Consider the following 121,896-nt stretch of genomic DNA (forward strand, 5'->3'; position numbering starts at 1 on the left):
CTTAATTCCCTTTCTTAGTCCACTTCGCCTGCAACGGCGGAATGCTCTGTTCATTCTTCAAGAAATTAGTTGGATCAACAACTGTCTTCACCCGAACAAGACGATCGAAGTTATTCTTGTAATACGGCTTCCCCCAAATGCTGGCTCGTGCGTAGCTCGTCTTCCCATTAGGGTTATTCACTCCGATGTCGAGATCTCTGTAGTTGAAATACGCTTCCCTGGGCGAGCTCGAGACGTAAGGAGTCATGTATTCGTAATACTTGCGGCTCCAGCTTATGTATCTGTCTGCATCTGCTGCCTCGGAGTCTTGCCAGTAAGTTAAGCCGGCGAGTTTGTAGAGCGCACCAGCTCTGTGAGGAAACGGTGTGAATGATTCTGATATTTCATCCATTCTTCCACCGTATGGAACCATGTAGTAAATAGTCTCGTCAGCTTCTGGCTCACGTAGCATACTCACCATGCCTTCGATCGTGTTCAAAGGAATGGGTGTCCGGACATAATCCGACTTGGCTTTGAGCTGTCTGAGGCCGGGCTGAGTCCGATTAAGCAGAGCATCAAGTGGATCGATCGGCATTTGGTTGCTAAACAAGGTGGATTGGATCCAGCTCATCTCAGTGCAGTCTTCTCTCACTAACCCTAACTCAGGGAAGATTTCTTGCATATATGAAACTAATCTGTCCGCGCCGCCTTGGAAAACTGAGAAGAAATTAACTTGGACCGTCGTGTTCACCCTGAACACGATAACTCCGACGAACAAATCTTTGTCGGCTTTAGGCGCCACGTATTGCCAGCGGTGCCACAGTTCAGCGCCCTTCTGTTCTTCCACATTCCTCACGATTGAGAAAACAGTGACTGTTTTTGGAACATCGACCAGTTGTACCTTCCATGCAGTGATCACGCCGAAGCTGGCACCTCCGGCGCCTCTGATCGCCCAGAACAAATCCTCCCCCATTGATTTTCTGTCGAGAATCCTGCCATGAACGTCGATTATTCTTGCATCAACGACGTTATCTCCAGCGAGGCCATATTTTCTAAGCATTGCGCCGTAGCCTCCTCCGCTGAAGTGGCCGCCGACGCCTACAGTAGTGCAAATAGCACCGGGAAACCCTAGAGTGGGGCTCTTTTCTGCGATCTTGTAGTATACAATGCCGGTGGTTGCACCTGCTTCGATCCACGCCGTTTTCTCCTCCACGTCGACTGTAACTTCGCTTAGATTGATCAAATCTATGACCACAAACGGGACTTTTGACACATAAGACAGTCCCTCCATGTCATGGCCGCCGCTTCGAGTTCTGATTTCCAGACCAGTTAGTCTGGCACAGCGAACGACGGGTGGGATTTCGGATTCGTGTTCAGGGGTTATGATCACTTGCGGTTTAGGAGTAGATGCCGATGCGAACCTAAGGTTTCGGATTTGGAATTGGAGGATGGAAGTGTAGGATGAGTTTGCAGGAGTGTAAATATCATCTGAAATGGAAGAGTAGTTGTTGGCTTTTCGGGAGAGACATTGAAGAAAGTTGTATTGTCTATCAGCATAAGCTGCGGATGAGCATGACAAGATGAGGAGAAGAAAGAATGAGAGATGAGTTGAGATTGAAGGAGTTTTCATGGTTTGTGATTATGAGTTAATGTTTGTGTTGTGGTGTTTGAGAGGCATGCATGTTTACCCTATTTATAAGGCAAGTTCCAACAAGGACATTTCATTAGGTTTGAATTAATCATATATAAATATTGAAGTTGTCTATATCGCATATATTCAAAGTCCACCCTCACCACAATGGCTGCTTTTATTTGAAATTGACCTGCACAAGTTTTTTAATACGCGCCGTTCTTTAAGTTCCAATAATTCTATACTGAACATCGTTTTCATTATAAATATTTTTTATTCTTGGAATTTTAAGGTTAATTCTGAATTCTGATGAGACGTGGCATCAATGATTAATTATGATGATAAACTAGTCATTTTCCACATTAATGGAATAAGTCAATCCCATTTTAATGTTGGGATAATGCTGAGTTCACGCACTATATTCTTGCGTAGACATTGAAGAAAATTGTCTTGCCCATCAGCATGACATGATCAAAACATGAATGAAACTTAATTTATTTTGAAGAATCAGTTCCTCATGTTTTTTCGTAGTTCTCGTAAAAAAACAAGTGGTAGCGATTCATCAGATCAATATTTCTCTTTTCTCTCCGAGTAATACTACTATATTCATTATTTTACTAATTTTTATTATAAAATATAAAATCTATTACTCCCTCCGTCCACCAATTCAAGGCCTACTTGCCTTTTTGGGACGTCCACAAAAACAAGGCCTACCTATTTTTGGTAAGTTTTTATTCATTATTTAATCAAAAAAGTCAAAGATTCTTTACAAAAAAGTGGGACCCTTTCTCCACTCAACTAATAAAAATACACTTTTTCTTAAAAAGTGGGACCCTTTCTCCACTCAACTAATAAAAATACACTTTTTCTTAAAACCCGTATTTTTTCCCCTAGGCCTTTAATTGGTGGACGGAGGGAGTATATAATAGTACCTCTAAGCAATATTTATTATTGAAAATTAAAGCTTATATTCATGATCCCAAGTGTGAAAAATGATTTGAGAGTTTAAGATCCGTGACATTCATATTCAATCCAAATTTTAATTCATGAAGTGACATGTTTGTAATTTTATTGTTGTTTAATTAATTACTAAATCTTAGTTGATATATTAATTTAATGACTAAATCAAAGTTGCTGATTTTTTTATATGAACCAATAAGTCATAACTATCTAGGTTCTCTGACATTTTAAGGTTGGTCAAGTTGACAATTTCTATTTCTTCAATTGGTAGAAAGACTTATAGCTTCAATTCAGTGTGGAATATGTCAACACTGTAGAGGGAGATCACACGTACGCCGTACGCGCTACAATTTTATTTTAGGAGATTTGTCACGTATATCAATTATTATGATGATTTCTTTTTTTAAATAAATATTATGTTTCCGTCAAAAACCAACTTTATGATTTATTAAGTTTTACATGATATTATGTATTAATTAATTACTCAAAGGTTAAGGTGCAGATAGGCCCATGTAGTATAGTCCTCTATAGCGTATTGCTCTCCATAGTCACTGCATGTGTGTGCAAATAGGCTCCTAAAGTCCGAAAAATCATACTACATTTAAGCTCATTTGACTAATAACCGTTTGACCCCGTTAGTCAATTTTTTTTTAACCTCCAATTTATTTCTTCTTCTAATTTCTACCCTCAATTCCAATTCAGCCACTGCCGACATCTCCCTCAACCTCTCATCTCTTTCAGCGGCGACGAGGCCACCAATCACCTATCTCCCTCTTGACTGATTTCGCCGTCCCCAAGGAAGGCGGCGATTTCGCCGTCCTCAAGAAAGAAAAAACGTAGAACTCTATCTCTCTCGGCTCACACAGAAACAGCCTGCCCCTCTCAAAACCGCCGCCGCCCTTAGGTCCGCGTCGCTCCGCGTGACCCATCCCACTCTCCCCCTTCAACATCTCTCTCTCGCTGAAATCGAAGCACACATAAACTGAAATTCAGTGCTTAGTTCCTCTCCACCTGGAGAACAAACCGCCCCCTCAACACAGTGGGTCGGCCGCCCACTGAAAGAACGTTGCCGCCATTGACCACCTTTAATTTGTCGACAGAGAGAGCTTCAGCAACAACCCCTTCTCTCCTCTGTCCGGAAACTGCTACTGCTACTGCTGCTCCGAAGACTTCGATCTTCCGCGCGCGAAACACCACCACTGAAATCCTGGAATCTGTCCGCAAGGCTACCGCTCTTCATAGGCTCGAATCCGCCTTCTTAAAATCCTACGTTCCAAGTCTATGTTTAGTCATCTCTCGATTGAAAGCTTCGGTGCTGAGCAAGTATGGGGGCAGATTGACCTCCAAGCTCTCTCTACAACTCCTACCCCACACTGGTCTCAGCTATCGAAGCTGTTGCAGGTGGCTCTTTTAGCCTTTGGAATGCTTGTTTCCTTACTCTGAACGCTGCTCGTGTTTTGCCACGACTGGGGACGGTGAAATCGATGCCTTCCTTAGGGACGGCGAAATCAGCCCAGAGAGAGAGAGAGTTGGATTGAGGGAGAGGTGACCGGCGGCCTCGTCACCGCCGGAAGAGATGAGAGGCTGAGGGAGATATCGGCAGTGGCTGAATTGAAATTGGGGGTAGAAATTGGAAGAATAAAAAAATTGGGGGTTAAAAAAATTTGACTAACGGGGTGAAACGGCCGTTAGTCAAATGGGCTTAAATGTATGATTTTTCGGACTTTGGTGGCCTATTTGCACACACAGTCACTATGGAGAGTAATACGCTATAGGGGTCTATCTGCACCTTGACCCATTATTCAATTATCTAGATAAACCAAAGAATGAAGTTTTCAATATTATTATTATTATTAAAAATTGTTAGTATATTATATTACAGCCATTTTTTGTTTAATTGTACCAATTTATCCATAACAAATGATTTTTCTGTGATCATAAAGTTGCGTTTACTTTGATTGTAAATTTTTCATGGAAAATGATGGATAAAAAAATATGAGAAAATATTATTTTTTTTTTCTTACTTTTAATCATGTGTTTACTAGAGATGAAAATTTTGAAAAATGTTGAAAAATATTTTCACATAACTACCTAATGATAATATTATACAACATTGAAGAGAAAATGAGTTGCTCCAGAAAATATTTCACCTTGCCAAGAAAAAAATTTCAATCATAATAAACATGTGAAAATGGTGAAAAATAGAAAGATTAAAAAATTGCATATTGTTAAAACCAAACAATATTTATATAGCAACTCAATCGATCAATTTATTAATACACCCTATTAAAATCAATTAAAAGAAAAAAAAAATTTATTGGTACATCAACTTTCATGAATAACAAATACAATTATTGTTGCTGGAAAATAACATCAAATTAAAGAATAATCAGATAACAAGTTGGCGGTTAGTGCATCAAATTAAAGAATAATCAGATAACAAGTTGGCGGTTAGTGCATGCACATTTCTGCTTAATATGTATCTTAATTAATTCCCTTTCTTAGTCCACTTCGCCTGCAACGGCGGAATGCTCTGTTCATTCTTGAAGAAATTGGTTGGATCAACAACTGTCTTCACCCGAACAAGACGATCGAAATTATTCTTGTAATACGGTTTCCCCCAAATGCTGGCTCGTCCATAGCTCGTCTTCCCATTAGGGTTATTCACTCCGATGTCGAGATCTCTGTAGTTGAAATATGCTTCCCTGGGAGAGCTTGAGACATAAGGAGTCATGTATTCGTAATACTTGCGGCTCCAGCTTATGTATCTGTCTGCATCTGCTGCCTCGGAGTCTTGCCAGTAGGTTAAGCCGGCGAGTTTGTAGAGCGCGCCAGCTCTGTGAGGAAATGGAGTCTCCGATTCTGATATCTCATCCATTCTTCCACCGTATGGAACCATGTAGTAAATAGTCTCGTCCGCTTCAGGTTCACGTAGCATACTCACCATGCCTTCGATCGCGTTCAAGGGAATAGGTGTTCGGACATAATCCGACTTGGCTTTGAGCTGTCTGAGACCGGGTTGAGTCCGGTTGAGCAGAGCATCAAGTGGATCGATCGGCATTTGGTTGCTAAACAAGGTGGATTGGATCCAGCTCATCTCAGTGCAGTCTTCTCTCACTAACCCTAACTCAGGGAAGATTTCTTGCATATATGAAACTAGTCTGTCTGCGCCGCCTTGGAAAACTGAGAAGAAATTAACTTGGACCGTCGTGTTCACCCTGAACACAATAACTCCGACGAACAAATCTTTGTCAGCTTTAGGCGCCACGTATTGCCAGCGGTGCCACAGTTCAGCTCCTTTCTGTTCTTCCACATTCCTCAGGATTGAGAAAACAGTGACTGTTTTTGGAACATCGACCAGTTGCACCTTCCAAGCAGTGATCACGCCGAAGCTGGCACCTCCGGCGCCTCTGATCGCCCAGAACAAATCCTCACCCATTGATTTTCTGTCAAGAATTCTGCCATGAACGTCGATTATTCTTGCATCAACGACGTTATCTCCAGCGAGGCCGTATTTTCTAAGCATTGCGCCGTAGCCTCCTCCGCTGAAGTGGCCGCCGACGCCTACTGTAGTGCAAATAGCACCGGGAAACCCTAGTGTGAGGCTCTTTTCCGCAATCTTGTAGTATACAATGCCGGTGGTTGCACCTGCTTCGATCCACGCCGTTTTCTCCTCCACGTCGACTGTGACTTCGCTTAGATTGATCAAATCTATGACAACAAACGGGACTTTTGAGACATAAGACAGTCCCTCCATGTCATGGCCACCGCTTCGAGTTCTGATCTCCAGACCAGTTAGTCTGGCACAACGAACGACAGGTGGGATTTCGGATTCGTGCTCTGGGGTTATGATTACTTGCGGTTTAGGAGTAGATGCCGATGCGAACCTAAGGTTTCGGATTTGGGATAGGAGGATGGAAGTGTAGGATGAGTTTGCAGGAGTGTAAATATCATCAGAAATGGAAGAGTAGTTGTTGGCTTTTTGGGAGAGACAATGAAGAAAGTTGTATTGCCTATCAGCATAAGCTGCGGATGAGCATGACAAGATGAGGAGAAGAAAGAATGAGAGATGAGTGGAGATTGAAGGAGTTTTCATGGTTTGTGATTATGAGAAGAGATGAGTTAATGTTTGTGTTGTGGTGTTTGAGAAGCATGCATGTTTACCCTATTTATAAGGCAAGTTCCAACAAGGACAGTACATTAGGTTTGAATTAATCATATATAAATATTGAAGTTGTCTATTTAATTAGCATATTCAAAGTCCACCCTCATCACAATGGCTGCTTTATTTGAAATTGACCTGCACAAGTTTTTTGTTCTTTAATAAACGCGCCGTTCTTTAACTTCCAATTCTATACGAACTTAACATCGTTTTCATGATAAACAGTTTTTATACTTGGAATTTTGAGGTTAATTAATTCTGAATTCTGATGGAAGTGACATCAATGATTAGTTATGATGATAAACTAGTCATTTTCCACATTAATGGAATAAGTCAATCCCATTTTAATGTTAGGATAATGCTGAGTTCTCGCATTATATTCTTGCGTTGACATTGACGAAAATTGTCTTGCCCATCAGCTAGCATGACATGATTAAAACATGAATGAAACTTAATTTATTTTGAAGAATCAGTCCCTCATGTTTTTTCGTAGTTTTCATAGAAAAACAAGTGGTAACGATTCAGATCAATATTTCTCTTTTCTCTCCGAGTAGTACTATATTATATTCATTATTTTACTAATGTTTATTATAAAATATATATAAATATTATTATATAATAACCTCTAAGCAATATTTATTATTGAAAATTAAAGCAATATTTAGCTTTTACTCTTTTAATTTCGTTCTTGATATCTGCTTAATTAAAAATATATGTTAATTTAATGACTAAATCAAAGTTGCAAATTTATATATATATATGAACCAATTAATAAGTCATAACTATCTAGGTTCTCTGACATTTTAAGGTTGGTCAAGTTGACAATTTCTATTTCTTCAATTGGTAGAAAGTCTTAGCTTCAATTCAGTGTGGAATATGTCAACGCTGTAGAGGGAGATCACACGTACGCGCTACAATTTTATTTTAGGACATTTATTCACGTATATCAATTATAATGATTTCTTTTTTATATAAATATTATGATTCCGTCTAAAAAATAATATTACTTCCTTCGTCCGCGATATCGTTTCCACATTTGTCATTTCGGTCCGTTCGCGTATCTCCACATAACACTTTATTCTCATGTATATTTTCATCAAAAAGTAACTTTATTGTGGGACCCAAACTCCACTCACTACAATATTCATTATTATCTACTAATATCCATCACTTTTCTTAAAACTCGCGCCGTCCACAATGTGGAAATGATATCGCGGACGGAGGGAGTATTATTTATTAAGTTATACATGATATTATGTATTAATTAATTATTCAATTATCCAGATAAACCAGAGAATGAAGTTTTCATTATTATTATTATTATTATTATTATTATTATTATTATTATTATTATTATTATTATTATTATTATTATTATTATTATTATTACAATTATATTTTTTTTGTCTAATTGTACCAATTTATCCATAACAAATACTAGTATAATTTTTTTGTAACCCAAAAGGTGCGTTTACTTTGGTTGTAAAATTTTCATGGGAAAATGATAAATAAGAAAAGATGAGAAAATATTATATATCTTTTCCTCACTTTTTATCATGTGTTTACTAAAGATTAAAATATTGAAAAATATTGGAAAATATTTTCACACCACTAACTAAAGATAATATTATCCAATATTGAAGAGAAAAGAAGTTGTCCGAGAAAATATTTCACTCTGCCCGGAAAAAAAAATGGATCTTGAATTGGTTAACGGGTTTAATGACAAAATTGGTCAAGAATTAATGGACAGATGAAGTAATTGCTTCCCTCCAAGAATGATTTTTCTTGTTGGAAATAAAAGAACTACTACAAAAAGAACTCAGGGTGCCTCAAAACGATAGAAAAAAAAAAAATAGTTTCTAAGTTTGGGAACTACCATTGGAGAGAGGAAAAACTGATTTTCAAAAAGTTAGGCAGAAATTGTTTCCAAACTGGAAGCCGGTTTCATCTGACAGTCGTGGGCCCCACCTCCAATTTGGCTCTCGCTCGCTTTTTGGTTGGCTTGATTTAGCTCTTTCTCTTTTGTTTTGTTTTGTTTTTTTTTTTTCCCCAAAAACATTGGAAACTAGTTTATTGTTGAACATTAGAAGCTGGATTTGTGGTTTATTAATTGTTAGAGGCACCCTAGGAGAGTATTGTAGCAATATTCATTAAACGCATCAAGACTCGGATTCAAAAATTAATAGAGGCGCACTTGGTGCTGCAAGCAACAAACACGCATATTGGATTCGCATTCTAGAATCGATAATGGTATACCTGACTCATCGTTACGTAAATAAGAACTTTCTTAGAATCGAAACATTTTTCAATAATATAATACGGTGGTTAGAAAAAATAATAATCAATCTGATGGAAAATACAAGATTTAACAAAAAAAAATTAAAATGTACCCATCATCCCAAATGATATTTAGGGTTCATAATTATGACCCAAAGATCAGTTTGAATCTTTGATTACATAAGATGATCGTTAATGATGTCATTGATCGATCTTAAATATATACGATGATGATGGTTAATAGTTAGAGTAAAATTAGTACTCTATTAATTAATACTAGTATACGACCATCCGTGCACGGCGAAATCAAAATTAAATCACATGTTTAAATAAATATATATAAATATTAAACAGAAACAAAATATAATAAATGCAAAATATGGTTTAAAAATAAAATACTAATTACTCAATAAAATTCCAAAATTAAAAACGTAATTTTCAATTATGTATAAAGTGTAATAATAATAATAATAGTTATTAAATTATTTTAAATTATTTGATAATGAAAATTAATTACACGTTATTATTATAGAGTATTTCACATAATAATAATAAATAAATAAATATTTTCATACACAAACATAAATAAAAAGTTGTAAAATTTTAACAAAGAAAAAGAAAATAAAATATATATTTTAAAATTTTAGTAACCTATTCATTTTAAATTCATTTTTGATAATTTTTATACCATTAAAGATCTTCTGACGAACTTAAGCTTACGATGCACATTGAATATTTTGTTATAAATTAAATTTGACAATGTTTAGAAAAGAATTAAAATTATAAAGAAAAAATATAATTAAAAAATGATGGGAGAAGAGAGAGAAAACTCCTCTTTTATATATGACTTAATATATTAAAATACCCACTTCCATAATATGTCTATGAAAAATACACACCCCTTATATAGACTAGTAATTGAATTGAGCAAGATTTTAGTGTTTTAGCTTCAGATTTATATTGTGCATGATTAGTAGATAATCAAGTATATAAATTAAATGGTTTTAGGGTTTTGGCCTCATAGTCTATTTATATTTGCCTCTTTAGTGTTAATACTCCTAATATTTACCTCTTTAGTGTTAATACACAAAAAATGGTTTGGATTAATATATTTTTATTTCAATGGTTATAGTTAACTTTTCCTTAAGTAAATGGGTTACTTAGGATTATTAACACTAAAAATTAAAGCTTGAAAGCCTAAATATCGAATAACAAAGCTGGAGATCAAGTCCAGCATCTGTTTATGTTTTGATTCGATTTGAATATTCGAGTCAATAATAATTTGAGAACTTCAATTATATATCTAACTAATTAAATAACGAAATCAAAGAACAGAAAGATTCAAAAATTGCATAATTTTAAAATAATATTTTAAAATTAATAAAAAAATATTTCCAATGAAAATCAATAAATTTATCAGTACACCCTCTTCAAATTAATAAAAGGAATAAAAAAATTATTAGTACATGAACTTTCGTGAATAACAAATACAATTATTATTGCTATAAAATGAAATTAAAGAATTATCAGGAAATTAATTGGCCCAGTTACTGCATGCATATATGTTTCTGCATAATACTCCATATCTTAATTCCCTTTCTTAGTCCACTTCGCCTGCAACGGCGGAATGCTCTGTTCATTCTTGAAGAAATTGGTTGGATCAACAACTGTCTTCACCCGAACAAGACGATCGAAATTATTCTTGTAATACGGCTTCCCCCAAATACTGGCTCGTGCATAGCTCGTCTTCCCATTAGGGTTATTCACTCCGATGTCGAGATCTCTGTAGTTGAAATACGCTTCTCTGGGAGAGCTCGAGACGTAAGGAGTCATGTATTCGTAATACTTGCGGCTCCAGTTTATGTATCTGTCCGCATCTGCAGCCTCAGAGTCTTGCCAGTAAGTTAAGCCAGCAAGTTTGTAGAGCGCACCAGCTCTGTGAGGAAACGGTGTGAATGATTCTGATATTTCATCCATTCTTCCACCGTATGGAACCATGTAGTAAATAGTCTCGTCCGCTTCTGGTTCACGTAGCATACTCACCATGCCTTCGATCGCGTTCAAGGGAATGGGAGTCCGGACATAATCCGACTTGGCTTTGAGCTGTCTGAGGCCGGGCTGAGTCCGGTTGAGCAGAGCATCAAGTGGATCGATCGGCATTTGGTTGCTAAACAAGGTGGATTGGATCCAGCTCATCTCAGTGCAGTCTTCTCTCACTAACCCTAACTCAGGGAAGATTTCTTGCATATATGAAACTAATCTGTCCGCGCCGCCTTGGAAAACTGAGAAGAAATTAACTTGAACCGTCGTGTTCACCCTGAACACAATAACTCCGACGAACAAATCTTTGTCGGCTTTAGGCGCCACGTATTGCCAGCGGTGCCACAGTTCAGCGCCGTTCTGTTCTTCCACGTTCCTCACGATTGAGAAAACAGTGACTGTTTTTGGAACATCGACCAGTTGCACCTTCCAAGCAGTGATCACACCGAAGCTGGCACCTCCGGCGCCTCTGATCGCCCAGAACAAATCCTCGCCCATTGATTTTCTGTCGAGAATCCTGCCATGAACGTCGATTATTCTTGCATCGACGACGTTATCTCCGGCGAGGCCGTATTTTCTAAGCATTGCGCCGTAGCCTCCTCCGCTGAAGTGGCCGCCGACGCCTACTGTAGTGCAAATAGCACCGGGAAACCCTAGAGTGGGGCTCTTTTCTGCAATCTTGTAGTATACAATGCCGGTGGTTGCACCTGCTTCGATCCACGCCGTTTTCTCCTCCACGTCGACTGTAACTTCGCTTAGATTGATCAAATCTATGACCACAAACGGGACTTTTGAGACATAAGACAGTCCCTCCATGTCATGGCCACCGCTTCGAGTTCTGATCTCCAGACCAGTTCGTCTGGCACAACGAACGACAGGTGGGATTTCGGATTCGTGCTCTGGGGTTATGATTACTTGCGGTTTAGGAGTAGATGCCGATGCGAACCTAAGGTTTCGGATTTGGGATAGGAGGATGGAAGTGTAGGATGAGTTTGCAGGAGTGTAAATATCATCAGAAATGGAAGAGTAGTTGTTGGCTTTTTGGGAGAGACAATGAAGAAAGTTGTATTGCCTATCAGCATAAGCTGCGGATGAGCATGACAAGATGAGGAGAAGAAAGAATGAGAGATGAGTGGAGATTGAAGGAGTTTTCATGGTTTGTGATTATGAGAAGAGATGAGTTAATGTTTGTGTTGTGGTGTTTGAGAAGCATGCATGTTTACCCTATTTATAAGGCAAGTTCCAACAAGGACAGTACATTAGGTTTGAATTAATCATATATAAATATTGAAGTTGTCTATTTAATTAGCATATTCAAAGTCCACCCTCATCACAATGGCTGCTTTATTTGAAATTGACCTGCACAAGTTTTTTGTTCTTTAATAAACGCGCCGTTCTTTAACTTCCAATTCTATACGAACTTAACATCGTTTTCATGATAAACAGTTTTTATACTTGGAATTTTGAGGTTAATTAATTCTGAATTCTGATGGAAGTGACATCAATGATTAGTTATGATGATAAACTAGTCATTTTCCACATTAATGGAATAAGTCAATCCCATTTTAATGTTAGGATAATGCTGAGTTCTCGCATTATATTCTTGCGTTGACATTGACGAAAATTGTCTTGCCCATCAGCTAGCATGACATGATTAAAACATGAATGAAACTTAATTTATTTTGAAGAATCAGTCCCTCATGTTTTTTCGTAGTTTTCATAGAAAAACAAGTGGTAACGATTCAGATCAATATTTCTCTTTTCTCTCCGAGTAGTACTATATTATATTCATTATTTTACTAATGTTTATTATAAAATATATATAAATATTATTATATAATAACCTCTAAGCAATATTTATTATTGAAAATTAAAGCAATATTTAGCTTTTACTCTTTTAATTTCGTTCTTGATATCTGCTTAATTAAAAATATATGTTAATTTAATGACTAAATCAAAGTTGCAAATTTATATATATATATGAACCAATTAATAAGTCATAACTATCTAGGTTCTCTGACATTTTAAGGTTGGTCAAGTTGACAATTTCTATTTCTTCAATTGGTAGAAAGTCTTAGCTTCAATTCAGTGTGGAATATGTCAACGCTGTAGAGGGAGATCACACGTACGCGCTACAATTTTATTTTAGGACATTTATTCACGTATATCAATTATAATGATTTCTTTTTTATATAAATATTATGATTCCGTCTAAAAAATAATATTACTTCCTTCGTCCGCGATATCGTTTCCACATTTGTCATTTCGGTCCGTTCGCGTATCTCCACATAACACTTTATTCTCATGTATATTTTCATCAAAAAGTAACTTTATTGTGGGACCCAAACTCCACTCACTACAATATTCATTATTATCTACTAATATCCATCACTTTTCTTAAAACTCGCGCCGTCCACAATGTGGAAATGATATCGCGGACGGAGGGAGTATTATTTATTAAGTTATACATGATATTATGTATTAATTAATTATTCAATTATCCAGATAAACCAGAGAATGAAGTTTTCATTATTATTATTATTATTATTATTATTATTATTATTATTATTATTATTATTATTATTATTATTATTATTATTATTATTATTACAATTATATTTTTTTTGTCTAATTGTACCAATTTATCCATAACAAATACTAGTATAATTTTTTTGTAACCCAAAAGGTGCGTTTACTTTGGTTGTAAAATTTTCATGGGAAAATGATAAATAAGAAAAGATGAGAAAATATTATATATCTTTTCCTCACTTTTTATCATGTGTTTACTAAAGATTAAAATATTGAAAAATATTGGAAAATATTTTCACACCACTAACTAAAGATAATATTATCCAATATTGAAGAGAAAAGAAGTTGTCCGAGAAAATATTTCACTCTGCCCGGAAAAAAAAATGGATCTTGAATTGGTTAACGGGTTTAATGACAAAATTGGTCAAGAATTAATGGACAGATGAAGTAATTGCTTCCCTCCAAGAATGATTTTTCTTGTTGGAAATAAAAGAACTACTACAAAAAGAACTCAGGGTGCCTCAAAACGATAGAAAAAAAAAAAATAGTTTCTAAGTTTGGGAACTACCATTGGAGAGAGGAAAAACTGATTTTCAAAAAGTTAGGCAGAAATTGTTTCCAAACTGGAAGCCGGTTTCATCTGACAGTCGTGGGCCCCACCTCCAATTTGGCTCTCGCTCGCTTTTTGGTTGGCTTGATTTAGCTCTTTCTCTTTTGTTTTGTTTTGTTTTTTTTTTTTCCCCCAAAAACATTGGAAACTAGTTTATTGTTGAACATTAGAAGCTGGATTTGTGGTTTATTAATTGTTAGAGGCACCCTAGGAGAGTATTGTAGCAATATTCATTAAACGCATCAAGACTCGGATTCAAAAATTAATAGAGGCGCACTTGGTGCTGCAAGCAACAAACACGCATATTGGATTCGCATTCTAGAATCGATAATGGTATACCTGACTCATCGTTACGTAAATAAGAACTTTCTTAGAATCGAAACATTTTTCAATAATATAATACGGTGGTTAGAAAAAATAATAATCAATCTGATGGAAAATACAAGATTTAACAAAAAAAAATTAAAATGTACCCATCATCCCAAATGATATTTAGGGTTCATAATTATGACCCAAAGATCAGTTTGAATCTTTGATTACATAAGATGATCGTTAATGATGTCATTGATCGATCTTAAATATATACGATGATGATGGTTAATAGTTAGAGTAAAATTAGTACTCTATTAATTAATACTAGTATACGACCATCCGTGCACGGCGAAATCAAAATTAAATCACATGTTTAAATAAATATATATAAATATTAAACAGAAACAAAATATAATAAATGCAAAATATGGTTTAAAAATAAAATACTAATTACTCAATAAAATTCCAAAATTAAAAACGTAATTTTCAATTATGTATAAAGTGTAATAATAATAATAATAGTTATTAAATTATTTTAAATTATTTGATAATGAAAATTAATTACACGTTATTATTATAGAGTATTTCACATAATAATAATAAATAAATAAATATTTTCATACACAAACATAAATAAAAAGTTGTAAAATTTTAACAAAGAAAAAGAAAATAAAATATATATTTTAAAATTTTAGTAACCTATTCATTTTAAATTCATTTTTGATAATTTTTATACCATTAAAGATCTTCTGACGAACTTAAGCTTACGATGCACATTGAATATTTTGTTATAAATTAAATTTGACAATGTTTAGAAAAGAATTAAAATTATAAAGAAAAAATATAATTAAAAAATGATGGGAGAAGAGAGAGAAAACTCCTCTTTTATATATGACTTAATATATTAAAATACCCACTTCCATAATATGTCTATGAAAAATACACACCCCTTATATAGACTAGTAATTGAATTGAGCAAGATTTTAGTGTTTTAGCTTCAGATTTATATTGTGCATGATTAGTAGATAATCAAGTATATAAATTAAATGGTTTTAGGGTTTTGGCCTCATAGTCTATTTATATTTGCCTCTTTAGTGTTAATACTCCTAATATTTACCTCTTTAGTGTTAATACACAAAAAATGGTTTGGATTAATATATTTTTATTTCAATGGTTATAGTTAACTTTTCCTTAAGTAAATGGGTTACTTAGGATTATTAACACTAAAAATTAAAGCTTGAAAGCCTAAATATCGAATAACAAAGCTGGAGATCAAGTCCAGCATCTGTTTATGTTTTGATTCGATTTGAATATTCGAGTCAATAATAATTTGAGAACTTCAATTATATATCTAACTAATTAAATAACGAAATCAAAGAACAGAAAGATTCAAAAATTGCATAATTTTAAAATAATATTTTAAAATTAATAAAAAAATATTTCCAATGAAAATCAATAAATTTATCAGTACACCCTCTTCAAATTAATAAAAGGAATAAAAAAATTATTAGTACATGAACTTTCGTGAATAACAAATACAATTATTATTGCTATAAAATGAAATTAAAGAATTATCAGGAAATTAATTGGCCCAGTTACTGCATGCATATATGTTTCTGCATAATACTCCATATCTTAATTCCCTTTCTTAGTCCACTTCGCCTGCAACGGCGGAATGCTCTGTTCATTCTTGAAGAAATTGGTTGGATCAACAACTGTCTTCACCCGAACAAGACGATCGAAATTATTCTTGTAATACGGCTTCCCCCAAATACTGGCTCGTGCATAGCTCGTCTTCCCATTAGGGTTATTCACTCCGATGTCGAGATCTCTGTAGTTGAAATACGCTTCTCTGGGAGAGCTCGAGACGTAAGGAGTCATGTATTCGTAATACTTGCGGCTCCAGTTTATGTATCTGTCCGCATCTGCAGCCTCAGAGTCTTGCCAGTAAGTTAAGCCAGCAAGTTTGTAGAGCGCACCAGCTCTGTGAGGAAACGGTGTGAATGATTCTGATATTTCATCCATTCTTCCACCGTATGGAACCATGTAGTAAATAGTCTCGTCCGCTTCTGGTTCACGTAGCATACTCACCATGCCTTCGATCGCGTTCAAGGGAATGGGAGTCCGGACATAATCCGACTTGGCTTTGAGCTGTCTGAGGCCGGGCTGAGTCCGGTTGAGCAGAGCATCAAGTGGATCGATCGGCATTTGGTTGCTAAACAAGGTGGATTGGATCCAGCTCATCTCAGTGCAGTCTTCTCTCACTAACCCTAACTCAGGGAAGATTTCTTGCATATATGAAACTAATCTGTCCGCGCCGCCTTGGAAAACTGAGAAGAAATTAACTTGAACCGTCGTGTTCACCCTGAACACAATAACTCCGACGAACAAATCTTTGTCGGCTTTAGGCGCCACGTATTGCCAGCGGTGCCACAGTTCAGCGCCGTTCTGTTCTTCCACGTTCCTCACGATTGAGAAAACAGTGACTGTTTTTGGAACATCGACCAGTTGCACCTTCCAAGCAGTGATCACACCGAAGCTGGCACCTCCGGCGCCTCTGATCGCCCAGAACAAATCCTCGCCCATTGATTTTCTGTCGAGAATCCTGCCATGAACGTCGATTATTCTTGCATCGACGACGTTATCTCCGGCGAGGCCGTATTTTCTAAGCATTGCGCCGTAGCCTCCTCCGCTGAAGTGGCCGCCGACGCCTACTGTAGTGCAAATAGCACCGGGAAACCCTAGAGTGGGGCTCTTTTCTGCAATCTTGTAGTATACAATGCCGGTGGTTGCACCTGCTTCGATCCACGCCGTTTTCTCCTCCACGTCGACTGTAACTTCGCTTAGATTGATCAAATCTATGACCACAAACGGGACTTTTGAGACATAAGACAGTCCCTCCATGTCATGGCCACCGCTTCGAGTTCTGATCTCCAGACCAGTTCGTCTGGCACAACGAACGACAGGTGGGATTTCGGATTCGTGCTCTGGGGTTATGATCACTTGCGGTTTAGGAGTAGATGCGGATGCGAACCTAAGGTTTCGGATTTGGAATTGGAGGATGGAAGTGTAGGATGAGTTTGCAGGAGTGTAAATATCATCAGAAATGGAAGAGTAGTTGTTGGCTTTTCGGGAGAGACATTGAAGAAAGTTGTATTGCCTATCAGCATAAGCTGCGGATGAGCATGACAAGATGAGGAGAAGAAAGAATGAGAGATGAGCTGAGATTGAAGGAGTTTTCATGGTTTGTGATTATGAGAAGAGATGAGTTAATGTTTGTGTTGTGGTGTTTGAGAAGCATGCATGTTTACCCTATTTATAAGGCAAGTTCCAACAAGGACATATTACATTAGGTTTGAATTAATCATATATAAATATTGAAGTTGTCTATTTAGCATATTCAAAGTCCACCCTCATCACAATGGCTAGCTGCTTTATTTGAAATTGACCTGCACTAGTTTTTTTATTTTTTAATAAACGCGCCGTTCTTTAACTTCCAATTCTATACGAACCGAACATCGTTTTCATTATAAACATTTTTTATTCTTGGAATTTTAAGGTTAATTCTGAATTCAGACGTGGCATCAATGATTAGTTATGATGATAAACAAGTCATTTTCCACATTAATGGAATTAGTCAATCCCATTTTAATGTTGGGATAATGCTGAGTTCACGCACTATATTCTTGCATAGACATTGAAAAAAATTGTCTTGCCCATCAGCATGACATGATCAAAACATGAATGAAACTTAATTTTATTGTTGTTTAATTAATTTCTAAATCCTAGTCTTGATGTATCCAATGAATTTTACCTCAAGACTCTACCAAGTATTTTTGGATTTTTTATTTTCCAATTTTTTTAAAAAAAAAAGAAAAGAAAAAGAAAAGCAAGAAAGAAACATTATTATAATTTAATTTTGAGTAAATCAAAGTTGCTGATTTTTTTATATGAACCAATTTGTCATAACTATCTAGGTTCTCTGACATTTTAAGGTTGGTCAAGTTGACAATTTCTGTTTCTTCAATTGGTAGAAAGTCTTAGCTTCAATTCAGTGTGGAATATGTCAACACTGTAGATGGAGATCACACGTACGCCGTACGCGCTACAATTTTATTTTAGGAGATATTTTTTTGGCGGAATTTATTTTAGGAAATTTGTTCATGTATATCAATTATTATGATTTCTTTTTTTAAATAAATATTATGATTCCTTCAAAAAAACAATATTATGATTTATTAAATTTTTTATAAGTCGCATCTGCAGATATCACATGATATATTTTTTTTTTAGGGAAAAAGGAAGCTTGTATTAAATCGTGCGCGCTGAACAATATCTGTCAGTCCAAACGGAAAGCTGGACTTCCAGATTATTACATTAACAAAAGAAATATCAATATTTGCTAAAAAAAATGGGACGTCATTCTATTAACTTCCCTACAAACATGGTGAACATCCAAAACAATCATCTCCTTCGTGCGAACAAACGTCTCATATAAGGCATCACAAAGAGAGTCCATCCCACTCGTCTGCTCACTAAGAACGAGTAATAGTTAAGCAATTCTCTAGATAAACCAAAGAATGAAGTTTTCATCATCATCATATCATTATTAGTATTATTAAAAAATTGTCATTATTATATTACAGCCATTTTTTGTTTAATTGCACCAATTTATCCATAATTTGTGACCATAAGGGTGCGTTTACTTTTATTGTAAAAATTTTATGGATAATGATGGATAAGAAAATATGACAAAATATTATATTTTCTCCATTTTTTATCACGTGTTTACTAGAGATGAAAATATTTTCATACTACTACCTAAAGATAATACTCCCTCCGTATTATTACAAAATGTCCCACTTTTCATAATGGGATGTCCCATTACAAATGTTTCATTCCTTTTTTGGCAATAGATTCTTTCTCTATACCTAATATTTAAATAATTTTCATCAACCCACTTTATCTACTTTTTACACATTTCTTAATCTCCGTATCCAAAACTAATGGGACATTTGTAAAGGGACGGAGGGAGTATTATCCAACATTGAAGATAAAATAAGTTGTCCGAGAAAATATTTCACCCTGCCTGTAAAAAAATTTCTATCATAATAAACATGTGAAAATGGTGAAAATATATTTTTTCTCTCATTTTCCATCAAAGTAAACACACAAAAAAAAATATTATGATTATTTTGTTCAAAAAAGGTCAAAAAGTAAAAGAAAAAAAAAATCAAAATCTCATTAATTCTACTTCGGCCACAGCCCCCTCCTTCTTCCTCACATCTCTCACCATCTGCAACTGCAAATCTTCATTTCTTCTGTCAATGACCATTTTCTGCAAATCAACCTCGTTGTGTCAATGTTTCGGGGCGTAAATCCAACTTCTTAATTTCTTTCTTATATCAAATAGATTATTTTTAAAATTTTACTTCAAAAAATCAACACGTGCATGCCAAGGGATTTAATGCAGAAAAATGTTTAAACAAATATTTGGGAGTGGAATAAGGGTATCATCTTTATTTTAGTTTAAAATTGATTAATTTGGGGGTGAAATAAAAGTCTCACTTTTAATCATTGACGTTTTAAATTAATTAATTTGATTGAGCAGTGGGTCCATCAATGGTAAGTTTTGTAAATAAAAAGATAATATTGAGGGTTGAAATTAGAGATAAATTAACCAAAAATGAAATGGAACTTGAATTGGTTAACGAATTAAAATGACAAAATAAGTAAAGAATTAATGGACAGATGAAGTACTTGCTTTCCTCCAAGAATGATTTTTCTTGTTGGAAATAAAAGAACTATTATAAAAAAAAAAAAAAAACTCAAGGCGCCTCCAACGATAGAAAAGGTTAGTTTCTAAATTTGGGAACTACTATTGGAGAAATGAAAAATTGGTTTTTTAAAAAAATTAGAAACTAGTTCATTGTTGAACTTTGGAAGCTGAACTAGTGGTTTATTGTTGGAGGCACCTAGTACTGTGGCAATATTCATTAAACGCATCAAGACTCGATCAGATTCAAAAATTAATAGAGGCGCACTTGGTGCTGCAAGCAGCAAACATGCATTGGGATCCGTATCCTAAAATCGATATGGTCCGCTTGACTCGTCGTTACGTAAATAAGAATTTTCTTAAAAGTAAATGAGATTTTAAGAAACAAATAATTTTAAGAACACAAAATAGAAAGATTCACAAATTGCATAATTTTAAAAACAAAAGAATATTTCTATAGAAAATCAATCGATCAATTTAATAGCACATCCTCATAAAATTAATTAAAAGAAAAAAATATTTATTAGTACATGAACAATTTCATAATAACAAATACAATTATTATTGCTGGAAAATAACATCAAAGAGTAATCGGAGAGAGATATTCAGAACCATATATATGTAACAAGTTGGCGGTTAGTGCATGCACATGTCTTCACAATATATCTTAATTCCCTTTCTTAGTCCACTTCGCTTGCAACGGCGGAATGCTCTGTTCATTCTTGAAGAAATTGGTTGGATCAACAACTGTCTTCACCCGAACAAGACGATCGAAGTTATTCTTGTAATACGGCTTCCCCCAAATGCTGGCTCGTGCATAGCTGGTCTTCCCATTAGGGTTATTCACTCCGATGTCGAGATCTCTGTAGTTGAAATACGCTTCCCTGGGAGAGCTTGAGACATAAGGAGTCATGTATTCGTAATACTTGCGGCTCCAGCTTATGTATCTGTCGGCATCTGCAGCCTCGGAGTTTTGCCAGTAAGTTAAGCCGGCGAGTTTGTAGAGCGCACCAGCTCTGTGAGGAAACGGTGTGAATGATTCTGATATTTCATCCATTCTTCCACCGTATGGAACCATGTAGTAAATAGTCTCGTCCGCTTCTGGTTCACGTAGCATACTCACCATGCCTTCGATCGCGTTCAAAGGAATGGGTGTCCGGACATAATCCGACTTGGCTTTGAGCTGTCTGAGACCGGGTTGAGTCCGGTTGAGAAGAGCATCAAGTGGATCGATCGGCATTTGGTTGCTGAACAAGGTGGATTGGATCCAGCTCATCTCAGTGCAGTCTTCTCTCACTAACCCTAACTCAGGGAAGATTTCTTGCATATATGAAACTAATCTGTCGGCGCCGCCTTGGAAAACTGAGAAGAAATTAACTTGGACCGTCGTGTTCACCCTGAACACAATAACTCCGACGAACAAATCTTTATCGGCCTTAGGCGCCACGTATTGCCAGCGGTGCCACAGTTGAGCGCCGTTCTGTTCTTCCACATTCCTCACGATTGAGAAAACAGTGACTGTTTTTGGAACATCGACCAGTTGCACCTTCCAAGCAGTGATCACGCCGAAGCTGGCACCTCCGGCGCCTCTGATTGCCCAGAATAGGTCTTCGCCCATGGATTTTCTGTCGAGAATCCTGCCGTGAACGTCGATTATTCTTGCATCGATGACGTTATCTCCGGCGAGGCCGTATTTTCTAAGCATTGCGCCGTATCCTCCTCCGCTGTAGTGGCCGCCGACACCTATAGTAGTGCAAATAGCACCGGGAAACCCTAGAGTGGGGCTCTTTTCTGCAATCCTGTAGTATACAATGCCTGTGGTTGCGCCTGCTTCGATCCACGCCGTTTTCTCCTCCACGTCGACTGTAACTTCACTTAGATTGAACAAATCAATGATCACGAACGGGACGTGTGAGACGTAAGACAGTCCCTCCATGTCATGGCCGCCGCTTCGAGTTCTGATCTCCAGACCAGTTAGTCTGGCACAGCGAACGATAGGTGGGATTTCGGATTCGTGCTCTGGGGTTATGATCACTTGCGGTTTAGGAGTAGATGCCGATGCGAACCTAAGGTTTCGGATTTGGGATAGGAGGATGGAAGTGTAGGATGAGTTTGCAGGAGTGTAAATATCATCAGAAATGGAAGAGTAGTTGTTGGCTTTTTGGGAGAGACATTGAAGAAAGTTGTATTGCCTATCAGCATAAGCTGCGGATGAGCATGACAAGATGAGGAGAAGAAAGAATGAGAGATGAGTTGAGATTGAAGGAGTTTTCATGGTTTGTGATTATGAGAAGAGATGAGTTAATGTTTGTGTTGTGGTGTTTGAGAGGCATGCATGGCTTCACTATTTATAAGGTCATTATGGTTTGAAATAGTCTTATTATGTCCCAAAATATTGAAGCTATCCACTTAGCTAATTCAAAGTTCATTGTCTCAATGGCTGCTTTATTTGAAATTGACCTTTTTTTAAAAATGCCGCTCTTTAATTTCCTATGTTTATTTTATTCATGGAGGAAAGCTAACAGCATTTTCATCTCAATTTTTATACTTGGAATTGTGAGTTAATTTCCGAGTCCCTTTTCAATGTCTAACTAATCCTGTATTTTACATTAAGCTGCTATTGGATATATATTTGAATGGTTGCACAAAAATGACGATAATGCTATCTTCTTGGTAATAAATTAGATTAACAAATTAATCAATTGTTGATGAATATTTTGTAGGTCAACTTAATCGGATAAATTGAATACTAGATCCAAGTTGCTGATAAATCTTATAAGTCATATGGTGATTTGACTTTCAATCCGCCGACAATTTTTTTATGGCAGACTACGCGGCTTCATTTGAGAAGATGCATGTGTTTGATTATAGCGTCAAGGGTTGGAAATCACTTCCCAAAACTTATGTAAATGGATCATGTTGCATCCTCTATAAAATACGTCCTTATTAAATTTAGGGTTAACAGTATTTTATGTCCCGAACTTTCAAGGTTTTTTACAAAATGTCCCGAACTTTAATTTTCTCCTAAAAAACCCTGAACTTTCAACATTTTCCACAAAATATCCCGCTATCCAAAATCCGGTGACGGAAAGATGACTCATCTTATCGGAGTCTGAGGTGGACATCTTTTAGTATAAATAATTAATTAAATAAATAAAACTATTCCACTTCATTAATACACCAATTCCACCTCATTAACACAAAAAATTAAAAAATCAAACTTAATAAACACAATCCCATCCTTATTTCTTACGCAAAGTTTAAACAAAACATCAAATTTCTTCCCTAAAATTTTCTTCTTATGTGAACCAATTACTATACGAAGCATGCATTAAGTATAAACTAAGATAAAGGGGATTTCATGACAGCACCCTTTCAGGCATTATGTCGAACACTTTACCATCACACTTCATATGAGAGCATTTCGTGTTCATCTGAAGCAATAAAGAGGACGAGAGCATTTCGTGTACATCAGAAGAATAAAGAGGACGATTATATTCAAAAAGATTTAGGAAATGAACTTTAGAGAAGAAAAAAAAATTGCAATCGAAAGGTGTTTCGGTGAACTTTGAGGAAGAAGGAAATTTTGGAGAACATATGTAAGAGAGTATTGGCACGTTCAGAGAAAAAAAAAATTGGGGAAGAACAAAATTTTGGGGAAGAAATTTGATGTTTTGTTTAAACTTTGCTTAAGAAATAAGGATGGGATTGTGTATATTAAGTTTGATTTTTTAATTTTTTGTGTTAATGAGGTGGAATTGGTGTATTAATGAAGTGGAATATTTTATTTAATTAATTAATTATTTATACAAAAAGATGTCCACCTCAGACTCCGATAAGATGAGTCATCTTTCCGTCACCGGATTTTGGATAGCTGGATATTTTGTGAAAAATGCTGAAAGTTCAGGGTTTTTTAGGAGAAAGTTAAAGTTCGGGACATTTTGTGAAAAACCTTGAAAGTTCGGGACATAAAGCACTATTAACTCTTAAATTTATTACTCCCTCCGTCCGTTAATTAAGATTATGTAAAATTCTTTGGGCATAAAATTTAATAAAATTTGTGATGATTTTGATGTAGTGGAGAAAGGATCCCACCACTTTATGAGATGTGTGGTTGAGATTGAATTTGGGGTGAGTTTTTTTGTAAATAAAGAGTGTTAGTAAGGATAAAATATTAAAAAGGATGATGGGACCATTGCCTTAAAAGAAAAGTGACATAATCTTGGCGGACGCCCAATATAGTAATTTTTACTAATTAATATTATATTGTCCCTCATGCCGTGCACAAGCATCATATTTTTAATTTATTAAATTGTACATTGTTCGAGGAAATAAAATTGAGAGAAGATCGTTAAAATGTGAACTCACATAAAGATTTGAATACTCGAAAACAAATTAAATAAGCTAATTTTTATTTTCGAGTATTCAAATGACTAAACCATTCATAAATAAAAACCTTCTAATGATCAAAAGAAATGTGTAATAAAACATCTTAGTTTTGTTCTATATATGTTACTATCATTTTATATTTGACCATGAAATTTATTTTCTTTTATAAGTCTTATTTATTTATAAAAAAAAGTCTTATTTACCTAATATAACTAGTATATCAAATTGATCGTTTTAAAACGGTTGTTAATTCCCTCGGTGTGTTAATTCTTGAAGTATAACTTGAAAAATAACCTATTTGATATAAGAAAAAAAAGAAGTTGGATTTGCAAAAAATGGTGATTTACAGAAGAAATGAAGATTTGCAGTTGCAAAGGGAGGGAGATGTGAGGTAGAAGGAGCTAGGGGCGGCGGGTGGAATAATAGTAATATTTATTTTTAAAAAAATCATAATAATAATTTGTGGCGAGCGTTATTATATATTTTTCTACAGTGTTGACATATTCTATCTTGGAAAAAGAACTATTGTATTAATATTTAAATCAAAAATAAATTCTGGTTTCAAAAAAATCAAAAATGAAAAATAAAAAACCAATTCTACACTGAATTGAAGCTGTCAGAGAAAATTAAAAGACTTTCCACGAATTGAAGAAATAGAAATTGTCAACTAGACCGAGGTTTAAATGTCAGAGAACCTAGATAGTTATGACAAATTGGTTCATATAAAAAATTCATCAACTTTGATTTAGTCATTAAATTAATATTTTTAATTAAGCAGATCAAGAAGTATCTTTATTGTACACATTGTAGTACAATAAAATATTACTATTAGACACCAGTTTCTATATATATGAAATCAAAGGATTTAGGTTGCAAGAGAATTTATACGTCAACTAACATTTGAAGGCATAAAAATTAGTTCTTTAAAGGATTGTCGTTTTCCTCCAAAATTAATAATGTTTCTTTCTTTCTTTCTTTTTCTTTTTTTAATTTTGGAAAATAAGAAAACGAAAACATACGAGGTAGAGTCTTGTGGCAAAATTCATTGGATATACATCAAGACTCGGATTTAGAAATTAATTAAACAATATTAAAATTACAAATAAAATATGTAATTGCATGAATAAAAATTTGGATTTAATAATTAAGATGAATGTGTCACGAATCTCAAATCATTTTACATACACTTGGGATCATGTAGCCCATTTTTGTGTCTCACCCGATCGTTCCCCTTTTAATTTCTTTTGGATTTTTTCTTTTTAAATTTTGTTATTTGTGTTTAGTTCAATTTTATAATTGTCATTTGACTCATTTATATGGTTTAGTATTACTAGAAAAAGATAAGATATATTCCCTTCATCCTCATCAAATAACTTTTTATTTTTCCTTTTCAATTCGTTCCAAAAAAATTCTCTTTCTATTTTTAGACTATACCCCATCTTAATAATACTCAATTTATCCTTACTTTTCACATTTTTGCCACTCTTTACCTCATTTACCCTAATTTTTCACCTTTTTACCTTTTCGTCTTAAAATTTGTGCTCATCCCTCATATGAAGTTATTTGGAGAACACAGAGAGTATAAAATTTTCTAGCTAGCATTTGATATTCATTTCGATAATAATATCATATATATTATATGTATAATATCATTTCTTTTATTTTATAATAAAAATTAATAAAATATTGAATATACTAGTGCTACTACGATAGGAAAGATTAATATTGTGAAAGGATATGAATAGTTTACCACTTTTCTTTTCATGAAATTAAACTGCGACAGAAACATGAGGAAATTAATTATTCCAAATGAATTAACTTTCACTCTTTCTGATTTTTGACATCGATAAAAAAAAATTCTAGTTTACTATTAACGTGAAGGCCGGTATACCATGTCATTCACTCTCTAATCAAAATAATGAATCAAATTACTCTATTCAAGTGCATATTTCATAGTCCACATCATGTATTCCGGCCTCCACCTCAACAATAAATAGAGTTTTTTCATGTCGATGTCAAAAATCAGAAAAAATACTAAGTTCGTGTATTTGTGGGCTAAAAATAAAAGTCATGTTAAATTTCAGAAAATATAAAAAGTTCGTGTATTTACAGGCTAATAACCCTAATTTCTTCAATGTCTATCGCAAGAATGCGTGAACCTTCAGCATTATCTTTAAATTAAAATGGGATTGACTTATTCATTTAACGTGAAAAATGAATAATTATACGTTTATCATCATAATTAATTATTGACGCCGCCGCGTCTCTGCAATAAACATATATTGTCTACGGATAGGGAAGGGACCCAGAATTCAGAATTAACCTGAAAATTCCTACTATAGAAAAGGTATAAAATGAAATGATGTTCGTTTCCTCTATGAATAAATATAGAATTGGAAGTTAAAAAACGGCACATTAAAAAACAAAAAACTTGTGCAGGTCAATTTCAAATAAAGCAGCTATTGTGATGAGGGGTGGACTTTGAATATGCTAAATAGATAACTTCAATATTTATATATGATTAATTCAAACCTAATTAATGTAACGTCCTTGTAGGAACTTGCCTTATAAATAGGGTAAACATGCATGCTTCTCAAACACCACAACACAAACATTAACTAATCTCGTCTCATAATCATAAACCATGAAAACTCCTTCAATCTCAACTCATCTCTCATTCTTTCTTCTCCTCATCTTGTCATGCTCATCCGCAGCTTATGCTGATAGGCAATACAACTTTCTTCAATGTCTCTCCCAAAAAGCCAACAACTACTCTTCCATTTCTGATGATATTTACACTCCTGCAAACTCATCCTACACTTCCATCCTCCTATCCCAAATCCGAAACCTTAGGTTCGCATCGGCATCTACTCCTAAACCGCAAGTCATCATAACCCCAGAGCACGAATCCGAAATCCCACCCGTCGTTCGCTGTGCCAGACTAACTGGTCTGGAGATCAGAACTCGAAGCGGCGGCCATGACATGGAGGGACTGTCTTATGTCTCAAAAGTCCCGTTTGTTGTCATAGATTTGATCAATCTAAGCGAAGTTACAGTCGACGTGGAGGAGAAAACGGCGTGGATCGAAGCAGGTGCAACCACCGGCATTGTATACTACAAGATCGCAGAAAAGAGCCCCACTCTAGGGTTTCCCGGTGCTATTTGCACTACTGTAGGCGTCGGCGGCCACTTCAGCGGAGGAGGCTACGGCGCAATGCTTAGAAAATACGGCCTCGCTGGAGATAACGTCGTCGATGCAAGAATAATCGACGTTCATGGCAGGATTCTCGACAGAAAATCAATGGGCGAGGATTTGTTCTGGGCCATCAGAGGCGCCGGAGGTGCCAGCTTCGGCGTGATCACTGCTTGGAAGGTACAACTGGTCGATGTTCCAAAAACAGTCACTGTTTTCTCAATCGTGAGGAATGTGGAAGAGCAGAACGGCGCTGAACTGTGGCACCGCTGGCAATACGTGGCGCCTAAAGCCGACAAAGATTTGTTCGTCGGAGTTATTGTGTTCAGGGTGAACACGACGGTCCAAGTTAATTTCTTCTCAGTTTTCCAAGGCGGCGCTGACAGATTAGTTTCATATATGCAAGAAATCTTCCCTGAGTTAGGGTTAGTGAGAGAAGACTGCACTGAGATGAGCTGGATCCAATCCACCTTGTTTAGCAACCAAATGCCGATCGATCCACTTGATGCTCTGCTCAACCGGACTCAACCCGGCCTCAGACAGCTCAAAGCCAAGTCGGATTATGTCCGGACACCCATTCCCTTGAACGCGATCGAAGGCATGGTGAGTATGCTACGTGAACCAGAAGCGGACGAGACTATTTACTACATGGTTCCATACGGTGGAAGAATGGATGAAATATCAGAATCATTCACACCGTTTCCTCACAGAGCTGGTGCGCTCTACAAACTTGCTGGCTTAACTTACTGGCAAGACTCCGAGGCTGCAGATGCCGACAGATACATAAGCTGGAGCCGCAAGTATTACGAATACATGACTCCTTATGTCTCAAGCTCTCCCAGGGAAGCGTATTTCAACTACAGAGATCTCGACATCGGAGTGAATAACCCTAATGGGAAGACCAGCTATGCACGAGCCAGCATTTGGGGGAAGCCGTATTTCAAGAATAACTTCGATCGTCTTGTTCGGGTGAAGACAGTTGTTGATCCAACCAATTTCTTCAAGAATGAACAGAGCATTCCGCCGTTGCAAGCGAAGTGGACAAAGAAAGGGAACTAAGATATATTCTGCAGAAACATGCATGAAGTAACCGCCAGTTCTATCTATATATGGCTCTGAGCCTCTGACTATGGTTTTCTGATTGTTCTTTAATTTTATGTTGTTTTCTAGCAATAATAATTGTATATTTGCTATTCATGCAATGTTCATTGTACTAATAAATATTGTTTTTTTCTTTTAATTTGAAGAGATTGTATCTAATAAATTAATTGGTTTGCAGTATATAGAAATATTGTTCTGTTTTGAAATCATGCAATTTTTGAATCTTTCTATTCTTTTATGTCGTCATTTGTCTAATTAAAAAAGGGCTCAAATTATATTATTGTAGGTATATATAGCTGAATTGAATCACCTCTGAGATGTTGGGCTTAATTGATCTCGAGCTTTGTGATTCAATTCATATGGCTTAATTTGGAAGCCTTTATATACTTGATTATCGATTATATGCACAGTATGAATCTAAAGTCAAAACCCTAAAATATTGTTTGATTTAATTAGTATATATAATTTTGGATCGGAATTCGGAAGTCAATTTTTAAAACTTTTTTACACCTGAAAATGTTGGTTGATTTTTTTTCTTCTTAAATTTATATGTATCCATAATCATTATCTTTGATGCTGATCGATGTCAGTTAAATTTCTAAATATTTTGATTAGTTTGACATTGAAAGCTGGTATAGTATGTAACCTCGGTCAAGTTGACTATTCTATTTCTTCATCAATTCGTGGAATTCTTCTTTTCTGCACACGGCATCAATATATACAAAATGATTTGATCCAATTGTCGATTTTCCAAGATGGAATAAGTCAACAGTGTAAATAGATAACGCTGAAAAAAACAATATGAAAAGAGGATATATATATGGAGAAATTAAAAGCCGGTAATTTGGGCTTTTGTAAACACAGCCTCTAAGATTCTCATTATATCACCGTAGTTAAAAAATAATAATGATTATCATTATAATTATATTATTTTACCCCCAAAAACTAATGATACTAATGTATTGGATGGAATAAACCCTAATTAATAATAACAAAATTAGACTCAAACATGCGAAATTGAAATTGAAGAAAAAAATTGTAAAATAAAATAGAAAATATCAAAAGTAAAACATCATGTATGATACACTGAATCTCAAGTACATCTCTCGAGCACCTTCACTTCTTCCCATCCAGCATCACCCAAGCTCGGGACCAATATAACCTCTTCTTAATTTATTTTTTTGTTTTAGGGTTATAGGAGTAAAATATTTTCCCCTTCGTACCTCAAGAATGTATATCACTTTTCGTGGCACGAGTTTTAATAAATGTATGTGAGTGTGTTGTGGGTGAAGAAAAAGACTCACTTTATTATAAATGCACACTCTTGTAAGGCATGCCGAAATGGAAAAAAAATGCATACTCTTGTGAGACGAAATAATAATAATAATAATAATAATAATAATAATAATAATAATAATAATAATAATAATAATAATAATAATAATAATAATAATAATAATAATAATAATGTGTTACTTAGAATTACCCATTATGCACCAAATACGAAATAAATCCCAAGCCTAATCATCAATTCTTAACTCCAAAATGGTATATAGGCCCAACCAACTCACAAATTAGCCCTACTCTTTGTTTTGTCCTCTTCAACCCAACTAACTACTTTCCTTCATCAGCCCACACCACATATGATATGTTGGGCTTAATCTTGTTTACGATTTTATACATTTGAACTTATTGGGCTTAACTCCAGGCAGAAAAGATAACAAGTGTTTTGGGCTCAAAACTTAGTGGAGTATTTTTTAGTTATTAAAACCATTTGGGCTTAATGGTTAAATAGTAAGTGGTAATTGGGCCAAAAATTCTTTCTGTCAAGTAACCATAATGCACTTTCTTTTTAAAACATAAAGCCCAAGATACCTTCCCACGTGACTTACGGAGAAAATAAATCATAGTAATATTTTTTTGAGCACTAAAATGCTAAATTATGTGACTTATCCCAAAAATATCTTAAATTTTCAATAATATATACTGTAAAAATACTCAAACTATTACCATTGTACAAAAAAAATCCTCACTGTCATAATTATGCAATTTTAAAACAAGTCAATACTCAATAGTTTAGGATTTAATTCAGTAATTGCCTCTTTTTTTTGGATTAAATACATCATAATAATCCATATGCTTCAATAAAATTTTAAGAAAATTTTAGCTGGTTTATAAAAAAAAGATTTGACTGCCAAGATAATTTTCTTTTATTGAGTGGCTAAAACATTATCTATAAACTTTTCGTTACGACATATATGATCAAATTTTGAATTTATGTGATATATTTACAAGATATTATATTATATCATACGAGAGAATGGGTACAGAGTTTACTTTAAACACCTCACACATACCGATAACTTATGGAATGAGATTCAGTGTACCACACTTTATGTCCCACTTTGTGTTCCACTTTCAATTTTATTTATTTTCTTATATATTTTTTCTTCAATTTCAACTTTATATACTTTAGTTTAATTTTGTGATTATTAACTAGGGTTTATTCCATCAATCTAGGGTATATAATTATTTTTTATCATTTAATTTCACTTTTATTAGTTAATAATAGGTTGATAAATTCAAAGTCATGGTATATACTTTTTAAAAAATTTAATTTTTTAAAATAAAAATTAAATATAATTCATAGTATCATAATAAATTTTATTTTTATAAAAACTATTTTTAAAATAATAGATATAAGAATGGGACACAGTGGCACACATAAAATTGTGGAACACTGGATCTCATCCCATAACTTATAGCTTCTCACTCTATATTATGTACAACATATTAAATAACTATGAAATTAATTTAATAAATATTAGTGTTGGCGGAAATTAAAACAAGAACGTGAGGATGGGTATCGGCGTATTGTCAGCAGCGAGATTTTAGGAGCTGGTTTTTAGATGCAAAAATTTAGCTCGTTTCCAGTTTCTCTTCGACCTCTTGTGGTCTCTTTTCTGATGGTGAGGGTCTCAGACTTTTTATATTTTGTTGTGTGTTTTTGCTGTATGTGATTCGGGGCTTTTGGCATCTCTGGTGCCGGTTCCCCATATTTAATAAATGTTCTTTTTCCGCTAAAAAAATAAATTAATAAATATTAGTCCCTATATTTCATTTTAATTGGCTCATTTTTTTAACACGAAAATTAAAAGGCTCACTTTTTTTTAACACGAAGATTAAAAACTTGCCTTTTAAAAAGAAAGTGGTGTGGTTCACATCAATTAAGTATATTTTTTTAATCAAAATAAAAATAAGTCTATTCTAGTGAGACGTCCCGAAGAGAAAAACGAACCTATAAAGTGGACGGGTGGACGGGAGAGCATATCAGATTATTTCCAATTAATGTGTGACGTACAAATTACATATTTTGTCATCTACTACATCGACAACAACGGTAGGTGCAAGTGACATTTTTAAACCTTTCTTCAACAAATGGTCTAATTAAGTGACTCGGAACTGACCCAGAACCCAGACAGTTTGAAAAACCCAGTAGCTCATTCCAAGTAGACTGCTGCGGAAATACTATAATACTAACACTGCCTGAAATGAAACTTAATTTGGTTCAAAAAAATTTAATAATGAAATTTAAGAAAATCGAACTACGTTCTCAACAAACTTCAAATAAGGCTGCTCATTGCATGGTCTTATAAATAGAACATTCCATCTCAACTCAAAACACAAACCACCATCTTCCACAAAAAACCATAAACCATGAAGAATATTCCTTCCATCTCAACTCTCTCACTCACTCTTCTTCTCATCTTCTCATGCGCATCTGCAGCAGAAGCAGCTTCTGCTGCCGATGCGCATGAGCATTTCCTGGAATGCCTCTCCCACGAATCCATGAACAACACCTACTACGACAACGACGTTCACCCCACAAACAGTGCATCCTTCGCCTCCGTTCTCGAATTCTCCATCAGAAACCTGAGGTTCGCGTCGGAATCTACGCCGAAGCCGCAGGTGATCATAACCCCGGAGCACGAATCCCAGATCCCGCCGGTCATCTACTGCGCCAGAAAGACCGACACGGAGATCAGAGTCCGGAGCGGCGGCCACGACTTGGAGGGGCTGTCGTACGTCTCCCAGAACCGGTTCGTGATCATCGATTTGATCAATCTCAGCGAGATCAGAATCAATGTGGAAGAGAAAACCGCGTGGGTCGAATCCGGCGCCACGCTCGGCTCTTTATACTACAGGATAGCGGAGAAGAGCTCCACCCTCGCATACCCCGCCGGCCTCTGCCCGACCGTCGGCATCGGCGGGCAGTTCAGCGGGGGCGGCGAGGGCACATTGCTCAGGAAGTACGGCCTCGCCGCCGACAACATCATCGACGCCAGAATCGTCGACGTCGAGGGCAGGATCCTCGACAGGAAGTCGATGGGGGAGGATCTCTTCTGGGCCATCCGCGGCGGCGGCGGCGCCAGCTTCGGCGTGATCGTCTCCTGGAAAATCCAGCTGGTCGACGTGCCGGAAAAGGTCACCGTCTTCACCGTGAACAGGGCGTTGGAGCAGAACGCGACGCAGTTGATTCAACGGTGGCAGGAGGTGGCGCCGGAGCTCGACCGGGATCTGTTCATCGGAATATTCTTCTTCGGGCTGAGCTCCGCCGTGACCGGGGCCAACCCCACCATCCTCGCCTCCTTCTTCTCCCTTTTCCTCGGCGACGTCGACAGGCTACTCCCGATGCTGGAAGAGAAATTCCCGGAGCTGGGCGTTACAAGAAAAGACTGCGCCGAGATGAGCTGGGTCGAGTCCACCTTATACTTCGCCGCCGCCCCCATCATCCCGCCGCCGGAGCCGCTGCCGCTCGAGTTTCTCCTGAACCGGACCCAACCCGGTCTGAGGCTCCTCAAGATGAAATCCGACTACGCCGTGAAACCTATCTCCGCGGAGGCGCTTGAAGGTCTCTACACGATGATGTACGATTCGGAGGCGGCGGAGTCCTTCGAGCTCATGCTCCCATACGGCGGCAGAATGTCGGAGATTCCGGAATCCGCCATTCCTTTCCCCCACAGGAAAGCTTACATGTTCAAAGTCGCGCTCACGGTGGCGTGGAAAGACAGCCTAGCGCAGGATTCCGACAAGTACATAAGCTGGAGCAGAAGGTACCACAGTTACATGACTCCATACGTCTCCATGAATCCGAGAGCGACGTATTTCAACAACAGAGATCTCGACATCGGAGTGAACAACGCCGACGGCAACACGAGCTACGCGCAGGCGAGCGTTTGGGGCGTCAAGTATTTCGGCGACAACTTCGATCGTCTTGTTCGGGTGAAAGGCGAGGTGGATCCGCACAATTTTTTCAAGAATGAACAGAGCATTCCACCGTGCGGCAAGAAAGAAGATTGAGATAGATATATTATTCTTCCGACAGCATCATCGCCCACTTGATCGATTTCGATTTCATTAAGGTGGCGTAGTAATTAATTACACGATGTTAGTTATTATTTTCCCGGCAATAATGTTTTAATTTATTTACTCCTTTTTTTTTTTGCACTAATTGAAAGTTGTTCTACTTTTTGAGTGGATGTAATGAGAAATTGAGAGTGCAAGATATTTGTGAATGAAATGTTATTTTACGTGGCATTCCACGTATTCTCTCCGTCTCACGAATTTTGATGCATATTTCTTTTGAGTAATGCTAAACAGCCACATTGTGACCATCCACAATTTATCTAAATAAAAAATAATTTAACTTAGTTTTTAAAATAAAAATATTATTTAGTTATTTTATCATATTCTCTATATTGTAGTTATTTTTTTGCAATTTTTTGGTAATTTTTTATTTTTATTAAAAAATAAATTAAAAATAAAAAATGCAAAAAAAATTAAAAATTAAAAAAATAAGTACAATGTAGAGAATATAATAAAATAACTAAATCCTATTTTTATTTAAAAAAAATTAAATAAATCAAGATTTTCTTTATTATAATAGTTTGTGGGTGGCTACAATGTGGCTGCATAGATTTATTGATTTCTTTTTTGGGTTGTCCAGCTAATCTTGATGCATTTCTAAATATAATGTAATAATTAGCTAAAAAATAAGGGTTAATTATCACTTTTCTACTTTATTACCTGCACACTTAAAACACTAATCTACAACTCCTTAATTCTCGTGCCGAAAATAAACATGCATCAAGATTCGTGGGACGGAGGGATCGGAGTATTACTTTTGATGTCTCATGAACGTTATCTGATTTTATTGAATATGTATACACTAAATATATTAAATTATATATTAGTATATATTTATACGAATATATTAATTTATTTATTAAATATTACACTAAAGGTATTTGATATAATAGGATATTAATTATGTGAGTTTAGACTAGGAGTAATCTAATAGAAAATTTGGACGATGCATGCTATGTATTTATATCAATACAAGACAAGTGATTTGTATTAATATTATGAGTTTAGATTGTGAGTAATATATAGAAAATTCCGACTATATTGTTTAATTACATATATATTTATAAGAATATATTAATTTATTATATCACACTAAATGTACTTGATATAATAGACTATTATATGAGTTTAGGTTCGAAATTAATGATCTAACAGAAAATTTGGGTCATGCTATATTATAGGATTAATGCTATTTGTATTAATATAAAACGTGTTATTTGATATGATAGAGTATTATGTGAGCTTAGATAGGAGTAATAATGGCTATATTGTTTAAAGTTTGTGTCAAAGTTGCGGGGGAGCTACCCAGTCTTGACTTTCTTCTTTAATAATTTCCTTTCATCAAGTTTGATTTTTAATTTGTTTTGATTCATATGTTTTAATCGTTAGACTTGGCTCAAAGAAGTGAGCATAATATTATCCTTATCGGCTATTTCCTCCTAGTCTGATGAATGTAAAGAACACGTGGATATGTATGTTTAACAGACTAAAAATCAAAATGTAAAGGACACGTGGATAGGTATGTTTAACAGACTAAAAATAACCAAGTATCATGTTAGAAATAAACGTTCATATCTGATTCACGTAAGTAATAAGTCAAGCTCACTTTGCCCATCCAATATTTTGAGCCTAAGCTCGTATGCTCTTAATATTTTCCAATGAGAAAAAATGGGCCATTATTAAAGTGAACATGTGGATCCCTCTCAGTCTTTGATCATTAAAGCATTTTAGTTTTATCTCTCCTCATTAAATAATTAAGTGAGGCAGCTCTACTTAGTTTCCGAGCTCCATTTTTTCGATACATTATTAATGAGACGTAATTAATATTTTAATTAATATTAATTAAATTATAATTTGATATGTTTATGATATATTAGAATTTATAAAAATACATATTTTCATATTAAAATTAGATTTATTAGCATCAATAATATTAAGCTGATGATGCATCTTTTGATGTAATTAATCATCTATCAGCATTCAGCAAACAGAAGGAATGTTTGAGATCTATTAAATAAAAAAATGTCCTGTTCTATAATATAATACTCTCTCTGTCCCATGAAACATGACACAGTTCTTTTCGGCACGAGAATTAAGAAATTGGTATTTTGTGTGTTTAGTGTGGTAGGTGAAAAAATGAAAATGTGAATAAAGAGTAATTTTTTTGCTATTTTTAGAAACGTGTCATATTTTGTGGGACAAATCAAAAAGAAAACTGTGTGATGCTACGTGGGACGGAGGGAGTACTATGAATAATGTAACAAGGGAAATTATATAAGCTTCCAAAAGTACAAAAATAAATATTAAATGAAATTATTTAACAATATCATGTTAACCGATGACATTAGGGGTGGAAAATCGGGTACCCGCGGGTACCCTACCCGCAAAATGCGGGTACCCGCGGGACGAAAACTGTCGAAAACGGCACCCTCACCCGACCCTCTTCCCCGATGCGGGTACCCGAATACTCGCAGCGGATACCCGCTGCGGGTATGAGGGTACCCTCACAGTCCCGCGATTTTTTTTTTAATTGTAATTTTGCGGGTTTTTTGTCCCGCTGGAGGGTATTTCGTCCCGCGAGAGGGTATTTTGTCCCGCATTTCACAAAAAAAATTGAAAATATCCTTTCTATTTCATCGATTATCCATAAAAATTAGGGCTAGGAGGAGTTTTGGGGATTTGGGGGTTAATTCCTAAAAGTAAAATCTAATAAAATTATTTAATTTTAATTTTATAATGTTATTTGCGGGTATCCGCGGGTATACCCGAGGGTACCCTCTACCCGCAATTTTTGAGGATGCGATACCCGCACCCGACCCTCCACCCGAATTTTGCGGGTATCGGGTACCCGATACCCGCGCGGGTATTGGAACGGGTGAGGGTATACCCGATACCCGCAACCCGATTTTCCACCCCTAGATGACAAGATTGATTTCAACATATTACGAGCGGAAAAGTTTGTATTTAGTCGTCACCCTTCTCAATATATATTTATGATATGTGATTTCATTAATTTGAAATATTGATATAATTTTTAGAAGTTTCCTCTACAAACTATTTATTACTTCCTCCGTTACTTATATTCATGCATACTTTCATTTTTGGTACGTTTATAAAATTTATAAATATTTTATTTTTGGACACTATAATACACATAATTTTTACAATTTTATTTTTGCAATTTATATTTATTTACCTACTATTTGCTGGAATGAGATTCAGTGTACCACACTTATGTCCCACTCTGTGTCCCACTTTCAATTTTATTTATTTTCTTATATATTTTTTCTTCAATTTCAACTTTATATGCTTTAGTTTAATTTTGTGATTATTAACTAGAGTTTATTCCATCAATTTAGGGTATATAATTATTTTTTATCATTTAATTTCACTTTTATTATCTAATAATAGGTTGATAAATTTAAAGTCATGGTATATATATTTTTAAAAATCTAATTTTTTAAAATAAAAATTAAATATAATTCATAGTATCATAATAAATTTTATTTTTATAAAAAATATTTTTAAAATAATAGATATAAGCATGGGACACAGTGACACACATAAAATTGTGGGACATTGGATATATCCCCTATTTGCTTAGCAATACCGCTTACGAGTTACATATTCAACAGAGAAGCTGATTAAGAGTAATGATTTTCAACGAAAGATAAAATGTCAATCGTGCCACCTATCGAAATCAAAATAAAACAACGAATCATGACTTTCATGTTCAAAAGTTCAACAAATTGATATCAACAATTTTTTTTTTTTTTTTTGTCAAAGAGAGACTAATCTTTGACTATATCTGGAGAATGGTCATGCATAATCATTAGCATTTATTTATTATATCCATTACCTTTAGTCATCTAAATGCAAAGTGCAATGCATGGTATACTTAAACCGTAAAATCAATACCTCTTAAAAATAATATTTTCACTCTGAGTCTTTCCCAGCACAGATGAAGTCAAAATTAAGAGTATATATCTTGATTTAATTTAAAGTATATTCAAGCATGACTTTTAAGACTGGTTAATTTGTCCAACTGGGTTAGCTGCAAAAATATAATCAACCTCTTTATCCATTGGATCGGTATAATCAATCTGCAAAAAAAGTATATTCAAGCATGACTAGGACATCTATCTTTTAGTAAACTTCAGCTTATGTCTAGAGTTTTATCTCTTTCAGATTGTGAAAACTCCATTTGTGAAGTGTGTCCTTTAGCCAAACAAAAGCGTTTGCCATTTCCAGAATCTCATCATGTATCCAATGCTATTTTTGATTTAATACATTGCGACGTTTGGGGTCCTTATCATACTCCCACTACTCGAGGATATGTTTATTTCTTGACTATTGTGGATGACTATTCTAGATTTGTTAGGACATTCCTCATGAAACATAAATATGATGTTAAAACCATACTTACACAGTTCTTCCACACTGTCCAAACACAATTTGGGAAAATTATAAAGATACTTAGGTGTGACAATGGACCTGAATTTAATCTTGGGGAACTTTATTCTAAGTTTGGAACTGTTATTCATCACTCATGTATATCCACTCCCCAACAAAATGCAAGGGTAGAAAGAAAACATATCAACACTTATTGAATGTTGCTAGGAGTCTTCTTTTTCAGTCACACTTACCTATATTAGTTTTTGGGGGGATTGCATACATACAGTGATACAGCTTCCTACCTCATAAATAGAATACCTTCCTCAGTTCTTCCACAACATCTAACTCCTTTTGAAATGCTCTTTGGGAAACCACCCTCTTACTCGCACTTAAGAGTTTTTGGATGTCTTTGTTTTGTCTCAACTTTAACAGAAATAGGTCCAAATTCTCACCTAGAGCAGTCAAGTGTCTCTTCTTGGGATATCCATCGGGTTACAAAGGGTATAAGGTGTTGAATCTGGACACTCTTCAAGTTAGTGTAAGTAGGGATGTTGTGTTCCATGAAAGTGTTTTTCCTTACTCTCTCACCTTCCTACTTCATCTTTTCCGGATCCACAGTTCACTTTCCCAAAGGAGCCTGCTGATCATTTCTCCTCTATTCCTGTCTCTATAGCAGATACTTTTTTTGCTCCTGAACCTGATATGTTTTCTTCACCTTCTGAAAATGTCACAGACACTACATCTAATGTTCCTGCTCCTTCTAATCCACCTTCACTTCCTGTTACCAAGTCAAGTAGGGTTAGTAAGCCTCCTGCTTACTTATCAGACTATATATGTAATGCAGTGGCTTGCTCACCTTATCATCTTCATAAATACATATCATACTCTAAACTTTCTTCTCCATATTTTCGTTTTATCTGCTCTCTTTCCTCTATCCCTGAACCTTCTAGGTTTCAACAAGCCTCACTGTACGCTGAATGGAGAGAAGCAATGCAGGTTGAGTTAAATGCCCTTCTTAAGAATGACACCTGGTATGTTACCTTGTTGCCTCTTGATAAACTTGCTATTGGATGCAAATGGGTCTTCCGCATCAAGTTCTTTGCCGATGGTACACTTGACAGGTATAAAGCACGACTTGTGGCCAAAGGTTATAAACAGCAAGCAGGTGTTGACTTCCTTGACACTTTTAGTCCAGTGGCTAAGCTAGTGATTGTTAAGGTGATGTTATCTTTAGCTGCAGTTTGTGGTTGGTCTCTCACTCATTTATATATAAACAATGCTTTCCTCTATGGTGAACTTTCTGAAGATATTTACATGGAGCTCCCTCCAGGCTTGCTTGATCCAGCGGGGCAACCGTACCCTCCTGGCTCTATTTGCAAGTTATATGGGCTCAAACAAGCCTTTCGCCAGTGGTATCTAAAGTTTTCTGAGGTTTTAGGTGCCTTTGGACTTGTTCAATCTGCCTGCGATCACTCTTTCTTCTTCAAGAAAGATGGTGCAAAATTTCTTGGCTTAGTTGTTTATGTTGATGACATTTTTCTTGCTAGCAATGATGACACCATGGTGGCTGATTTTAAAGCTTTTCTGAGTAAGGCTTTTAAGTACAAAGATTTGGGTAAACCAGCTTACTTTCTTGGTCTTGAAATTTCCCGTAACACAGAGGGTATCTACCTATGCCAAAGAAAGTATGTTTTGGATCTTCTTAAAGACAGTGGTCTTCTAAATTGCAGACCTTCTTCTGCTCCCATGGAATCAGGGAAGCACCTCTCTTTGGATGAAGGACCACCACTGTCAGATCCTTCTTCATATAGGCGACTCATTGGTCGACTGTTGTATCTTTGTTTTACTCGGCCGGATATTACCTTTGCGGTTCATAATTTGAGTCAATTTGTTTCGAAACCTTGTGAAGGTCACTATGCTGCAGCTGAGCGTGTCTTAAAATATCTCAAGGGAACCATTGGACACGGTCTCTTCTTTGCAAAGGATTCTAAACTCTCTGTTTCAGCCTTCTCCGACGCGGATTGGGCTTCATGTCCTACCACCAGACGATCTGTCACTGGTTTTGCCGTTTTTCTTGGATCATCTCTTGTCTCTTGGAAATCTAAAAAGCAACACACCATTTCTCGTTCTTCAGCCGAGGCAGAATACCGTGCCATGGCACAAGTCAGTTGCGAAGTTGCATGGATTCGCAACCTCTTATTGGATTTTGGTATTGAACAAAAACAAGCTTCTCCCCTATATTGTGATAATCAGGCTGCTGTCTACATATGTAGCAACCCCGTTTTTCATAAACGCACCAAACACATTGAGATCGACTGTCACACTGTTCGTGAGAAATTTCAACAAGGGATTGTGCAACCTCTACATGTCAAGAACACGTTGCAGTTGGCCGATGTTTTGACAAAGGCTCTACCTGCTCCTTCTCTGCGTAGCATCATGTCCAAGATGGGCTTTACTAGTATCTTCGCTTCATCTTGAGAGGGCGTATTAAATATAAAGAACTTTATTATGCATGAATATGTAGGTGCATGGGTATCTTTTCTGTTAACATCTTTTTATCCTACCTGGCACCATGCGTCTAGTATGTGAGTGTTTGCTGTTTTTGTACGCAGCAAGTTAGCTTAGATCTATATATATATATATATATATATATATATATATATAGATCCCTCTTTGTAATCATCTTCTTTAATGAGAAATATAACACCCTTTCTTCCTATTTAATCGCTTTCGTATCTTTAACAGAAATTAATGATCTAGCAGAAAATTTGGGTCATGCTATATTATAGGATTAATGCTATTTGTATTAATACAAAACGTGTTATTTGATATGATAGAGAATTATGTGAGAGTAATTTAATAGAAAATTTGAGCGATTGTATAAAATTTGTGTTAGTGTTGAGGGGGAGCTACTCAATCTTGACTTTCTTCTTTAATAATTAATTTTCTTTCATTAAGTTTGATTTTTTGCCTTGATATCATATGTTTTATTCGTTAGACTTGACCCGAAGAAGTGAGCATAATATTGCCCTCATCAGCTATTCCCTTCTAATCTGATATGAATGTAAGGAACACGTGGATGTATGTCTAGCAAACTAAAAATAATCCCCGAATCTACAGAAATGCAACTTATAACCAAATACGTTCATGTCAGATTCACGTAAGTAATAAGTCAAGCTCACTTTGCCCATCCCATATAATTTTGAGCCTAAGCTCGTATACTCTTAATATTTTCCAATGAGAAAAAATGGGCCATTATTAAAGTGAACATGTGGATCCCCCAGTCTTTGATCATTAATTAAAGCATTTTTAGTTTTATCTCTCCTCATTAAATAATTAAGTGAGGCAGCTCCACTTAGTTTCCGAGCTTCATTTTTTTGATACATTATTAATAATGAGACGGAATGAGTAATTGATATTTTAATTAATATTAATTAAATTATAATTTGATATGTTTATGATATATTAGAATTTATAAGAATACATTTATATTTTTATATTAACATTAGATTTATTAGCATCAATAATAATGCTTGTCAAAATTTCCGATAGTACACTCATGACTCCTATTAAGCTGATGCATCTTTTGATGTATCTATCAGCATTCAGCATTCAGCAAACAGAAAGAATGTTTGAAAAAAACAAAATACTAGAATTGACGTTATTATGCAATCATTATCTTTTATGTGTATTGGATAAATTGACGTTATTATGCAATACATTTAAACCATACAAAATTGTTAAATGATCACCTTAAAAACCATGAGATTGGAAAATCAAGTGAGACACACCTATAAATTAAAAGAGATAGTTAAATTTTATCTTATGACCTTTTAACCTCAAAATTACCTATTTTGTCACATGAATCATCTCAAAAGCATAGAATTAAAGAATTTTTAGTAGCTTATGATAACATGATGATAATTAATTTCAGCAATCTACAGCTTGGAGTAATTTCACACTAACATCATGATAATATATCACACAGTTGGACCCATATAAAAATATCTAGGACAATCGACAAAATACAAACATAAAATAACACGACAATATATATATATATATATATTTTTTTTTTAACATTTGACACAAAAAAAAATGTTTACCATTTTTCTTTCCTTATTTTCACTTCAAAGATGGATAATATATATTATCCATCCATGTTTGAGTGGATAATATTATCCATCCTTAAAATGAAATAAGGAAGGAAAAATGGTGAATATCTCTTTTATGTGTCAAATATTAAAAAAGAAAAAAAAATATTTTAAGACCTAAATTTTTGTTATCCATTTTTTTCCATGGATAAATTTATCCATCAAAGTAAACGCAACCTTAAAATTAATATTTTCACTCTCGAGTCATTCCCAGCATCAGATGAGTCAAAATTAAGAGTATATATCTCGATTTAATTTAAAGTATATTCAAGCATGACTTTTAAGACCGGCTGCAAAAATATAATCAATCTCTGTATCCATTGGACCGGTATAAAAATGGCGTCTGAATTATATGTATTAATTCAAAGATGGCAATTCAAACTAGATGGATCGTTATTTTACAACATGATTTTGTTCAAAGTTCTGATATAAATTGATATTCTGCAATATATTTGTAATATAAATATATTATTGTGAGGCGTTTGATTTGGTGGATGTGATAGATATGATTAATAAGATTAAATAGGTGATTAAATAATTCACCCAACTTTAGAGTGATAAACAATCACTCATTTGAGTGATTAGATGCGGGTCGAGTTATCAATCACGGGCTCAATCGTGTAAATCAAAACTTGAGGTGAATTATTTTATCAATCATGTCTTATCACTCAAATCAATTAAACACCTCCTTCAAGTATAAGTTTGACGTCAAGTCTTATTCAGTTTCTTTTTCTTTTTGAATTACAAGAGCTATCTATATGGAGTATTATATAATCAAATAAGTCACTACACAACATACATGCAGACCTCTACACCACATAAAAGTGAGAAACATACTACATCTCAATTAAATATATCACACCTTATCGCATACCGCGAACTAAATGTTCCCTTGAAGTATAAGTTTGACATCAAATCTTAATCAATTTTTTTTAATTACAAGAGCTATCTATATATATTGATCATTATATAATTAAATAAGACACTAGATCGTGTATATGCGGACCTTTACATCACACAAAAGTAAGATATATACTACACCGTATACAGATGAGAAATATACTATACTGCATGCAAGCAGGATTACCACACAAAAGTGAGAAATATACTATATCGCATGCATGTGAGATCACTACACCACATGAGAAATATACTACGTTACACGCCAGGCGAAATCACAACACCATATGAAATTAAATCCAAGAATTTTTATAACAAATAGTCTTTAAATATCTCAATTTTATCACTTGATTTAAGTCTAGCTCATAGACGTAATCATTTTTATTGGTGAAATAGTTTCACACATTTTTATAATGATCTCGAACGCAGCTAGTTGGACTTGGACTTACCAAGTTACCGGAAAAGAGTAGGAAGTGCATTGAATAGAATAATTTATAGTAGTAATAATTTATAGTAATAATTTATAATGCTTAGTATGGATAAAAAAAACAAAACTCACGAGCCACCCAATTTGAAATGATATGTGTCTCAGACAGCGCTTTTTTTTTTGTCGGAATCTCATATACGTACAACTTTGACAGAATAGTGGTTTGAAACTTTGAATGCAGCATATTTTTAAAACAATAAAAGCTAATTAAGGATCAAATTTTTGCTAAATAAATGTACTTTATATAGTTAATTCGTGGTACTTTAGATATATGCATAATACTTTACCCTAATTTACTAATCAATATATTCTTTTATAAGGATAAAAATTAAATGATGAGTTGGGTATGGAGTTTAGTACATATATACTCATTGAATTTCTTATTCCCTGTGCGTACATATATTTATATTAACAAGGAGGAAATTTTTGGAGGCAGAATTAATAAGAGTATAATTATATATATTTGTATATTGAAATTCTCTGAATATTTGGATTTCAATTTTTTGGTCTCTAGAAATGAATTATGTAGTAACTTATCGATGGATCGATTCATAATAATAATTGCATATAATAATTATAATTATGTAAATAGCCTAAGATTATTATTATAGTATTAATTAACGAAACATCTAATTACATTGGTTAATATCATAATCATATTAATTATGTAAATTACTGTCAATTATGTGTTGCTTCTGTCCCAAAAAGAAAGAAAGACCTGATTGTAAGAAATTAAGTACTTTAGCAGTTCAGTTGGATCAACTTCGATTATAGGGATCTATACGTGATAAGGGCCTCTATGTAAGGGGTTTATTTGATACTTAACCCTTGTAAATTTATTTATATTTATTATGCATAATATAACTTTATCTTATATCACAAATTTTACGCATTTTCTCCTGTGAAATTGAATGTATAAGTGAAACGGATCAGGCCTAGACTAGGGCATGGGTCGAGATGAATTTGGTCGGATAATTCAAAGTAATTATTGTTGTGATGAGAAGTAATAATCAGTCATGAAGAAAAGTAATATTTTGAAACATTACCTTTTTTATATTAATAATTATTTTTTATAATAATAATTTCTTTATATCATAAAAGTAAAAGGATCATAATACAAACTTTGAGTAGATCTTTTAAATTACGTGCCTATATTAAATTAAATTATGTACCTATTAATTGAATTATGCGCCTAGTAAATTGAATTATGAGCCTATTTTATTATTTATGCGCGTCTATTATTGATGCGCTCGAGATTATTTATATTATATGCTCGCAATAGTAATTTTGTTTAATATAATTGCGCTTGGAATATAAATTTATGCTACCGTGATTTGTAAAAATGACGTGAATTTGTGAATTATATATATGAAATGCTATTTATATTTTTATTATAATGTTTTTGTATTTGTGTTGTGGTAATTGCTCATGAAATATAGTGTAGATAATTTAACAAATAGGAATATGTGATAGAAATGTTTAAAAATTTGAGTACTTTCATATATTACCACTTTTATCTTCATATTTTTCATTAAAACCCGCATGTGATGTGATCATGAAAATAAAATATTACCACTATTCATGTGAATCACAATTAAATATCATATTCTTTTAAGCTAATAAAATATCATATTATACACTATTTTCTTACTCCAAAGACCGAGATTATTCATCTTGTTTTTTACTAATCTTGCATCTCGATTCACTTGAAACACTTACACAATTAACAATGGAGATCAAAAGTTGCTTTTAAATAAATAATCTCGTTATACATAATTAACTATCTAGTTCAGACAAGACTTTTCTGGGATCAGTTACAAAAAAAAAAAAAAAAGTATCATATATTAGTTTTTTGTTTTTTAAAAAACCTTCAAAGAAAGCCGCCCATGGCGACGGCGACGAAAATCTCAATCACCACTTGATTTCTTATTCTTTATCCTTATAAATACAACGCAGTATTTTATCTTAAGCTTCAGACATAAGTCGATTTCTCAAAAAAGAAGTCGGTTTTCTTTCAACATGAAGAATCTTTCCATCTCCTCTCTCACTCTCACTCTCACTCTCGTCATCTTCTTCATCTTTTCCTTCTCGCCGGCAGCCTCCGCCGACGGCCACAAACATTTCCTCGAATGTCTGTCGGAGAAATTCGACGACGACTCCTCGTTTTCCGACGTCGTCTACACCAAAGCCAACTCATCCTACACTTCCATCTTGCAAGCCGCCATTTGGAACCTGAGATTCACCACAGAATCCACGCCGAAGCCGCAGGTGATCATAACCCCGGACGAGGAATCTCAGATCCCGCCGGTCATTCTCTGCGCTAAGCAAACCGGCCTCGAGATAAGAACTCGCAGCGGCGGCCACGACATGGAGGGATTATCGTCTAGATCGCCGGTCCCGTTCGTGATCATCGATTTGATCAATCTCAGCAGAGTCACGGTCGACGCCGACGCCAAGACCGCGTGGCTCGCCGCCGGCGCGACGCTCGGCGCGCTGTACTACCACATCTCGGAGAAGAGCCTGCTCCTCGGATTCCCGGCGGGGTTCTGCCCGACGGTCGGCTCCGGCGGCCACTTCAGCGGCGGAGGCGACGGCACGATGGTGCGGAAGTACGGCATGGCCGCCGACAACATCATCGACGCGAGAATAGTCGACGCCAGCGGCAGGATCCTCGACCGGGAATCCATGGGGGAGGATCTCTTCTGGGCGATCAGGGGCGGCGGCGGCGCCAGCTTCGGCGTGATCACCGCCTGGAAGGTGCAGCTCGTCGATGTTCCGGAAACCGTCACTGTCTTCCAACTGACGAAAACGCTGGAGCAGAACGCGACGGATCTCGTGCACAAGTGGCAATCCGTCGCGCCCCACGCTGACGAAAATCTTTTCGTCGGTATTCTACTAAACAGAGTGGGCGCGACGGTTTCCGCCAACTTCTTCTCTCTCTATCTGGGGGTAGCGGACAATCTGGTTGCACTTATGCAGGGAAACTTTCCCGGAGCTCGGCCTGGCGCGAGAGGCCTGCGCGGAGATGAGCTGGATCGACTCCGTCGTCAGCTTCGGCCGGTTCACCTCCGCGCTGCCTCTCGCGCTCGAAACGCCGGCGGATTTGCTGTTCAGGCACGACCCGAATCTCAGGTTCCTGAAAATGAAATCCGACTTCGTGCAGACGCCCTTACCAAAAGAAGGAATCGACGGTTTGTTGAATCTATTATTCGCGCCGGAGGCGGAGGCCGGGCTGATCGCCTTAATCCCACACGGCGGGAGAACGGCGGAGATTCCGGAATCTTCGATTCCGTTTCCGCACAGGGCGGGAAACTTGTTCAAAGTCGAAACGATTGTATACTGGCAAGACAATGAAAATGCGGAGAGATACCTCGACTGGGTGAGGGGTTATTACAATTACATGACTCCTTACGCTTCGAAATCTCCGCGATCTGCGTATATCAACTACAGAGATCTCGACCTCGGGGTGAACAACGCGTTGGGGAAGACGAGCTACGCGGAGGCGAGCGTTTGGGGGAGGAGGTACTACAAGAGCAATTTCGATCGTCTTGTTCTGGTGAAGACCATGGTTGATCCGGAGAATTTCTTCAGATTCGAACAGAGCATCCCGCCGGTGCACTCGTGGTCGAGCAACAGTGGTGTGTGTCCGATTTGAATAAAGCCATTGTTATAAAGAATAACAAGTTGGTTTACATGATACCTCAAAAAACAAAAAAAAAACAAAGTTGGTTTTCATGTTTGGTTTTGTGTAGTTCTATGTTCTTCCTGTTTCGTGCTGCGTTGATTCGATGTCAAAATGTAAAATTATACGTTTTGATTTTTTTTAATTTTTTTTTTTGAAGGAGTATGTTATCAACTTTTCGTTCGTGATCACTGATATTCATAATGTAATGAGATAAAAGAAAGAGTTTTACCAATTAAATTGTTATTCATGTTTACAATTTATAGTAGATCTTTTGTTATTGATTTAATACAACACAGGCCCGGGCATCGTAAGAATATATTATTAACAAAAATTCAGAGACGTACTGTGGGGTTCTCGGTGAGCTGCAGGGAGGACTGGTTGGTGGCCAGAGAGGCGAGGCTCCCGTCTGTGGTGACAGCAGCTGCTGCACCGTCGACTAATGACATTTGTGTAGGTTGGCATGATATTCCGGAGGGATGGGTGAGATGCGGTGTCGACGCAGCGTTCTTTGCTCAGGATCGTTCCATGGGAATTGGCATAGTGGTGAGAAACCATGCAGGTGATTTCATGGTGGGGAAGACGATTAAGCTCCCGGGCAGTAGGGATGTGGCTGAGGGTGAACTGCTGGGCATCAAAGAAGCCCTCTCTTGGCTCAAGTCCCTTGGTTTCACGCGTGGCTGGATTGACTGTGATAGCAAGATTGCTTGCGATGCCGTGGCGCAGAGTGAACGGAGCTATAATGAGAGAGGAGTTATTGCCGATTACTGTCGTCGCCAACTGTTATCAATGCCGGATATTCGTATTTGTAAGGTTCGTCGTACTCAAAATGCTATAGCTCATTGCTTAGCTAAAGCCGCGAGAGATTTTGCTACGTTTCATGTTTGGAATGAACCCCCGTTGTTTGTGGAGGGTCATCTCCATGCTCCATGTTCGTGTGGTTGAATAAAATCTCTCCTTTCCTTCAAAAAAAAAAAAACAAAAATTCAGATATTTGTAAGTATTTGTTTATTTTAGAAGGAGCCCATCCTAAATATATTTCAAAATTTGGTGGGATTATGGATAGTTATTGCAAACGGAAACTACTTGGGTTAAGTTGTAATAGGCCCAAATTAAAAAATGTGCGTGGATGTGACAACCAAATATGAAATAGCCCACTAGGGAAAATAATACTAGAATTAATTAAAAAAAAAAATTATTGACGAAATGGGATGCGGCTTCCACGAAATGAGCGAGTGGGGACCTCAAAAGTGAAAGCTTCGTTATCCCAACTAACATTAAGGAAATTTTGCTCAAAATAAAAAAGAAAAGAAAAGAAAACTATCTTCAAGGATTTTTACTAGACTACTATTCCTATATTTTTTTAATTGTTGAAGTCACAACTAGTCCCCAAGGGGACACCAAGTGGTGCAACCTTCTGTGTGTTAACAGTGAGGTCCCGGGTTCAAACCCCACCGCTCCACCTCCCCAACTCCCCCAAATCAAAAAAAAAAAAAGTCACAACTAAAAACTACCGGTCTAATCCCATATCTAAAAACAAATATAATTTTTGAATTCACATAATCGGTATACTAGTTACAATTCACTCAATCAATATGCCAGATTTTGTTCTAGATGTTTAATTACTCTTTGGTGTTAGTCACGCAACTATATATATGTATGTGTTACTATTGAAAATTCAATATCGATGGTGAGTTTAACTTAAAAATATTAGTTGCACTTACAACTCTCATTACATCGCAAATTTGAATTAATTGCAACGAATTTTTATAGCAATCAATGAAATATTAGAGTTAAAGCAATGCATCGTTCAAAATAGGACTTTTCTTTGATATCACAATTCACAGTTGCAAAATTGTTTTCCTTCAACTTCATTTTAAATTAAAACTGTGATCGACTTATCCCATTGTGTGGAAATAAACTACGTATTAGATAAATGTTTTTCTGTGTGAAAGATGAAATGTCAAATAGAGTGATCATAAGAAATTACGACTTTCAACATGTGAGAAAAATCAGTAGCTTGTATCGTTGGGTAACATTAATATATATCATTGTTTCATCATTAGTCATTTCAATTAACCTTAAGCACGCCAAGAAAATTGAATCCTTGCATATAAGATACCATGTTGCAGTATCAAATATTCAGATTGAAAAAAAAAAAGGAACAAATATAGCATGCTAATTTGTGATTTGTGAATTTGAGAGTTGTATAGAATTTATAATTTGGTGTAAATGGTTCAATTATTATTATTTTTTTTAAAAACGAACTTCAACCAAAAACTTGGGTGCAAAGAAAAATTCAAATAAAACTGCTGTTGAGTCGATGTAATTTGAATTTTCTTTCAGATAATTAACGTAAAACACTAAAACGGAACATGCAAGACTTCCAACACACGTCTAACATGATCAATTTGTCACACCCTTAATTCTCCATGCACCCTTATAAATAAAACAGCATTGCATACTTCTCAAACATCACAAACACATATCTTCACAAATCATGAAAATTAATTTAATCTCAACTCTCTCATTCTTTTTTCTTCTTCTCATCTCGTCGTACCCATCGGCAGAAGCTTCTGCCGATGGAGGCGACGATTTTCTCCGATGTCTCTCTCAACAATCCCATAATTACTCCTCCTTCACCAACGTCGTCTACACCACAAACACCACATCGTACACTTCCGTCCTTCAATCATCCATCAAGAATCTGAGATTCGCGTCAGACTCGACTCCCAAACCGCACGTGATCATAACTCCACGGCACGAATCCCAAATCCCGCCCGTCATAAACTGCGCCAAACATAATGATCTGGAAGTCAGAATCCGAAGCGGCGGCCACGACTACGAGGGACTGTCTTACGTCTCCCAAGTCCCGTTCGCGATCATCGATCTGATCAACCTCAGCGAAGTAACCGTCGACGCCGAGGCGAAAACCGCCTGGGTCGAATCCGGCGCCACCATCGGAACCCTGTACTATAGAATCGCGGAGAAGAGCCCCGTCCTCGGATTCCCGGCGGGCCTCTGCGCGACCGTCGGCGTCGGCGGCCAGTTCAGCGGCGGCGGCTACGGCATGATGGTCAGAAGATTCGGGCTGGCCGCGGACCACGTCATCGACGCAAGAATCATCGACGCGAACGGCAGAATCCTCGACAGAGAGTCAATGGGCGAGGATCTGTTCTGGGCCATCAGGGGCGGCGGCGGCGCCAGCTTCGGCGTGATTCTCGCATGGAAGGTACGACTGGTCGATGTTCCAGAAAAAGTTACTGTATTCGCTGTGAACAGATATGGAGAGCAGAACAACACTCAGCTCTTCCAAAGCTGGCAAAACTGTGGCTCCTCTAATCGACCGAGACTTGGTGATCGGAATCAACTTATACAGAGCGAACACGACGATTCAAGGTACGTTCTTCGCCCTCTTCCTCGGCGGCGTCGACAGATTACTCCATTGATGCAAGAAAACTTCCCCGAGCTAGGGCTGGTAAGAGAAGACTGCTCCGAAGTTAGCTGGGTCGAATCCGCTCTTTTCTTCGCCCAGATCACCGGAGCGGAATCTCTCGATCAAGATCCGCTCCGAGTTCTGCTCAACAGAACTCAGTACAGTATCAGACGGTTCAAATCCAAATCAGACTTCGTGCAGAAACCCGTTCCTGAAACCGGGATCCAAGGCATTGTCAGATTATTACTCGAACCAGAAGCAAGCGAGGCTTTCGTCTTCGTGATCCCATACGGTGGAAGAATGTCTGAAATTTCTGACTCCGCCACGCCGTTCCCTCATAGGGCGGGCAACTTGTACATTCTTGCTAGCTCAGTGTATTGGGGCGACGGCGAGGCTCGGGACTCGGAGAGGTACATAAGTTGGAGCAGAAGGTACTACAGTTACGTGGCTCCTTATGTTTCGAGGTCTCCGAGAGGTGCGTACCTCAACTACAGAGATCTCGACATCGGAGTCAATAGCGTTGAAGGGGAGACGAGCTATGGAGAAGCCAGCATTTGGGGGAGAAAATATTTCAAGGGGAATTTCGATCGTCTTGTTCGAGTGAAAACCAAAGTTGATCCAGAAAATTTCTTCAGAAACGAACAGAGCATTCCACCATTGTATTCAAAAGGGGATTAAGATGTATTTGGATATGGCGTTGTAAGTTATTTTCTAGCATTAGCGATATTGTGTATATGGTTATTTCGTTTTTTTGTATTTGTACTGATAAATTGGTTGCTATACGATAGTAATGTTCTAAATATTTTCAAGCATATAACACTATTTGAAATCTTCAGCTCCCTTCGTCCACGAAAAGTATGACATTTTTATCATTTTCGATGTCCATTAAAAGTATAACACTTATCTTTTTGGAACATGACCTCAAATATTTTTCTTTATCTTTTATCTTTACAAATATCTCTTATTTACAAAAAAGAAAAAAAAAGAAAAAAAAACTACTCTTAATTCAATATCAACAACTCATTTCAAAAAATAGTGTGACATTTTTCTCTACTACATAAAAATTACCACTCATTTTATTAAAGCATGTGCCCAGCAAAAATGTTATGCTTTTAGTAAAAGGAGTGAGTAATCTTTAATATGTGTGGCTAAAACATCAATTTCTTGTAGCGGTGTTTTAATATTTACAACCTTAGACCTCGCTGGCTACATATAAGAGCTCCCACCACTTAAATGTTTGGACATTATTTCATAATTTCTACAAAATTAATTTAGTTTATTTTTTAATGGATGATTTTAACCGTATATTAATGTGTGTCGAATAAGTAAAATTAATAGACTTAATTATCCAAATTTATCGGTGGAGAAGACCTTCTGATTCACCTGCTTTAAATGTATTATCTATAGAGCTTCGACTTTGAAGACACGTATTTAATTATTATACATTTGTAATCAATAGTTGAATTAATAGGTAATATGTGTGTCCATATATATGTATATATATGGGACCTATGAGTAGTTGAGTCGTTCAATTAAATTGCTAAAGAATTTAAATTCAAAAGCTAGACTAGACTCAGACCAATTCAGAAGTTGGCAAATGGTTATTCTATTTACCATCTATAAATAGCTTCTGGTAATCCGATGACCAATCCTAATTTTATAATTATTTCTTTTGACAATAATTATATATCACCCGTTATTAAATAATAAAATCTAACTACAAAAATTAGTTAGTTAATTATCTTCACATTTCCCCCTGAAATTATAACCCATTTATAGAATTTAATGAATTTACCTACACACAAGACAACAGAATGGGTAAACCATGCCACACACCCACATTCTTGTGCTAACAGCATGCAAATCATGAAAAAAAAAATATAGTTTTTTTGCTTCAAATTATCCATTTACCACTAGACATTTTCAAAATAGAAACTTTTTTGGAGTTTATTTTTGTAGCTTCATATTAACGACGGGATTAACTGATTAGCTTTTGGAGGTCAATTTTAGCTTTCGATATAATTAAGGCCCAACCATTGTTGAATTAATGGGCCTAGTTTGGCATTCTTCATTTCATTTGGGCTCGACTGCATTTGATTTTCATGAGCTTGTCAAAATGAAACAAGAAAACCAACCTCCATGATTTACGTGTCTATAAATTAATTGTATACGATTAAAGTCTATCTCAAATTAAGGGACAAAACCTCATCTATTTACTTATAAAATATGGATCATAGAGAAATAATTTTTTTTTATAAAAAGTAAATTTAATTTGTCTTGGAGTTGGGAGAAGAAAGCGAAATCCATTTTCTTTTTACAACCAACTGTCGGCATAAATAGTTGACTTGTCTTAAAGCAACAGAGCTGTCGTATATATGGCCACATTGATTACCTACAGACTACATGTAAGATTAGAGTAGAAATTTAACATGAACTTTGCTTGTATTAAGAATCATTAGAAATGATTATTTAATTACATATAAACTTATGAATATTCTGTCACAGCAATAAAAAATCTCAATTCTTTAATTAAGAAATAATAGTATACTAACAAATCAACAATCTCAAATGTGTGTGGAAATGTCAGTAAAGCAGCTCCACTTTCGCACCAAATTTCATCTCCTTTCCTCATGCTTACACACGTGAAACTAAATTACGCAACTTGAGCTGCCGTTGCGTTGTTGCACGTCACCATAAAATATACTACTCCAATCCTCTGTCCACAAAAAATTCGCCACATTGTGAACGATATGAATTTTAATACAATGTTAGTGAAGTTGTTATAAATGGATGAAGAATTTTTCCTTAAATGTGAGTGTAATTGTGTAAATCTTATCACTATAAATGAAAGTGAGAATTTTTTTGTGAACGATACCGAAAATAAAATCACAAATTCTCCTGTGCATCTGGGTGCACGGTGCACCCAGGTGTACAGTGTCATTTCGATAACATGATAGTATCATTTAGTGTTAGTGTCATTTCAATATAGTGTTAGTGTCATTTCGCGATAATGTTATTTATATAATATGATAAGTGTCATTTGTAAAACAAAATAGTGTTAGTGTCATTTTAAGATAGTGTTAGTGTTAGTGTCATTTTGCGCACGGGTGCATCGTGCACCGGGACTCACAGTGCACCCGGGCGCACAGGAGACCCCCTCAAATAAAATTGTGGCAATTTTTAAACAAATTTGACTTTTCTTTTACATACGTACCAAACATCTCATAATTGCCAACTTGTTTTGACTAACATGAAAAAAGCGGCTATGCAAAATCAACGCAGTTAACCTTAATGTTAAAGTGATTTTTATAGTGTGTATACACTTGAAATTAGAAATTAATTTTGTCATACTCCCAAAGTCATGTCATTTTCAAATTCTATAACAAAATCTTGTAAGGAAGACTTTAATTATTCTCATTTTCAATATATTGGCTTTCTCCTTCTACATATATACTTCTCTCCTACAAAAGCTGATTCTCTCCCTAAACGATGAAGGCTCCTTCCACATATACCCTAACTTTCCTTCTTCTCGTGATCGTTTCGTGCCCGTCTGTCGATGCTGCCGACGGCCGCCACCGCTTTCTCGATTGCATCTCTCAAAAACTCCACAACTACTCCTCCATTTCAAACATCGTTTTCACTAGAAGCAGCTCATCATTACACTTCCATCCTCCAATTCTCCATTCGAAACCCTAGATTCGCCACAGAATCAAACCCTAAACCGCTCGCGATCCTAACACCAGAGCACGAATCCCAAATCCCGCCTCTCATACACTGCGCTAAGAAGACGGCCGTAGAAATCCGAACTCGAAGCGGAGGCCATGACTTCGAGGGCCTATCTTACGTGGCAAAGCTCCCCTTCGTCATCATCGATCTCATCAACCTCAGCGAAGTAAGCCGTCAATGTCGAGGAAAAAACTGCGTGGGTTGAAGCCGGCGCAACCATCGGCGCTTTGTACTACAGAATCGCGGAGAAGAGCGACGTTTTAGGGTTTCCGGCGGGTTTCTGCCCGACCGTCGGGGTCGGCGGCCACTTCAGCGGCGGCGGCTACGGCCTAATGCTCAGAAAAGTACGGACTCGCCGCGGACTAACGTCGTCGATGCAAGAATAATCGACGTTAACGGCAGAATCCTCGACAGGAAATCAATGGGCGAGGATCTGTTCTGGGCGATCAGAGGCGGCGGCGGCGCCAGCTTCGGGGTGATTGTTGCATGGAAGGTATGGCAATTTTTTTTTTCAAAAAACATTATTAGTATATGTAAATATAAAAAAAATGGCTATTATTTTTTTATTTGTCCCCTTTTATATTATGTTAATTTTTCTCGACGAAACTTGTTGAAATTAATAGACATATATGACTTATCTTGTAATGTTTTTACTCATCAAATTGGTGTTGATTATTTCGATTACTGTTGCAAGTGTAAGGAAAATGTTTTCCTAACTGAATGACTGCTTAGTCATTTGATTAAGATAAATGTTTTTCTAGTTTTAATATTAAATATATTTTAAGTTTACGTTAATGTAATTATTTGTCGGACCTCAAATATAAATTTCTGGTTCCGTCACTAGGTACATCTGGTGGATGTGCCGGAAACCGTCACCGTTTTCACAGTGAGCAGAAAATTCGAGCAAAACGCAACTCAACTCATCCACCGGTGGCAACACGTGGCTCCGAACTACCGACCGGGATTTGTTCATCGGAATCACGGTGAGCAGAACCGGCGCTTCTTTCTTCTCACTGTTTCTCGGCGGCGCCGCAAGACTGCTGCCGCTGATGCAAGAGGCTTTCCCCGAGCTAGGTTTGAAAAGAGAAGACTGCAAAGAAGTAAGCTGGATACAATCCGTTCTCTACGCCGCCGGAATCCCCACAGAATCGTCACCTCGTATCTTGCTAAACAGAACTCAGCCGAACACGTTGTACTTCAAAGGCAAACCGGATTACGTGCAGAAACCCATCTCCATAAAGGGTTTTGAAGGAATCTGGAAGTATTTCCAAGAAGCGGAGGCGGCGGAGGCGCAGGTGCTGATCGCCCCATACGGCGGGAGAATGGCGGAGATCTCCGACTCCGCCATTCCTTTCCCTCATAGAGGTGGAAATTTGTACACGTTTGGAAGCTTAGTGGTGTGGCATGAAGAGAAAGATTCGGACAGGTACATAGGTTGGATTAGGAAGCTCTACGATCACATGACTCCTTATGCTTCGAAGTTTCCGAGGGGTGCATACATCAACTACCGAGATCTTGATATTGGAGTGAACAGTGTTGAAGGGAAGACGAGTTATGAGCAAGCTAGTATTTGGGGGAAGAAATATTTCAAGAATAATTTCGATCGTCTTGTTCGGGTGAAAACCATGGTTGATCCAGATGATTTTTTTAGAAACGAGCAGAGTATTCCAGCGCTTAATTAGAGGGCAAATTTCGACTTTTTCTATGTGATTTAAGGCCCAACCTGTTTCTGCTCTGCAATTGGGCTTTAGTATGACATTCTAATTTGGGCTGAATTTTACGTACTTCCTCCGTCCCGTTAAAAGTGACGAGATTTAGGGTGTGCATTCAGTCTTTTTGTTCAGTTTTTGTTAAAATCAAATCAAAAACTAAATTTGATTTTTCAAAAAAAATCGAATCGAACCGAATTAACCAAAAATTTGAAATTTTTAAAATAAAAAATCGAATCAAACCGAAATAATCCAAAAAAACCCAAAAAACCAAAAAAATATGAAAAATAAAAAAAGTTAAAGTAAATTATATTTAATATCAAAATGATATATATATATATACATATTTTAATATAAAAATTATATATAAATATTTATATATAGGTATATGAGTATTAAATAAATATATTTGATTTTTTATTTTGTTTGGTTTTTACAAAACCAAATCGAATCGAACCGAAAAACCAAGTTCTTTTGAAAAATCAAGTCGAATCAAATCGAAAAATCGAACCATATTTCAAAATTTCGGTTTTGGATCGGTTCGATTATTCTGTTTCGGTTATTTTGCTCGCCCCTAGACGAGATACTTTATTGTTTGAGAAATTTTATTTTTAATTAATCAATTTAACTTTAATTTCTAATTAACAAAGGTAATCCAAGAAAAAGCTGAAACATAAAGCATTAAACATGCTGTCGCGGTAAAGTTGAAAGGATTCAAACATTTTTTAAATTCACCAAAATCTACATCCTTCAAAAGAATTGAAATTGAAACTTTCAAATTTCAGCAAATTACAATAGTTATTGTTATTATAAAATATTAAATCTACAGATAAAATAATAGTGACTATGTGGATGAAGAGTGCTAATGGATATTACTACTATTCAAATAATTATTAAAGTTTCACAACGGTTTGGAAAGTTTCAGTGAGACGAAAATGAGAAGAAACTGTAGTTTGCAATTGGTGATAAATGAGAAGAAGAAGTCCGTTGTTGCGTTTTGGATTCAAAATTTCAACGAACGACGGACATTCCGTAGCTAGCAAGTCTCAAAGATAGGGGTGAGAAGATAGGGTTCGGGTATAAGGTACTTGATTACTCGACCCAAAAAAATTGGATATTAGGGTACCCGATTTTTTTTCGGGTTCGGGATTGGGTATAGGGTTTTAGCCTTATTCGGGATCGGGTATCCAATTTTTTCGCGTATTAGGGTACCCGATCCCGACCGGATTCCTAGCCCTAACTCAAAGATTTCACTACTGACAAAATCTGTAGCTACAGAATTAAATTTTAATTTAGCTACGAATTAGCTATGATTATTCCATTAGCTAACCTTTTTTCTAAAAAATATTACTTCAACTACATATTTTTATCAATTATACAATTCGCACGTAGGTGGGACCTCACCACCAAACGCCATGTGTGTCAACACCAAACAATGCCACCAAACGCACTGCGTGTGGGAGCTCAACACCAAACAATAAAACACTAAGATCTCAACACCAAACAAACCCAAGACTCCTCACAAAGGAGAGTTTTTAGGTGCCTCAACTTTACCACTAGAGCAAGGCCTCATCGGCCGGTTTGTTGTTAAATTTAACAAATTAAATTCATTGTATGTATGCTAGTTGTGAGCCTCGCATAATAACTATGGATTAATTAATTAAAATTCATATATAACTGATTTCATAGCTAAATTTAATGTTTTTTTTGTAGTAATATATTTTGAATCTTTGATAGATTGAATGATTTTGAATTTCTTATTATATAATCCATCAAACATATAGTTATATATTTTTAATCTAATCTATCATCAAAACTAAGAGAATTATTTTTCTTTAATTAATTTGACTTTGACGGCCACGAAGTACTAGGTTTTTCAGTTAAGCCTCCCTGCAAATAGTTCAATAGTATATTGATAAATATAACGTACGTGGATGGAAACCAAGTAACAAACGAATGTTTGACTTATCTAATTAATTAATTAAATAAAGGGTGAATGTTTGACTTATCTTAAAATAGGGGTACACTAATTTGGGATTGAGATTCCATCTACCACAATTTCACTTCCTGTTTAACTTTTAATTTTATTTATTTTTTATGTATCTTTTTTCTCCAATTTCAACTATATATACTTTATTTTAATTTGGTGATTATTAACTAAGGTTTATTTCATCTAATTATGGTATATAATTATTTTATCATTTAACTTCACTTTTAATAATTAATTATTGGTTGATAATTAAATTCAAAGTCATAGTATATAATTTTTAAAAGTTTCATTTTTTTGATAAAAAAATTTAATTTTCTGACTCTTAAATAGTACTGATTCCGTTAGTTGACATATAAAACATAACATAACCTCCGACTTTGAATCGCGCGTATAGAATTAAAACGACGCCAAAAAATACGATTGTCATTTTATTTTAGTGAAATATATACAGTAAGTATATAAATTCTAGTCATTCTTACTAAAAATATTCCTTATAATTTAAAATTTACAAATAATTTAAGATTCTTAGCCATGCAAAAATTAAAAGTTTCGCGTGAATGGAATGATTTCGTGTAATAGTGCACAAGTGAAATTGTTTAATTTGCGTAATCACATAAACCTTTAATTTTCATATGAATATAAACTCATAGAAATATTTCTCTTCAACGCCATTAACGAGTTTTGCTTGCCGATTAGTTCGCAAAATCGTTCAGTTCTTGCGATTACGTGAACCTTTTTAACACGAATTTGCACAAACACGTGAACTTATTCAATTTTAGCTTTGGTTTTTTTTAATCGATATGAACTTTTTTTATTTTTTATTTTATTAAGGACAAAATAATCTATTTACACAAAAAGTGGCTAAAATTTATGACTAATTAATACTTATGTTTGACTAAGTAAAATTTTGACCTTGTAAAAAGATTACTTTCCACAGCGTGATCACATCCATAATTTAATGATCATTTGAACTAATCCTTTTAATGAGGATTTTTTCTTGTTTCTTTGACATCAATCCTTTTAATGAGTTTTTTCATGTGTCGTAGGTTTACATGTTTGTTACACAATGCTCCATCAATAAAAGCAACAATTTTCTAAGTCAGCTTTCAATTTGATGCCAATATTTCTCCATGCTCCATCTATAAAAGCAACGCTATCGCCCCCCAACAAATGCACACTACTAATCATTAAGCTCTAACGATGAGAACTCCAACGATTTCTTCTCTTACTTTAATTCTTATTGTCATCTTGTCGCGCTCGTCGGCAACTTTTGCCGACAAGTGCGACGATTTTCTCGAATGTCTCAAATACGAATTCCACAATTATTCCTCAATTTCCAACCTCGTTCACACCAAAACCAACTCGTCTTTTGTTTCAATACTGCGATTTTCCATCCACAACCTTAGATTCGCAACAAAAAATACACCTAAACCCCAGGTGATTATAACTCCACAACACGAGTCCCAAATCCCGCCTCTCATACTCTGCGCTAGAAAAAGTGAAGTCCAAATCAGAACTCGAAGCGGGGGTCATGACTTCGAGGGGTTATCTTACGTGTCAGAAGTCCCATTTGTGATCGTTGACTTGGTCAATCTCAGTGAAATTACTGTTGACGTCGAGCATAAAACCGCATGGGTGGGAAGTGGTGCAACCCTAGGTTCTTTATATTACAAGATCGCCGAGAAAAGCCCGATTCTAGGGTTTCCTGCCGGCCTCTGCCCATCCGTGGGAGTCGGCGGGCACTTCAGCGGAGGAGGCTACGGCGCATTGACTCGGAAATACGGCCTTTCCGCAGATCACGTCATCGATGCACGAATAGTCGACGTTAACGGCAGAATACTCGACAGAGAATCAATGGGCGAGGATCTGTTTTGGGCCATCAGAGGCGGCGGAGGCGCCAGCTTCGGCGTGATCGTCGCATGGAAGGTACAGCTAGTCGACGTGCCGGAAAAAGTCACCGTTTTCACGGTCAACCGACAGAACGCGACGCAAATCATCCACCGCTGGCAGTACGTCGCTCCGGAGACGGACCGCGATCTTCTCATCGGGATCAACGTAAACAGGGTGAACGCGACTATCAATGCCTCTTTCTTCTCACTATTCCTCGGCGGCGTCGACAGGCTAATGTCGTTGATGCAAGAACACTTCCCCGAGCTAGGGTTAGTGAGAGAAGACTGCATCGAGACGAGCTGGATCAAATCCGTTCTCCACGTCGCGTACCTCCCCATGGAAACTCCATTAGAGGTTCTCCTCAGCAGAATCCAGCCCAACAATGCACCACCTAGTTACATCAAAATCAAATCAAACTACGTGCAGAAACCCATTCCTGCATCCGGTTTGGAAGGCGTGTGGAGATTTTTCTACGAAGCGGAAGCGGAGGCGACGGCGTTCCTCTTCCTGTACCCATACGGCGGAAGGATGGCGGAGATCTCGGAATCCGCCACCCCGTTTCCTCACAGAGCTGGCAATCTCTACTCGTTCAATCACTACATCTCTTGGGGAGAAAGCGAAGGTCGGAATTCAGACAGATACATAAGCTGGTCGAGGAGGCTCGAAAATTACATGACTCCTTACGTTTCGAGATCGCCGAGGTCGGCGTATCTCAACTACAGAGATCTCGACATCGGAGTGAACAACGTCGTCGGAGACACGAGCTATTCGCGAGCAAGTGTTTGGGGCAAGAAATATTTCGGCCACAATTTCGATCGTCTTGTTCGGGTGAAAATCATGGTCGATCCACAAAATTTCTTCAGAAACGAGCAAAGCATTCCAAACAAGTGGAAGAAAAATGGACGCCGTATTTAGTTAATAATCACAATCACTCCTGCGTTGCAGCTTATGGGCATTGATTAATTAGTAGTGTTTGTATAATCAGAAAAAATTGTATGTTTTGAAAATTTGTATGTGTGTGCATGCATGTAGATTCAATATTGTACCTGTTCTCAGGGACGGATCCAGAATTTTTTTATTATGGGGGCACAAAATATAAGGATACTATAAATATAAAATAAGTTAAAAAAATCTACGAGTTTTCATTGACGAAAACATTTGCATGGTTGACAATCAAAAATTTCTTTCTCAATATATACAATCAACTATCATTAAGCATTGATGTCTCATCCGATCGGATAGACGATTCTTTATGATATTCATTGCAAAAAATACTATTTCAAACTAAGTACATATTTATTAGGGATCGAATGTTTAAAGATTTGCTTATTTATTATATACTTTAATTAAATATATATACAAATATATATATATATATATATATATATATATATAGTATAAAAATAAAAAAATTGTGGGGGCACGTGCCCCCATAGTGACTAATGTGCATCTGTCTCTGCCTGTTCCACTTTGTGTCTCACTTTTAATTTTATTTATTTTTTTATATATTTTTTCTTCAATTTCAACTTTGTATGCTTTAGTTTAGTTTTATGATTATCAATTAGGGTTTATTCCATCAAACTAGGGTATATGATTATTTTTATCATTTAATTTCACTTTTATTAGCTAATATATAATAGGTTGATAAATTCAATGTTATGGTATATACTTTTTAAATTTTAAAATTTATTAAAATAAAAATTAAATATAATTTATAGTATTAATGTATTATAATAAATTTTATTTTTATAAAAAACATTTTTAAAATAATAGATATAAGCATGAAACATAATGATACATAAAATTGCAGGACACTGAATCTCATCTCATTCCGTAATAGAGAGGACTAGAGAGTTGGTGGTACACTTGACCGTGTAATGTCAACTGATCAGTTTCCTTGTAATACATTTTCCATTTTTTTGGGTCATTATTTAGATTTAATGTGTTCAAGTTGCATGCAACTTATCTGAGTTGAATAATTATTTTCACCTACTCCTATTGGTTATGATCATTCCCTCTTTAAGGTGACACGAGACTTTTTCTTCTTTTTTTTTAAAAAAAAAAATTGTATTTTAGTGCTTCATTGATATTGTAGCAAGAAGTGGTAATTTACACACATTTGGAAGCTCGGTGATCTGCCGCGGCAGGTATATATATAAATTAATTAAATTAGGAGACTGCGATTACATGATTCCTTGTATTCGAAGTTTTAGAGAGCGGCCGGCTTACATTGTTTATAGAGATCTTCATATTCAAGTCAACGATGTTGGTAGGGCCGGGGTTGTCTACCGCTAAATAATTTACTACATCCGTCTCACGAATCTTCACACGTTTGATTTCGTCACGAAAATTAAGGAGTTGTAGACTAGTGTTTTAAGTGTGTAGCTAATAAAGTATAAAAGTGATAAAGTAGGAGAGACAATATAATAAATGATAAAGTAAGAAAGAGAAGATAATTAAGAACTCTTGTTGTTTAGTTAATTGTTACTATATTTATAAACGTGTCAAGATTCGTGGGACGATACAAAAAGAAATACGTGTCAAAATTCGTGGGACGGAGATGTAAAAAATGAGTAGGTCGAAGATGGTGCATGAGTAGGATCATTGAACATACAGAATTTGTAGAGGCAGTTTATGTGAAGTTCGCTTTGATTCCTTGATATAAACTCTTACCCCGACTGATGATGTTCTGATTAAACATTTAAAAGATGAAGCCTGCAGAAAACCTGATGACATGTGGTAACCAAGAGTGGAATTTCCTCTTATTCAGATTTTCATCCATTAGAGATTGATATAAAAGGAATGATATGGGCCCAGTGTTCATGTCATTTTTTTTGTAAGGGTTAATGAAAAGTTGTCCCCTGCAGTAAGTGTATATTTTCATAATTTATCAAAATTTAGTTTTACTTTGTATAGTATTATTGTGGCAAATCATTATCAGTGTCTTATAACTTTCTTAGCATACTGAAGAATAGACCTCGAACTTCCCTTGTGCTTTCACTTGTTTGGTTCCATAACCTGCAACTCAAACATCCTACACTTTTTTGCTATCTCTGATTTGACTAAGATTTCATTAGAGTCCCAGTAGGCAAGCCAATCAGGCCAGTCATCCTCTAAAATCGATTTTTGGAGGGCAAATAAGAAATTTGAATTTTTTAAAAGAGGCACTGTAGCACCAGTTTAATGTAAACCGGCACCCAACGCCGGATTATTAAACGAGGTGAAACCACAGAAATACTGGTTAAGACCATGGTTGATCCGGAGAATTTCTTCAGATTCGAACAGAGCATTCCGCCGGTGCACTCGTGGTCGAGTAAGAATTGTGTGTGTCCGATTTGAATTAAGCCATTGTTATAAAGAATAACAAGTTGGTCTTCATGATACCTCAAAAAACAAAAAACAAAAATTAAGTATAAAGTGAGTTGTTTATAATAAATTTGGAAGAAGAAAAAAAAATTGGAAGTATTTATATGTTTTTTTTTTTTTAATATGTGATACATAATATGTCCATATAATGACATATTAATTATATAATGACAGCCCATGAAAACGATTTTGGACTCAAAATAAGATAGAAGCTCGGCCCAACTGACTGGAAAAATAAACTTCAGCCCAAAGGAAAATCAATACAAGGCCCTAAACAATAAAATGAAGCCCAACCAATAAATCAGCCCAATAAAAAATAAAGGGAAGGCCCAAAGACAAAAAAAAAAGATATCAGCCCAATTCCTCATATATATCTCCTTTTCATTTTTTGACACTATTCCACACATAATTTAATACTACTTTTTTTCATAATGTGGGACCAAATTATTCCATCAATAATTTTCTTAACCACTTTTTATTAAAATTTAGGTTGAAAGATTCTAGGTATAAATATGACATATGCATGGAGGGAATTATTTATTTTGAGAAACCATGACCAAAAGATTAATATAGAAGTGATGGTCGTCAAAAACTGAGGGATGATTACAAACCCACCCACTATACTCATGTGTCATGTATATTCGGATGGAATAGTACTTAGATAGATTAAGTAGAAGACATTCAAAGATAATACTACTACTAATTATATTGATGAAATTCGAACTTCAAAATAATTTTCAAATTAGAATGTTAACATTTCCATGCTAAGCTAGCCATGTTCAATTAAATACTTATAGGTCGTATCTTGTATAATAAGAAACTAAAATAGTAAGGCTAATCACTCACTTTTTAAGATGAATTAAAATTTTAGAGTATCACAATTTTTTTTATAATTTATATTATTTAAGTTAGTTTTACTTGATTCGTATCTCATTAAAAGCGAGAAATTAGATAAATCCTAGTCTTACTCATGTATCATATGAATCATACAAAATAATCCCCCATTAAGATTTGGATAATATTAAAATTGACCTACACATTTCTTAGCGGACAAGCATACAATTTCAAACCTTGGTTTCTTATTCAAACTTGTAATGTTAGTTTAATAGTTCAGTAGTCAAGCTCTGATATAAATGATCTGCCCATGCTCCATCTATAAATAAATAAACAAAAAGAAGATTAAAAATAAAAAAAAAACACAAACCACTTCCCACAAACACAATCTCATCATCCCCAAACCATGAAAACCCGAACCATTTCTCCTCTTACTTTGCTTCTTCTTCTTCTTCTCATCTCATGCTCATGGGCAGCAGCTTCCGCCGCTGCCGACCACCACCAAGATTTCCTACATTGCCTGTCTGAGAAATTCGACAGCTCCAACGTTGTTTACACCGCAAGCAATTCATCATACACTTCCATCTTGAAATATTCCATCTTCAACCTCAGATATGCTTCCGAATCTACACCAAAGCCGCAGGTGATCATAACCCCGGAACACGAATCTCAGATCCCGCCGGTGATACGCTGCGCTAAAAAAACCGGCCTCGAGATCAGAACTCGAAGCGGCGGCCATGACTTCGAGGGGCTATCCTATGTATCACAAGTCCCGTTTGTGATGATCGATTTGATCAATCTCAGTGAAATCACAGTCGACGCCGAGGCCAAAACCGCGTGGGTTGAAGCCGGCGCTACCATCGGCTCTTTGTATTACAGAATCGCGGAGAAAAGTCCGGTTCTTGGATTTCCGGCCGGCGGTTGCCTGACCATTGGCGTCGGAGGCCACTTCAGCGGAGGAGGCTACGGCTTCATGCAGAGAAAGTACGGCTTGGCTGCCGATCATGTGATCGATGCAAGAATAGTGGACGTTAATGGCAGAATTCTTGATAGGAAATCAATGGGTGAAGATCTGTTCTGGGCTATCAGAGGCGGCGGAGCTGCTAGCTTTGGTGTAGTTGTTGCTTGGAAGGTATTGTTCATCAAAAACTCTAACTTATGACTAAGGTTGCACAAGACAAAATTATTGTTTATGAGAAATAATAAAACACTCTTTATCCGAAAAAAGAGAAGCATATGTGATCCTCTGTTTCACAATATAAAATACTCCCTCCGTCTTTAAAAATTGCAACTCAAAGGACATGACACGAGTTTTAAGAAAAAATATAGTTATAGTTGTGTTTGAGTGTAGATTGGGTCCCACACCTTTTTGTGAGATCATTTTCAAATAATGAAATATCACAATTTTCAGGGACGTACCGATATAATAATAAGGTCATATTTTCAGGGACGTGACGATACTCTTTTTGTGGGCACAAGTTTTAATAAAACGAATAGTGATTTTTATGTAATAGAGAAATGATCATGCATACCATTATGAAATGACTGATTGAGATTTAACAAATGATCGATATTTTTTTTGTAGATAAGGCATATTTATAAAGATAAAAATATCATACTTTTCGTGGTCGTGTACAAGACATCATCGTCACCAATTTTCTATTCTTTTTTTCTTCCTTAATTTTTTAATGAGATATTTCTGCCTCTTTTCACATGTAGTATATGTTTGAAATTAAATTATTCTCAACAGGTGGAACTAGTGGATGTACCCGAAAAGGTCACCGTTTTCACAGTCGACAGGACTCTAGAACAGAACGCAACTCAACTCATCGACCGTTGGCAATACATCGCTCCCAACCTCGACAAAGATTTGTTCATCGGAATCTTGATAACCCGGTCGATTTCCGGCCAAGAACCAAACCCTAATCAAACCATCCACGCCTACTTCTTCTCCCTCTTCCTCGGCGGCGTCGACGCGCTGCTGCCGCTGATGCAGCAAACCTTCCCCGAGCTCGGCCTAGCGAGAGAAAACTGCACCGAGATGAGCTGGATCAAGTCCACCCTCTACGTCGCCGGCTACCCCATCGAAACGCCGCTGCAAACCCTGCTCAACAGAACTAAGCGGCAGACAGCACTCTCCAAGCAGAAATCAGACTACGTGAAGAAGCCAATCCCTCAACGCGCTTTTCAAGGGATATGGGATCAGTTTTACCGAGCGGAAGATAAGGGGGCGTTGCTGATCTTCATGATGCCCTACGGCGGGAGAATGGCGGAGATCTCCGACTCCGCCATTCCTTTCCCTCACAGAGCTGGCAATCTGTACCTCTTCTCTCACGTCGTCTTCTGGGGAGAAGAGAATGCTCGGAATTCCGACGGCTACCTGAGCTGGTCGAGGAGGCTCTACGATTACATGACTCCTTACGTCTCGACGGCTCCGAGGTCGGCGTATCTCAACTACAGAGATCTCGACCTCGGAGTCAACGACGCCGTCGGGGAGACGAGCTACGCGCGAGCCGGCGTCTGGGGAATGAAGTATTTCGGGAGCAATTTCGATCGCCTTGTTCGGGTGAAAACGTTGGTTGATCCGGGAAATTTCTTCAGGAACGAACAGAGCATTCCGCCGCTGCATTCCAAGTGGAAAAAGGGAGACTGAGAAATTTGAAAAATTCAGGAGGGGATGAGACGCCGGCGTAGTACTGCGTTTGATTATGAAGAAGACGTTGTAAAAATTGTGTAATGTATGTTTTCCTTTGTTTAAAATTTGCCCGCATTTATGATACTGTAATAAAGTGATAAGTTCGACACGCATATTAAGAAATATGTGATAAATGTGTAAAAGCATTCAGAAGCACCGGCTCGATCCGCGTCGCCATGGCCTCCCTCGTGCTGGAGCATCGGTGCGACTCGCACCTGGTGTTTGCTGGCGCATCGGGTCGATGGGGGGTTTCGTGCGTTGCACGCGCCGATTTAAAAAAAATAAATTGATTTCATGAATTTATATATAGTTGAAGAGAAAGAGAGGAGATAGGGAGGAAACAATTTGGGGAAGAAAGAGAAGATAGTGGGCGGCGGGCGGGATTCATTCGTTGTTTAACGCTTTTTTTACTTTGGTTTTTAATTATTTTAGTTTTTTAACCTAAAAAATTATTATAATATTTTTAATTTTAAAATTCTATATTTTATTTTAATTAATGTAATATTGAATATTTATGTAATTTTATTTTTTATTGCAATGTTTGAAATTTAATTTTAATGAAAATTTGAAATTTTAAAATAAAAGTGTAGAATTGAGGATTTTGTGGAAATAGAGATTTAAGCACCAACTTAACCATCAAGGGCGGTAGAGGGTTGGTGCTTAGGTGGGGACCACCATTTACGTACCAACTTAAGCACCAAGGGTTGTGGATGCTCTAAAGTGGTGGTGAGACACCCTAAAAAGTAGTGTTAAATAACTAATTTTATTTCTAAATTTGGATTGAATCATTTGAAGTGGAACAATCCAAAATAGAAATTGAGTCATTTGAAGTAGGGGTGAGCATCGGTTCAGTTCGGTGCAAAACCGAACCAAAAACTGAAAATTGAAAACTGAACCGATGGTTAAAATTAGAACCGAACCGCACCAATTGGGGGTCCGGAACCGAAACGAACCGAAACCGAACAAATAAAACCATAACGATGCAATTTTTTTTCGAAAATACCAATTAAAAATTATAAAATAATGTAAAATACACAAATTTCAAATGTCAAATCCCCACAATATGAACATGATAAATAATTATATATTATAATTGTGAATTAGGGTTTTAGTTTTAGGTTAAAAAATTAGAAAAATAATTATATATAATAAAATATTAATATGTATCGGTTCGGTTCGGTTTAAAACCGAACCAAAAAATGAAAACCGACACCAAATCGAAAATTTTCGGTTTTTACTTTTCAAAACCGAACCGAAAACCAAATCAATAGAATTGGGACCGAACCGCACCAATCCAGTTTGGTTCGGTTCGATTTTCAGTGTCGATTCGATTTCTGCTCACCCCTAATTTGAAGTGGGACAGATAAAATAATTTGATAGCCCAACTTAGCCTTCAGAGCCCAGTCCAGTTAAAGGAGTCCTGATGATCAATTTTTTCAAGGAAATTAAGAGTAAAATTACAGCTTACACATAGAGTTGTCACCATAATCTTTTAAATTTTATTTATTGAAAAAAAGAAAACATGGGCAAGTTTGAGACAACAATACACTCCATGATGCATCATTTTTATCTATTACATAAATATATTTAATTAGATACTTAGGTATAGTTTATGAGGATGATGTATAACATGCAGAATTCCGGGGCACATTCTTCGTCCCGAGCTAAACGAGATGAACTCAAAACATTATCCTTTCAAATTTATTTGACTTTTCTCGTTGAAAAATCTCCTGGGCCTAAATATGTCAGTGCAACTTCTATATATATTGGATAAATTTGACTATTCACCTTTTTTTTTCAACTGAATTAAGCTGTCCATTTCTAGCTAGGATTCTTAATTCAAATGTCTAAATCTTAGGGATCTTCGGCATGTGCTTACAGCCAAACACTATAAATTGGCTTTGAACTAATCATTAATTTTTAATTTGTTGATGACACATATATACTCCAATACTTTATTTATGTTTTTTTTTTATTTATTTAATAAAAAGCAATCTTCTTCCATTCTATATCTAGTGTTTACTTTTGAAGGTTAACATAGATATATTGATAAAAGTAATATGTCTATTTTTTTTATTTATTAAAATGAATTGGAATTTTGAAATATCACATAATTCACATGACACTTAATAATTTATATGATTCATTTCTAGCTAGGAGACTTAATTGAAATTTCTAATTCTAAGGGATCTCTGGTATCTGCTTCCAGCCAAACACTATAAATTAGTTTTGAACTAAGTCATTTTCTTTGAATTTTTAAATTTGTTGATGATACATGCGCATACATATACTCCAATAATTTATTTTTAATTTTAATTTTTATTAATAAACAAAGAGAATCTTCTTCCATACTCTAGTGATTACTTTTATGAAATGACTTAAATAAATAAAAATCATAAAATTAATCTCTAATGATTGGAATTTTAAAATTGACCTAAACACTTCTTACCATAGGATTTCAAACCCGGTTTCTTATATTCAAACTTGTAATGTTAGTTTAATCAAGCTCTATCTGATGCCATGTTTTGCCCATGCTCCATTATATAAATAAATAATCAAAAGGAAGAAGAAAGAAAGAAAGAGCACAAACCACTTCCCACAATCACATTAATCTCATCATCTCTACACCATGAAAACCCCAACCATTTCTTCTCTCACTTTGCTTCTTCTTCTCATCTCATGCTCATGGGCAGCAGCTTTCGCCGCCGCCGACCACCACCAAGATTTCCTACATTGCCTGTCTGACAAATTCGACAGCTCCAACGTTGTTTACACCGCAAGCAATTCATCATACACTTCCATCTTGAAATATTCCATCTTCAACCTCAGATTCGCTTCCGAATCTACGCCAAAGCCGCAGGTGATCATAACCCCGGAACACGAATCTCAGATCCCGCCGGTTATACACTGCGCTAAAAAAACCGGCCTCGAGATCAGAACTCGAAGCGGCGGCCATGACTTCGAGGGACTATCTTATGTATCACAAGTCCCGTTTGTGATGATCGATTTGATCAATCTCAGTGAAATCACAGTCGACGCCGAGGCCAAAACCGCGTGGGTTGAAGCTGGCGCCACCATCGGCTCTTTGTATTACAGAATCGCCGAGAAAAGCCCGGTTCTTGGATTTCCGGCCGGCGGTTGCCTGACCATTGGCGTCGGAGGCCACTTCAGCGGAGGAGGCTACGGCTTCATGCAGAGGAAGTACGGCTTGGCTGCCGATCATGTGATCGATGCAAGAATAGTAGACGTTAATGGCAGAATTCTCGACAGGAAATCAATGGGTGAAGATCTGTTTTGGGCTATCAGAGGCGGCGGAGCTGCCAGCTTTGGCGTAGTTGTTGCTTGGAAGGTATTATATGGGAGTAATAATATTTTTAAGATACTAAATTTAATAGTAAAACAGGATCGTAATTTTCAGTGTTTTTCAAAAAGAGGATTATATGTTATAGAATATGAAAATGAAGAATTTGAAAATGATGACTATAAAAATAGTTTCCAACGCGACCTGAGATAGGAGTGGTGGAAGTTATAGTTTTCATTTTCAAATTTCGTCATTTTTAAATTCCATAACATATACGTTCTTTTTTGGAAAAACACTGTTACGTTTTCGTCTGAAATAATGCACGACTAGTCATGCACAAATACCATTGTCACCAATTTTCTATGAGATAAACGGATCAACTCGATTGCACGGTGCAACTGATTGCACCCAAATTTTCATGATTTTCTATTTTTTTTTTCTTCCTTAATTTTTAAATGAGATGTTTGATTAAATTTGGTAGAATCACATACTTTCTCAATTCTCAAAAAAATAGTTCTAGAAGGGGACGATATAATTGAAATTAATTTAATTTCAACAGGTTGAACTACTAGATGTACCAGAAAGGGTCACTGTTTTCACAGTGGACAAAACCCTAGAACAAAACGCAACTCAACTCATCGACCGCTGGCAATACATCGCTCCCAACCTCGACAAAGATTTGTTCATCGCAATCTTGATAACCCGGTCGAGTTCCGACCCGACCATCGCCGCCTCCTTCGTGTCGCTATTCCTCGGTCCCATCGACGCGCTGCTGCCGCTGATGCGACGAAGCTTCCCTGAGCTCGGCCTAGTGAGAGAGAACTGCACCGAGACGAGCTGGATCAATTCCACCCTCTACATCGGCGGCTACCCCGTCGACGCGCCGCCGCAAATCCTGCTCAACAGAACTCAGCCCCAACCAGCATACTCGAAGCAAAAATCAGACTACGTGAAGAAACCAATTCCTCAATACGCCTTTCAAGGCATATGGGAGCAGTTTTACCGAGCAGAAGATAAGGGGGATTTGTTCATCTTCATGATGCCGTGCGGCGGGAGAATGGCGGAGATCTCCGACTCCGCCATTCCTTTCCCTCATAGAGCTGGCAATCTGTACCTCTTCTCTCATCTAGTCCATTGGGAGGAAGAGAATTCGGACAGCTACCTGAGCTGGTCGAGGAGGCTTTACGATTACATGACTCCTTACGTCTCGACGGCGCCGAGGTCGGCGTATCTCAACTACAGAGATCTCGACCTCGGCGTCAACAACGTTGTCGGGAAGACGAGCTACGCGCAGGCTAGTGTTTGGGGGAAGAGGTATTACAAGAACAATTTCGATCGTCTTGTTCTGGTTAAGACCATGGTTGATCCTCACAATTTCTTCAGAAACGAACAAAGCATTCCGCCGCTGCATTCCAAGTGAATAAGACGTTGTCAAAATTGTGTTATCTATGTTTCAAAATTTGTCTGCATTTACTATAATAAAGTGATACAATTAGGGAGCGTTTAGTTTGCTTGATTGATAAAATGCATGATTGAGTATTTTTTATCTTGAAGAGTAGGATTTCTTTAATTTTATCATTTTAAGGTCGTTTTACTCTGAACGATTTAATTTGATAGATAAAAATAATAAGACTAATCTCTTGTTTATTTAGATGTTTTAAAACTTTTGGATATCCCAATACCTTTGAATATTTCCATTATTTAAGCTAGTTTTGCTTGATTCTTATCTAATTGAAATTGTGGGTTTGAAGAAATCTTACTTTAGAGAATAAAAATATTCAATCATGCAAATTAAACGCAAAATTAAAAGGTCAAACTGCTATTTAAGCGTAACGCACATAAGTTTTGATTATTTTCTTCTTTTCTTCGAACACATGATGTTTTTTTATTAAATTTTAGATTAATAGCAATTTCAATATTCAACACTTAATTATCTGCATAATGCAATTTCTGGAATTTTCATTTGACAGAAAGAGAGATAGAGAGAGATTAGGCTCAAACTAAATCATAATTTGATAGCCCAACTCAGCCTTCAGAGCGTAGTCCAGATTATCAAACTTTACAAGGGAAAAGTAAAATTACAGCATACACATAGAGTTGTCACCATAATCTTTTGTAACACCCGGCATTTCACTACAGTATATATTATTAGTCGACTTATCGCTCGACTAATTGAAGTGACGGATGTTATTTAATTATTTATCTATGAGCTTTTTGTTACCTTTGGGATTCGAACTCGGGACCATAAATCCATCCAATAGAATTACGAATCAACCGTAGATCTTGATGATCTAAGGGTTGAAAATGATTCTTATTTTATATTTTAAGAAATGCTCTTATTTTAGCCTTTATACATAATATGTCCATATAATGACAGCCCATATAATGAAAACGATTTTGGACTCAAAATAAGATAGAAACTCGGCCCAACTGACTGGAAAAATAAACTTCAGCGCAAAGGAAAATCAATACAAGGCCCTAAAAATAAAATGAAGCCCAACCAATAAATCACCCCAATAAAAGATAAAGGGAAGGCCCAAATACAAAAAAAAGATATCAGCCCAATTCCTCATATATACGTCCTTTTCATTTTTTGACACTATTCCACGTAATTTAATATACTTTTTTTCATAATGTGGGACCATTAATAATTATTCCATCAATAATTCCAATGTAAATCATTTTTTCAGCATCAATAAATTTTATTCATTATCAATACACTCAATAATTTTCTTAACCACTTTCTATTAAAATTCATGCTGAAAGATTCTAGGTATAAATATGACATTTACATATGCATGGAGGAATTATTTCTTTTGAGAAACCATGACCAAAAGATTAATATAGAAGTGATGGTCGTCAAAAACTGAGGGATGATTACAAACCCACCCACTATACTCATGTGTCATGTGTTCGGATGGAATAGTACTTAGATAGATTAAGTAGAAGACACTCAAAGATAATACTACTAATTATATTGATGAAATTCGAACTTCAAAATAATTTTCAAATTAGAATGTTAACATTTCCATGCTAAGCTAGCCATGTTCAATTTAAGTAAATACTTATAGGTCGTATCTTGTATAATAAGAAACTAAAATAGTAAGGCTAATCACTCACTTTTTAAGATGAATTAAAATTTTAGAGTATCACAATTTTTTTTATAATTTATATTATTTGAGTTAGTTTTACTTGATTCATATCTCATTAAAAGCCAGAAATTAGATAAATCCTAGTCTTACTCATGTATCATATGAATGATACAAAATAATCCCCCATTAAGATTTGGATAATATTAAAATTGACCTACACATTTCTTAGGGGACAAGCATACAATTTCAAACCTTGGTTTCTTATTCAAATTAACTTGTAATGTTAGTTTAATAGTTCAATCAAGCTCTGATACAAATGATCTGCCCATCCATCTATAAATAAATAAACAAAAAGAAGATTAAAATTTCAATGCCTTGAAAACAAATCCGGTTCATCCATTTCTGCAGTTCTCTACACTCGAAGCAATTCCTCATATGCATTCATTCTTAACCACTTTTTATTAAAATTTATGCTGAAAGTTTCTAGGTATGAATATGACCTATTCCTTGGGGAATTATTTATTTTGAGAAACCATGACCAAAAGATTAATATATAAGTGATGGTCGTCAAAAACTGAGGGATGATTACAAACCCACCCACTATACTCATGTGTCATGTATTCCTATGGAATAGTACTTAGATAGATTAAGTAGAAGACACTAAAAGATAATACTAATTATATTGATGAAATTCGAACTTCAAAATAATTTTCAAATTAGAATGTCAACATTTCCATGCTAAGCTAGCCATGTTCAATTAAATACTTATAGGTCGTATCTTGTAAAATAAGAAACGAAAATAGCAAGGGTAATCTCTCACTTTTTAAAAATGAATTAAAATTTTAGAATATCACAAGATTTTTTATAATTTCTATTATTTGAGTTAGTTTTACTTGACTCATATCTCATTAAAAACGAGAAATTAGATAAATCCTAGCCACGTATCATATAAATCATACTCCCTTCGTCCGCCAAAAGTGAACCACTTTTACTATATTGGGCGTCCACAAAAAGTGTATCACTTTCCTTTTATAGAAATGGACGTCCCACCATCCACTTTAATCTTTTATCCTTATAAACACTCTTTATTTACAAAAAACTCACTTCAAATTCAATCTCAGCCACACATCTCATAAAGTGGTGGGACCATTTCTCTACTACATCAAAATCATCATCCTTTTTATTAAATCCCGTGCCTAGCCAAAGTGGTCCACTTTTGGATAATATTAAAATTGACCTAAACATTTATTAGGGGAGAAGCATACAATTTCAAACCTTGGTATCTTATTCAAACTTGTAATGTTAGTTTAATAGTTCAGACAAGCTCTGATACAAATTATCTGCCCATGCTCCATCTATAAATAAATAAACAAAAAGAAGATTAAAAAAAAAAAAAAAAAACACACACAAACCACTTCCCACAAACACAATCTCATCATCCCTAAACCATGAAAACCCCAACCATTTCTCCCCTTACTTTGCTTCTTCTTCTCATCTCATGCTCATGGGCAGCAGCTTCCGCCGCCGCCGACCACCACCAAGATTTCCTACATTGCCTGTCTGAGAAATTCGACAGCTCCGACGTTGTCTACACCGCAAGCAATTCATCATACACTTCCATCTTGAAATATTCCATCTACAACCTCAGATATGCTTCCGAATCTACACCAAAGCCGCAGGTGATCATAACCCCGGAACACGAATCTCAGATCCCGCCGGTGATACGCTGCGCTAAAAAAACCGGCCTCGAGATCAGAACTCGAAGCGGCGGCCATGACACCGAGGGACTATCTTATGTATCACAAGTCCCGTTTGTGATGATTGATTTGATCAATCTCAGTGAAATCACAGTCGACGCCGAGGCCAAAACCGCGTGGGTCGAAGCCGGCGCCACCATCGGCTCTTTGTATTACAGAATCGCGGAGAAAAGTCCGGTTCTTGGATTTCCGGCCGGCGGTTGCCTGACCATTGGCGTCGGAGGCCACTTCAGCGGGGGAGGCTTCGGCTTCATGCAGAGGAAGTACGGCTTGGCTGCCGATCATGTGATCGATGCAAGAATAGTAGACGTTAATGGCAGAATTCTTGACAGGAAATCAATGGGCGAAGATCTGTTCTGGGCTATCAGAGGCGGCGGAGCTGCTAGCTTTGGTGTAGTTGTTGCCTGGAAGGTATTGTGATTCCTCTGTCTTAACAAAGCATACGAGCTCATTGTTAAGACGGGATCATAACTTTTAGTGTTTTTTTTTTAAAAAAAAATTACTATATCTTATGGAATTTGAAAATGATGATTATATGTTACTCCCTCCGTCCCACCCAAGATGCTACATATTCTTTTTCGAGCCTCCCAACGAAGATGCTACATTTCTATATTTGACAAAAATAAGGAATTTTAAACACTTAATTAACACTAATTAAGTATTTATTTATTACTTTCTCTCTCCTACTTTATCACTTTATTACTTTCTCTTCCTTATTTTATTACTTTATTACTTTCTCTCTTCTACTTTATCACTTTATTATTACACACTTAAAACATTAATTTACAACTTCTTAATTAAATCCCGTGCTGAAAAACAAATGTAGCGTCTTGGCCGGGACGGAGGGAGTATAAAATCTGAAAATAAGGATCTAACACATCAAAATAAGGATAATAGCTTTCATCGCGGCCTGAGATAGGAGTGTGAATTTAAAAAATAGAAGCCACAGTTTTCATTTTTGAATTCCGAATTCCGTACTATATAATTCTCATTTTTAAATTTCATAGTTCTCCTTTTGAAAAAATAATGAAAGGTACGATTCTGTTTCGTCTGAAATAATGCAAGACTAGTCGATATCATTGTCACCAATTTTCTATTCTTTTTTTTTTCTTCCTTAATTTTGAAATGAGACGTTTGATTAAATTGGGTTAATCACATACCTTCTCAATTCTCAAAAAATAGTTCTAGAAGGGGATGATATAATTGAAATTAATTTAATTTCAACAGGTTGAACTAGTAGATGTACCAGAAAGGGTTACTGTTTTCACAGTGGACAAAACCCTAGAACAAAACGCAACTCAACTCATCGACCGCTGGCAATACATCGCTCCCAACCTCGACAAAGATTTGTTCATCGCAATCTTGATAACCCGGTTGAGTTCCAACCCGACCATCCACGCCTCCTTCGTGTCGCTATTCCTCGGCCCCATCGACACGCTGTTGCCGCTGATGCGACGAAGCTTCCCCGAGCTCGGCCTAGTGAGAGAAAACTGCATCGAGACGAGCTGGATCAATTCCACACTCTACATCGGCGGCTACCCCATCGACGCGCCGCCGCAAATCCTGCTCAACAGAACTCAGCCCCAACCGGCATACTTTAAGCAAAAATCAGACTACGTGCAGACACCAATTCCTCAATACGCCATTCAAGGCATATGGGAGCAATTTTACCGAGCAGAGGATAAGGGGTATTTGTTAATCACCATGATGCCGTACGGCGGGAGAATGGCGGAGATCTCCGACTCCGCCATTCCTTTCCCTCATAGAGCTGGCAATCTGTACTTCTTCGCTCATCTAGTCCGTTGGCAAGAAGAGAATTCGGACGGCTACCTAAGCTGGTCGAGGAGGCTTTACGATTACATGACTCCTTACGTCTCGACGGCTCCGAGGTCAGCGTATCTCAACTACAGAGATCTCGACCTCGGAGTCAACAACGTTGTGGGGAAGACGAGCTACGCGCAGGCGAGTGTTTGGGGGAAGAAGTATTACAAGAACAATTTCGATCGTCTTGTTCTGGTTAAGACCATGGTTGATCCTCACAATTTCTTCAGAAACGAACAGAGCATTCCAAGTGGAAAAAGTGGGAAATTAATTTGAAAATTTTAGGAGGGGATGAGAGCATGTGTTTGAATATGAATAAGACCTTGTAAAAATTGTGTTATGTTTCAAAATTTGTATGCATTTACTATAATAAAGTGATACAATTAGGGAGCGTTTAGTTTGCTTGATTGATAAAATGCATGATTGAATATTTTTATCCTTAATTAAGAGTAGTATTTCTTCAATTTTATCATTTTAAGGTCGTTTTACTCTGAATGATTTAACTTGATAGATAAAAATAATAAGACTAGCTAATCTCTTATTTATTTAATTAGATGTATTAAATCTTTTGGATATCCCAATGCTTCTGATTATTTCCATTATTTAAGCTAGTTTTGCTTGATTCTTATCTCATTGAAATTGTGGGATTAGAGAAATCTTAGTCTAGAGAATAAAAAATATTCAATCATGCATGCAAAGTAAACGTCACTCAATGAATTAAAAATCAAGCAAAAAATTAGCTAATCAAGGATCTTGAAATATTCTTAAAATTTCAATTCATCTAAGTAAACAAGAGATCAGACGTATTATTTTTATTTATTAAGAACCCCCGCTTAAGAATTAAGATACGAATACAGCTGGACACCAAATTTTAATTTTGATTAGATCTTGAAAATACTACTAGTATTTTAGAATACTCTGATAAGAAGGGTAGCTGAATAATTAGCTACGATTCTTAATTAGTACGTTCTTTCAAGATTTCTAATTGTTAATTGTTATGTAATAGACCTGTTCCTTGATGCTTCTCTATAGTCCATGCTCAAAGTCAATGAGACAGCATCAGAGAGATATGTTTTTTAAATGCAATCTGAATAAAATAATATAATATAGGTAATTATCTCTTAACGCAAAATTAAAAGGTCAAACTGCCATTTAAACGTGACGCACATTATTAAGTTTTGATTATTTTCTTCGAACACGTGATGATTTTTTTATTAGATTAGTGTTTTAAGTGTGTAGGTAATAAAGTATAAAAGTGATCAAGTCTGAGAGAAAATGTAATTAAGACCCTTATTTTTGGACTGATTATTACCTTATTGAAAATGTGTCAAGATTCGGGGGGACGAAGGGGTATCTCTTAATGCAAAATCAAAAGGTCAAACTGCTATTTAAACGTAACGCACATAAGTTTTGATTATTTTCTTCGAACACATGATGATTTTTTTATTAAATTTTAAATTATAGCAATTTCAATATTCAACACTTAATTATCTGCATAATGCAATATCTAAAATTTTCATTTGGCAGCCCAACTCAGCCTTCAGAGCCTAGTCCAGATTATCAAACTTTACAAGGGATGGCTTAGTGGATGGCCTAGTGGATGGGGTGGTTGCCTGTTGTCCAAGAGGTCATAGGTTCTTATGCTTAATTCGTGTTAAATATCATCTTTAGGATATGATTCTGGTCTTATATGAATTTTGATGGTATTTGATAGGATATGGAGAAAAGATTTAATTTTGAGAAGAATCTTGAAGTTTCAAGTTGGGAAAGAAGAAGCTTTTGCAAGGAACGAGACTCGCGTGCAAATTAAATGTCGAACTGATTGGAATTATTGAAGTGGGTTGCATGGATTTATTTTGTGGGCTTTCAGACGCCACCTTCTTTGTTTAAGTTAATTAGATTAGTTTTTCTTATTAGTTTAGGTGTTTAGTTTTGTTTAATTAGTTAGGGCCCATGTTATGCGCCAATTAGTTTAGGTTAGTCTTATTTTAATTTCCTTAGTTAGATATATATATAACAATTAGCAGCCGCCACTTTTTTGATCACCATAATTCACGCCAACTTTGGAGAGCAGCGACTGGACGCAATTTTAGAGTTCTCAATTCAAGTTTTATTCTTTCATCATTCTTGCATGCAATTTATTCTTTTAATTTCTTGTGTTATTTAATTATATAAATAACGTTTTCTAGCTAAATTCGTTTATTCCGGCATCGATTAGGGAAACACTAGCGAAATTATTCTGTGAGATCTAATTGTTCTTATACTTTATTTTATGCTTGCATCTGCAATTCTCCATGTTTAATGATATTAATTGTTTTAATCCATTAGATAGTTGCAAATATTTATTGGGTTAGAATTAATTATATAGCCAATTGAACCGGCCATCCGTAATTGTGGTTTAGGTTTGATTAGTGGTAAATTGACACATCAGGGTCAAGGGAAAAGCAGTCTTAATTCAATAATCTTGCGTCAGAGTTTATTGGTTTTGAATCGAGTTTCTCTAGATATTAATGATGTCGGCTCATTAAACCTATAGAGCGTCTCTTACGGTTGTCAGTCGATTAGGGTAGTAATTAGTGAAGCGTATTCCTGGTTACCAAATAATTAAGGAGAAATAAGATCACGTCAGAAGCGTCTTCGGTGGTTATAACTGGTTTGTTTGCATGATTTAAAGTTATTTTTGCATCGATGATCGGAATAATTAAGCTAGGGTGGACTTAATTGATTGCTGGAATTCTTTTATTAATTGTTGGATTTTTATTCATCTTTTGGTTAATTGGAAAAATTGGTTTATTTGGATTTTATTTATTTAATTTTAAGTTTAGTATTTTCTATATTTTCTTCTCAAAATTTCGGAGGTTACTTGCAGGCTTTAATTAGAGAAATTCTCGCCAGTCCCTTGGGAGACGATCTTGCTTACTGCTATCTGCGCAGTGTGGGCATATACCGGCTGACTGCCGGATATTTTTGGTGTAAAACGACGCACCATTTTGCTTGATTCTTATCTCATTGAAATTGTGGGATTAGAGAAATCTTAGTCTAGAGAATAAAAAATATTCAATCATGCATGCAAAGTAAACGTCACTCAATGAATTAAAAGTCAAGCAAAAAATTAGCTAATCAAGGATCTTGAAATATTCTTAAAATTTCAATTCATCTAAGTAAACAAGAGATCAAACGTATTATTTTTATTTATTAAGAACCCCCGCTTAAGAATTAAGATACACGAATACTGGACACCAAATTTTAATTTTGATTAGATCTTGAAAATACTACTAGTATTTTAGAATACTCTGATAAGAAGGGTAGCTGAATAATTAGATCTTGAAAATACTACTAGTATTAGATTAGTGTTTTAAGTGTGTAGGTAATAAAGTATAAAAGTGATTAAGTATGAGATAAAATGTAATTAAGACCCTTATTTTTGGACTGATTATTACCTTATTGAAAATGTGTCAAGATTCGGGGGGACGAAGGGGGTATCTCTTAACGCAAAATCAAAAGGTCAAACTGCTATTTAAGCGTAACGTACTTATATAAGTTTTAATTATTTTATTCGAAGACATGATGATTTTTTTATTAAATTTTAAATTATAGCAATTTCAATATTCAACACTTAATTATCTGCATAATGCAATTTCTAGAATTTTCATTTGGCAGCCCAACTCAGCCTTCAGAGCCTAGTCCAGATTATCAAACTTTACAAGGGATGGCCTAGTGGATGGGGTGGTTGCCTGTTGTCCAAGAGGTCACAGGTTCAAGTACTCTCGGCCACAATAACCACCATAGGTGGGGTGTGTGTAGTTTGTATTATTTGTAAAGAAATTATTCATAAAAAAAAGAAAAGTAAAATTACAGCATACACATAGAGGTGTCACCATAATCTTTACAAATTTATTTATTGAAAAAAAAAAACATAGACAAGTTTGAGACTAACAATACACTTCATGATGCATCATTTGTATTTATGACATAGATATATATAATTAATTAGATGCTTTGGTATAGTTTTTGAGGAAGCCTAAGAGTGAGAACAACATCAACAAGCTTCAACTTTGGTAGAGCGAGTCCCAACCCTTCTCCCATGTCAACTGTCTCCCCATTTGGCATCGACAAGTCGAAGCTTTGGAGCAAACGGGCGAGGGTTAGATGTATAACTTGCAGACCGAACATCATTCCGGGGCACATTCTTCGTCCCGAGCTAAACGGGATGAACTCGAAACATTGTCCTTTAATATTTATTTGACTTTTCTCGTTCAAAAATCTCTCGGGTCTAAACTTGTCTGGGTCCGACCAAATATTAGGGTCGCGGTGCAATTTCCATAGGTTGATGACCAAACGCGTCCCTTTTGGGACATGGTATTCGCCGATGTGGCAGTCCTCGAGGGCCTCGCGGGGCCCTGACAGGGGCCCCGGCGGGTACAACCTTAGGGTTTCTTTGAAGATTGCTTGTAGATAAGTGAGTTTGTTGATGTCAGATTCTTGCACGCATCTGTCTCTACCAACATTGTTATCAATTTCGTCTTAAGCTAGTTTCATGGTATGGGGATTGTTTAGGAGCAACGAGATCGCCCATATTAGTGTCTCGGCCGTGCTCTCGGATCCCGTCATGACTAGCATCTAAATATTTGATTAAAAAAAATACGGATTAATCAAAATAACAAAATATATCTCAAACTATAACTCTGTTTTCAATTACATCCCGAACTATCAATTTTCACAAATTATTTTTAGGGCTACATGAAACTATGAATATAGTTACAAACTTTGTAGTACTTGAAAATTGAGGAGGATAGTTGAAAATTTAATGTGGGAAAAACTCAGTTTTACACATGGATTTTCACGTCAAATTAATTCTTCACTATATTATATCCTAATCATCTTCATGTACGAGAAAAAAATAATATATTTGATGATATATATGCATAAGTGAAAATCGATAGTTCATAATATAATTGGAAAAACGACAAGAACATATCATGCTTACTAGAATTGTGGCCTTGATGACAGTTTCCCTTGTGTAATTAGCTACCATCTCATTCTCCTCTATTGTTGACAACATCACATCTAGGGATGGCAGTGGATCTTGGACCCGGTCCAGATCCGTGGATCCAGAATCTCAATTTTTTGGATCCGATGGATCTGGATCTGGATCTCAGTTTTGAAAACGGATCTGGATCTTGAAATTATAGATCCAGATCCGATCCGTGGATCCGTTTTATTTTATATATATTTTTTATATTATTTTATATTTAATTTACTAATAATATTAACTAAATTAAAAATAATAAATAAATTATATTCAAAAGAATAAAAACTAAAAGTAATTAGATAAAAGTATTTTGTGTTATATTTTTCATAATAGAAATTAGATGTTGATTTTATGATTTTTTTTAATTTAATTTAAAAATAGTAGATCCATGGATCTGGACCCGTGGACCCGCGGATCTGACGGATCTGGATCTGGATCCAAAATTTTCAGATCCACGGATCTGGATCTGGATCTGGTATATGAAAACGGATCTGGATCTGGTATTGGCCAGACCCGATCCAGATCCGGCCCGTTGCCATCCCTAATCACATCCATGAAATTTGAGACACTTTGATCGTTTTTTTGCCTTCTTGTCTGAATTCTTTCTTGAACCCAATCGTCAAGAACATGGTCTACTTGCTTGAAAGTTTGTTTCATGCTTTTGATGTATCCTCCAATATCCAACCATTCTAGGACTGGGATTGCATCAGAAAAAACGAACACTCCACTGAGATACAATACTTTCTTTATGGCTTCTTGGAACCTCCAATTTTTGTCATCACCTCTGCAAGAACAAGGGGTATTAGCGTAAAATAGAGAAGTTGAAAAACTATATATAAAGAGAGGGAAAGGTTGAATTGAGAAATTAAATATTTTACAAAATTGCGAAATATTGAACAGATCAATAATTTTGATGAACAAGTTAGTCATTTTAATGAATAGACGTATTTTAGAAAATTTCATCACTGCAAGACTTGAACTCCAAACCAAAATGTCTGTTCATCAAAATTATTGATCACGATTTTAAATTTTGCAAAATATTTAATTTTTCAATAGAACCGAATCCTATATATATGAATTTGCAATGAAAAATATAAACAAAAAAAATTGAAATTTTTGCTTCTTATAACATTCGAACTCAAAACCATGAATTCATCCAATAAACAGATGAATTCACCGTAGATATTCATGATTCAACTTGAAAATAAATTTTTATATTAATTTATTCTTATATACACGTGAAAACATATATTTACACATGAAACACAAAATATAACACCAAAGTTTACACGTAACTACTTACTTGGAAAACGAGAACCTTTTCCCAACTAGCATCCTTAAAATGATATTGAACGTCAAGAGCTCAATCCGACCACTCAAAGCCACCACCTTCTTCGATTCGCCGCCGTTTTCGCCGCCGCTCATCGAGTACAAATCCTTGACGAAGCCGTCGACCTCCGCCGCCCGCACGTAACTGAAATCGTCGAGGCGGCGGACCGTGAAGAGGTCGACGGTCACCATCTTCCTGACGTCACGCCAGTAGGGCCCGTAGGGTGTGAGCCCGAAGCTCGCGCCGCCGTAGCCCACGTACTTCGCCACCGCCATGCTCGGCCGCGTCACGAAGACGCGGTCGTTGGCGGTGAGGCACTCCTTGATCGCCTCCCAGCTGCTCACCACCACGGCGCGATGGCTGCCGAAGCGGAGGGTGGCTGCCGAGGCGGAGGGAGAAGACCGGGCCGTGGCGGTCGGCCATGGCCCCCAGGGTTCGGGCCACCGGGCTCGGGCCGTCGAGGAGGTGGAGGTGCCCTATCAACGGCCATGCACCCGACGGCTCCGGTGGAGTTTGTTGATCTGCTCTGGTAGGCTGCACTCTGGCAAGGCCAGCTCTGGTAGCACTGGACTCTAGTATCTTTGGCTGCGCAGACGTTTCTCGACTGCGCAGCTCTTCGTATTCATTTATTATCCTAAGTTTTTAGTTAAACCTGCACTGGTTAGTTTATTTAATAATAATAATAATAAATAGGTAAAATAGACTTGAATTACTAAGCACAACGCTGATGAATATTACAGTCCTCATCAGTGTGAAACAGTGTAAAATAACTATTACATGCACGATTTTTAAAAAAGTGTGTTGCAGTGTATTTTACCTTGTTACACTCTTTCACAATTACACATATTTACGTTATCACACGTTTTTGCAAAAAAAGTGTGTAACTTTATTAAGGATATAATTGTACCATTTACATTAAAAAAAAATGCTAATTTTTCCATATTTTTATTTGGGTGGACACTTTTTCCTTCTTATACAAGAATGGCTAATTGAGCCCATCAACTCAATATAAAAACACAACATTTTCAGAAAATGAATTATTCAAGAATCGCAGTGTCATTCTCTCTCCTCCAATAATACACCATCTCACCTGCATTCATTCAGCGCCTTGAAAACAAATCCGATTCATCCATTTCTGCAGTTCTTTACACTCAAAGCAATGCCTTATATTCATCACTTCTGCAAAATTACATAAGAAACCTAAGCTTCAATGAATCCCACACACCCAAAACCCCAAATCATCATCGCCGCGAAGCAAGTTTCTCACATTCAATCAGCCATTCCATGCGCGAAGGCGCACGGCATGCAGATGAGGATCTCGGATGCTCCAGCTACGGCATCGCGTATCGTACAAGATCAAAATCGTCCCCGTCCCGGAAAACGTGACGGTTTTCCGAGTTGCGAGTAGGGCTGGTAAACCGATTTTGGTTATCCGATTAAAACCGTAAATTGGGCCCTCCTTTTGAGTTTTGAGGTTGCAACCTAATTACTGTAGCCAAATTGGTCGGCCCTTTTGGTATTTTCATAATGGGCTTAAATTGGGCCCTCCTTTTATGCTTGAACTAAAACTGTAGCCATACTTACTCAAGAATCAAGATTATAATCTACTTCAGTCAACACAAAAACAAATTTGCATTATTAATTGCTCACAATGAATTTGTGATGCATATATCAATATTTATTCTTAATTTCTCGGACATAAGTAACACCTCATTTTGACATTTTCTAATCAAGTATCCCCCCATATAATTTGTGTAGGAGTGTGAGTGACGACAGATTTCATTTCAACATTCGGTCTAAATAAACACAACCTACGATCATACTTTCTCAAATATATGATTATATTTTCTTTTTGCTCACACACTTTCTCAAATTACATGCTTTCACATCTTACTTCAAATTCTTCATTTTCCCGCATTGTTTGCTATTTGTAGGGGAATGGAATAAAGTTAAATGTTCCTTTGTATCACCATGAAATAAAGAAAATGAAACATTAATTATTTGTTTTTTTATGTTAATATCCAATGCTCATGTATGTGACAATGCCATGCAATATATGACAAAATTGAGATTCAAATTAATTAATTTCACACAAAAGAGATTTGATTTTGTATACTATTTTGTTAGATTATCGGAGTGAGGCGAACTTTTTTTTTTCAAAAGGAAACAGTAAAATTCATCTGAGCCATGATTTTATCTCGAATCGCCTCATTAATAATACATAAACTATCGAACACATAATAATGCAAGATTATTTTGCTACCAATACCTCATAATTAATTAAAACCTACCAATCACAACCTTATTATTTAAATATCTCGGATCCCGTACAAGCCAAGTATTTTTTTTTTCACTTAAATAATGGTGAATAGGAGATATTTGTGTAACTATAAACTTCATTTTGCCATTTGGAGTATATGCGTGCAAGAAAGATCGATGGGCTGTGGTGGACATCGTATACCACCAAATAATTCCTGCAGAATTATCAAAACTAATTAGCATAATGATAAGCAGGGTCGATCCCACAGAAAGCAAGTAAAATCATTCAAATCCCTAAAATCTATAATTTTGGTGATGCCACCACGCCTTAAATTTGAGAAAATATAAATTAAACTAATAAAACAAAATTAATCAAATAAAAGAGTCTAGAAAAATATCAATAGAAAGGTAATTCGGCTCAAATAAATCCACACTAATTCAAAGCTCTGATCATCGACGCAATAATTAATTAATCCTTATTAACCAACCAGTTATAGGATACCGTGAACACAACGGACGTACCCCAATTCCTACTTACTGTGTCGATAAACAGCTGGAAACGCCAGACCTGTCTATTCCCTTATTAAAATACAACCTAGCTGGATACGCCAGTCTTAGATTTAATATTCTAATAGCATTAAGATGAAGGAACCCAATTTAGACCAATTATCCGAGATACGCTAGTAATAATTAATCCACCAATTTATTCCTACTACGAACATGGTAGTTTTATCACTAATCAGCCCTATTCCAACAATTACGGATTGGAGGTGCTAATTGACTGTAATCCAATTAAATCTAAGTTGATCAAGCTTAAATAAAATCAGAATTATCTTTAAACCCTAGGAATAAATCGAAATTAATAGGAACCAATTTTATGCTCAATTAAGTCTGACAGATTAATAAATTAGTGCTTCATTATTCTCGCCGAATTAGAAAATTAGCTACTCATAATTAAATTAACAACAACTAAAGAAATAAAAGAAAGCATAATAATAATCAAACACAAAATAAACAAATCAAAATTGCAAGAAATAAAATACGAACGAAAATATAAATAGCTAGAAATAAACTGATCACCAATCGAAAGAAATCGTTGCTAAAAGGTCGAAACAATCCAGCCGCAATTGCTCTCCAAAATTCAAAAGCTAGAAAGAAACAATATTATAAAACTAATTTGCATGCATGGAAGAATTCGTATCTGCACTCAAACTAAAGCAAAAGTATGTATCATAAAACTAAACAAAGTCAACTCTAATTCCTTAGTCTAAAAATGTGGCTAGGCCTAATGATGATAATAAAAGAAGAATCCTTCCCTTGTCAAATACTCCCTCCGTCCCATAATAAGTGGCCACATTCTTTTCGGCACGGAGATTAAGAAATTGAGTGTTATATGTTTTAATAGAGTGTGGCCTATAATTGTTGACCAAATTAGTGAGTAATTGTTGACTTAATTAAAGTAATTTTGGCATTTTTAGAAAGTGACCTACAATTGTTGACCAAATTAGTGAGTAATTGTTGACTTAATTAAAGTAAACTTTTGCCATTTTTAGAAAGCAGCCACTTATAGTGGGACAGACGAAAAAGGAAATGTGGCCACTTATTATGGGACAGAGGGAGTACTTACTAACTATGCGGCACTTTTTGAAACAAAAATTAGGGAATTAAAATTCCCTTAAGCTACCGCCTCCCTTATCTCTACGGGTTTCGGCCCTTAATAAAATCAAACCCAAAATACTTAAAAATATGAGTTTTGGACTTAATTAAATTTGAAACAATTATTTTCAAGTCCAATCTCTAAAATCTTCAATTTCCACCCCAATCTCCATCAAAAGCTTGCTTTTCTTTAATTCCTTCCATCTCCAAGCTCCATCTCCAATTCCTCGTATTTCTACGCCAAAACAGTGCAAACCATGCAAAATCACATAAAACCAAGGCGAAACGCACACTAAACTAAGCAGCTAAAATACACACATCAGGCTGCAAGGTTCTAGTAACTTTGAAATTAAAGTCTAAATTAATACTGTATTAAATAAATTAACATGAAAGAAAATTCAAATACATACTACTAAAGTACTTTTCTACTTATTTTTTTTATTATTATTATTGGTGAGTTGCTACTAAGGATTTTCAAATAGATATCCCTAAATTTCTTCAATAATAGTATCTTCTAGAATAACGTTACATTGACGTTGTCTATTAATCTGCATATGCAATCGTGAGTTGAGTTACAATCACATTAGGGGATTTAATTACAAAACAATGTGAAACTTAGCATTAAAGCACCTGCGAAAATGTAGCATCTCAAATGTGAAATGCAGACATGTTATGTGCTAAAAAGGATGTTGACTATTGCACTATACAAAGATATCTGAAATTTAAAATGTAAAAAGTTAACAATCAATATAGTCAAATAATATTAATATTCGCAATAAATCGATAAAGCATGGCATGCAATGAGAGATTCAATTAAAGAGTAACTTAATCACCAATTAACTGCCGCTAAACCAACACACACGTTTGACTCCATAGTTTGATTCGTTTTCATGGTGAAATGATGTTGGCATCTCAACCAAATTTCAAGCTAAAGCACGTTAGACGAGAAACAAACAGGATGCTAGCTCATCGTTTAACTAAGTCGACAAAGGATTTTATTTCTATGTATGTTTGAAATGAACCTCCATCCTTTGTGGAGAATCTTGTCCATTTTTTATACTTGTGCTCGTAATAAAGTCACCTTTTTCCTTCAAAAAATAAATGTAAATATAGATTAAATATAAAAGTGGGATTTTATTCAAATCGCACCTACAAATAGTAGTTACATGTAAACACTACAAAAAAAAATAGAGATTACCGACAACGATTTGCCGTCGGTATTGACGGCACGACGGCCGGTAAAGTAGTTGTCGGCGGCAAATCGCCGTCTGTGGTGATTTACTCGTCGGTAACGCAATTACCGACGGCGATCGGCCGGGCAACATTTAAAGGAGAAGAGTTTAAGATTAATTAGTTCCACCAGCTCATTTTAAACTCAAATCGCAGCTAATTTAGACATTAAATTTATGTGATCAATGTCATATATATTTCCCCTTATGTACTTAACAATTACTAATATTTTATACACGTTAATTAATTATATTAGTTATCCCAAAACAATGTTAAACGACACGTGCTTAATTAAATATCACCCCGCCCGCCTACAACACTTATATAAGTATAATGCAAAGATCATGCACGAAATTAGCAGTATTAATCAAGTAGATTTGTCAGAGGTCGAATTGTTGGGAAAAGTGGTGAAAAAATATTCAAGAGTGTCAAAATAAATGACACTTGCACAGCGGAACCAGGATAATTCTTTTTCCTCTTGCTGGATTACAAAATGGGATCCAAACCAAGAAAAAATATTTGGTGCAAAATATAAGAAAATATGAGACAAGAATTTTTACGTGGAAAATCCAAATTGGGAAAAACCAGGAGACCGTAGTCTAGATAGAAATCTTCCACTGTATATAGTACGTAGGCTTACAAAATTCTCCCTACACAAAATAGGGGAAACACAAATCTCAAGTTTAATAACTTAGAAAACACAAGAGGACTGAGCTACTATTTTAAGAGAGATGAAAAATCCTATGATTTTTCCTCACACTTTTCTTCTCTCAAAATGCACTCACCAAACTCTCTCTTGTTTTGCCTTACACTCTTCTACTTTGCACACTTTGTTTTGCCTTACAGTACTCTTCTACTTTGCACACTTTCATTCGGCAGAATGAGCCTCAATTTATAGAGGAATTGAGCTGCAAATGTCTTCCCCTATAGCCGCAATCGTAGAATGCTGTAATAGGAGGAGGCTGGCAGATATTGTAATCGCCACATTTCCGAGAAGCAAGGTAGGCTGTTTGCTGCAAATTTTTTTCCAATGTAAATGTTGCAATTAATGCAACACTATTCATCTACACCTTTGTCAAAAGTTGTAGGCTTGTGGGACATCTCACATTAAGGTGGATTTACCTCAACACGAATACGTTACCTTCTTTGAAATTTTCAAGGTAAAATGTTGGGAAAAAAAAATATTTGAATTATACTATATCTAATTATTATCCGATTTGCATCAAACGTGTCTGCCCCACATACATCAAAATTTTCTCTATATAATCCCAACTCAAAACCCTCATTATAATATCAAAAACCACAACATTTTCAGACAATGAGTTGTTCAAGAATTGCAGTGTCATTCTCTCTCCTCTTCTCCCTCCTACTTTCTCTCTCATCGGCTGCCTCCAACAACACATCGTCTCACCATGCATTCATTCAGTGCCTTGAAAACAAATCCGGTTCATCCATTTCTGCAGTTCTCTACACTCGAAGCAATTCCTCATATGCATTCATTCTTAACCACTTTTTATTAAAGTTTATGCTGAAAGATTCTAGGTATAAATATGACATATGCATGGGGGAATTATTTATTTTGAGAAACCATGACCAAAAGATTAATATATAAGTGATGGTCGTCAAAAACTGTGGGATGATCATTACAAACCCACCCACTATACTCATGTATCATGTATTTGGATGAAATTCGAACTTCAAAATAATTTTCAAATTAGAATGTTGACATTTCCATGCTAAGCTAATCTAAGTAAATACTTATAGGGCGTATCTTGTATATTAAGAAACTAAAATAGCAAGGCTAATCTCTCACTTTTTAAAAATGAATTAAAATTTTAGAATATCACAAGATTTTTTTATAATTTCTATTATTTGAGTTAGTTTTACTTGACTCATATCTCATTAAAAACGAGAAATTAGATAAATCCTAGTCACGTATCAAATAAATCATACTCCCTTCGTCAGCCAAAAGTGAACCACTTTTACTATATTGGGCGTCCACAAAAAGTGTATCACTTTCCTTTTATAGAAATGGACGTCCCACCATCCACTTTAATCTTTTATCCTTATAAACACTCTTTATTTACAAAAAACTCACTCCAAATTCAATTTCAGCCACACATCTTATAAAGTGGTGGGACCATTTCTCTATTACATCAAAATCATCATCCTTTTTATTAAATTCCGTGCCTAGCTAAAGTGGTCCACTTTTGGATAATATTAAAATTGGCCTAAACATTTCTCAGGGGAGAAGCATACAATTTCAAACCTTGCTTTCTAATTCAAACTTGTAATGTTAGTTTAATAGTGTAATGCAAGCTCTGATACAATGATCTGCCCATACTCCATCTATAAATAAATCAACAAAAAGAAGATTAAAAAAAATAAAAAAACACAAACCACTTCCCACAAACACAATCTCATCATCCCTAAACCATGAAAACCCCAACCATTTCTCCTCTCACTTTGCTTCTTCTTCTCATCTCATGCTCATGGGCAGCAGCTTCCGCCGCCGCCGACCACCACCAAGATTTCCTACATTGCCTGTCTGAGAAATTCGACAGCTCCAACGTTGTCTACACCGCAAGCAATTCATCATACACTTCCATCTTGAAATATTCCATCTTCAACCTCAGATATGCTTCCGAATCTACACCAAAGCCGCAGGTGATCATAACCCCGGAACACGAATCTCAGATCCCGCCGGTGATACGCTGCGCTAAAAAAACCGGCCTCGAGATCAGAACTCGAAGCGGCGGCCATGACTCCGAGGGACTATCTTATGTATCACAAGTCCCGTTTGTGATGATTGATTTGATCAATCTCAGTGAAATCACAGTCGACGCCGAGGCCAAAACCGCGTGGGTCGAAGCCGGCGCCACCATCGGCTCTTTGTATTACAGAATCGCGGAGAAAAGTCCGGTTCTTGGATTTCCGGCCGGCGGTTGCCTGACCATTGGCGTCGGAGGCCACTTCAGCGGAGGAGGCTACGGCTTCATGCAGAGGAAGTACGGCTTGGCTGCCGATCATGTGATCGATGCAAGAATAGTAGACGTTAATGGCAGAATTCTTGACAGGAAATCAATGGGCGAAGATCTGTTCTGGGCTATCAGAGGCGGCGGAGCTGCTAGCTTTGGTGTAGTTGTTGCCTGGAAGGTATTGTGATTCCTCTGTCTTAACAAAGCATACGAGCTCATTGTTAAAACGGGATCATAACTTTTAGTGTTTATTTTTTAAAAAAAATTACTATATCTTATGGAATTTGAAAATGATGATTATATGTTATTTCCTCCGTCCCACACAAAATGCTACATATTCTTTTTCGAGCCGTCCCAACGAAGATGCTACATTTCTATATTTGACAAAAATAAGGAATTTTAAACACTTAATTAACACTAATTAAGTATTTATTTATTACTTTCTCTTTCCTACTTTATCACTTTATTACTTTCTCTTCCTTATTTTATTACTTTATTACTTTCTCTCTCCTACTTTATCACTTTATTATTACACACTTAAAACATTAATTTACAACTCCTTAAACCTCGTGCCGAAAAGCAAATGTAGCGTCTTGGCCGGGACGGAGGGAGTATAAAATCTGAAAATAAGGATCTAACACATCAAAATAAGGATTATAGCTTTCATCGCGGCCTGAGATAGGAGTGTGAATTTAAAAAATAGAAGCCATAGTTTTTGGTGTTTAATGAAACCAACACCTAAAACTACACGATGAAACAGTAAACTATACCTATTGGAACTGATCGGAAAGAGCGAAGTAGAATGATCGGAAACTTAATACGAGAGAGAAAAATGACTGTTGTATTAAAAATATGAGATAGCGTAAAAAATAATACACGAGCTCGGACCCTATTTATAGATTTACAAGCGGAGGGGTAAAATAGTAAAAACATCTTCGGTGCATGCGACCTGCGTGGTGGAAGGGTACGTTGGTAATTTCGATAATACGCGGGAGACCTTCCCGCGCGTTTATTGGCTCCTCTGATGGAAATGTCTTCTCTGGCGAAGGCGTCTTCTCTGGTGATATTGACATCTCTGGCATGAGGGACTCCTCTGGTAAACACGTCTTCTCTGGCAAGGGCGTCTCCTCTGGCGGTAGTGACTTCTCTGATGGAGTTGACTTTTCTGATGACGATGACCTCCCTGACGATGGTGACTTTTCCGGCGCGGATGATTTCTCTGGAGGAGAGGGCTCCTCTGTCAAGCATGACTTCTCTGGTGCGGATGACTCCTCTGGCTAGAGTCATTCCTCTGATGGATGACACCCTTCTGGTATAAATGGTTCTTCTGACCCATACGGCTCTTCTGATGAGAGTGGTTCCTCTGATTTGTACTCTCTCCCTACTCTGCATATATTGCTCCTCACCAACCACTCCCCCCTCTAGTCTGGTTGAACCGAGTATTCTTCACGTTCAACCAGTGGTGTGTTATCAGCATCAAAGCTTTGTTGTTTTCCTTGGCCCCTGTAAATCATAAAGACATAAGCATTTTGACATTTTGACATTATGAGAGTAAAAAGAGACCCTGTAAATTGTTCTCTGGCATTTTTGTTACTCCCGCTCCCTAGTCTGGCTAGTTCACTCTGGAGAGGTGCAACTAGTCAGAGGACTCGCCCGCGTGGATGACGTCATCCGCATTAAATGTCTGCTCAGTCTACAGTATTTTCCCCGTACCCGAGGTTACTTTTTAACCTTTGCGTCCTTTCGTCTTTCCGTATAAATTCCCATCCGTTGATTTCTTCCTTATGCCACGTGCCGTTCATCCCGCGTGCTGGTGGTTACCCGCGTACAATCTTACTTAGCCGATTCGAACTCCCCTTTTTTCACTATTCTTCTTCTCCAAGTTTTCCGAGCGAATTTTCTGCATTTTTCGGCGATTTCCTCACTGTTCCGGCATTCTCCCACGACCCTTCTGCTCCAGGTTTTACCGTCCATCTTTTTCCGGTCTAGGTAACTCGCGTATCCTCTTCACTGCAATTTTGTATTTAATCGTAGTGTAGTGGTATAACTGTTGGTGCTCTGATTGAGCGTGCTAGAAACCCTAGGGTTGGCATCTCCCATCATGGCCTGCACCTCCGCCCCTCAACCCTCTCGCTCGCCCTCTCCTTCTGCCCAAGACCCTTCATCTTCCTCCCCAACGCGGGCAGATCCTGAAAATCTTCCTTCCCCCTCTACTTCTGACGAATCTCAAACTGCACCTCCTCCTTCTCCACCTAGGAGAAAAGGGAAAAAGCCCCGCCTACCCCCCAAACGTATTCCTCCATCCCGCCTTAGTGTCGCGGAGGTGGAAAAATTGAAAAGCAAATGTAGGCGTCCTGATGGTTTAAAATTCGAGGCCTTTTGTAAGGATTCAACGCCTCCTGAAAGCCTTCGTCATCCCAAGGTGATAGTTGTTTGGAAAGCTCAAATAGATGCTGGTTTGAGACTCCCTCCTCCTATTCTGCTGGTTGATGTTTGTAACTATTTTCACATCCCCTTTTTTCAAGTCGCTCCTTCTGCCATTCGGAGATTATATGCCTTTCATGTTTTATGCCGAGCTCACGGTGTTGGGGACACCGCCAAATTGTTCTGTCAGACCCAGACTCTCCGCATGCAGGGCAATCCCCTGTATAGCTTTGCTGCTCACCCGAAATATCCTACCACCTTCCTTTCCTCTCTGAATTCTTTCGATAAGGGTTTCCTGAAATATTATTGTTATGTGCGCACCCCTTTCGGCAACTGGCGCGATTATGGTGCTTCGGAGCTGGAATGGCATACAAGTCGCACTACTTATAAACCAGCCTCTTCCGAAGTCCCTTCTACTCGTGACCAGAATATTATAGCTCACCTTAATGCTATGAATAAGGCCCACCCTCTAGACTGTAGGTACCTGGCCGAGAACAATTCCTCTCTGGCATATAATGGTCTGTTTCCCCTGTATCCAGAGAGATCAATAGGTAAAAAATATACATTAGAAAATACATTAGCTCTTGTTACCCTGCTTTTAATGGTGTAAAATTTTGGTTTGCAGATATGTCTTGGAGATCGAAATGTGGGGACAATTTGCCTGACACCCCTTCTCTTGCTGGCCGCGGAGCACATGGCTCGGGCGGTTCTGCTTCCGGAACAAGTCCCTCGGAGCAGCCTGCTGGTTCCCAACTGATCCCCATTCCCCCTGTAGTTGAAATCCCAGAGGGAAATGTGGAAGCCTCGCACTCCTTTGATGCGGAGGAAGTTAATGTGGGGGCTCTTGTTCACAGAAGTGGGCGCTCCAGTGCTGGTGATGCCGCTGGCTCCCGCGAAGAAGATATCCAAGTCGTGGATATTACCGATGAGGTTCCTTCGCCTGATTCGGCTCCAGATGCCACCCTTGCTGATCTTACGAAGAAGCGGAAGAGAGGTTCCCTGATCTCTATGGGTGAGAAGGAGAGACAGGAAAGCCTGAAAAAGACTGGCAAGTCCTCAGAGCCAGCGAGGAGGTCTGCTGGTGGTGTGAAGATCCTCACTCCTGCTGGGGACAAGGGCAAAGGGCCAGCGAAGAAGTCAGCTGGTGGTTCCAAGGTTCTCCCCTCTGTCGGTGGAAAGGGTAAGGGCAAAGCTGTGGTGCCCTCGACTGACGAACCAGAGGATCTTGTTCCTGGGCCGATTTCGAGTTTATCGGGGCAGGAATTGATTGACGCCTTGATAGCTCGTGTCCACTCGAAGGACCAAGAGAAAATGGTGAAGCTGACCCGACCGGCTTTAGCTACTCAGCTCTGCCGGTTGGCTCTTCAGGTATCCTGCATCTTATGCTCCTTATTAAGAATTTTTTAAATTACTAACCTTTTTACGGTTTTGTCGGAACCCCTTTTATCTTCTTGCAGGTGGAGTCAGGGATGTGGGGGGCTGTTAAGTGCCTTCATGACTACGAGACGGCTGAGAAAGAACGGGAGAAGGAACAGGCGGACATCGCCAAGCGTGATGATGATGTCGCCGGGGTAGTAGAGCGTCTGAGTAAAGCTGAAGCGGAGATCGCTGATTTGAAAGATAAATTAGCTCAGGTGGAGGTGGAGAGAGCGTCCTTGGCCTCCGAGTTGTCGAGAGCCACAAAGGAGAGCCACGAAAGCTTAGCCAGGTTCAAAGCTGGTTATGAAAGAGACTACAGGGAAGCCAGGCGGGGTTGGAAGAGGATACTTATGGAAGCTCAGAACCGCGCGTTCGTTCTGGGGGCTCGAGATCAACGCCTGGAGTATTTCTTGTCTCCGCGGGGTCAACATTTCCTGGGGTTGATGCTGGAAGGTACTCTGGAGGCTTTCAAAAAGACCCCCGAGTACTTGGCAGATTTTGGACCCCTCTTTGCTTATGTGATAGAGCAAACAGCTTCCAAGGCATTGGAGATGGCGGGGGCCACCCCGGAACAACTTGCCACTTTGAATTTCAAAGCCTTGATGGATAACCTCCAGGATGAGGAGATAAATAAGCGGATGGGGATCCCTGCGCATTCTCCAGAGAAGCCAGAGTGGTGGTACCCGGTGCTAGAGAAAGCCATTCCCTATTTTTCTCTTGGGATTGGATCTGACTTGCTACCTTCTGCTCCCATATATGCGCCTGCGTTCTCTGCTACCCTGGCGCGCTTTGTGAACCGGCTGCGGGATCCCTCTGGCGAGAGTTCTCGAACATTTTCTCAGTTCGGCCTGGAGCCTCCCTTGCCCTCTGACTTAACGGCTTCTGCCTTCACCGACTCTGCCTCTTCCTCTGCCGCGGTGGAACAGCTGTTCAACCTGTACCAGAATGAGGATCTGTATGTGCAGGAGGCTGCACCGTTGTTGGATTTGGGAGTTCGTCTTCCCCAAGCGAAGGAGACTGGCCTGTTGCCCGTGTTCTCAGAGAAAACTATTTCGGGTCATGCTTCTGCAAGTGGTGTTCCTTCCCGGGCTCCCTCTGCCTCTGCTCCCGTCTCCTCTGCTGTTGCCCAAGTTGCCCCTGTTCCTCCCTCTTGATGTTTCCCCTTTCTCTCCTGACTTTACCAAAAGAGAATTTTGTAACTCTTTAATTTGCATCAATTAAACACTTACCGCCAGTTTTTGATGTACAGCTTTGCTTCTTGAGCGTGCTTTAATGAAATTTCGTTCCCCTCCTTGCTTCTTTTATCTCTGTTATTTGTGTTGTTTTCGCTGCCTGTTGAGGTGGGGTTTATATTTCCGTCTTTCCCCTGTTGATTTGAATTGGTTTGTTATGATTGTTGTTGGTGCTTCTCTAATCCCCTCCCTTGGAATTGCTTTAATTTCTTGTGATGACTCCTCTTCTGCGGATTGAGATGACTCCTCTGGCGAGGATCATGATGACTCCTCTGGCGAAGATTATGACGACTCCTCTGGCGAGGATTGAGATGACTCCTCTGACGAGGATTGAGATGACTCCTCTGGCGAGGATTGTGATGACTCCTCTGGCGAGGATTGTGACGACTCCTCTGGCGAGGATTGAGATGACTCCTCTGGCGAGGATTGAGATGACTCCTCTGGCGAGGATTGTGATGACTCCTCTGGCGAGGATTGAGACGACTCCTCTGGCGAGGATTGAGATGACTCCTCTGGCGAGGATTGTGATGACTCCTCTGGCGAGGATTGTGATGACCCCTCTGGCGAGGATGATGATGCCTCCTCTGGTGAGGATGGTGATGACTCCTCTGGCGAGGATTTGGTTAACTCTTCTAGGAAGGATTTCACCGCCTCCTCTGACGAGGATTTGGTTGATTCTTCTGGAAAAGATTTCACCGCCTCCTCTGACGAGGATTTGGTTGATTTCTTTGCTGGCGATTTCGTGCTTCCCATCCGCGCTGCTTCCCATCCGAGCTGCTTCCCATCCAAGCTGCTTCCCATTCAAGCTTGAGCACTCTGCGCGGAGCATGGAAGACCCGGAGGGTGCAACCAACTTTCGCGGCTTACGATTAAATAGTAACCCTCTGCGTGGAGCATGGAAGGCCCGGGTGGCACGACCAACTTTCACGGCTTACGATTAAATAGTAACCCTCTGCGTGGAGCATGGAAGGCCCGGGTGGCACGACCAACTTTCACGGCTTACGATTAAATAGTAACCCTCTGCGTGGAGCATGGAAGGCCCGGGTGGCACGACCAACTTTCACGGCTTACGATTAAATAGTAACCCTCTGCGTGGAGCATGGAAGGCCCGGGTGGCACGACCAACTTTCACGGCTTACGATTAAATGAACACCCTGCACGAGGCTTGGCAGACCCGGGGGGTGCATACCACCTCTCGTGACTTACGGTTAAGGACAACCTCTGCGCGGAGCATGGAGGACCCGGGGGGTGTAACCAACTTTCGCGGCTTATGATTATGTGCCACCTCTGCGCGGAGCATGGAAGGCCCGGATGGCGCAACCAACTTTCGCGGCTTACGATTGAATAGTAACCCCCTGCACGGAGCATGGAAGACCCGGGGGGTGCGACCAACTTTCGTGGCTTACGGTTAAAGGTCCACCCTGCACGGAGTTTGGCAGACCCGGGGGATGCACACCACCTTCCATGGCTTACGGTTAAGTGAACACCCTGCACGAGGCTTGGCAGACCCGGGGGGTGCACACCACCTCTCGTGACTTACAGTTAAGGACAACCTCTGCGCGGAGCATGGAGGACCCGGGGGGTGTAACCAACTTTCGCGGCTTACGATTATGTGCCACCTCTGCGCGGAGCATGGAAGGCCCGGTTGGCACGACCAACTTTCGCGGCTTACGATTGAAAGAACACCCTGCACGGAGCATGGAGGACCCGGGGGGTGCCACCAACTTTCGTGGCTTACGGTTAAAGCAACCTCTGCGCGGAGCATGGAAAACCCGGGGGGTGCAACCAACTTTCGCGGCTTACGATTAAGTGCTATCTCTGCGCGGAGCATGGAAGGCCCGACTGGCACAACCAACTTTCGCGGCTTACGATTGTCAGCAACCTCTGCGCGGAGCATGGAGGGCCCGGATGGCACAACCAACTTTCGCGGCTTACGATTGTCAGCAACCTCTCTGTTCTGGTTGAGCGTGACCCTTCTGCTCTGGTGGAGCGTAATTCCTCTGATTTGCCCTAGTCTTGCTGAGAAGCGCTTTTTGAATTTAAAAATTGGGACCTATGGGTATACACCCTACTCCCCCCTCTGGTGACATGTGCAATACTCTGTTATGAACATGTTGGCCCAATTATTTCTTACACCCTTCTCCGGCCCATAAGCTCATGCGGGCCCATTATCCCTTAGCCCATTTCTTAAGCCCAGAATCGCCTCTATATATATCCTCTTCCGATCCTTCCAACCCTGGATTCTGTTGATGTTTTGCCTCCCTAGATCGGTTGTAAGGCACTCAGGTAAGGGAATTTCCCCTCTAAACACTCACATCCCCGAGGGCTCCGCCTTTTCCCCTGTGCTTCTGGTGTAGATCTCTAACTTTGTGGTTGTAACGAGTGGAGTTCCCTTGCTTGAGTGTTTTATAATCAGGCTCCTCAGATCTAGACGTTGATTTCCCAGATCTGGGCGTTGGGTTTCCGGATCTGAGCGTTGGCTCCTCAGATCTGGCCTCTAGTTTGTTCCTCCTCTGTATTCTTTCTTTTTGGCATTTTGACTTGTTGTTTTTCTTGGTATTCTGCATACACAGAGTAGAGTTGGAGTAGATCTGAAAGGTGAGCGTGTCCCAGCCACGAAGAAGAACTCGGAGTGTTGGATCGTGGAAAGAGATACGTCCATCCCTGATGCTTGTTTTCCCTTTGGCCTGCTAAGAAGCAGTTTTTGTATTTATTTCTCCCTTGTCCTGCTAAGAAGCAGTTTGCATTTTGAATTTAAAAATTGAGGACTATGGGTATACACCCTACTCCCCCCTCTGGTGACATGTGCAGTGCTCTGCACGAACATGTTAGGTAGCATATGTAATGTAAGAAAACAAAAGTTGAAATAAACAAACACAACACCAGGGAATTCCCTAGAACCACATATATGTTTTATTGATATTATGGCCCCGAACCTCGTTAAAACCCCTGTGGGGAAAAAGAGTATCCGGTCTACAAGTGATTACTCCTGCTAAGAAGCAGTTATACATAGAACTTTTTGAGTGTGTTTATATTCCATGGTCTGGGTAGAGCTCTGCCGTCTGAATCCGACAATATGTACGCACCGCCTCCCAAAACCTCTGTGACGATGTATGGCCCTTCCCAATTGGCTTCGAACTTACCCACCGCCTTTAATGCATCAGCTCGCTTGAGAACCAAATCTCCCTTCGACAATTTCCTCACTCTGACCCTTTTGTCATATCCCGCCTTGATGATGCCTTTGTACTTGGCCGCTCTGATACGGGCTTCCTCCCTCTGTGCTTCCACCAAGTCCAGCGCTGCTCGGCGGAGCTCCTCATTGTGCTCAGTGTCATACGTGGTAATCCGGTATGATTCTAGTCGTGCCTCTGCTGGTATCACCGCATTGGATCCATACACCAGCGTGAATGGTGCCTCCCCTGTCGCCGTTTTTGGACTGGTTCGGTAAGCCCAAAGAACGGTATCCAGCTCCTCCACCCACTTCCCTCTGCTCTGATTTAGCCTCTTCTTGATGCCCTCACATATGGTCCTATTAGCCAATTCTACTTGTCCATTTGCCTGTGGATGAGCCACCGAGACAAAACGCTGTGTGATATCCATTCGATCGCAGAAGTCCGCAACCCGTTGCCCCGTAAATTGAGTCCCATTATCAGACACGATGATGCGTGGCACTCCGAATCTGCAGCAGATATTCCTCCAGATAAAACGTTCCACTGTAACTTCATCGATCTTGCTCACGGCCTCAGCTTCGACCCATTTGGAAAAATAGTCCACTGCCACAATGAGAAAGCATTTCCCTCCAGGTGCTGTAGGCAGCTTCCCAACTATATCAATACCCCATTTATCAAACGGACAAGCGGCGTACATTACACCCATGGGCTCCCCTGGTATGTTGATTTTCCCGGCATGCCGCTGGCAAGCTTCACACTTGCGGACAAACTCTCTGGCTTCCTGGTTGATGTGAGGCCAGTAAAAACCTGCCCGAATGATCTTGCGTACAAGGTCTCGAAATCCGGTGTGCCCGCCGCAGCAACCTGCATGAATCTCTTTCAGAGCAAAGTTAGCTTCCTCTGGCGATAAACATTTTAGCAGAGGTTGAGTAAAAGATCTTTTGAAGAGTTGATCATTGATTAGGCAGTAATTCTCATAGCGGGCCCTTTGGTTGGATTCTCTGCTTAGTCGTTCCCCTGTCTTCAGAAAGTGTATAATCGGAGCCCGCCAATCATCCCTGATTTCTACCGAGAACACCTGCGAAGTTTCCATCTCTCTGGTATCACAGAGTAAAATAATCTCGTCGCTCCAAGTTTGCTCTACTGCGCTAGCCATGCGCGCCAGTAGGTCGGCCTTCGTGTTCTCTTCCCGAGAGATCTGTTCGAGCTTGAACTCCATGAATTTTTCTTTCATTTCGCTAATTTTGGTATGGTACGCCTTCATCCTCTGATCCTTGACATTATAACTTCCCGAGAATTGTTGTGCAACCAACTTGGAGTCTGTCTTTATAATGACACACTCAGCTTTCAGCTCTGATAGGATATGAGCCCCTCTGACCACGGCCTCATACTCCGCCTCATTGTTAGATAACCGACAGGTGAATTTGATGGCGAACTGGTATGTCCCATAACCCGGCGAAGTAATATAAACCCCAATTCCGCACCCCTCTTTTGTCACTGACCCATCCACATAAGCCACCCAGAACTCTGGTATGGGACGACGAGTTGTTTCTTGTATGAAGTCTGCCAATGCCTGTGCCTTGATCGCCGTTCGTGGCTCGTACTCTACATCATATTCCCCTAGTTCCACAGCCCATTTGACCATTCTTCCCGACAAATCCGCGCGCCCCAAAACTTGTTTAAAAGGTAGAGACGTGCGTACCACCACTCGATGTGAAAGGAAATAAGGCCTCAGCTTTCTTGCCGTGATCATGACCGCCAGAGCCGCCTTCTCGATCTCTGTGTAGTTGAGCTCAGGGCCCTGAATAATTCTGCTGACAAAATAGATAGGTCTCTGATGACTTCCTTCCTCTCTGATTAGCACAGAGCTGATTGACTCCTCCCCCATAGCTATGTATAAATACAACGTTTCTCCCGGGACCGGCTTGGTCAGGGTTGGGAGTTTCGCTAGGTATACTTTAAGATCCTCAAATGCTGCGCGGCATTCCTCTGTCCACAAAAATTTGGCTCCCTTCCTCAACACTTTGAAAAACGGCATGCTCCGTTCTGCCGATCTCGATATAAACCTGCTTAGGGCAGTGATACGCCCGTTCAGAGTCTGCACCTCCTTGATTCCTCTAGGCGGTGTCATTTCCAAAATAGCTTTGACCTTGTCGGCGTTGACCTCAATCCCTGCTGGCGTGACTTTATACCCCAAGAATTTCCCTGTTGTGACCCCAAAAGTGCACTTGGCTGGGTTCAACATGAGTCTGTGATCTCTGACTACCGTGAAGATTTCTTCCAGATCTGCCACATGGTCCTCTGCCCTGTTACTCCGTACGAGCATATCGTCTACGTATACTGAGATATTCTTAGCAAGCTGTTCTTTGAAAATTTTCTCCATCATCCGCTGATATGTGGCTCCTGCATTCTTCAGACCGAACGGCATACTCTTCCACCCATATACTCCGCAACAGACGGCAAAGGCCGTTTTGGCTATGTCTCCCCTGTTCATCTTTACCTGATGATACCCTTGGTACGCATCCATCATGGATAATAAGGCACATCCTGAAGTGGAGTCCACTAATTGGTCAATCCTCGGCAGAGGATAGTGGTCCTTCGGACAAGCAGCGTTTAAATCTCGGAAGTCCACACACATCCTCCAGGTGTTTGTTTTCTTGGGTACCATCACTGCGTTTGAGATCCACTCTGGGTATTGCACTTCTACAATATGCCCAGCTTTCAATAATTCATAGACCTGCTCTCTGATGGCAGCGTCCTTTTCAGCCCCAAAATTCCTTGTCCGTTGCTTTACCGGCTTGACCTTAGGGTCCACGTTGAGGCAATGCTCCGCCAACCCTCTATCGATTCCCTTCAAATCTGAGGTACTAAAAGCGAACACATCCGCATTTCGTCGAAGACAACCAATGAGCTCTTCTCTGACTTGATCACTCATGGCCGATCCAATCTTAGTCTGGAAACCCTCTTTCCCTGGAAATAACTCTATCATATTGCAAACATCGCTAGTGGACACCAGCGCGGTTTTCTCTGTGGAGTCTCTGTCTTTTAATAAATCCGCTAACTCTTGGCGTTCCTCTGCTGGGGCATGCACCTCGCCCACTTTCCCCCTCTTCCGGGCGTTCGACCCCTCTGTCCATCTTTCCCTTTTCTGCCCCGCTGACTGCGTGAGCATTTGCACGTGGCATGCTTTTGATGTCGTCTGATCGCCACAAACTTCTCCCACTCTTCCACCCTCGATTGGAAACTTCATTTTTAGGTGAAACAAAGAGATTACCGCCTTGAACGCCGTCAGAGCGGGCCGGCCGAGTATGACATTGTACGAAGGTTTAGGCATATCCACCACTAAGAAACGTACCATCCTTGTTTTGTTGCCCGCCGCTGTACTGCCAAGAATCAACGGCAGCTCTACATACCCCAAGGGCATGACCATCTCTCCTCCAAACCCAAACAGAGGAGCATTTGTCGGCTCAACATGAGCGTTAATTCCCATATTTTGGAGACATTCCTTGTACAAGATGTTTACAGCGCTGCCCGAATCCACGAAAATGCGGTGAATAATGCAACCAGCAATGTCTGCCGTGATGACCAACGCATCATCATGTGGATACATTAATGTGCGTATATCCTCTGATCCAAAAGTGATTGCCGGCTCCTCTGCCGCGCTGGTGACTTCCATGACCCTTTTAGGATAATACCCTGCTTTGACTGCTCTGACGACTTGCTTTTTAGCCCTATTTGATGTGGGCATCCCGTTTTCCCCACAAATCATGTGAACTTCCCTCCTATATGGGGGGGGGGAAGATTTTGTCTATCTGCCCCTTCTCTGCGATTATCCTGGTTATCATCGAGCCTGCGATCTCTGTTGTTGTTCCCCTGCTCTCGTCGCTGATCCCGGTTATTTCTTTGCTCCCTCTGATCTCGCTGATCTCTCTGATCCCGCTGATCCCTCTGATCAGTCCTCCTCTGACCTTCATTTCCCCTGTCAATGAAGTGGTCGAGACACCCCTGGCGCACCAATAACTCCAATTGGTGCTTAAGATGTCCACAATATTTCGTGTAATGCCCGAAGGAATTGTGATATTCACACAACTTATTATTAGGCCCTTCCTGCGGCGGCCCAGTCCGGTAAGTCCCCGGTGCCCTAAAGAACGGCTGATCCTTTATTAGATGAAAAATTTCTTCTTGTGGTTTAATCAAGGGCGTGTATTCGGTAAACCTCGTTACTTCATTCACTGTGCGCTGTTGATTAGATGGCATTCCTCCCTGAGGTGGGAGTACCCTAGGAGGCAACCCTCTGAATGGGGCCCTATCCTGCTGTCTTTGTCGTTCGGGTGCTTCCTCAGCTTTCTTGATTCTGTGTTTCTCATTTTCCACCTTCCTCGCCATTTTGGCGTCCTCCAACTGTAGATACCCCGGCAGCCTTGCCATGATGTCATCAAAATCCCTTGCTGGTCGAATTTGTAATTCGTCAAAAAAGATTCCTGGCCTGAGTCCTCTGACATAGGCGCAGTTTTTAATTTGCGATTCTGCCTCTGGCACCTCCAGAGCAGCAAGATTAAACCTTGCTGTGTACTCCCGAAGCGTTTCTCCTTGCTCCTGCTTAATATCCATCAGCGAAAGGGCTGATTTCCCTACCCTCCGTGAACTCGCGAATTGACGCAAAAAACGAGTCTGTAATTCTTCGAAAGAGTGAATGGAATTTGGGGGCAGCGTCCCAAACCATAACTGGGCTGGTCCAGTAAGGGTAGTGGAGAAGATCCGGCACTTGATGCCCTCCGTGTACATGTGCAACGTAACCAACCCTTCAAACCGATTGAGGTGTACCTCCGGATCGGTAGTGCCATCGTAATCCAGTGAGATGGGCTTGTAGCTTCTAGGTAAGGCATCTGCCAAAATATCGTCCGAGAAAGGACTGCGGTTGTGGATCGGGTGGAACCTCGATGTCTTAGCTCTCTTGTCCCCCTTATGCCTCCCCTGTTCCCTTCTGTCCCTGGGTACTTCATGAGCGTGGCGCTTGTGGACTCTATATTCATGTCTGCCAGAGGAATACTCCGGCTCTCTTTCCTCTGACCTCTCTGTGTAGCGTGATTTTTCCGATCGATGGGACTTTTCCACCCGGTGCGATTTTCCTGACCTTTGTTCCCTGTCCTCCCTTCGGGATTTCTCCCTCAGTGATTCCTCCAGATCCTGGAGTTGATGTTTTAGCTGAGACACTTGGTTTTTTAGCCGAGCTTTCTCCCTCGGTCTCTCTTCCTCGAACACCAAAGAGACGGATTGACTATCAGACTCGTCAACCCTCTCCTTTCTCACCACACTGTTAAGTCTGACCCGGCTCCCCTCTGGTCTTCTTTCCACTTCCCTGTCAGCAGGGTCCCCTTGTACTTCCAGAGGCACCGCAGCTTGTTTGTTGATTGCTAAAGTGTTTACCTCCTGAGCAGCGGGAGGTGGGGCCTCAGCGCCCTGCAGAGTAGCCGTTCCCCCCAGTGGAGCTACAGTGGGAACAGCGGACAACATGGGAGTTCCTAGTGCCTGACGCACAGCGGAGTAGTGAAGCAGCGCCATCATCTGTTCCATCGATCCAAACGTGATTTGTCCCGCTCCAGACGCGGGAGTTAAGCATGGCATGTCAGATCCTGGAGTCACCAGAGCAGATCTCTGGAGGCTTGCATTCAACCCAGTCAACGGAGTGGCGGGGATAGCCTGAAACCCTGGTGGGGCAGTGAAGGTAGCATTGCCCTGGAGGCCCGGGAACAATGAAGGTGGCATCTCAGTGGTGAGAGCAGCGGAGTCGAACTCCCTTTCTAGGTTGCGGTGTGCATCTGATGATCCCATGGTACCTACACATAAACAAAGTGAGAAACCATTCTAATGACGAAAGAATAAACCCCTTACTACCGATTGGAGTCTCAATGTAAGAAATCCAATAAGAAATCCCAGCTTCCGGTGCAGAGACCGTTAAAAAATTCCCTTCCAAGTAATTCTACACTCGGGGAAATAAACCCAGAGTATAGATTGAGAAAACAGAGCCCTCAGTAAAACTTCAACAGACGCAAAATACCCAGAGATAAATACAAGCAGAGCTACCACCAGAAGATATGTTAGCGCGATTGCATTAAACATGATAAGAAAAATAATTATGTAAGAGACGAAGCTAATAATTCGAAGATTAATCAAGGAAAACATGGAGAATCATGAATAATCATTTCCCATAAGTGAAGATCATTCACAAAATAGCAATACGAATTTCATCGCAACAAAGACAAAGTGTTTAATTATCATATTACTGAGATAAATCCCTTGCATCGACGACCACAAATACTCTTGAGATCGAAGACTAGCCACAAAACCCATAGATCCTCAGCAAGAAACCTCAATATATCAGGAACAGAACAGAACTTCCAATTCAATCATCGAAATCGAAGATCAACCACGAAAAACATGGAAAACGCCCATAAACCCCTTCCCTTAACGAAAAACGTCTATAAGCCCCCGGCACAGAACTTAACGTAACCAAAACAGATTATCACCCCCGATTCAGCGATACAAAGCGAGGATTAGTCACCGAAACATAGGAAGTAACGGTAATTATCAATCGCAAACAAAGAATATTCACGGGTTAGCAACGCGAACCCGAACACAACAGAAACAAAGTACTAATCGGCGTATTATCGATGCAAACCCATGAATTAACAGTAATAACCACACGCTTCACCGCAAACAAGATAAAACATGAAGATCGCCCACAATTATCGCACTAATGCGCAAAACAACCACATACAAGCAACATAAACCCAAAATATCGGGGATCCATAAGGAAACGACGAACACAATCGGAACAGAGCACCCAATCACAATTTCCTCATGCAAAACATTAGATCGGCGAAGAGAACCTCAATTCTACAAGAGAACCCCTTATTCGCAGATAACTACCCCAAACAAACGGTGAATAAACGTAAATTTCCCCTGATTCATGTTTTACGCCCGTCGCCACATTTCCCCATGCACCCAAAACACAAATCAACGCAGAACTCAACAGATTAACCACATATTAAACCAGAAAACGCAATTAAACGATTAAACATAGCTGGATATCCAGATTATTCGGACCAATCGGTGCCAACGCCCGCAAATCCGATTGAATTCACAGATCTGCGTACGCCGGCGACCGTAATCTCACGTCTTAATTCAGTAGCTTTCCCACAGACGGCGCCAGTTGGTGTTTAATGAAACCAACACCTAAAACTACACGATGAAACAGTAAACTATACCTATTGGAACTGATCGGAAAGAGCGAAGTAGAATGATCGGAAACTTAATACGAGAGAGAAAAATGACTGTTGTATTAAAAATATGAGATAGCGTAAAAAATAATACACGAGCTCGGACCCTATTTATAGATTTACAAGCGGAGGGGTAAAATAGTAAAAACATCTTCGGTGCATGCGACCTGCGTGGTGGAAGGGTACGTTGGTAATTTCGATAATACGCGGGAGACCTTCCCGCGCGTTTATTGGCTCCTCTGATGGAAATGTCTTCTCTGGCGAAGGCGTCTTCTCTGGTGATATTGACATCTCTGGCATGAGGGACTCCTCTGGTAAACACGTCTTCTCTGGCAAGGGCGTCTCCTCTGGCGGTAGTGACTTCTCTGATGGAGTTGACTTTTCTGATGACGATGACCTCCCTGACGATGGTGACTTTTCCGGCGCGGATGATTTCTCTGGAGGAGAGGGCTCCTCTGTCAAGCATGACTTCTCTGGTGCGGATGACTCCTCTGGCTAGAGTCATTCCTCTGATGGATGACACCCTTCTGGTATAAATGGTTCTTCTGACCCATACGGCTCTTCTGATGAGAGTGGTTCCTCTGATTTGTACTCTCTCCCTACTCTGCATATATTGCTCCTCACCAGTTTTCATTTTTGAATTCCGAATTCCGTAATATATAATTCTCATTTTTAAATTTCATAGTTCTCCTTTTGAAAAAATAATGAAAGTTACGATTCTGCTCAATTTTTGACAAAAAAATCCTCCTTAGGGATGCTACAATCCTATATTTGACAAAAATAAGGAATTTTAAACACTTAATTAACACTAATTAAGTATAGCTTTCATCTTGAAAGTTACGATTCTCCTTTTAAATTTCATGCACAGATATCATTGTCACCAATTTTCTATTCTTTTTTTTTTCTTCCTTAATTTTTAAATGAGACGTTTGATTAAATTGGGTAGAATCGCATATATACCTTCTCAATTCTCAAAAAATAGTTCTAGAAGGGGATGATATAATTGAAATTAATTTAATTTCAACAGGTTGAACTAGTAGATGTACCAGAAAGGGTGACTGTTTTCACAGTGGACAAAACCCTAGAACAAAACGCAACTCAACTCATCGACCGCTGGCAATACATCGCTCCCAACCTCGACAAAGATTTGTTCATCGCAATCTTGATAACCCGGTTGAGTTCCGACCCGACCATCGACGCCTCCTTCGTGTCGCTATTCCTCGGCCCCATCGACACGCTGCTGCCGCTGATGCGACGAAGCTTCCCCGAGCTCGGCCTAGTGAGAGAAAACTGCACCGAGACGAGCTGGATCAATTCCACACTCTACATCGGCGGCTACCCCATCGACGCGCCGCCGCAAATCCTGCTCAACAGAACTCAGCCCCAACCGGCATACTCGAAGCAAAAATCAGACTATGTGCAGACACCAATTCCTCAATACGCCATTCAAGGCATATGGGAGCAATTTTACCGAGCAGAGGATAAGGGGAATTTGTTCATCACCATGATGCCGTACGGTGGGAGAATGGCGGAGATCTCCGACTCCGCCATTCCTTTCCCTCATAGAGCTGGCAATCTGTACTTCTTCGCTTATCTAGTCCGTTGGGAAGAAGAGAATTCGGACGGCTACCTAAGCTGGTCGAGGAGGCTTTACGATTACATGACTCCTTACGTCTCGACGGCTCCGAGGTCAGCGTATCTCAACTACAGAGATCTCGACCTCGGAGTCAACAACGTTGTGGGGAAGACGAGCTACGCGCAGGCGAGTGTTTGGGGGAAGAAGTATTACAAGAACAATTTCGATCGTCTTGTTCTGGTTAAGACCATGGTTGATCCTCACAATTTCTTCAGAAACGAACAGAGCATTCCAAGTGGAAAAAGTGGGAAATTAATTTGAAAATTTTAGGAGGGGATGAGAGCATGTGTTTGAATATGAATAAGACACTACTAAAAAATAAAATAGGGATAACGGTTCATACATAACGGTTTTGGTCAAAAACCGTTATGTATGAGCGCACTTTTAATATATAACGGTTTTACAAAGTTCTGTTATGTATGTACTGTTATCCAAATATATATATAACAGTACAAAGTTAAGCGTTATGTATGAGCGTTATCTATTAGCGATATATATAACGGTATTAGTGATCAACCGTTAAGCCATACGTTATCTATGAACATTTATTTTATAACGGTTGTTTGAGCGTTAAGACAAGCGTTATATATGAGCGCTATTTATAACGATAGTTTCAACCGTTATATCTACTGTTATGTATGAGCATCATTTTTTTTTCATTTTTTTTATTTTTTTAAAAACTATAATATATCTATTTAAAAATAAATGAATTCGTTTAATTGGCTCTCAAATTAGATTTCGTCTAGGGTTTGTAAAAATTGTGTTATGTTTCAAAAATTTGTATGCATTTACTATAATAAAGTGATACAATTAGGGAGCGTTTAGTTTGCTTGATTGATAAAATGCATGATTGAATATTTTTATCCTTAATTAAGAGTAGTATTTCTTCAATTTTATCATTTTAAGGTCGTTTTACTCTGAATTATTTAACTTGATAGATAAAAATAATAAGACTACCTAATCTCTTATTTATTTAATTAGATGTATTAAATCTTTTGGATATCCCAATGCTTCTGATTATTTCCATTATTTAAGCTAGTTTTGCTTGATTCTTATCTCATTGAAATTGTGGGATTAGATAAATATTAGTCTACAGAATAAAAAATATTCAATCGATCTTGAAATATTCTTAAAATTTCAATTCATCTAAGAAACAAGAGATCAGACGTATTATTTTTATTTATTAAGAACCCCCTGCTTAAGAATTAAGATACGAATACTGGACACCAAATTTTAATTTTGATTAGATCTTGAAAATACTACTAGTATTTTAGAATACTCTGATAAGAAGGGTAGCTGAATAATTAGCTACGATATTCTTAATTGTTAAGTTCTTTCAAGATTTCTAATTGTTAATTGTTATGTAATAGACCCGTTCCTTGATGCTTCTCTATAGTCCATGCTCAAAGTCAATGAGACAGCATCAGAGAGATATGTTTTTTAAATGCAATCTGAATAAAATAATATAATATAGGTAATTATCTCTTAACGCAAAATTAAAAGGTCAAACTGCCATTTAAGCGTAACGCACATTATTAAGTTTTGATTATTTTCTTCGAACACATGATGATTTTTTTATTAGATTAGTGTTTTAAGTGTGTAGGTAATAAAGTATAAAAGTGATCAAGTATGAGAGAAAATGTAATTAAGACCCTTATTTTTGGACTGATTATTACCTTATTAAAAATGTGTCAAGATTCGGGGGACGAAGGGGGTATCTCTTAACGCAAAATCAAAAGGTCAAACTGCTATTTAAGCGTAACGCACATAAGTTTTGATTATTTTCTTCGAACACATGATGATTTTTTTATTAAATTTTAAATTATAGCAATTTCAATATTCAACACTTAATTATCTGCATAATGCAATTTCTAGAATTTTCATTTGGCAGCCCAACTCAGCCTTCAGAGCCTAGTCCAGATTATCAAACTTTACAAGGGATGGCCTAGTGGATGGGGTGGTTGCCTGTTGTCCAAGAGGTAACAGATTCGAGTACTCTCGGCCACAATAACCACCATAGGTGGGGTGTGTGTGTAGTTTGTATTATTTGTAAAGAAATTATTCATCAAAAAAAAGAAAAGTAAAATTACAGCATACACATAGAGGTGTCACCATAATCTTTACAAATTTATTTATTGAAAAAAAAAAAAAACATAGACAAGTTTGAGACTAACAATACACTTCATGATGCATCATTTTTATTTATGACATAGATATATATAATTAGATGCTTTGGTATAGTTTTTGAGGAAGCCTAGGAGTGAGAACAACATCAACAGGCTTCAACTTTGGTAGAGCGAGTCCCAACCCTTCTCCCATGTCAACTGTCTCCCCATTTGGCATCGACAAGTCGAAGCTTTGGAGCAAACGGGCGAGGGTTAGATGTATAACTTGCAGACCGAACATCATTCCGGGGCACATTCTTCGTCCCGAGCTAAACGGGATGAACTCGAAACATTGTCCTTTAAAATTTATTTGACTTTTCTCGTTCAAAAATCTCTCGGGTCTAAACTCGTCTGGGTCCGACCAAATATTAGGGTCGCGGTGCAATTTCCATAGGTTGATGACCAAACGCGTCCCTTTTGGGACATGGTATTTGCCGATGTGGCAGTCCTCGAGGGCCTCGCGGGGCCCTGACAGGGGCCCCGGCGGGTACAACCTTAGGGTTTCTTTGAAGATTGCTTGTAGATAAGTGAGTTTGTTGATGTCGGATTCTTGCACGCATCTGTCTCTACCAACATTGTTATCAATTTCGTCTTGAGCTAGTTTCATGGTATGGGGATTATTTAGGAGCAACGAGATCGCCCATATTAGTGTCTCGGCCGTGCTCTCGGATCCCGTCATGACTAGCATCTAAATATTTGATAAAAAAAAATTACGGATTAATCCAAATAACAAAATATATCTCAAACTATAACTCTCTTTTCAATTACATCGCGAACTATCAATTTTCACAAATTATTTTTAGGGCTGCATGAAACTATGAATATAGTTACAAACTTTGTAGTACTTGAAAATTGAGGAGGATATATAGTTGAAAATTTAATGTGGGAAAAACTCAGTTTTACACATGGATTTTCACGTCAAATTAATTCTTCACTATATATCCTAATCATCTTCAAGGTACGAGAAAAAAATAATTTATTTGATGATATATATGCATAAGTGAAAATCGATAGTTCAGAATATAATTGGAAAAATGACAAGAACATATCACGCTTACTAGAATTGTGGCCTTGATGACAGTTTTCCCTTGTGTAATTAGCTACCATCTCATTCTCCTCTATTGTTGACAACATCACATCCATGAAATCTGAGACACTTTGATCGTTTTTTTGCCTTCTTGTCTGAATTCTTTCTTGAACCCAATCCTCAAGAACATGGTCTACTTGCTTGAAAGTTTGTTTCATACTTTTGATGTATCCTCCAATATCCAACCATTCAAGGGCTGGGATTGCATCAGAAAAAACGAACACTCCACTGAGATACAATACTTTCTTTATGGCTTCTTGGAACCTCCAATTTTTGTCATCACCTCTGCAAGAACAAGGGGTATTAGCGTAAAATAGAGAAGTTGAAAAACTATATATAAAGAGAGGGAAAGGTTGAATTGAGAAATTAAATATTTTGCAAAATTGTGAAATATTGAACAGATCAGTAATTTTGATGAACAAGTAAGTCATTTTAATGAATAGACGTATTTTAGAAAATTTCATCACTGCAAGACTTGAACTCCAAACCAAAATGTCTGTTCATCAAAATTATTGATCACGATTTTAAAGTTTGCAAAATATTTAATTTTTCAATAGAACCGAATCCTATATATATGAATTTGCAATGAAAAATATAAATAAAAAAATTGAAATTTTTGCTTCTTATAACATTCGAACTCAAGACCATATATGAATTCATCCAATAAACAGATGAATTCACCGTAGATATTCATGATTCAACTTGAAAATAAATTTTTATATTAATTTATTCTTATATACACGTGAAAACATATATTTACACATGAAACACAAAATATAACACCAAAGTTTACACGTAACTACTTACTTGGAAAACGAGAACCTTTTCCCAACTAGCATCCGTAACATGATATTGAACGTCAAGAGCTCAATCCGACCACTCAAAGCCACCACCTTCTTCGATTCGCCGCCGTTTCCTCCGCCACTCATCGAGTACAAATCCTTGACGAAGCCGTCGACCTCCGCCGCCCGCACGTGACTGAAATCGTCGAGGCGGCGGGCCGTGAAGAGGTCGACGGTCACCATCTTCCTGACGTCACGCCAGTAGGGCCCGTAGGGTGTGAGCCCGAAGCTCGCGCCGCCGTAGCCCACGTACTTCGCCACCGCCATGCTCGGCCGCGTCACGAAGACGCGGTCGTTGGCGGTGAGGCACTCCTTGATCGCCTCCCAGCTGCTCACCACCACGGCGCGGTGGCTGCCGAGGCGGAGGGAGAAGACGGGGCCGTGGCGGTCAGCCATGGCCCCCAGGGTTCGGGCCACCGGGCTCGGGCTGTCGAGGAGGTGGAGGTGCCCTATCAACGGCCATGCACCCGGCGGCTCCGGTGGAGTTGTTACTTTCTTGGTTGAATTAAAATTAGAATATATTATTAACGTGGTTGCTAGAAATAATAATGATAATGCAATTTGTGTGGTGAGAGAGAGGAAATCCATTGTTGGAGATTAATTGAACAAGATTTTGATGATGGAATCTTGGCAATTGATTGCTAGCTATTTATAGAGTACATTTTATAACATATTCGAATATAGAAATTTAAGAGTCTTGGGAAAAAAAATTGGGGACGTTGATTTTTTTTTTTTTTTTTGGCATTGTGAAATTTGATCTCGTGTTCCATGACAAAAAGGGAGCTTTACGATTGTAATTTGTAACACCATTTTTTTCTGTACACTGTTAAATCTCATGTTCCATGACAAATAGGCACCATTAGGGTTGTTACACTAAGTTGTCGAATTAATTTGCGGGTTTGGGTTACACTAAGTTGTCAAATTTGGGTTTTTATGATAGTAACTTAGTCTGATTCGGAATTTAGAATAATAATAAAAAAAAAAATTGAGCTTTCAAAAGTAGAACACTACGTAGAAACAATTATTAGCCTATTTTAAGAGTTTAATTAATTCAGACTCACTCAAAATGAAGGGAAAACTAAACTTTCGGGATTATAAAAGTAGGAAACTAATTAAAATGGGCCGAGAATGATCTTACTGGTGCATGCATTACTTATTAATTATTGTCTTACTTTTACAAGTTCGAAGCTTTTGTAGAATAGATAATTTTGTTGGAACATGATGAATTTTTTTATTAGATTTTAAATTAATAGCAATTTCAATATTCTACACTTATCTGCATATTGCAAGTTCTGGAATTTTCAATTGGTAGAGGGAGAGAGAGATTGGGTCAAATTAAATCATAATTTAGGGTGATTCTATTCATAACCCCCATTTTACTCTTTATAACCCCTTATTTAAACTATTAATTAAAAATAATTAGAAGTTTACTAATTTGCCCTATACTTCCTTCATAGAATCATAGCCCCCGAGAAGCACTCCCGTCGAATCACTTTACTCACCAGAATAATCTCCATTCTTTATTTAATCACTTTACTCACCAGAATTAAAATTCATTTGCATCAAGAAAGAATTCAACAGAGAAGAAGTGAGGAAATAATCTCAGGTTTTGTATTATATTCTGGTGAGTAAATATACACTTTTTTTGAAGTTGACTATACATACAAAATCTACATTCTTTGTGAATATCTGAGTAATCTATGAGCCGTTGAAAAGGGATACTACTGTGTGTATTGTAGATCTATTTGCAAATGAATGTGAATACATACATGGCTAAATAAGAATTTGTTCACTTTTTACGCCCTCAACTAAAAGAAGGCTTAAATTTGCTCTGCATTCCTTGTATTCTCCTGTAATCGACTGCAATTGGAATCCAACATTAAATTAAATAGACAATTTTGGACTGGTCTTGAGGTGTGCCGATCCCAACTGCAAGCCCCAATATAATCACAGACAAGAAGGATATAAGGTCATGAGTTTTTTGGGGATGAAGACGATGATCAATACGTATAGCCTCCTTGATGTTTAAATTTTCAAGATTATATTGATAAATTTATATTTAATTTAGAGGCTATAAAAATGAGGATAAAATAGTAAATTTTTAATTAATTTTTACTATTATTTTAAATAAGAGGCTATAGAGAGTAAAATGGGGGTTATGAATAGAATCACCCCATAATTTAATAACCCAACTCAGCCTTCGAGCCCAGTCAAATTAAAGGAGTCCAGATAATAACTTTTCAAGGGAAAAGTAAAATTACTACATAAATATAGAGTTCTTACTTGTCACCCCAATCTTTAAAAAAATATTTATTGAAAAAGAAAAACAGAGAAAAGTTTAAGACTAACAATACACTTCATGATGCGTCATTTTTATTTATGAGATATATATATTAAATTATCAAATAAGCCACTCCACGACACATAGGAGGGACATCTACATCATACAAAGGTCGAAAATATACTACACGTAAGAGGGACCTCTACACAACACAAATATGAAAAATATAGTACGCCACATGCAGACGGGATCATTACACTACACAAAAGTGAAACGCATTACGGATGCAAGTGAAATTGAACCCAAAATCTCTCACAACTTTACCACTTGAGCTAGGCTTCATTAATGATGAAATAAATATATTTAATTAGATGCTTTGGTATAGTTTATGAGGAAGCCTAGGAGTGAGAACTACGTCAAGAGGCTTCAATTTTGGGAGAGCAATTCCCAACCCTTCTCCCATGTCAACTGCCTCCCCATTTGGCATCGACAAGTTGAAGCTTTGGAGCAAACGGGCTAGGGTTAGATGTATAACTTGCAGACCGAACGTCAATCCGGGGCACATTCTTCGTCCTGAGCTAAACGGGATGAACTCGAAATATTGTCCATTAAAATTTATTGGACTTTTCTCGTTCAGGAATCTCTCGGGCCTAAACTCATTTGGTTCGGACCAAATATTAGGGTCGCGGTGCAACTTCCATAGGTTCAGGACCAAACGTGTGCCTTTTGGGACATAGTATTCGCCTATGTGGCATTCCTCAAGGGCCTCGCGGGGCCCCGACAGTGGCCCCGGCGGGTACAACCTTAGGGTTTCTTTGAAGATTGCTTGCAGGTAGATGAGGTTGTTGATATCGGATTCTTGCACGAATCTGTCTCTGCCTATATTATTATCGATTTCGTCTTGGGCCATTTTCATGGTATGGGGATTGTTTAGCAGCAACGAGATTGCCCATATTATTGTCTCGCTCGTGCTCTCGGATCCCGTCAAGATGAGCATCTAAATATATAATAAAAAAAGAACGATTAATTAAAATATAACAAAATATACTTAAACTATCACTCTTTTTCCAATTACATCCTGAATCTATCGATATTTCACAAATTATTTCCAGACAATCAAATATAGTAAGATAGTAGTGGAAATTTATTGTGGGTAAAAATTTATATTTACGCATGTATTTCCACGTCAAATTCTTCACTATATATCCTAATCAGAAAAAAATAATTTATTTGATAATATATACTATGCATTAGTGAACATCGATAGTTCAGAATATAATCGAAAAAACGATGAGAACATCATGCTTACTAGAATTGTGGCCTTGATGACAGTTTCCCTTGTGTAACCAGCTATCATCTCATTCTCCTCCATTGTCGACAACATCACATCCATGAAATCTGAGACACTTTGATCATTTTTTTGCCTTCTTGTCTGAATTCTTTCTTGAACCCAATCCTCAAGAACATTGTCAACTTGCTTGAAAGTTTGTTTCATACTTTTGATGTATCCTCCAATATCCAACCATTCAAGGGCTGGGATTGCATCAGAAAAAACGAACACTCCACCCAGGTACAATGCATTCTTTATGGCTTTCTGGAACCCCCAATTTTTGTCATCACCTCTGCAGGAACAAGAGGTATATATTAGCTTAAAATCGAGAGGTTAAAAATCAAGAGAAAATATATAAACGTAATATCGATCACAGTATAACAACTCAAAATTAAGTTAAGCGTTTTAATTTTTGAACTCATATATCCCCGAATATTCGTTCATATTTCAAAGAGAATTCATGATTAATTTAATTATAGTCTAACCCAGGGACGGATCTAAAGGCCAGACACCCACGGCCTTCGCCCGATCAATTTTTTTTATTACCTATAATATATATATGATTTAAAAAAATATATCTATATATGTTAATCTCGCCCGATCATGATTGTATAATTTCAAATAATTATTTTAGGACCTGTTTCTTTACTAATTTTTTTTTTTAAATCATCCGGTAATCTCGGCCGATCATTATTAGGCTACAAATCTCTTTTAAAATATAAAAAATGGACTCATGATAATTCTATATGAAATATATATAAATTTGATGTGAAATATGTATGAAAATAAAACATTTGAATTCAGAATCATGAATTCATCTAATAAAGTAATGTAAATCTTTATAATCCAATAATTTGAAAATATATACTTCTTAATTTATATTTTAAAATAAGTTTTTATTTTAATTTATTCCTATATGCAAGTGAAAACATACATTTACAAGTGAAACACAAATATAACACGAAAGTTCACACGTAATTACTTAATTGAAAATTAAAACGAGAACATTAATTACTTACTTGGAAAACGAGAACTTTTTCCCAACTAGCATCCGTAAGATGATATTGAACGTCAAGAGCTCAATCCGACCACTCAAAGCCACCACCTTCTTCGATTCGCCGCCGTTTCCTCCGCCACTCATCGAGTACAAATCCTTGACGAAGCCGTCGACCTCCGCTGTCCGCACATGACTGAAATCGTCAAGGCGGCGGGCCGTGAGGAGGTCGACGGTCACCATCTTCCTGACGTCACGCCAGTAAGGCCCGTACGGCGCGAGCCCGAAGCTCGCGCCGCCGTAGCCCAAGTGCTTCCCCACCGCCATGCTCGGCCGTGTCGCGAAGACGCGGTCGTTGGCGGTGAGGCACTTCTTGATCGCCTCCCAGCTGCTCACCACCACGGCGCGGTGGCTGCCGAGGCGGAGGGAGAAGACGGGGCCGTGGCTGTCGGCCATGGCCCCCAGGGTTCGGGCCACCGGGCTCGGGCCGTCGAGGAGGTGGAGGTGCCCTATCAACGGCCATGCACCCGGCGGCTCCGGTGGAGTTGTTACCTTCTTGGTTGAATTAAAATAAGAGTATATGATTAATATGGTTGCTAGAAATAATAATGATAATGCAATTTGTGTGGTGAGAGAGAGGAAATCCATTGTTGGAGTGAAGTTGAACAAGATTTTGATGGTGGAATGTTGGCCATAATTGCTTACTATTTATAGAGTACATTTTTATTATAATTTTTAATTAATTCTTCTTCCATGTTTTTTTTTTTAAAAAAAATTGGAATTGCTAAAAGATGATGTCGAGCATAATCGCAATATTTTTTTTGAGTTAGAATTACAAGAGATATCTAAATATAATCAAATATACAACCCGCACGCAGAAAGAATTACAACACCACCAAAAGCTCTCATATAGGAGAGTATTTTGGTGCCCAACTTTGCTATTAGAGCAAAGTCTCATTGACAATTTTTTCTTCCATGTTAATTTATTATGTTTTGATATAATAAAAATATATCAAAGATTCACTCATCCAATTAGGGTTTATAATTACTTTTTTATATTTATTTAAATTAATAACAAATTATTTTGATGAATTAATTTAATGTTAGAATATATATATTTCCTTAATTTCAATTTTTAGTGATAAATATTAGTTAGAGCTCATTATTTAATAATAATTTTTGTTTTTATAATAAATAATTATAAAATAGAAAAGTTAAAATTAAAATACGATGGTACACAATCTCATTAGAAAAATGTAAGAATCTTGGACTAAAATTTGTTGGGCACGTTGAATTTTCTTCCTTTCCTTTTTTTCTACAGTGTTAAATCTCGTGTTCCATGACAGATAGGAACATTTATGGTTGTTAGAGTACTATATTTGTCGTCTATATGCTATATATGCATCAAGTTCAAAACATGAGAGCATCTGCAATGGGCTTACTTGATAGCCTACTTGATAGCCTATTTGATAGTGGTTGTGTTATTGAGTAAGTAGTGCTGCATTGGGGTTACTTGATAGCCTACTTGATTTTTTTAGTTTTTAAAGAGGAGAGAGAAATTTTTAAAGAGGAGAAGAGAATTAAAAAAAAAAGAAAAAAAAAAGGAAATTACTCGTGCATACTCGAAGACTCGAGTAGCACACGAGTGCAATACTCTACTCGAGTAGGCACTCGATTTTTTTTAATTCTCTTCTCCTCTTTAAAAATTTATCTCTCCTCTTTAAAAACTACAAAAATCAAGTAGGCTATCAAGTAACCCCAATGCAACACTACTTACTCAATAACACAACGTCACAACCACTATCAAGTAGGTTATCAAGTAGGCTATCAACTACGCCCATTGCGGATGCTCTAAGTAATGAAATAAACGACGGTTTAATTAATTGACTAGCTAGTTGGTCCAAAGACTCCAAACAAAGCCGAGCCCTATACTACATATATTGTAATAACATCTACTATTGTATTTATGAATGATCGTCAAGTGTTTTTTTTTTTAATAAATTAACAGTATTAAATAAATAAATTTAAAGGCTGAACAACAGATAGGGGACTCGAATCCAAAACTTTTGACCTTAAGCATTATATAACCCCTTACCGCTTGGCCAACACACGCACACAAATCATCGTCACGTGTTAAGAAAATGTGATATGGAATAATAATTTCTATAAGCAAAATAAGAATGAAATAAAAAATGAAATTAAGTATTCATGATAACGTCAAATATTTGAATAAGACGATTGAGTCAAATATATCGATTTTTTCCCCTTATCCGTGAGTTGACCAAATTTGTAACTTAATTAAAATCATAAGATTGTCTTTTACCTTTTTTTTAATCACGACTTTCTTTATCTTAAGCTTAAATACATTCTCATTTATTAAATCAAGGGGATTTTATTTTTTCTGCTCCATTTTCTCGATTTTTAACACTTCTTGTGTGCTACGCAATTAATTATGAGATAGATTATTACGTCATCATATAGGATTGGCAATGTATGGTCTACATTTAACCAGTATAGACTACACAAATGAGAACCATTAATATGAATGAAAGCAACGCACAAGTTCTATGCTGCGCCCAACGCCTTAAAAAAACGCAGTGGATCCACCTTATTATTTTAGCTTATCCAGGAGCTTCACAAAAATGGAAATATTGTTAAGAGGGTGAGTCCACCATGAAACACATGTAATGCATGAGGGTTTTAGGACGATGACACGTGTCATCTATATATTTAATAGTACTCCCTCCGTCCCGAGTGAAATGTCTTGTTTCTTTCGGCACGATTGTTTAGGAAAATGTTAATTATATTATTAAGTGGTGTGGTGTAGAGTTGAAAAGATGATGTTGGTCTCAAAAATTGTACTTTTTTGAGGATAATTTTTTCCATAAAAGGAAACAAGATATTTCAAGTGGGACAGCCCAAAAAAGAAAATAAGACATTTCATTTGAGACGGAGGGAGTAGTAATTAGTATTTTTATAATACCTTTATTCTTACTCAAATGGACCATACAATGGTTAAATTAAATACCCTGGTTACACGGTTTTCGAAACATTGACATCTTATTTTTTGTTTTAGGGATTATGGCAAAAAAATACATGAATTTTGAAAAAAGTTGTCATTTTTATCTGAACTTTTAATTAAGCAAAAAAAAAATGAATTTAAATTTTTATTGTAATTTTCACCTAAGTTTGACTTTCAATGAAATTAGAACTATCAATAGTATCGGGGCGGGTGAGGGTGTACCCGATACCCGCAACCCAAATTTACACTCCTACATGAAACATTGGTTTTTGATATCCATATTTGCAAATAAAGGAAATCCACGAAACCACAAAATATTACAAATCACGTAAAACAAAGGGGTTATGGCCAAAAAATACACGGACATCGAAAAAAAGTTGCAATTTTCACTAGAACTTTTCAATTTCAGCCAAAAAAATACATGAATTTAGATTTTTGTTGCAATTTTCACCTAAGTTTGATTTTCAATTAATGAAATTAGAGCTTAATTGACAGTCGGAAATTCAGTTGATGTTGGTCTAACTTTTCATGATGAGGAGTATTTAGAAGCTCGGATGTCTAAGAAGGCAAAAATTAATATATTTGACTTAATCGATTGTGACAGCCCGAAACTAAATCATTTATCCAAAATTATTTATATTAAACTACTTTAGATTTCAATTACTTTTGAAGCATTTAAATTATGAAGTCATTGAAAATTTTATTTTATGTCAAGTTCACGTATTGTCTGGTCGCGCTCGCTAGTTAAATGAATAAATTTTAAGATTTTGGCTTTAGAAATGAAAATTATATTCTCTCATATTTTTAATGCAAATTTGGGCCTTAGATAAAACATTTATCTAATTTTTACATGTTGGGCCTGATTAAATTTTAGACCGATGTAGCGTGATTCTTCAGGCTTATATATAT

The 121,896-nt window shown here is 37.5% G+C and overlaps 15 protein-coding genes and 3 pseudogenes across 15 annotated transcripts in view; 10 read left to right on the top strand and 8 right to left on the bottom strand.

Annotated features, from left to right (window-relative positions):
- The window catches only part of LOC130985075 (tetrahydroberberine oxidase-like), a 1,640-nt gene extending 21 nt beyond the window's left edge, over positions 1-1,619 (bottom strand). The window contains exon 1 of the mRNA XM_057907848.1: positions 1-1,619. This exon is cut by the window's left edge and continues 21 nt beyond it. Coding sequence (XP_057763831.1) covers positions 2-1,609 — 1,608 coding nt within the window. The 5' untranslated portion in view covers positions 1,610-1,619 and the 3' untranslated portion in view covers position 1.
- A 3,175-nt stretch (positions 1,620-4,794) lies between these two features.
- Positions 4,795-6,709, bottom strand: LOC130985077 (tetrahydroberberine oxidase-like). Its single transcript, XM_057907850.1, has one exon. The coding sequence runs from the start codon at positions 6,663-6,665 to the stop codon at positions 5,058-5,060; it is 1,608 nt and encodes a 535-aa protein (XP_057763833.1). The 5' UTR covers positions 6,666-6,709; the 3' UTR covers positions 4,795-5,057.
- A 3,703-nt stretch (positions 6,710-10,412) lies between these two features.
- On the bottom strand, positions 10,413-12,247 carry LOC130985078 (tetrahydroberberine oxidase-like). Its single transcript, XM_057907851.1, has one exon. The coding sequence runs from the start codon at positions 12,201-12,203 to the stop codon at positions 10,596-10,598; it is 1,608 nt and encodes a 535-aa protein (XP_057763834.1). The 5' UTR covers positions 12,204-12,247; the 3' UTR covers positions 10,413-10,595.
- Positions 12,248-15,951: 3,704 nt separating this feature from the next.
- Positions 15,952-17,781, bottom strand: LOC130985079 (tetrahydroberberine oxidase-like). Its single transcript, XM_057907852.1, has one exon. The coding sequence runs from the start codon at positions 17,740-17,742 to the stop codon at positions 16,135-16,137; it is 1,608 nt and encodes a 535-aa protein (XP_057763835.1). The 5' UTR covers positions 17,743-17,781; the 3' UTR covers positions 15,952-16,134.
- Positions 17,782-20,707: 2,926 nt separating this feature from the next.
- LOC130985080 (tetrahydroberberine oxidase-like) lies at positions 20,708-22,607 on the bottom strand. Its single transcript, XM_057907853.1, has one exon. It carries the CDS (start codon positions 22,548-22,550, stop codon positions 20,943-20,945), a length of 1,608 nt encoding a protein of 535 aa, XP_057763836.1. The 5' UTR covers positions 22,551-22,607; the 3' UTR covers positions 20,708-20,942.
- A 4,658-nt stretch (positions 22,608-27,265) lies between these two features.
- On the top strand, positions 27,266-29,138 carry LOC130985081 (tetrahydroberberine oxidase-like). Its single transcript, XM_057907854.1, has one exon. It carries the CDS (start codon positions 27,309-27,311, stop codon positions 28,914-28,916), a length of 1,608 nt encoding a protein of 535 aa, XP_057763837.1. The 5' UTR covers positions 27,266-27,308; the 3' UTR covers positions 28,917-29,138.
- Positions 29,139-32,314: 3,176 nt separating this feature from the next.
- LOC130985082 (tetrahydroberberine oxidase-like) lies at positions 32,315-34,572 on the top strand. Its single transcript, XM_057907855.1, has one exon. The coding sequence runs from the start codon at positions 32,676-32,678 to the stop codon at positions 34,317-34,319; it is 1,644 nt and encodes a 547-aa protein (XP_057763838.1). The 5' UTR covers positions 32,315-32,675; the 3' UTR covers positions 34,320-34,572.
- Positions 34,573-46,120: 11,548 nt separating this feature from the next.
- LOC130985083 (tetrahydroberberine oxidase-like) lies at positions 46,121-48,243 on the top strand. The gene has a single exon (XM_057907856.1). The coding sequence runs from the start codon at positions 46,341-46,343 to the stop codon at positions 47,673-47,675; it is 1,335 nt and encodes a 444-aa protein (XP_057763839.1). The 5' UTR covers positions 46,121-46,340; the 3' UTR covers positions 47,676-48,243.
- Positions 48,244-50,460: 2,217 nt separating this feature from the next.
- Positions 50,461-52,261, top strand: LOC130985085 (berberine bridge enzyme-like 18). The gene is given in 3 exon segments (XM_057907857.1): positions 50,461-51,328; positions 51,330-51,441; positions 51,444-52,261. Coding segments are annotated over 3 exon segments (1,611 nt in total). The 5' UTR covers positions 50,461-50,503; the 3' UTR covers positions 52,118-52,261.
- A 2,638-nt stretch (positions 52,262-54,899) lies between these two features.
- Positions 54,900-56,991, top strand: LOC130985086 (berberine bridge enzyme-like 28; annotated as a pseudogene).
- Positions 56,992-59,959: 2,968 nt separating this feature from the next.
- On the top strand, positions 59,960-61,829 carry LOC130985087 (tetrahydroberberine oxidase-like). Its single transcript, XM_057907858.1, has one exon. It carries the CDS (start codon positions 60,065-60,067, stop codon positions 61,667-61,669), a length of 1,605 nt encoding a protein of 534 aa, XP_057763841.1. The 5' UTR covers positions 59,960-60,064; the 3' UTR covers positions 61,670-61,829.
- A 3,422-nt stretch (positions 61,830-65,251) lies between these two features.
- On the top strand, positions 65,252-67,772 carry LOC130985088 (tetrahydroberberine oxidase-like). The gene is made up of 2 exons (XM_057907860.1): positions 65,252-66,086; positions 66,705-67,772. The coding sequence occupies exons 1-2, from the start codon at positions 65,361-65,363 to the stop codon at positions 67,605-67,607; spliced, it is 1,629 nt and encodes a 542-aa protein (XP_057763843.1). The 5' UTR covers positions 65,252-65,360; the 3' UTR covers positions 67,608-67,772.
- A 2,426-nt stretch (positions 67,773-70,198) lies between these two features.
- LOC130985089 (tetrahydroberberine oxidase-like) lies at positions 70,199-72,475 on the top strand. Its single transcript, XM_057907861.1, has 2 exons — positions 70,199-70,998; positions 71,510-72,475. The coding sequence occupies exons 1-2, from the start codon at positions 70,279-70,281 to the stop codon at positions 72,368-72,370; spliced, it is 1,581 nt and encodes a 526-aa protein (XP_057763844.1). The 5' UTR covers positions 70,199-70,278; the 3' UTR covers positions 72,371-72,475.
- Positions 72,476-75,324: 2,849 nt separating this feature from the next.
- Positions 75,325-78,017, top strand: LOC130985090 (tetrahydroberberine oxidase-like). Its single transcript, XM_057907862.1, has 2 exons — positions 75,325-76,210; positions 77,027-78,017. Exons 1-2 carry the CDS (start codon positions 75,491-75,493, stop codon positions 77,894-77,896), a joined length of 1,590 nt encoding a protein of 529 aa, XP_057763845.1. The 5' UTR covers positions 75,325-75,490; the 3' UTR covers positions 77,897-78,017.
- A 3,475-nt stretch (positions 78,018-81,492) lies between these two features.
- LOC131024782 (dimethylnonatriene synthase-like) lies at positions 81,493-85,900 on the bottom strand (annotated as a pseudogene).
- A 5,494-nt stretch (positions 85,901-91,394) lies between these two features.
- On the top strand, positions 91,395-109,822 carry LOC130985091 (tetrahydroberberine oxidase-like). Its single transcript, XM_057907863.1, has 2 exons — positions 91,395-92,283; positions 108,658-109,822. Exons 1-2 carry the CDS (start codon positions 91,564-91,566, stop codon positions 109,525-109,527), a joined length of 1,590 nt encoding a protein of 529 aa, XP_057763846.1. The 5' UTR covers positions 91,395-91,563; the 3' UTR covers positions 109,528-109,822.
- A 1,550-nt stretch (positions 109,823-111,372) lies between these two features.
- On the bottom strand, positions 111,373-113,993 carry LOC130985093 (dimethylnonatriene synthase-like; annotated as a pseudogene).
- Positions 113,994-115,714: 1,721 nt separating this feature from the next.
- LOC130985094 (dimethylnonatriene synthase-like) lies at positions 115,715-118,637 on the bottom strand. The gene is made up of 3 exons (XM_057907864.1): positions 117,991-118,637; positions 116,951-117,263; positions 115,715-116,638 (listed from the first exon to the last, which is right to left on the bottom strand). Exons 1-3 carry the CDS (start codon positions 118,611-118,613, stop codon positions 116,009-116,011), a joined length of 1,566 nt encoding a protein of 521 aa, XP_057763847.1. The 5' UTR covers positions 118,614-118,637; the 3' UTR covers positions 115,715-116,008.
- Positions 118,638-121,896: the final 3,259 nt, after the last annotated feature.

Source organism: Salvia miltiorrhiza, chromosome 5, assembly GCF_028751815.1.
Source record: "Salvia miltiorrhiza cultivar Shanhuang (shh) chromosome 5, IMPLAD_Smil_shh, whole genome shotgun sequence".
NCBI lineage: Eukaryota > Viridiplantae > Streptophyta > Magnoliopsida > Lamiales > Lamiaceae > Salvia > Salvia miltiorrhiza.

What these genes read in the sequence shown, in the direction of transcription:
- LOC130985077 (XM_057907850.1), bottom strand. Translation starts at nt 6,665, where the DNA reads ATGAAAACTCCTTCAATCTCCACTCATCTCTCATTCTTTCTTCTCCTC.
- LOC130985078 (XM_057907851.1), bottom strand. Translation starts at nt 12,203, where the DNA reads ATGAAAACTCCTTCAATCTCCACTCATCTCTCATTCTTTCTTCTCCTC.
- LOC130985079 (XM_057907852.1), bottom strand. Translation starts at nt 17,742, where the DNA reads ATGAAAACTCCTTCAATCTCAGCTCATCTCTCATTCTTTCTTCTCCTC.
- LOC130985080 (XM_057907853.1), bottom strand. Translation starts at nt 22,550, where the DNA reads ATGAAAACTCCTTCAATCTCAACTCATCTCTCATTCTTTCTTCTCCTC.
- LOC130985081 (XM_057907854.1), top strand. Translation starts at nt 27,309, where the DNA reads ATGAAAACTCCTTCAATCTCAACTCATCTCTCATTCTTTCTTCTCCTC.
- LOC130985082 (XM_057907855.1), top strand. Translation starts at nt 32,676, where the DNA reads ATGAAGAATATTCCTTCCATCTCAACTCTCTCACTCACTCTTCTTCTC.
- LOC130985083 (XM_057907856.1), top strand. Translation starts at nt 46,341, where the DNA reads ATGAAGAATCTTTCCATCTCCTCTCTCACTCTCACTCTCACTCTCGTC.
- LOC130985087 (XM_057907858.1), top strand. Translation starts at nt 60,065, where the DNA reads ATGAGAACTCCAACGATTTCTTCTCTTACTTTAATTCTTATTGTCATC.
- LOC130985088 (XM_057907860.1), top strand. Translation starts at nt 65,361, where the DNA reads ATGAAAACCCGAACCATTTCTCCTCTTACTTTGCTTCTTCTTCTTCTT. An exon ending in GTGTAGTTGTTGCTTGGAAG is followed by an intron (nt 66,087 to 66,704) that starts GTATTGTTCATC and finishes TATTCTCAACAG; the next exon opens with GTGGAACTAGTGGATGTACC.
- LOC130985089 (XM_057907861.1), top strand. Translation starts at nt 70,279, where the DNA reads ATGAAAACCCCAACCATTTCTTCTCTCACTTTGCTTCTTCTTCTCATC. An exon ending in GCGTAGTTGTTGCTTGGAAG is followed by an intron (nt 70,999 to 71,509) that starts GTATTATATGGG and finishes TAATTTCAACAG; the next exon opens with GTTGAACTACTAGATGTACC.
- LOC130985090 (XM_057907862.1), top strand. Translation starts at nt 75,491, where the DNA reads ATGAAAACCCCAACCATTTCTCCCCTTACTTTGCTTCTTCTTCTCATC. An exon ending in GTGTAGTTGTTGCCTGGAAG is followed by an intron (nt 76,211 to 77,026) that starts GTATTGTGATTC and finishes TAATTTCAACAG; the next exon opens with GTTGAACTAGTAGATGTACC.
- LOC130985091 (XM_057907863.1), top strand. Translation starts at nt 91,564, where the DNA reads ATGAAAACCCCAACCATTTCTCCTCTCACTTTGCTTCTTCTTCTCATC. An exon ending in GTGTAGTTGTTGCCTGGAAG is followed by an intron (nt 92,284 to 108,657) that starts GTATTGTGATTC and finishes TAATTTCAACAG; the next exon opens with GTTGAACTAGTAGATGTACC.
- LOC130985094 (XM_057907864.1), bottom strand. Translation starts at nt 118,613, where the DNA reads ATGGATTTCCTCTCTCTCACCACACAAATTGCATTATCATTATTATTT. An exon ending in AAAAAGTTCTCGTTTTCCAA is followed by an intron (nt 117,264 to 117,990) that starts GTAAGTAATTAA and finishes TTGTTCCTGCAG; the next exon opens with AGGTGATGACAAAAATTGGG. An exon ending in TCATCAAGGCCACAATTCTA is followed by an intron (nt 116,639 to 116,950) that starts GTAAGCATGATG and finishes TTATATATTTAG; the next exon opens with ATGCTCATCTTGACGGGATC.